The sequence below is a fragment of the Mytilus edulis genome, chromosome 13, assembly GCF_963676685.1.
Source record: "Mytilus edulis chromosome 13, xbMytEdul2.2, whole genome shotgun sequence".
In the NCBI taxonomy this organism is placed as follows: Eukaryota; Metazoa; Mollusca; class Bivalvia; order Mytilida; family Mytilidae; genus Mytilus; species Mytilus edulis.
Window position 1 is genome coordinate 49,738,964 of NC_092356.1, and position 111,424 is coordinate 49,850,387.

Consider the following 111,424-nt stretch of genomic DNA (forward strand, 5'->3'; position numbering starts at 1 on the left):
ATCCCAGCTTTCCCTTTGTGATATGGAACCTTGTGGTACAATTTCAAAGAGATCCTTAACCTTACACAAAAGTTATTGTCCAAAAACTTGAAAATGCTTGTTTTGGCCCCTCATTCCTAAAAATTTGAGACAATTACCCCCAAACTCAATCCCAGCTTTCCCTTTGCGATATGGAACCGTCACCAATGTGGTACAAATTTAGAGAGATCTATACACTTAAACACAAGTTATTGTCTGGAAACTAGAAAAATGCTTTTTTTTTTGCCCCCTAATTCCTAAACATTTGAGGCAATTACACCCAAACTCAATCCCAGCCTTCCCTTTGTGATATGAAATCTTGTGGTATAATTTTAGAGAGATCCATAAGCTTAAACATAAGTTATTGTCTGGAAACTATAAAAATGCATTTTTTTGGCCCCGAATTCATGAAAGTTCAAGGCAATTACCCCCAAACTCAATCCCAACTTTCCCTTAGTGATATTGAACCTTGCAGTACAACTTCAGCGAGATCCATACACTTGCACACAAGTTATTGTCCAGAAACTAGAATAAAAATGCTTGTTTTTGGCCCCTTTTTGGATTCCTAAACTGTATGTACCATAGCCCCCTAAATCAATCACAACCTTCCTTTCGCAGTATTTAAGCTTCTGGTAAAATTTCATAGAGATCCGTTCACCTAAACTATAGTTATTGTTCAGAAACCAAATGTGTCTTCGGACGATGATGACGACGTGATACCAATATACGACCACAAAAAAAGTTGAGGTCATATAAAAATGCCTGTTCAAGACAATTAACCCATCATTGAATGTCTATGAGTGCAATGCCGTAACTTGTATATTACCATTTTTTTCTTTTAAATATAAAATAAAGATCTTTGGTATGACAGCCAATGAGGCCCCTATCCAAAAAAATAAAAAGGATGCATTCAAATATAGGTTACCATACAGCTCAGGGATTTTTATGAAAATCACTACCAATGCATGTATTATGCAAGAAAATCATAATCCATCTGTATATTGCCCAGCTTTCTTAATACAATCTGTGAAATCTTATTTTGATGACAACCACATGAGATCGCTAATATTACAATGAAAAGATAAATACCAGTACATTGTATTCACACATCTTAACTGAAGATGAGCATTTATAAACCTTATATTTATATGTTAGACTCAGATAGACGTCTGGCCTCTAATCAACGTCAGTTCCTTAAATCAATGTCCAAATGCGACATAGCATTCTCAAATCAACGTCCAATATTATGATCCTCTATTGACATCCAAAGTGAGGTCATTTATTGATGTACGTAAAATTACTCCTATATACTGATAATGGGGGATCTAAGAAGTTCAATCTTACCCTTCCAATATAAAAATAACAAGAATGTGTCTCCAGTACACAGATGTCCCATCCACACTATCATTTTTTGTGTTCAGTTGACCGTGAAAATGGGATTAAATCACTAATTTGGCATTAAAATTAGAAAGATCATATCATAAAGAACATGTGTACTAAGTTTCAAGTTGAATGGACTTTTACTTCATCAAAAACTACCTCCATTAAAAACTTTAACCTGAAGTGGGACGGACAAATGGACGATGGGACAAACGGGTGAAGAGACGGATGAACGGACGCACAGACCAGAAAACATAATGCCCATAAATAGGACATAAAAAGATGTGGTAAACTTATAGATAAAGCAGGATGTAATTACTTGTTTATTATGTTTGTATATTTTTTTTACATATGTCTGTAAATGAAAGACAGAATGCACCACAATTACCATTAAATAAACAGTTAACATTGATCATACATGAACAAAATACATTTGGCAATAATCATCTGAACAAGTCTGTTACACGTCTGTAATTAGTTAATGTTAAAAATTGTCAATTCTCTATTTTGCTAGAAACAATTTTTTTACTTATCATGAATAATTCAAAGTCCAAATACATTGTAATATAATTTTCCTAAAACAACAGCATATGCAGCAAGCACACATTTTGTTTCCTAAAATATGTTATTTAAATGATATTTGTCTGTTAACATATGGTCTAAAAATTATTAAAAAAATGCAATTTTTCCTAAATAAATGTACGTGTCTATATATCCTTGTACAAAAACACTTAGTACATACTATTCATGTTTCACAGAGATTAAGCACTGCAAAATTCCTCGTGTTACATTTAAAAAAAAAAAAAAAGACAAATTTCACAGGATAACATTCAGTTTCATCTACTTACTTATGACATGTCACTTTATTTCATTATTTTAAATTACACTTCTGAAAAACACTTAACACAACTTTATTTGGAATAAATTTTGAATGTCTAAGCAAACACATGAACATTTTGGAAACAGTTGAGAAATAGATTCTCTAACATGCAAAACAGTTGAATATGTTGAGTAATGATTAAATATATGAACTTTCATTTTCTGAATGCTAGTGCTTAGCTTCAATGCTGGAAATGAAGACTTTTCATCATCATCAGATAAAGTAATACCCTACATGTTATTGAAATAAAACGTCTTTTGTTGGAATCTTAACAGTTGTAAATTCTGACTCTGAACATTCTGAAAATTTGCAAGAATTTATTATTACCATTATTGAACAACTAACACAAATGCCAAATCTATTATTGTTATTTCAGGAAACGCCAATAATGCTACACAAATTTAAAATGCAGGTTGTTTTTTTGCAACATTCATACCATCACAATTCATGCCATAATAAGAAGATATCATAAATATTTCTGATTGTATCGTAACCAACTGATGAAATTGGTAATTCCATTGTTGTTCCTCATCTAGATTAAGCCTTTACAATGAGTTTAATCTCAATAAAGATATACTCTGGACTTTTTATCCTACAGGAGTCGGTTTCACAAAAATACTTAAGATTAAGATTGATTGTAAGTAATAAACAATTGAGTATGTGTTTACAATCAATCCGAGTCCTAAACTTTTGTCAAAAAGACTTCTGGCTTTTTGGAAATTTATTTGAACAGATTAAGTTATCACATATGAATCAATATGTCAGAAAATGGTTGAAAAACACCAAAAACAAAAATTCACTTACTTTTACCATAGTATGTACAAGTGTTATAATTTACATCAAAAATGATGTATTGAATGGCAGAGAACCAAAAAAACAACTGCAGATTTATTACAGTTGTTACATTTATGGTATGGACTAGTTATACCAGTTATAATATAATCAAATAAAATGTCCATGTATTAAAATTTATACCAAAATGTATTTGACAAGTAAATATCATGTATCAATTGGAGAATCAAACAAACAACTGCACTTTTACCAAAGTTGTTAAATCTACAGCATGGACTAGTTATACCAGTTATAATATGATCACAGATATTGTTTTGTCTCCTTATGGTTTTATTTTTCTTTATTCAGAGCTTGAATGAATTCTTCTAACTTGTCTTGAATCTGTCTGACTGTTTCTGAAAGTAAAAATAATTGATAAAACTACTGTAGGAAAATTGTGCAAAATTTTTACATTACTTATATAACCAGTTTGATTAAAGCCAGCCCCCATTATCCATTTGCATTATATTAATTAAATAATAAATAATAAGGGGAGGTTTGCAAAGTGGGTAAATGGGATGAACATTTTAACTATCAAACAAAAAAGTGCAAGCTTTCTGATAGATTCAGCCATTTACCTTGCAATAGGTCAAACATCAAAGTCAATCTTGGTGAGTAAATTGAGTAAATTCAACAAGAGGATGTCAAAGAGACAGCATACCGGATTTTCCTGCAGAGGTCAAACCCTGAACAGCTGAGCAAGTATAGACACAACATTTAAGCTTAAAACAGCTTTGAATTTGAATTGTGATTGAATATTTGATACAGAATGGTTTTGTGACACAACATAAATATGGTTAAAGAATTAAAAAATTTGGAATTAGACATTTACCTATTATGGTCCAATATCCAAAATATAAGTACATTGTTAGTTATATTAAATCCAACCATACAAACATCCACAACTTACTTAATTCTTCAGCAAGTGTAACTCTCCTTCCAGTTAATAATGTCTTTAATGTGTTTTTATTTTCACTATATTCTTCTAATACTTCTTTTATTATTCGCTCCAATCTTCTGGCTGTAAAAACACAATGTAAAGATGTAAAGACTATAAATTACAAAAATCTAAAATAGATTGATTTAACAACAACATGTGTCCACAGGACACTTTGTACTGATAGCACCATATCATATATTTTTTTAAAGAACTACGAAATCTTGCTCAAAACCATTATACTGTAGATTCATTTATTGTCGTTGGTACCAATTTTCGTGGATTAAGGAAAACCAGCATTTTTCGGGATATTTGATTTTGTGGTTTTGCCAAAGTCTGCATATAACCTCATAGAAAATTTGTAATTTCTAGAACATTTAATTTCGTGGTTCACATGTACACACTAATTTCGTGGTTCACATGTACACACAAAATCCATGAAAATTAGTATCCAACGAATAGTAATGAATCCACAGTAGTAGATAGGGCATAAAAACACCTGTGTTAGGGCATATGCAGCTATTTCTGTAAATGGATAGTCCAGCTGAATGCAGACTTCTATACTATTAAATGAGAAGACTTCATTTTGTGTGTCGCTTCTCTTCTTTCCACAATAAAGTAATCATCATGCCTCTGTGTCCTATAGGTACAGTGTATAGTTGCATTTGTCATCCATTTTTATGATTATTCAAATTGAGTTATTTTGGGAGAAAAACAAGAAAAAACGCATCCGGATATTGATTCCGTCATTGGGCGAAATTTTAAGTCATATTAGACTTCTGGTTTGCGTTTTTCTGTAGTCTTTGAACATACATATACTACAAATAAAGTGTATTTTCTATCTGCTATCTTTTTCAAGTTTACTATCCATGGCGATCACAGAGTAAACTAAAAAGAGAGAGAGTCTGTATAATATAGAAATGACCGCCGTGGATCGATAAGTAACCTGAGAATTGAAAGTAAAAAGCAAATACACTTTATTTATAGTAATGAATGTTCATTATATACAATTAAGCGCTAAAAGTATGCATGTGTTATTATGTTAATTTTTTTTTTTTTGAATGGGAATTTTTCAAAAATGAAGGAGGAGCAGGGCTAGGAAAACAATTGTCCTGTCCCAAAGCACCTGACTTTTGATACCTTTTCTGAAATTCTCCATCAATTAAATCTTTTACAAAAATTCATTATAACAACAAAACTAGAGGCTCTAAAGAGCCTGTGTCGCTCACCTTGGTCTATGTGAATATTAAACAAAGGACGCAGATGGATTCATGACAAAATTGTGTTTTGGTGATGGTGATGTGTTTGTACATCTTACTTTACTGAACATTCTTGCTGCTTACAATTATTTCTATCTATAATGAACTTGGCCCAGTAGTTTCAGAGAGTTTTGTAAAAGATAACTAAGATTTCGAAAAATGGTTAAAAATTGACTATAAAGGGCAATAACTCCTGAAGGGGTCAACTGACCATTTCGGTCATGTTGACTTATTTGTAGATCTTACTTTGCTGACATTTATTGCATTGTACAGTTTATCTCTATCTATAATAATATTCAAGATAATAACCAAAAACAGCAAAATTTCCTTAAAATTACCAATTCAGGGGCAGCAACCCAACAAAGGGTTGTCCGATTCATCTGAAAATTTCAGGGCAGATAGATCTTGACCTGATAAACAATTTTACTTCATGTCAGATTTCCTTTAAATGTTTTGGTTTTTGAGTTATAAGCGAAAAACTGAATTTTACCCCTATGTTCTATTTTTAGCCATGGCGGCCATCTTGTTTGGTTGGCCAGGTCACGCCACACATTTTTTAAACTAGATACCCCAATGATGATTGTGGCCAAGTTTGGTTTAATTTGGCCCAGTAGTTTCAGAGGAGAAGATTTTTGTAAAAGTTAACGACGACGGACGACGACAACGGACGACGGATGCCGGACGCCGGACTCCGGACGCCAAGTGATGGGAAAAGCTCACTTGGCCCTTCGGGCCAGGTAAGCTAAAAAAGAAGGTTTGGTATGATTGCCAATGAGACAACTCTCCACAAGACCAAAATGACACAGAAATTAACAACTATAGGTCACCGTACGGCCTTCAACAATGAGCAAAGCCCATACCGCAAAGTCAGCTATAAAAGGCCCCGAAATGCAATGTAAAACAATTCAAACGAGAAAACTAATAACTGCATTTTACCCCTATGTTCTATTTTTAGCCATGGCGGCCATCTTGGTTGGTTGGCCGGGTCACGCCACACATTTTTTTAACTAGATACCCTAATGATGATTGTGGCCAAGTTTGGTTAAATTTGGCCCAGTAGTTTCAGAGGAGAAGATTTTTGTAATAGATTACTAAGATTTACGGAAAATGGTTAAAAATTTACTATAAAGGGCAATAACTCCTAAAGGGATCAACTGACCATTTCAGTCATGTTGACTTATTTGTAAATCTTACTTTGCTGTACATTATTGCTGTTTAAAGTTTATCTCTATCTATAATAATATTCAAGATAATAACCAAAAACAGTAAATTTTCCATAAAATTACCAATTGAGGGGCAGCAACCCCACAACGGGTTGTTCGATTCATCTGAAAATTTGAGGGCAGAAAGATCTTGACCTGATAAACAATTTTACTCTGTCAGATTTGCTCTAAATGCTTTGGTTTTTGAGTTATAAGCCAAAAACTGCATTTTTACCCTATGTTCTATTTTTAGCCATGGCGGCCATCTTGGTCGGATGGCCAGGTCACCGGACACATTTTTAAAACTATATACCCCAAAGATGATTGTGGCCAAGTGTGGATTAATTGGCCCAGTAGTTTCAGAGGAGAAGATTTTTGTAAAAGATTACTAAGATTTACGAAAAATGGTTAAAAATTGACTATAAAGGGCAATAACTCCTAAAGGGGTCAACTGACCATTTCCTTCGTGGTGACTTATTTGTAAATCTTACTTTGCTGAACATTATTGCTGTTTACAGTTTATCTCTATCTATAATAATATTCAAGATAATAACCAAAAACAGCAAACTTTCCTTAAAAATACCAATTCAGGGGCAGCAACCCAACAACAGGTTGTCAGATTCATCTGAAAATTTCAGAACATATAAATCTTGACCTGATAAACACTTTTAACCCATGTCAGATTTGCTCTAAATGCTTTGGTTTTTGAGTTATAAGCCAAAAACTGCATTTTACCCCTATGTTCTATTTTTAGCCATGGCGGCCATCTTGGTTGGTTGGCCGGGTCACGCCACACATTTTTTAAACTAGATACCCCAAATATGATTTTGGCCAAGTTTGGATTAATTTGGTCCAGTAGTTTCAGAGGAGAAGATTTTTGTAAAAGATTTCTAAGATTTACGAAAAATGGTTAAAAATTGACCAGAAAGGGCAATAACTCCTAAAGGGGTCAACTGACCATTTTGGTCATGTTGACTTATTTGTAAATCTAACTTTGCTGAACATTATTGCTGTTTACAGTTTATCTCTATCTATAATAATATTCAAGATAATAACCAAAAACAGCAAAAAATCCCTAAAATTACCAATTCAGGGGCAGCAACCCAACAACGGGTTGTTGGATTCATCTGAAAATTTCAGGGCAGAAAGATCTTGACCTGATAAACAATTTTACCCATGTCAGATTTGCTCTAAATGCTTTGGTTTTTGAGTTATAAGCCAAAAACTGCATTTTACCCCTATGTTCTATTTTTAGCCATGGCGGCCATCTTGGTTGGTTGGCCAGGTCACGCCACACATTTTTTAAACTAGATACCCCAATGATGATTGTGGCCAAGTTTGGTTTAATTTGGCCCAGTAGTTTCAGAGGAGAAGATTTTTGTAAAAGTTAACGACGACGGACGACGACAACGGACGACGGATGCCGGACGCCGGACTCCGGACGCCAAGTGATGGGAAAAGCTCACTTGGCCCTTCGGGCCAGGTGAGCTAAAAAAGAAGGTTTGGTATGATTGCCAATGAGACAACTCTCCACAAGAGACCAAAATGACACAGAAATTAACAACTATAGGTCACCGTACGGCCTTCAACAATGAGCAAAGCCCATACCGCAAAGTCAGCTATAAAAGGCCCCGAAATGCAATGTAAAACAATTCAAACGAGAAAACTAACCGCCTTATTTATGGACAAAAAAAATGAACGAAAAAAAAATATGTAAGGCTTAGACATAAACAAACGACAACCACTGAATCACAGGCTCCTGACTTGAATGTTCTTAATATACTAAATGTATGTTCATATTGAAATTAATAGAAAACAAAACAATTGGAATTTGGGGAAAAAAGGAGTACCTATGACTTTTGATATTTCTGAAATTCTCCAGTCATTAAATCTTTTGCAAAATTTTTCCTACAACACTTTACATACTTTCAAACACGCTCTGGTTGCCCGCGTTTTCGGGGCGTTGTTCTAGTAACTATTGAAAGCTACTTGTAAATCTGCACTTTGAACATGATTTCTATTACAAGATTTTATAATGCTAATTCTGAAGAAAATGATTTTTTAAGATTTAGATTTCATTAGCAAAGAAAAGAATGACAGTTTTTTTTTATTTTTCAATGATGACAGCATTCTAGTTCCAACTCAGAACTGCAAAAATGTATTGATTTCAAATTGACAACAACTTAAAAGAAATCAAATCGGAAGCTAATTGTCTTTAATGAAGTATCATCAGATTAGCTAATGTACTATCATCAATAGAATACTGTGGATTCATTATTATTCGTTGGATATCAATTTTCGTGGCTTTCGTGGGTAGATTCTAACCACGAAATTAAATGTTCAACGAATAACAAATTTTCTATAGGCTTGTATGCAGACTTCGGCAAAACCACGAAATCAAATATCCACGAACATGCAAGTTTTCTTTAATCCACGAAAATTGGTACCCATGAAAATGAATGAATCCACAGTAACTGTCAATGTTCATTGATTTAAATAACAAGTGTCTTAAATTATAGTAAGCTTAGCAGTATAGTAAGAAATGTTTCTCATCTTCTACAGATCCTTGTATGTGTACCTACCTTCATTATTTACAACCTGTTGTCTCAGAGCATTGCTGGTCACTTGTAACATCCTATGTAATCTCCAAAATAAAACAACATCACTACAATCCAACTGTAATGAAAAAATAAATGTAGAAATATAGTTATGTGTACTCTAAGCGTAGGCAGAACCTGTGGGCCTGTCCCCCCCTTAAGTGGGAAAAATTTGGTTGATTATATAGGGAATAATAATAATAATAATAATTCTTTATTTAAAGAGGGTTACACAGTTAGCTATAAAGCTAATCTTCCCTGAGGTCCTCATGAAATACAATGAAATATAACAAACAATTACAAAATATCAAACAGACAAACATACATGAATAATGAAATAAAAAATTGTTATGAAATATACAATTTTCAAAACAAGTAAAAGTTACAAATTCATATATATGACATGTATAGTATTGGCATCAACAATATCATAAGTTTGAGTAAGTGTGTGAAAATTATGATGCATATAAAAAACGCACAGCTTCTTAATGTTCCATCAAGTAATTTTTTTAAATCTTTTTTGAATGAGCTTGTACTTGAGGTTGATTTTTTCAGGGATATTGGTAAGTTATTCCATAAAATAGATCCTGAATATATAAAAGATTTCTTATAAAGGTCTGTTTTGGCATTTGGAACTTGTAAATTTTTGCAAGAGGCATTTCTCAAACAATATTGGTTTATTTCTGGCATTTGTTCTCCACTGTCATCCGTCCAAGCTGTTTAAACAGTGGAGCTGATGATAAAAGTGGATCAGGGGAATGTGTCAAAGAGACAAAAAACCCAACCATAGAACAGACAACAGCAGAGGTCACAAATAGGTCTTTAATGCAGCGAGAAATTCCTGCACCCAAAGGCGTCCTTCAGCTGGCCAATAAACAAATATATATACTAGTTCAGTGATAATGAACGCCATACCAATCTCCAAATTATACACAAGAAACTAAAATTAAAAATAATACAAGACTAACAAAGGCCAGATGCTCCTGACTTGGGACAGGCGCAAAAATGCAGCGGCGTTAAACAAGTCTATATACAATATTAGAAATGTGACTTTATGTCAACAAAATAAACTTACTAACTTTGAACTTAGATTGATCTTTGCAATGCATCATGGGAAATAATATTTGCACAATGAATACAAGGAGATGTTATTGAGGCAGCAAATGTAAAACACTATAGAACCAAACTAGCCATAATTTTTTCTCCACTTGCTATAGAAACATTGCACATTTTTGCACAATAAATTGTAAAGTGTGTTGTTATGAAATAACTGATGCCAATAGTAAACATAGTTCTGTTTCATTTCTATCCATGAAACAGTGTGTTTCCAATGGTCAAGAGGAATTTGTCATTGAAAAAAAAAATCACAATTTTTTAATTTACTTTTTACTATTGTTTAACTTCTTTGTCAAGATATCTGTCATACAAGAAATTCATCCCCACAATTCATATTGTAATATTAATTATGTATTACTCACTCCAGAATCTGAGAATCCTTCTTTGTAATAATAAAAGCCTTTTTTACATTCTTGAGCCTGTGACAAAGACTTCTTTACAAAATGCTGTCGGTAAACATGGTGCCATGTTTCTTTAATCTATAAATATATATTTATCTCTAAAATCCATAGAAAGTATAGGCAGTACTATTGGTAAACATTCTTTTTATTCATTTTAATCCAGTTAAAAGATCTTGAAACGTAAGGATATAGAGTACAGTAATTTATCTGTGATTTACTGAGTTATGTCAATTAACATTAAGAAAATATGTTCTCTAACGGCATATGAAATGAGTTTCTTGTGATTATACTGTTATTCATATGGAAAAAAGTTTGACATATTAAATTTTAAAATATGATGTATCATTTGACTTAAAAATTCACAATAAATCAGTTATTCAAAGAAATTTACTTAAAACAGAATTACATTATATAATAAACTTTTATATTTCTTAATATACTTGATTAGACCTAGCTGCGGTATCGTAGCTCTATTAGGTCCTTATGTTATTTTTTTACTATTTGCGGACCATAGAGCTACGGATTTTTCCTATTTCAAAACGTTCGGAATTGCGACCCAGGTTCAGGTCGCACTTATTTCCCTAAAATTTATTCTTTATAATCCATGCAAAGCTTGTCAATATATCTAGTTCGTTTCGTTAGATATTTTTCTAGGACATGACGTACCTATTTATGTTTGAATATTCATTTCCTTAACACTATTATCTAATTATTTCCATTTGTATACATTCTCCGCCTATTTTGTTCGGCCATATTGAATCTCGTGGTGACGTCACGAAAATCAAGAAAAGATAACTCTTATAGGAAAACACGTGTTGGTTTGTTTACGTTGTCTTTTATTTCATTTTCATGACTTTTTGAATGAAAGTACGTTTTATTAAAGTTAAATACTAACGGAAATAATATTTCTTTCAATGTATTCAAATATTTCGTATGAATTAATGCTGTAAAGATTTAAAAACACTCGATTCTTGCTTGTAAATAAGTAAACAAACCAACACGTGTTTTTCTATAAGAGTTATCTGTTCTTGTTTTTCGTAGGCGTTCCTCACCTCCAACATAGGAGATCGAGGATATTTGAGTTATCTTTTCTTGATTTTCGTGACGTCACCACGAGATTCAATATGGCCGAACAAAATAGGCGGAGAATGTATACAAATGGAAATAATTAGATAATAGTGTTAAGGAAATGAATATTCAAACATAAATAGGTACGTCATGTCCTAGAAAAATATCTAACGAAACGAACTAGATATATTGACAAGCTTTGCATGGATTATAAAGAATAAATTTTAGGGAAATAAGTGCGACCTGAACCTGGGTCGCAATTCCGAACGTTTTGAAATAGGAAAAATCTGTAGCTCTATGGTCCGCAAATAGTCAAAAAATAACATAAGGACCTAATAGAGCTACGATACCGCAGCTAGATTAGACCATGCAAAGCATAGATTATCATCTTGGCATTATTCAAAAGTGCAAATTTAAATAAAAAAATAAAAACAAATAAAGCCTCCTGCTTTACCTATCTTACACAAAGTAGAAAATTGTGACTGACTGGTGTCAATTGATATTTGATGAATACAAATGTTCATAGGTAAATCTATACAGTTTGACTCTCCACAAGAATATAATGAAACTTGCATGAAAAGATAAAGCTATAGTACAATTCAAATCTAAGTGTACTTACGAATTCCTGGTCAACTTCTACACCTTGTGAGTGCAAATTTTTTTTGATTGTTGTTAGTTCATCTGCTGCAAGTTGTGACTTGTGACTCTGTAATAAAGTTATATATGTTTATAAATAATAGAAAAAAATACAAAACCTTATACATCACTAGACATTTCGTGTCAGAATACTTTTTTCTCATTTTGATAAAACTGACAGTTTATTTATCAGGAGTTCCAGGCTTCTAGGAAAAAGACATAATTGTCAAATAAAAGGAAAAAGCTTTGTTGAACATGCACTTTTTTTCTCCTTAATAAATCACATGCTCTAAACTAAGAATCAACTCTAATCATGTGTGTCTGTGTAGTGTGGAATCCAGTGTATTTGTTTTTTTTACCTTCCCCCTTACTTTAGTTGCATGGTAGCAGCTCTCTTTAGGTCATAATTTATTGTTTGTCTAAAATTCTCTGCATGCTGCTTGTGTCATAATAAACCATTAGTGGTTTTCTAAATATAACTTTCATATTTTGTAATATCGATTTCTTGGAGTTTAGTTTTTGTTGTTCTATGAATGTATACCTATATCAACTTACAGGTTCTCTACTTAGAATTTTATCCAGTTCAGACTTAGCTTGATCTCTCTGTTTATGTTGTTCTGTTTTGTACTGCCAACTAAACCATTGTTCACTCGTGCTTGGTCCTGTCAGCTCTTTCAGTTTGCTTTCAGCTGAAAAATATCATAAAACAAATAATACATTTGTTTGAAAACTTCATCAAAAACCAAAATCAGACAGAGACGTACTTTAAATTGTTTTAAGAAATATGTTTTATATCATTGTATATTATACAGAAGGGTTTGAAGGTATAAAAAGGGTCGAGGCAAACAAATGTGTTATTAGAGTTAATTAAATCTTCAGAAATTTACCTTTACATATAAAAATCCATTTGTGTAATAGTAAACCTAGCTTTTAATCTTGTGATTGATCATTCTATATTGGTATTCAAAATAAATGTTTAGTGATGAAGATTGTAGATTTTTTGTACCAGTGGTGTTTAGTTTTCTGTTGCTGCTTAGCAATATATTACCAATGCCATATTTTAATACAATTTTGCTACTGAAAAGCTGTGACATCACAGGTAGCAGACAGGGGAGGTAAGCAGACTAAAATTGTTTGATCCTTACTCTGTTGTAACTTTTCTCTGAGAGTTTCCTCCATAAATTTGACAGCCATATCCCAATGTTGTTTGTCTGGTATTGTTTTATCGTCTAGTGTATTTTTCTGCATAACTCTCTGAAATAAATTTCAAATGTAGTTTCAATTATCAGTAGGAAATATAAAAATTTCAAAGAATATTTATTTTTCAAATGACTAATGATCTTATATCTTTTTTATCCCGGTTAGGATACATGTTCAGAGACATGGTTGTTTTAGTATTGACTCTCCTAATTTTGTACTAATGATTATAGCTACCAAGTTATCAAGCTAGCTTAAAAAGTGTTTTCCCTCTGTATTTAGAAGTACTGTCATCTAAAGTGGCAGATCCAGAAACTTTCAGAAGTGTGACACTGACTTCAATAAGAGGGGGCCAGATTATTCATGCTTCAGTGATTCCCTAAATAATCAATCAAATTTTTCCAACACAAGGGGGGCTTGAGCACCCTCCACCCTTAAATCTTTTTCAACAAACTTACCAAACTATCCTCAGCTTTGCTCTCCCATTGATGTTTTGCTTTACTAGTAGCTACAACAGCCACCTTCAACTGGTCAAATATTTCATCATGATCTTTACGCTTCTTGTCTTCTTCAACGATTCTCTGGAACTCGTCATGAAGTGTATCCCATCCAACCTTAAAACAAAAAACATATACATTTAACAAAGTATTTTTTAAATTACATTTTTCATTTATTCAATGGAGACAAAAAAAAAACAATGGCTTATAAATCATTAACCTATTGGTTTATTTTTTAAGCTTATGTTCTATACATAAATGGGGATTTGATGACCTAGTTGTATAAGTAGTAATTGTGAATTTGAATTCCACACAAGGAATCCTGACTACAATTTTAATTTGATTGTCAGTTTTCCTACTGAAGGTCTGCGGTTCTCCTACACCTATAAAAACTGACGACCAAAAAAAATGACAACAGTGCTTAAGCAGCTTTAAAATATCAATCTATCCTTAAATTTTGTACATGTAAGGAAAACTGAAAATTTGTCAATGTAAATTGGTATATTCTAAAATTTGTTTTTAAAAAGTTATCAGGCTTACTGTAAATTCAGAAATTATTGCGATGTTATTATTATTGAGAAAAATGCCACAGGGTAATAATCGCAATAATAAAAACTAGCATTTTGAAATTTTTTATATGAAACAAACAGTATACTTCAGAATATAGCAAAAATTAAAATAACATTTTTAGTCTAAAATTATAAAATCGCAATAATAAATGCACACAATAACTTCTGAATTTACAGTACTTTGAAATCATTATACAATTTAAAAAGCATCAACTATATATACCATAGATCAAACAAAATATTTACCTCAACACATTTCTTGGGAAGTACATTAGATGCCCATTTTGCTAGCTTTACATCAATATTGGTATTCAATTCTCTGAAATAGGAAAAAAATCTTTATACAGTGTTTTAAACATACTATGGATTATACCTTAAAATAAACTTAAAAACAAATGCAAGAGTGCATCATTGTTGAATTTATGTTTAAACAGTGTTTTATGAAGGTTTAACTAAAAGTATCACATGAACTAAAAAATTTATAAATGATCAATGACATATGAACTCTGTCAGACATCTTTACCATGCAATCATTCCATTATTCAAATAAAATGTAGTGTAATTCTTGTTCCTATTATCTCTGTGTAGAGTTTATACATTTCAAATATTATTACCATCTGTTATTTAGATGTAGTGGACTACTAAATTCAAAAATAGCGAGGTTTTTTTATTAATTGCAAAAAAATGCAACAGGGTTATAATTGCAATAATTTAAACTCACATTTTGACTTTTTTTTTATATAAATTAAACATGTTTTTCTCAATATTGCAAAAATTAAAATCACATTTTTGCCTAAAATCACAAAATTGCAAAAATTAATGCTAATGAATTTACAATAATTATTTTTATTTAATTAGCCAGTATTACCCTAAGTTTTGTGCCTGTGCAGCAGGTAGATAAATATTCTCAAATATATAGGGTGCATTTTTATCCCAAATCTTCTTAGAAAATGCATCCTCCCTACAAAAACAAAACAATATTAATTTATATGATAAATTACATAGGACTTATTTTGCAAAAGTATTTAGTTTAAATGATAATAATTATAATGCCCCATGTACTCATGCAATAAGATCTTAACGATGAATCATTATACAAGTGTTATATACTAGTAATTTTTTGGGACCCTTTATAGCTTGCTGTTCGTTGTTAGTCAAGGCTCTGTGTTGAAGACCGTACTTTAACCTATAATGGTTTACTTTTATCAATTGTGATTTGAGAGTTGGATGGAGAGTTGTTTCATACCACATCTTCTTATATCTATTTGATAAAATATTTGGAATAATTACCACATGTTTACCTTTCTATAATATGATTTGTAAAGAATTCAAAACTTTTTATATAAAAAAAGAAGATGTGGTATGATTGCCAATGAGACAACTCTCCACAAGAGACCAAAATGACACAGAAATTAACAACTATAGGTCAACGTACAGCCTTCAACAATAAGGAAAGCCCATACTGCATAGTCATTTATAAAAGGCCCTGAAATATGAATGTAAAACAATTCAAAGGAGGAAAACTAAAGGCCTTATTTATGAAAAAAAAAATGAACGAAAAACAAATATGTAACACATAAACAAACAACAACAACTGAATAACAGGCTCTTGATTTGTACATTAGTGAACATTCTTATAATACAATGATGTGTTGACTAAATGGTAGACGGTTTTTGAATATTTCTAATAGTGATGATTAAATCCTTATTGAAATTCATGTTGTATATGTGGATACCAACAATACACTGTGCATGTTCAATACATTTTCACTAGTAGTATCTTGCATACCAAGTGGTTATATTTTGCATTCGATAAAATGAATTTCTTTTTACTTCACAGCTTTAAGCTATCTCCTTAGAACTTCAAAATGAAAACATTAGACCTGAATATATACATTTTCACTAGTAGTATCTTGCATACCAAGTGGTTATATTTTGCATTCGATAAAATGAATTTCTTTTTACTTCACAGCTTTAAGCTATCTCCTTAGAACTTCAAAATGAAAACATTAGACCTGAATATATAATTTACCATTCTTTTGCTGTAACTTGACTTAAGTTTATTATTTCATCTAGAATTTCCCCTTTAGCTTTTTCAAATAGCTCCATCTGTAATGAAAAATAGTTTGTGATGACTAAGAAAGATGTTAAAATTCAACAAAATATAAATACATCTAGTTTCACTTGACATCTGATGTGTGTTTGAATAATTGATTGGTTGATTGGTGTTTAATGCCTCTTTCAGCACTTTTTTCTATTTTGTGGCGGTCAAATTTTGTTGGTGGATGAAGGCAGGTTTTCTGGAGAGAACCATAGATCTTCTGTATGAAAACTGACAATCGTAGTCAATTAAGATTAAGGTCAAGCGAACCTGCCATATGTGGGATTCCTACTGACAACCTCAGTATTGATAGGCTAGTAATACAGAAGTTCTACTATTTCGACACTTGGACAACACCCTACTGTGTATTACATATTGTAATGTAAATAGGAAAATAGTAGATAAAGAGTCCACATCAAGCACATTTTCAGTACAAGAACATTTACAGAATCATTTGAATACCATGAAAGTACTTTAATTCGTGGGTATCAATTTTCGTGGTTTAGGCAATATTTACATGTTCGTGGGTTTTTAAATTCGTGGATTTTACTTTTCTAAAAAAAATGAAAACGAATAAAAGTACTTTCACAGTAGCTACTTAAGTGCAACTGATGACAATTACATATGATTCAAAAGTTTTTTTATTTTGTGTGGTTGTGTTATTTTTGCCTTGATTTAGGTTTTGTTCTATCTAAGTCAGTATTTCCGTAACAAGCAATAATACTAACCCTATCTAATTCTCGTAACCTAGGGAATGTATTCTTCCATTCTGTTTCTAAATTAAATCTTTGAGCTGCAATTCAAAGTTAACTCATGTAATCTTTATAAATGGCATTAGTAAGCAATCAGTAGTTTACCATTGATGTATAAGTTCCTGTTCAGTGAATGGTCATTTTTTTAAAGTTTCAAAGTTGACTACACATATAACTTCACTTAATAATGTTAATAATGTTTTACTACTTGGTACAAATTTTCAAGTAACAAACAAAAGATTCTTTGTGACTTTTGTCTTTATGTCTCTTTTTCTTTTAGATAGTAATTTTTTGTTTTTAAGTACCAATATTGTGAGACCAGTGGTTTGTTGTTCAACTTGTCGTTAAACTAATCATATGATTAATTTTAACGACTCCTTAGCAATATAGTTGACAAGTTGAACAATAGACCCAAGGTCTTTCTAACAGCACTTTATAGTTTTATATTATCATGATTATGTTGTGTTGTTTCTCCACTGTCCAAATTTAGTAGGAGAGTTGATCCAATTCTGACATCAGTTCCTAGCCAGAATCAGTTGTTGTTATTGGTTGAGGTCTGTCGTATATAAATTTCTTTAATTGTTTTAGTATAAATTATAAGATATACTCATTTGGAATTGTTTGTCATCTTGAAAGTTAAAACAACCTACACTGATACAGGTCATATTCTTACACCAAAATTTAAGATGTATCAAGACAAAAAAAGTTTAAAAAGTTATTTCTATCATGGTTGGAATGTCTTAGTAATATATACCATACATCTATCTTATTTATTCTTATATAGGAACTAAAATCTGCAAACAAATAGTAATGAATGAATGATGCAATTTTATTCTGCAAAGCAGAATTTTGTGATAGTTTTTCAACTCAATTATGTTATTTCACGATCAAGATAAAATTGCAGAAATATACCCTTCCTATAATTTTTTATGTAAGGAAATTCTGATAGCAACAAGAAAAACATGAAAATTAAACTTTGCAAACAGATTCTAAATAAGAAATTGTGAAAATTTAAGCTCCTTGAATTTAAACCATTTTACATTTATGACTGACCTTTAAAAGCATCAGCCTGTTGTTCAACAGTCTCCTTGACCATTTTCCAGAATAACTCTGACACAGACATACTAAGGTTTTGTGTATTTGTTGTACTTGGTTTAAGCACACCATCTCTGTAAAAAAAAACTAAGTGTGTTGATTATCATTGTCCTCATGTCAAATTGGCTATAAAAGTAACACGCCTCCGGGTGCGGGAATTTTTCGCTACATTGAAGACCTGTTGGTGACCTTCTGCTGTTGTTTTTTTTTTTTCTATGGTCTGGTTGTTGTCTCTTTGGCACATTCCCCATTTCCATTCTCAATTTTATTTCCAAAGCATTCAAAGCAAAACCTATCTTTTCATGTCCAGTAGTTACACCTATGCATTGCGTTCTTTACCACAAGGTCACCTGTCTTATAATGTCAGTATTCTCTAGTCCTAGGGATGACCTTAAAATTACAGGGTTGACTCTAGTTAAGTTCCTTCATGACTTAAATTTACTCCATTTTGAAAAAAGCTTTTGTTCCATTTGCAATTTATGTTATTCAAAGCCACTTTGTTTTCTGTGTATACAACTGGAAAAGGGTGTACATTTTATGTGACAATGTCCAATAAATGTAAATAAGATGATTATGTCCTTTTTAATTTTTGTTTACAATTTATCAATCTGGATGTGCATGCTAAAATGTCTTTGCAGGTAGATGTATATGTTCTGGGTCCTACTTATTAACCCATTTTCTTACTACAGCAAACTATAGAGTTGTCTTCTAAAAACAAATAATGTGAAAATCCAATTTGTACTTACTTGAATAATTTAGATTTTTGGAAGAACTGTTTCTCATATTCCTTGATAGTCTGTATACTGTCATTACTATTGCCTGTAAAAAACAGAACCAAACATTAACATAAATAAACCATTGGACAAAAAGACTTGCCTGTCTGCAGAAAGTTCAGAAGAAGACATTCTGATGGACAGAAATACTGCTATTTAATTTAAAGTGGCTTAATCATGACATAGAGTGCAGCACATCAAAATGATTCTTAAACAGAGATATACTGCAGGTCGTATAACAACTTTATAGAAAATATCACTATAAAATTATAAGTAGTTCCTATCAACTAAATTAAACAGAAAACCTAACATTGGAAAATGCTTTTTTATAGTAAGTCACATAAAGGGCAGGGCCTTAAAAAAGTCTGATGTAAAGCAACTTTATAGAAACTATCATTAATCTATCACTAGCGGTTTCTATCAAACAGACTTAAGCAGAAACAATTCTTCATCCCAACAATGTCACTAGAAAAGCAAAACCTTCTGTCACAGACAAGACAAAAATTAAATATTTGGCAGATCTTACTAAATGTCTAATTTCTACTATTAGGAATTTCAATCAATTTAAAGTTTGATACTGTACATTAAATTTGTTTTTTGTTTCTTGCTTTGTACATTTTTTTTTACATTATTCATGTTGACATCTTTAGTAGCTTACAATGTGGTATGGGGTTGCTCTTTGTTGAATTGCTTATTGGCAATCATACCACATATTTATATTTGTATATTAATGGCACTTTTGGACACATCATAGCTTTAAAATAAATTCAATATATAGAGAATATCCTATGGTGTTATCAATATCACATCTGTATCAACCTGAGACGCCAATGTAATCACTAGAGCTCTGTTTTGGTTGAGGGTTTTTACAATGTGTGATATTGAAAAAGTTATACCATATACTTTTTATTATATGCATTTACCTCAAGTACAACTAATTCAAACATTTTTAAAGAGACATGAAGAAATACATATTAGATAAAGCCTTTTGTAACCATTATTGATATTGAATATGTGACATCATACAGATTAGGGGTTGGATAAAACCTTTGCAACCATGACTGATATCGATATCATCACAGATTGCTGATACAGCAGGATCTTCATTGATTGTATTGCACATACAATTTACTTGTAATTACAAATAAATATATATTAAAGTTGAATGAACTTACCTTTTCCAGTAACTACTGCAAAATAAGCCAATGCATTCATAGGGAACAATTGTCCTGCCAGTATTTGTTTAATCTGCAAATGTCAAACATGGTACTAATTATCAACTTTTAAATACAAAATACTAACATTACAGTTACTGTAGATTCATTATCATTCAAATGCACATTTTAATGTGTTTGGAGAAGGTAAGATTTGTGAAAACCACATAATAAAGTATTCAAGAAAATGCAATTGTAAATCTAAATTAACTGATTCACAGTATATATGTTTGCCTCCTAAAATAATCATACTCAATGGTTCAAAATAGTTTTGGAACAAATCATGTACAACTGATGGAAAGTACCTTTATATAAATACAAAGGATAAAAAAAATTCTGTTTGATATTTGAACAAAGGCGGTCCTTATGAAAATCTTGTGTCTTACCCGCTCTGGCTTTACTAAGTTATTTTCCACCATATCGGCCTTGGTTAGAACAAATATTGTACGTTTGCCTTGTGGATCTGTCTCTCTAACAATGTCTGTAACATTACTTCTCTCTGCATCTAAAGACCCATCTGTAAATGTAAGAAAATCCTACATTATCAGTTACTTTTGATTAATCACCCAAAGCATTAAAATTTATGGACAGCATTGGCAAAGCAAATACCTTAAGTTTGAAAATAAAAAACTTATTGACTGCCTCAAATGCAGTTTTAGTGGAGAAATAAAGTGCATCCTGTGAAATCAATATTTGTTGTCATCAAATCCTCAACTGATACTGGTAGTTTTTGAAATGTTTTAATTGTATTATGAATGAAATATCTTCATAGGGTTTGTGTTGCTCCGGTTTTAGTTTTCTATGTTGTTTTTTGTATACAGTTCTTTGTGCTTTGGTCCTTTTTTGCCACGACATGGTCAGTTTATTGTTGAGTTTCAGCTTGATTTTGGTATTTTTTGCCTCTCTTTATAAGGAGATCTAATAATAACTTTAATTATTGAAATTATTTATGTTTTTTGAAATTCAGTTGGCAAATTTGGAGTATTAATATAATGGCAAACAAAAATTTGTCCCCAGTACAGGGATGCACCATCCACAAAATCATTGTCTATGTTCAGTGGACCGTGAAAATGGGATAAAAACTCTAATTTTGCATTAAAATTAGAAAGAACATATCATAGGGAACATGTGTACTAAGTTTCAAGTTGATTGGACTTCAACTTCATCAAAAACTACCTCAACCAAAAACTTTAACCTGAAGCAGGACGAACGGACGAACAGATGGACGGACGAAAGAATGGAAGCACAAACCAGAAAACATAATGCCCATAAAAGGGACATAAAAATGATGTCAAGGACAAGGAAAATCACAAAAATGCAGATATGCTAGTAAATGCATGATCATCAAATACCAGTTGAAACATTTTGTAACTGTTCTAGATTTTTTTTTTCTTCTGATGAATGTATATGGTTTAATAACTGGAGATTTTTCAAAATATGAAGCAATATTTTCAGTGATTTTGATGAACTCATGACAATCGCAGAGATTCTACAAAATCACTGAAACTGCCATTTGTTTTTACGAAAGCTCCAAATATTTCATGGATTTAAAAAAAAAAAAAAAACTCACTTTAAAGGTACACATAGTATGAACAAAAATAGTGTTATTAAATATATTTTATGACCATACCTTGTATACAAAGAATAATGGCATTAGGATTTTCCATATATGTCCTGACCATATCTTTTATATCTTCTCGTGTGTCCTTTGCCATTACAGACGTCTCAGTCTGAAGTAAAACAACCATACAAAAAAAAGAATAATTTAATATGCAAATGATTTTTTAACACAAACAAGAGGTATAAAGTGGCATCAACAATATACTATTTATATCATTATCATGGCTGCAAGTTTTTATTGGTATGAGGAATCTTTAACCTTCTGCCAGACAGCATCAAACCCTTGTCTGGAGTATTCATGTTCTTAATCATGTTGCTTCACTCTCTGACTCTCAAAATCTTTTAATCTATCTTATACTGTCTTTATTTTATATATTGGACTTAACATATCCAACGAACGTAACAAGTTTAACAAATAATTTTACTTTATCTTTTGAACAACCAATCATACAAATAGCATTCCAGAATACAATTAATCTTTTGTTTCAAATACACTGATGTTTTATTTTTGTATGTTGGAAACCAATTTTGCGGAATGTGCGGGTACAGTTAAAACACAAAATTAAAAGTTCAACGAAAAAAACAAATTTTCTGAAGATGTGTACATATAGTCTTTGGAAAAACCACAAAAATTAATTATCCAAGAACATTCAAGTTTTCCTTCATCCATGAAAACTGGTAACCACAAAAAATAAATGAATCCACATAATTAAAATAGCTTACTACGGTAAACCACATTAATGTCTACTTACAGAGATAATTCCAGGTAAATCTACAAGAACCATTCTCTGTATACCTGGACCTTTCACTGTCATTGATATACACTGAAAAATAATTATATGGTCATTTTAAAAACATTAAGGGGATTCTCATTCAATGGTTCTGGGGATTTGCAAACATTGTATTTTTATGTTTTGTCCCCTTTAGTGAAAACTTTTAGTAAGAAAAAAATCCAAATTATTTTTTACTTGTGCTCATAAAAAATCAAGGTGGGACATTAACTTCAAAAAATTTCTAGACCTTAATAAAACAAATACTCTAATGTGATATACACTGTGGCTTTGAGGTTTATTTAATGTTGAAATACCTAACAAACCCTAAAAATGTTTTGTGATAAAAGAAATATATCAATAAATCATTTATCAGCATCGTAACACAACACAATTTCAAGTGTAAATGATTTAGTTGCATATTTTTCTATAGCAATAACTGTCTATGCTTTATCTTAATTACCATTTATTCCCTTCATTTTTACACTTATAACATGAAAACGGCACAATATTTTTGATAAAAAAAGACCATATGCAGCAAATTTCACTGTGTGCCACCTAAGTAAACATTCAAGTTTGTATTATCCTTTAAATGTAGGATTGAACTCTTAAGCTTATTGTTTGAGGAATTTCCAATGGCAGTAAAGATTAAGAACAGCAGTACAAAGTCTGTTTATCAAGGTACATGTATATCACAAAATATTTTCAATCTAGTCCCTCAAGATACATGACAATGTATTTATTACATTTTTTTTTTAATAGTAATACGAAAATAATCAAATAAACAACTACAGTATCCTGTATAAAGAGGAATGATCACTAACTGAAGGACCAAACATAAGTAGAACATTTAACCTACCTCCTTGCTGACAGTCTGTCCTTCCCGAACACTTTTTTTCATTCTCATTTCTACTTCACTGCGTAAATCTGCTAACTGTCAAAGAAAAAATAAACTATTCAATGATTGCTTAGAACATTTTTTACATGTCTTGTCATGCTTGGCATATATATAGCTAACTTGAAATTCAAGGTATAGGCAAACAGAGAGTTAGCTTCTTATAGATCCCACATATAAAGTACTATTTACTGTCAAGAAGCTGACCAAATAAGAAGTCATTCTGTTGTGTAGGTCCTGAGAAAGTGTGAAAAAAATTAGCATATTAAAAAATTCAAAGTAAACAGGAAGTAGGTGTTGAAAAAGTTTACACATTTAAATTTATCACTGTCATCACTACATAATAAGAATTCATTCTGTTCAGTAATTCCTGAGAAAAGTAACCATATAATTTTTTTATTCATCACATTGAAATATTCAAAGTATTAGCAAACAGAAGCTAGTTTTTTGACCGATCTAAAAAGTGTTCAAACATTTTTACTAGTGAAGCAGGGATCAAACTAATAACTTCGAAGTTGACAGACTTGTGATTACTGTAGATAGACCACTCATCATTAGAACAAACATTCAACCATTTTCTTGCATGCAAATTTCAGGCAAAGGGTTCAAGAATAGCAGTAGAATGAGCAATAGCAAAATTAAAACAACCAGTGGATAAACTAAAGTTACTGTAAACCAACTTTTTTTGTACATGCTTTATTACACGTTAAATTCTTATTGGCCAATATTTAAGCAATTTCTTTCAATTATCTTTTCAAAACAGGATTTTCTTTTTCTTTAATAATTTTCACCAACCATGTCATAATTTTAACTAATTATTTCATATAATTGTTCAGACTATCTTTCTAAAATAATCACCACCCATCTGCCCTCTAATCAACCTCCTCACCCATCAAACAATAAATTCTGGATCATCCCTAATTAAATCGTTCAGGCTACTTACATCTGATTCTTTAGTAAGATCAAATTCTCTACTCATGTCTTTAAATCCTGCTATATGGTATGGTCCTTCACTTAATGTAACTTTAACTGGAGATCGTGTCATCATTTCGCCTGATCCTCTGTGAAAAATGAAGACAATTAAAAGGTTTAAATCATTGTACACAATACCTAGTCCCCCCTTTTTTAAGGGATTTGAAGTACATTTGTGAAGCATAGGAAACTTTCCATTTAGTTTCAATGTTGACATAAAGTTAGGGCTATTCCAGAAAAAAATGTATGGGGGGGTTGGAAGGCAGTTTTTGTCAGCACCCGCCACCCAGACAATTGTAATTGAGAATTAAAGTGCATTATAGTGTGAAAAGTTGCTCTGATACCCATCACCCATGTATTATTAATACAATGTGCCTTCCAACCCCCCCCCCCCCCCCCCCCCCCCCCCCAATACATTTTTTTCTGGAATAGCCCTTATAAAAATCAGTGTTTCTGAAATTTTTAAGTACAAAATACTGACATTGCATGTGCATTTTGATAAGAAAAACCTAGCTTTCTCCATATGAAACCAGTTGATAGAACTTTCTGTCTACCTACTATAGTTTAATAGATACAAGCTTTAGATAAAAAGCAGAAATTGGTTGAGGTAACATGTATTTTGAAGCTACACTGGTTATTCCCTTTCATAAAAGACCCCAAAAATGTGACAAGAATTTTGTACAATGAGTGAGGTGAAATATAAAAATTTTGGCTTACAGGAAGAGACTGCATGGCAGATGTGAAATTCATAACTCATTACAACTCAGAATAATCAAGCTGCATTCAAAAAATAAAATGATTCAGGACAAGAAAAGATGGGTGAAAAGTTTCATTGTTCAATGAAAGCTGTAAAATTTCAAACAATGGTCAAAAAGGACGTGGCTGGACTGAGGATGTAGATTTTGCTTATTTGCTCAAACATAATTGAACTTGATCTGAGTATGTTGGTAATAAGTATTGAGTGTACGTTTCATAACATTTGGTTGACGCAAAGTAAAGCTCTCGTGTGGAAATGGCAAATTCATCAATTTTCTCCATTTCTAAAGAGTCAAAACTTTAAAGGGTGAAAGTGATGCCACCCAATTTTGAACTGGGTTTGAACCATGACGACAGATACAGGAGGATAACAAGTGAAGAGTTAATAGATCATTTGGCCATTTGGACCAGATGAGCTTAAAATAAAAAGCTCTTGTAAATTACTAACACTGATGTGATTATAATAGATACAAAAACTGTTTATATACCTGGGAAATATCCTAGCACCAGCTATCATTTCTAAAGTACTTGTTTTCCCAGAACTCTGGTCTCCTACAACTACAACCTGTAATAGAATTTTACATTACATTCATTATTCAAATAATAACAATACTGGATAAAAATAAACATGATAAACTTTATAGTTGTTAATGTCTGTGTCATTTTGGTCTCTTGTGGACAGTTGTCTCATTGGCAATCATACCACATCTTCTTTTTTATATTTATGTCAGTATTAAACAATACTTATGTGATAAAAAAAAAGGAAAGGTTCACTTTTGGCAAAATATGCGATAAATTTCAATTTTTATATAAAATATACAAAAAATATTAATTTCTTTCTTAAAATGATCTTTTTCAAAAACATCCAGGTAAAACAAATCTGTACATGAGAAAACATTCCTGGCTCAAGTCAGCATATTTTCCAGATTTTGTGTCAAATAGAGGTAATGTTTGTTAAAAAATGAATATTACTTCTATTTCTATGTGAAATTACTCCTTTAATTACCAAGACAGTATATACTATATATATAGCTACCTCATAATGTCTCACTGAATTTGATATATGTATTGACAGTGGACCATACATGATTGTCAATAAGAACAGTTAATACAGTCATTCAGTCATTCAATTGAAAAATGAAGAGGTTTCTTTTCTTTATGACACAAGAAAAGCAATTGTAGTGATAATTAAATTCATACAATTATTTAAAACACTTTTACTTGTTTGTGCTTTTTATTCTGAATTTGGATTTGAAGTTAAATTAATACATGTGATCGATTAATATTGCCAGAGAAAACTTGTTTGAGTTATGTCCCCTTTACAATCAACAAATGAAAAGGACATCATTCTGCACATTATTGATACCTACCCTCGGTAAGTAATCCTGTGTGTTGTATGTGGAATCATATCCTGATAATTCATCTAATACATCCGAGTACATATCTATTAAGGATTTCTGCAAAAATAAAGAAAATATCAAAATCAATCAATTTTGACTAAAAAGGGATTTCTGAAAAACAAAGATATGAACAGTCAGGGGCATTACTTAAACAAGTAACAATTAAAATTACCTATACAAGTAATGTTGAAAACGAGGCTTATTTAAATATAACTTATATAAGTTATTTTTCTGAATATTATTTTTATAGGTGTCCAAGAATACAGATTTTACTAGCTTTAAATAATTTTCACAGTTATCTGGTTATTTTTCCCTTGATATATAAAAACTAATTCTTCAGAAACACTAATTAACTTTCCGACGCACTTATCTTTCATACCGACGCTTCTGGGTCAAAGATTGGTCTCTTGGGACTATTAAATTATCATTTTCCTCTAAAATCTTGAAGGTAGACTGATATAAATAGATAGATACTTGTGAATTAATTAAGACCTGAAGTTATTTATAATTTGTAACCTAAATCAATTACATATGTGCCTTAGATAAGTGTAATTGCTATTTTTTTCAAAAATGTTTAAAATAACTTATTCAAGTAATATTTTTGTTATTATTTTCAAAGTAACCCTTCATCTCTATACTCCTCTCAAATTTGATAAATTCTTTATTTTATGATATAAAATGTAGTTTAAAATCATGAAAACTACATTTAGTCTATGTTTCTATTGAAAATTAAAATAACTCTATGAAGTAATTTTATTGTATTTAAAATAAAAAATTACTTACATAAGTAATTAAAAAAAATAACTTGTTTAAGTAACGCCCCTGACTGATGAAGTTGAATTAATTTATGAACACCAAATATTCTGAAATTTCCACATTACAAAATATGAGCAGTATTTTATTTCAAAGACTAGGATTTAAACTCTGAAATAGTTTTTTTTATTTTTTGAAGTTTCAGTTAAAAAATGTCTTATAAGTCAAGGGAGACAACAAAACTTAATATTGGGCATATTCATATCAAAAACAGAGAACACTGCTGAAGTCTATCCCAAAAATATCAATTGTTTTTATCTAATTTGCAGACACAAAGTATTGATTAATAGCATTATTAGTAGCTATAATTTTATCCTATAATTGTATCCTCGATCTAAAATAAGAAGTTAAACTAATTCAAATGAAAAATCTTTTTCTTCTTATTACTTCTCTAACATTAAACATGTTAAACAACTATCTTTTTTAAAAATATATGAATGTTTGAAAAAGTCTAATAGAGAATTAATATCTAAAGTGTCTACCTACACCAAAATATAATATATCCACTATATATAGCTCAAAACTTTTGCGATTGTAGTTTTTACTTGTGGTTATGAAGTCTAAAGTGTAAAAAAATCAGGATTGTTTTCAGTTTCTGTACATCATAAATTTAAAATCTAATAGATGTCAAAACAGAAATTTTTTTTTTCATTGATAAAATCAATTGTTTAGATTATCTTCAAAATTCATATCATTTCATAATTCAAAAAACAAAATTTTATAGTATATTTAAACATATTTTGTGTAAGATATTTAAAAGACAAAGAGCAGTTTAAAGCATAACTGGTTCCTTTCTTTTTACAAGATCAGGAAGGAAAAGTGCAAACTAGCCAACTTATGCATAGGTAGCAGGTCTGTGTTTACATTCAGAAGAGAGATGCTTTATTTTTACACGCATATAAGGTCTGAAGTATCATACAGTATAATCAGTAATAGGAAAATTGACAAAACTTCTTAACTTACAAATTTATATGGAATCTGGAAGAAAATGTTGTTTTATCAATTTAAGTACTAAAACACATAGAAATGTTGGTGTCAGGGAATGTCCAGAAAATTATAATTGATTATTCAGAATAATCAAAGGATGTTCTGATTTGATAACTAGAAAGCAGATCACACCTTTTCTCTTTACTTATATTTCAATGAATATTTGTGTATGTCTGTTTCTGTTCCTAAGAATTTTTCAATTTAAGTTGATGTTTAACGGTTCAATTTCCTTTTTTAAGCATAAGTTTCTACTTATTTACCTCCATTTGTTTAAAATGTTATGCCCTTTGCTTAATTGTCCTTCAACCTCAACATCTGCAAATCGTGTTTTCACCTTTCAGTAGATAGAAAAAAAAGACTTTCTTTTTATGAGGTTTCTTGTTTATCAATTCAATATAAACATCTGTCATATTTTCTTAAAACTTACCCTCCAATTGACTTTCTTTCCTGTTTTTTCTTCCCTCATTAACAATTGTTTCCTTAGGTCTTTATTCTCAGATTCTAGTCTTTCAACCTCTTTTTGATATCTCATCTACATGAAAATAACCATTAAGACATAATGTTGTTGTAACCATATTATTTGTACAGTAAAAAAGGTAAATTAATAGACTGTATTTTCCTCATAACAAATAAGTATGAAGTGTACATTTTTTGGGGCATATATATTTTTCAGAAAGAACTAAATATATAAACTAGAAATATTCATCCTGTTTTCAGGTATTTGAGTACATAACTCTTTAAAAAAATATTTTCTCAATTTCATCTATCATATCATAAGCACATTTAAAGAAATATTAAAAAGCCTTATTCTAAACATACTAAAGTGAAGTTAATAACACAAACTTTTCTCATTGGCAATCATATCATGTCTCCTTATTTCTATAATAGTAATAATTAATCTGAAAATCATTTTGACCATTTTGAAAAAGTTCTAGGACATAACTCTAGTATAAAAATTGCTGAAACTGTAAAATTCAACCTAAATCTGCATTACATAGTAAAGTTTACTGTGAGCCACAACAAATGCTCCTCCTATTTATTTAAATATTTTTTTGATTGAATGACAAACGAGTCAATGTAGCTATGCAGCATATAAAAAAAAACCATCACCAGCATTTACTGTGGTGTTATTATTATTTGTAGGGTATCCTTTACTTGGATTTCAAGAGTATAAGTGAACCAGGAATTTAAATATTCAACACAGTACAAATTGTCTACAGGTTTGTAAGCAAAATATGACAAAACTACAAAATCCAATATTCACAAAAATTCTATTGTTCCTCTGTCAACAAAAATGGGTACACATAAAAAATAAATTTATCTACGATAGACAGATTGCACAGAGGAATAACATGGTCTATGTTTACAACACTGGAAGACCTAGATTTTGCAGATGATATTGCCTTATTATCATCTCGGCATGATCATATGCAAGAAAAGACCAACAGACTCAGCCATTTTGCAAGCCAAACCGGACTCCAACTCAACACACAGAAAACAGAGGAAATGAGATTAAACACCTCATCTCAAAGAAAACTAGAGGTTGATGGAAATGAAATTCAAAAAGTTGATAAATTTATTTATTTGGGCACAGTCATCAGCACTAAAGATTCTACACAAAAGGACATCAAAAACAGATTGGCAAAAGCAAGAACATCATTTCAAAAACTAAGGAACATCTGGAGATCAAAGCAATACAGCCGAAAAACAAAAATCAAATTATACAATAGCAACGTAAAACCTGTTCTTTTGTATGGAAGTGAATGTTGGAGAGTTACGAAAGCAGATATGAGGGCACTTTCTTCATTTCACCACAGCTGCCTCCGACAAATCTGCAGAATATTTTGGCCTAATACCATCTCGAACACCAACCTACTAAAAATGACAGAGTCGTCATGTATAATCGACGAGATAACACAGAAGCGCTTCCGGTGGTTTGGACATGTTTTGAGAAAGGAAAACTCAAGCATAACAAAAACAGCCCTTAGATGGACACCACAGGGAAAGAGACCAAGAGGACGTCCCAAAACAAAAAGGCGGAGGACAATAGAGAATGAATTAAAAGACCTAAAGATGACATGGGGAGAGGCAGAAACAATGGCAAAGAACAGAACAGAGTGGCGAGGACTTGTGTTGACCTTATGCTCAGATCGGAGCAAAGAGGATAAGTAAGTAAGACAGATTGCACGAATGAAGTCATATATATAGTAGGTTATACCTGTATATTCATCATCTCTTCTTGTATTTCTTCAATTTTTTCTTTTTCTGGATTCTGTAAGAAAAATAAAAGTATGATAAAAGATATGGTCTTCTGAAACATCAATTACAACAAATTCATTTGAAAATTTGTGGTTTCATTATTATTCGTTGGATAGCATTTTTTGAAGATTTTGTGGTTGCCTGGGAACAATGAATTACAATTTTTTTTTATAGATAATTAGGCAGACTTTAGCATAACTCAACTCAATTATTCTGGAAAATTCAAGTTTAACTCAATCTATGAAAATTAGAACAAACAAAAATAAATGAATTCCCAGTAGATGTCTCATTAGCAATCATACTACACTTCCTTATTTTCATAGTAAAAAACATCATCATACAAAAAATATGTTCATGGAACAACATACCTTGCTTGCGTTATCACATCTCCATGTTTAGTGAAATATAATATCCTTACTTATGTAGGTGCAGCATAAAAGTTGATATATGACTAATGTCCCCAACTGATTGAAAGCAAGATGTTTGCCAAAAAAACAGACTCACCTTTCAAGTTTATGTATGTGGTCTCTTTAATTTGAAGTATTCCCCTTTTCCATTCTCAATTTTATGAGAGTTTTTTTTGTATACTTTGAGTTTGCTAGTGCCATATATGTCTTTGTTGAATCTATCCATACTTTGTCTTGACTTGTGCCATGTAAGAATTTGCCAAATAAATGGTGTGGTCATTTGCACATATAGCTAAAGACATTATTCTTGATGTTTTGATCCCTCAGCATGGGTTTTATTTTGGGAGAGGAAATTTCTGGTGACCAAATTTTTATGAAAATCCTTTTCAATAACTGTACCAATGGAAAGGAAAAGGTGAAGATATTCGAAATTGAAAATGTAAAACTGGTTTGCCTGTGTCAAGTGGCTCTACCTTAACTGTGTGCTGTTGGTAGTTTAGTATGTATGTTACTGTTTAGTCTACTACTTCAATGTACTTGTATGAGAAGTTCTAAAGGGCCAAAATGTCATAAATAGATTCATATATTTTCTTATAACTTTAAAACATGATATTGATGTTGACATCAAAATTATCAAAGCGGAACTCAGAAAAATGGATAAAAAGTTAACTGTATCAAACCCAGTTAAAATTAAACATAGTCTGCTAGTCAGAGTCAAGCTTCAATCTAAGAAAATGTGATTTTTCAGTGTTAAAAAGCATCAAAATATCTAATGCCAATAGATCTTAATTAGACATTATAAACTATGTCCGCTTACTTTTGTAACAAATATATATATAACAAGAAGTAATTGTAACAGGATGCTGTTACGAAGTCTCCCAAACAAAGCTCCCATAACTCGCCATTCATATGGTCCCATATTCATTTGATTTGATTTTTTGTCCCATACAAGAATATATATGGCTTAAGGGTGGGGATCTCCACCATTTACAAGTATTTAAACAGGAAGGGGTGGTGGTGACCCCCAGGTACTTTACGTACATTTCATTTGATTTGTTTTATTGTCCCATACAAGATTATATATGGTTTAGGGTTGATGATGTTAACCGTTTACAAGTTTTCAAACAAGAGGGGGTGGGGTGACCCCCTCAGGACTTCCCTTTTATTTCATTTCATTTGATTTATTGTCCCTACAAAAAAAATATATGGTTTAGGGGTGGGGATGTTGATCGTTTACAAGTTTTCAAACAAGAGGGGGTGGGGTGACTCCCTCGGGACTTCCCTTTTATTTCATTTTATTTGTTTTATTGTCCCCTACAAGAATATATATGGTTTAGGGTGGGGATCTGGACTGTTTACAAGATAATAGCACATTCTCAAATTGAACGGGGTAAGGGTGACCCCCAGGAACTCCCCTTTAATTTCATTTGATTAGTTTTATTGTCCCATACAAGAAGGGGTGGGGATGTTGACCGTTTACAAGTTTTCAAACAAGAGGGGGTGGGCTGACCCCCTATGGACTTCCCTTTTATATCATTTCATTTGTTTTATTGTCCCCTACAAGAATATATATGGTTTAGGGGTGGGGATCTGGACCCTTTACAAGATAATAGCACATTCTCTAATTGAACGGGGTGGGGATGACCCCCGGGGACTTCCCTTTAATTTCATTTGATTTGTTTTATCGTCCCATTCAAGAATATATATGGTTTAGGGGTGGGGATGTTGACCGTTTACAAGTTTTCAAACAAGAGGGGGTGGGGTGACCCCCTAGGAACTTCCCTTTTATATCATTTCATTTGCTTTATTGTCCCTACAAAAATATATATGGTTTAGGGCTGGGGATCTGGACCGTTTACAAGATAATAGCACATTCTCAAATTGAACGGGGTGGGGATGACCCCCAGGGACTTCCCTTTAATTTCATTTGATTTGTTTTATCGTCCCATTCAAGAATATATATAGTTTAGGGGTGGGGATCTGGACCGTTTACAAGATAAAAGCATATTCTCAAATTTAAGGGGGTGGGGATGACCCCCTAGGGACTCCCCCTATATTTCATGTGATTTGTTTTATTGTCCTATAATCATTTCTGAAGACTGCATGTGTCTATCACTAACAGTTTTCAAGTTATATTCATTTGAAAATTTTAGAAAATAAAATCCCATAGGGTTCTATAGTAAACCCCTCCCTCCTTTCTACCTCCCAAAATACCCCTTAATAGACCCCAATGCACAAACAAAAGATTGATGGCTCACCTAAACATATTAGTCTACCATTCTATGAAACCCTAAGTAAATCTGACAAGCGGTTTTAGAGAAACGCTGCGGACAAGTTCATTTTTAAAAGTGGCGGAAGAAAAAGAAGAAGAAGAAGAAGAAGAAGAAGAAAAACAAGAAGTAATTGTAACAGGATGCTGTTACGAAGTCTCCCAAACAAAGCTCCCATAACTCGCCATTCATATGGTCCCATATTCATTTGATTTGATTTTTTGTCCCATACAAGAATATATATGGCTTAAGTTAGGGGTGGGGATCTCCACCATTTACAAGTATTTAAACAGGAAGGGGTGGTGGTGACCCTCAGGTACTTTACGTACATTTCATATGATTTGTTTTATTGTCCCATACAAGAATATATATGGTTTAGGGTTGATGATGTTAACCGTTTACAAGTTTTCAAACAAGAGGGGGTGGGGTGACCCCCTCAGGACTTCCCTTTTATTTCATTTCATTTGTTTTATTGTCCCCTACAAAAAAATATATGGTTTAGGGGTAGGGATGTTGACCGTTTACAAGTTTTCAAACAAGAGGGGGTGGGGTGACCTTTTTGTTTTATCGTCCCATTCAAGAATATATATAGTTTAGGGGTGGGGATCTTGACCGTTTACAAGATAAAAGCTTTCTTCCTCCCAAAATACCCTTTAATAGACCCCAATGCACAAACGAAAGATTGATGGCTCACCTAGACATATTAGTCTACCATTCTATGAAACCCTAAGTAAATCTGACAAGCGGTTTTAGAGAAACGCTGCGGACAAGTTCATTTTTAAAAGTGGCGGAAGAAAAAGAAGAAAAAGAAGAAGAAGAAGAAGAAGAATAATAAAAATAATAAGAACTGAGCAAAAACAGACTTAATAATAAGAACTGAGCAAAAACAATAAGTCTCCAAACTTTGTTTGGGAGACTTAATAAACAACAATTTATAAATGACAAAAAAACTTTTGTAATTCAACTATATCTCAAACTGACAAATACCTCTAACAATCATTTTCTACAAATAAATATAGTTGACCTACTGCTTATGTACAGTATCTGAGAAACAGACCTAATAATATAACTTTAACCTTGATCACTGATCTATGAAATGAGGTTGAGGTCAGGTAAACCTGTCTGAACGACATGTCAGATTTGCAAGGAACTTATATACCAAACATAGTTATCTTATTTCTCATAAGAGAAATTTACATGACAAGCAGTTACTGAACAATGAAGAATTAGGTCAAGGGCAATAGACATATGACAGAAGGAAACTTTGTAACATAAGATATCTGTTACACAGTTTGAAAAATCCAGGTCTTTTACTTCTGAAATATAAAGCTTTATACAAACAGTTTCAAAATCAGTTGAATATTAATCCCTAGGTCTTGAATACTGTGACTATATGAGTTGCAGGCAAGACAAAATCAGAAATTCTTAATTACCTTTTTAGCACAATCATCATCAGATGATCTTCCAAATCCTATGATGGGTACAGATCGCCTTAAATCTAAATCTGAAAACAAAGATAATGTTTTAAAAGGTATGCTCACTTAAAAAACTTTGTATACAGTGTCATTTACAAACCATGGGCCCTTATAAAATGTATAAGAGTTTTATATATCCATAGAATACCAACATCAGGGCAAAGATGATTCATAACAAGCATGGATATGTTTTTGCATCCAGTGATGGCAATATGATTAAAGAACCAATATTGATAAAAAAAATAAAGAGATATAAAAGTAGTACAATGTAATTACATTTTAGAATTGAAACAGAATGTATGTGTTAAATAAGCAACCTCTTGTCATGAAATAAAATGCACAGGTCGAATACTTCTGCTATAATTGCTGTACGCCTATGCATAACATATTTTTTTTTACTGATGAATGTCACATTTTTGCTATTTTTGTATTATTGCAAAAAATTGCAACAAGATAGATTCTGAAAAATAAAAAGTTTTGTTTTAAATTTTTAAAGCATTATTTTGTATGCAGCATTTCATTTAATTGTAATAATAAATCAAGATTTGTTTACCATTGTTCACTAATCCCAATAATAAATGAATTCAAAAGTGTCTGATTTTACAGTACATCTTAACATTTTTTTTCATGCTTAAAATATCATTAGAAGCTTCTTTTTCTTTTTTTTTGCATACGAGTACAATGTCAATGAACATGCAGTATATAAACATGAAAGAGCCAAGATATCACTTGTGTGCAGAATTAACTTCAGGGGAACTTTTCTACTCTTAAATGTCAAATGAATGTCCAAACTTGATTTTTGCATTTAAACAAGATTTAAAAAAAAAGAATTTTAAGGCAGAGGATAAATTCACAATACTAAAATGATAGGTTTGATAAAATTAAAATAAGCTTTATTCACAAGTTTTACAGTATCATTAAACAACAAATTGCATTGAATTGCAAAACATATTTCAACTTTTCTAGCAATTCTAAGCACTGAATAGAATAAGACTATAAGTTGAAAATAAATATTACTAACAAATATAACAAGCATTAAAGTTGTAAAGGACTGGAAATAATACTTATAAACAAACTATTAAACATAAAAAAAACCATCATGAAATCCGTTAAAGAATACACTTTTTTCCGCCTGTAACAAATCGAAATTGAAAGTACTTCAATACAGTTGGTACCATTTATAACTTTATTGTCATGATTGTGAATCAAAACAGGAATTCATATTTTCATATTTAATGATGGGATACATGTATATGCAAAGTCTAAACACATGCTAAAGCAATGAATTCAAAAACCTATGAAGTAATGGCCTTACAAAAATTTAATCTTGAAAATTAAGGTTGAACACTTTTTAGATTGCGTGTGAACAGTAAGAACCTATTGAGAAACCATTGAAAGATTCAGATAAAGAAACATTGTTGTTAAAAAAATAAAGACTTGTACTAATGCTTTTTACAATTCATCCTTTGTTCAAGAAAGAGGCTCTTTGTTCAAGGAAGAGGCTGTTGAAAATTTTAGCAAACAATATAAAAAATCCATAATTCATGTTCTATAATCCAAACAATTTTGAAAAGTCTGTCGTGTTTCCACTTCAAAACCATGAGGTTTGACAAATTTGTAACATACTAAACCTGACCTACACATTTTTGAATCCATGCTTGACCCAGATTCCACATAAAAAATTTTGATTTCAACTTCTTTCAAGATTTTAAAAAATCTCTTGAAAAGATCATGTAAAAAGATTTGATCAGTAAGAAGATAATATGTGTATACCCTTAATATTTTTTACAATAAATTGGACTGTTTATTCTACACACCTGTGAGATCTTGAGATGGATGAAGCAAAGCACCACTTGAACCTGACAAAATACAACAGTTACTATTAAGAATGAGTATACAGGGAACCATCATTAACAGTCTATGCAAACCATCAATTATCAGAACATTTTCAGGGTTTCAGATTGCTAGATGAATATGATGGGAGACAAATTTGCTCCCGCACAAGTAACTAAAGAAAAGAAGGAAAGACTTTTCTCATAACAAAACTGATGTAGTGGTAATACAAATTACCATATGATCAGTCAATTTTGGAGAGCTAATATCCTAAATCTAAATATAATATGTATACCAGTATACAGGTTATACTATGCCTATATACATGATAGATATTGGGTAAATGTTTTTCAAACAAACCAAGTAAGCCAACCAGAGTTTTACTCTACACACATTAGGAAATTATCTCTAATATGTTGAATTTCAAATGAATCAGGAAAATCCAAAAGGGACATTTCATGTTTATGGATGATTTATCAGGATAAATTTGTAGTAAAATTTAAATACTTTAATTATTTATTAAGAATAAAGCAATTTCTAATATTGCATTTGAGTTGTTCATTTTTTTCTTACTTTAGTTATTATGAACTGAAGGAAACCAAAGAAAAAGTATCAAATTCTACGGGAAAAAGTCATAACATCAACCTGGATGAAAACATGTTAGTATTTATGACCTTCTCCATGATGCTTTGATGAACAAATTTGTCCATGAATGAATCTTGTTAGTCAGTGGTTGTGCGTTTTTGTGATAATAAACATATATATGAAAACATATTTTAACCAATGTAAAATACTCTCGTAAGTAAAAGTAAACAAAATAAGAAATAGACAAATATGTTTTACATTATACATTGTAAGTGTATACTGCTCATTATGCATTTAATATCTAAATAATTTTATCACAATAACGGCAAAAAAAGAACAACTTATAACCTATTCAAAACAAACTGAAAAATTAAGTACATTGTACAACACTTATATATTACCAAATTCTTCAAAAGGTTCTGTTTGTTCAGGAAACAGATCTTCAGATTAGCAAATAACAATTTCGACAATAAACATGATAAATTCATATTTAATAAAATTTATAATTTTGAGAACTTCACTTGTCAAAATGCTTGTCTAAAATCTTAATAGAATTAACTCTGATGGTTTCTTAAATGTACAGTTCATTTTGGTTGAGTATATCATGGATGAAATAATATAAATCATTAAATTCAAAATTGGCTTTAGTTTGATTTTTGTTAAAGCTGTCCATAATAACTGATACCTGGTGATAAATAACACTTTTTGGCGTTAAGTGAGATACTTGCCATAAAAGGAAATTTTAGATCTCAATATGAATATTTTCATTCCTTATTGTATTTTCTATCTTTCTGAGGAGTCCAATAAACAACTTTGATTCCTCCTATTTCATGCAGTTGTCTTAATAAATTTTACATTTAAACGATTGTTTTTGAATTAAAAAAAAAATAATCCAAACAAAGACCATCCCCTATTTGAATCCCAATAAATACCTACTATTGCAATACAACTCTTACTGTATGTAATATACTCAACTATTGAAGACCATATCTGGCTCATTTAAAGATATGCCCCAAAAAGTAAACATGTAAGGTATTAAACCCTCATGGATGGATAATTGTCTTTCTGCCATTTTTGTAGAAAAAAATCAAATTACAGTGATCTTAATTTTTCCATTTAGCATATTGTCGATAACAAATAATAACAAACCTATAGCTATAACTTACTTGTGACTGCTAGGGAACTTTTACTGAGTAAATCCTTATAACCTTTTAGATCTGGTAGGTGACTTGTAAACCACCCCTGAAAAATAAAAAAGCTGGCACATTAAATACATGAAAAATAAACTAAAATATTAAAGAATCAAGTATTGCAAATACAATGTCAACCCTGTCACATGATAATGATTTTCCAATTCATGATCTCTGTTGAAAATTATCTCTATAAGTATCATAGTGTTTTGACATTTTAAGAGTTTGGTTTTTTAGACAAATCTTTTTTAGCTTTTGTTTATTTATTCTACAGATAACTTGAAGATACCACGCTTTTTGGCGAAACATGTTGACCAGAATGAACTGAAGGCTAATTGAAGGGTGTTCACTGTCGTTGTTTTCATTATTGTTTTATTTCACTATCTAGTGAAAGACAACTGTGAATACCTTTTGGTAACCACCCACTATTACCACTTTAGGTGTTGGTTCACCTTGTTCAAATTCAATCATACAGAAAAGTAAGAGCTTGACAGTTGGGAAGAATTGTTTACCATGTTTACACTGAACTGAACTAGATTTTTTTTATATATCATTCGAAACATTAGACCCTCAGCATGCTCAGTTTTAAACACTTGTAAACCAAATATCACTTTAATATAAACAAAAGAGTACAGGAGCTAAAAAAGTATGAAATTAAGAATTTTCAGCCTAAAAGTTAAAATCCCAAAAAATATTTCACATCTCAAGTCATGTATAACACCTTATGGAAACATTCATTGTTTGGAGAAATTTGCATTGCTAGACTACTGATTAAAAAGCATGGTAAACATGGTAAGTTTTGACTTCCATTATAACAATAATTGTGGAGTTTAAATGTTACTGTTAGTAACCTTTTCTGGAAGATGAATACTCCTTAATGTTCGTAGGACATTATTTTTGACATGATCCAATGTTTCTGACTCTGGCAGATAATCTTTCATCCATTCTATATCTGGAATATACTGCTTCAACTCTTCATATTTCTAAAAAAATAAAATTACAAATTTAAATTCAATTGATGCAATGATAAGAGACAAATTAAAAACAAATTCATCAATTTTAAAACAACATTACAAAACATGTTGAAAATTAAAAAAGATTTGTTTACACATATCTTTTGAAATGTGTTTTCACAAAGCTTTTTTTTCTTAGTATCTATATAAAATTTAAAAAAAAATGAAAAACAGCATTTCAAAAAGAAGACAGAACATGGAATAGACATGATAAGGAAGAAAACAATTAAATTATCATTTGAGACATTACTATTTATAGTTATAAAATTTTGTCTTCAATAATTTGGTGTTTACAGTAAATACTGTTGACATGTGTTACAGTTCATTTGCAGTTTTAGCTTTCATATATAGGTTTTCTACACTGGCAAAAATGCCACACATGCGTTTCACATGTGTGTCACATGCATGTGAAAGAGACATTTCATGCCACACATTTTAGGTACATGCGTGACACATGTGTGGCATTTTTGCACTTGTATGAATAATTTACTGTATACATATATATACCTGGTTCAATACTACTCCTCCACCAGCTACTGTACCAAGTACAAAGTATCTGATCTTCAGAACTCTACCTACAGCCCTAGCTAATATTCCAATTTGTCTATGATTTAACACAATAACAGGTGCTCCAGTTATATTTAATGTTTTTAATGGTCTAGGTATCACATTATGAACAAAACGAATTTGTGGTAAGAATGTTTTAGAAACTTGACTACCATTAACATATCTGAATTGTTGTAGATTGTCATTCTTATACGCTTTACTCCTAATGTGTGTTGGATTGTAAGGAAATGTTGAGTTTAAACGACTGAAAACTGCAACAGACTTTGACTGTTTGAGTGCAATTCTTCTTGTAGCTATCTTTACACACTCATCACACAAAGGACTGAAAAACAAAAATAAAACACTTTTTAAACATAACATTATTACACTTTAAAGTACTGTCAATATTTTTTTTACAATTTAAAGCACTGTCACACGCTATATATAGTTGTATGTAATGTCATGAAAGCTCTTCATAGGGCCCTTTAACTGGAAATAAAATATTCTTATTCTTATTCTTATAGTATTCAGGGGCGGATTCAGGATTTTGGAAAGGGGGACATAGTTTCTAAAGATCGGAGAGTAGAACGAGGCGAAAAATTATGGGGACCTTTTTGGGGCTAAAACATAAAATAAGTGTAATATGCACTTTTTAAACGGTTCCTGGCGTATGGCATGTATATTTTGTAGTTGCTGTAAAGTGTAAGGGTTGGACATTTTCGATGCTGTATTCTCTCTTTTAATTGCATGTCTATCATAAAATGATAGTATGGATCCAAAGCAATGAACTAATTAATTTGATGTGAGACTTGTTAATAAAAAATAGACATGGAAAATTCTCGCTGTTTTGTTGTAAGTTAAGTTATCATAACCTCACAGTTTTCTTGTTGTAAACAAGATATACGCCGGGGTATTCAATGAAATTTCCAATACGGCCGGCACCAGTTAAAAAGACAAACAAGCAATTTCTTATCCAAATGTTTGGTTGATATGTTACATATCAACCAAACATTTGGATAAGAAATATAATGTTTCACCCAACAAATTTAAGGGAAGTGAGGGGTTTCAAATCAACCAAAGGCTACGAATGAGTCTGAAATGACCAAGAATTTATGAATGACGGTCGACAAATGGAGACATAAAGGCCACAACCATCAGGCAGCTTGAAGTCTGGTCTTGAAAAAAGTATTTAGTAAATAAGTTTTGCAAAACAGACATTCCAGGCAGATATGCAAACCCCTGCCACAAAAAAAATATGCCTGTTTTTTATTCATCATGTTCATTTAATGCTTAATAATTCTGTTAATTGGAAATTTTTGTTTCTAATAGCAAAAACAGTGGACAAGATTATTGTTTTCAATCCAGATACAGCCAGAATTTTTGTTTAAGGCAAAAATCAGAGTTATTTTTTTTCTCTCAAATATCTCAGACCGTCTCCTCAAATCAAATGGTTCGTACCTTAGACTTTTAATATATCTAGAGCGTATACTGACTGGGGATCATTATTCATCTATGTTATTTTAAAATAGACTGGGCATTTGGGGTTAAACAAGTTTTCGTAGGTAAATAATATTGCTGTGGAACTTTTTTTCATGAGAGTGTAATAGTCTATAGAGTGTTTGGTGGAATAGTGAAATAGAAGTTCAAGTTAATACGTTCTTGCTCAATTATGTATCGCTTTGAAGGTGTCAAGTTTGTCATCCTCAGCCTGAGTAATGTGTTACTGTACTTTGAATTTCAAAATGACTGCGCGACGTTTTTTTCGACGAACTGGTCAACTCCACCATAGAGAATCACATGACTTTAACAATCAGTAAATTCTAGCATAAAATATCTTTATACATGTAAGTAAAGAATTGTTGCATAAAAATTAAATACTACAGTACACGGGAAATGGCAAAGTTCACGAAGTCTAGTTTAATTAATCATTTTACCATTTTACCAACAACAAAAAAAAAGCCAGAGCAAAAGGGGGGGGGGGGGGGGCGTATGCCTTCTACGCCCCCCTCTAGATCCGCCACTGGTATTTATAGAGAGTAACAAAATTAAATAAATAGATATAAGAAGATGTGGTATGAGTGCCAATGGGACAACTCTCTATCCAAGTCACAATTTATAAATTTTTAAGTAAACCATTATAGGCTTTGAGAAACTATCTATAGCTCATATGTAGAGGGGGGATAGGAGGGGTCCTGATCCCGAAATCCCGGACTTAAAAAAACGAAATCCCGAGGTCCCGAATTTAAATAAAGTAAATCCTGAAATCTGAAAAAAGGATTCCAGGATCCCGAAAGGGTCAATCCCGAAATCCCGAGCTTAAAAACACCCGATCCCGGAGTCCCGATAAAGGTCCTATCCCCCCTCTGTGTAGCTAGGTAATAATAATGATCAGGTGAAACATCTTCTAAAATATACACATTAACACACAACGAGGAAAGAAATAGAAAGTTGATATTTTTATGTTTTTATCGGATGGGGAATTATATAAAAGTGCTACGATCAGGGGTTAATATACATCAATACATGTAGACACAATTGGGAAACTGGAACCAAACAAATATTTTTATTAGGATTATATTTCACGAAGTATTACAGCCTTTACTTTGGTTCCATTTAAAGCTACTTATTTTCATTTTATGTGGTGAAGTTTAACATGAATATTATTATATTCATACAACCATGACAACGGGTGTTGTGCACTTTAAGTGTTCTTTTGTTATTATCTGATGGGACATGTTCTCTAAAAGTGAGGAGGAGTATTTAGACTTTATAGGTTTTCAGAATGAATAATATCTTATTTATTAGTTGGTAATTTTCTAATGGCATGTGTTTTTTAATATCCTTTTTGCAAATTAATACATTTTTTTATATTTGGTGGTTTTATTTGTGGAGTTACTACATACATGTACTAACAGTGTGTGAATAACTTGGAACTTTAATAGTAATTTCATTTCGCTGGTATTACCAATGTTATTTCAACTGATCGGGCGGAGCTTACGTTTCAATTTGCATTAGGACAGTCTATTTGAATATGTGTGTGATAAGGATGATTGCCGTTATTATTATTGTTGATTTCTAATCACCTATCAGTGTCATTGAAGAAATTTACAAAAGAATGACTGGACACTTCATTGATGAGTTTATCCTAAAACACCTATCTATAGATGGACTGGTTTATTATGAGCGAACCGATTAAACCCCGCCCAGTTAAGTGAAATAAATCGAGTAATAAGTCTGCTTAATTCATTTCAATAATGTAACATCAACAGACTAACCAGTTAGCATTGCTAATAAATCACACTATCTAAGAGGGTATGTTGCAGGTTTTGTTTCAATGGGATTGATCTCTTTTTTTATCAGTGAAGCCAGTACAATGTATTAGCATTCTTAACATAAATACTACATGTATAAGTGGTGAAGTTTTTGTGTAGGAATTCACAAGTATTCATCTTCTTTTCCTCAGTCAGGAAGTTATATTGGTTTAAGTGGTGCAATACTAAACCAATTCTTTTTAACTGATATTTCAAAGTGGGAAATGAGATGAAAGTTACTAAGAAACATGATGGCTGCTAGATATCACCAAATTTCCCCTAGCTGCCAATTTTTGTATTTCGATGTTGCAATTGGCTGACAATCTTTTTTTATTTAATAACAAGGACTTAGTACACAAACAAAATTACTCAATATCGGACAGTGTACATGTATGTCTCTGATAGTTCTGAATAATAAGTAATAATGACAAAAATAATTAAAGATAATGGGAAAGTATTAAATAAATTTTGGTGATTGTGTATTTTCCCATATTCAGTAGAACGATGAAGAAAATTAGATCTCAAATGATTACCTTATTTTAAACGCATGATGCTCATCAAAAATAAAATGTAAATTTCTTTATTACAATAAAAAAAAAAACACTGTAAAGGGCATTTCTATCTCCTGATATTACACATACATGTCTGTTTGTTGTTTCTTATTTGCATGTATTAATTTGAGTAATTTTCAATAATGAATGATAATTGAAGGATCACTAGAAACTGAAAGAAGAATGATAATCATGATTAGGTCTTTCCATCTTTCTGTGGAAAGACCTATTGATTTTGTTATGATTATTAATTTTGTTCTTGCGGGGTATTGTTATTTCACAAAATTTCGCTGTGATAGTTCATATATGTATATAATATCGAACAGTTTAAACGCTTTTAAAACTGACTCTATTGACCAGAAGACATTACGTTGTAAGAGTTCCTCCCCAAATACTGTTTTTCTTGTGTCCACTACTCCTTCGCAACTGTTAAAGATTACAAATTTATTTTACCAAATTGCTCGTAACTTCTTCAGGATTAGGGTGGCTATTTGACCCAAGCTATCCGAAGACTCCATCTGAGAGTTATTCCCCCTTTTGCATTTGATATAAGAGATATGCATTTCTATCTGGTAAACCATAAGTGATATAGGCCTAGGGTCTTTTGATTTCAATTCCTTGGTCCAAAAAAAATGAAAAGTAGGTCATGTTCAAAGGTCAAGGTCATATTCTAAATTTGGATATTTGCTTATTTTCATTTATTTTCAAAAAATAGTAAAAGATATCGACAAATAATTTTTTACTAAATTGTTAGTTGCGACATGTCGTAACAAGTAAAGTTTGATTGCAAGGGCGTTTTGACCGTAGAGGGGAGATTTCTCCAGATTTCTACCTTTTTATATTTAAAATTACATGATGGTGGTTTAACTTACTTACCAAGTTTAGTTTAAACATATTTATTTATAGTGGATTGGGAAACAAGTTTTGCAACTTATATTACACTTTGCGGGTGTGAGTGCTGCCTTGTAGCGGCATTAGCCTGCTCTTTTTCGAAATCTACAAGGGTGTCTTTAACGTGCAAGAGATATGGCTCTCTCTTAACATGGGTCAGCCATTTATCGTCCCCTTCCGATGGACTATCATCGTTTCCTCAAGACCATACTCGCAAATGGTGTCAAGGGAGAGCCGAAAATTAAGTCCCTGAAATTTTCATCCCAGACGGGAATCGAACCAGGAACCTTTGTGATTAAGGTGTCATTTGTCACTGTATATGAAATTTTAATCTGTATTTTAATATCAAAGTGAATCATCAGAAGTGGAAAGACCTTCAATTATGATTTTTAATTGTTATCTGTATCTGTTTGGGTACATCATATATACTTATACCAATTGTCAATACTGAATTCTATTCTTTATTCATTTAATATAATTCAGAAATCCATTAAGGGGGTCTCATTGGGGGGTTCTGATCTCGTATCCAGCAAACTGTTTTGTCACATTCCTGTATCCCGTTTACACTATGTATGTAAGCAATTCTCTTGTTTTTTGTAATTTCCTGTCTCCCGTTTTCACAGCACAATAATCTGACTTTCATGTGTCACACTTACTAAAAATCGGCAATCCTGCGTCACGCTTAGACCCAAATGAGACCCACCATTAACATCTTGATGATAGCCTGCCATGCACTGATTTTATACAACAGTGTGCTTGTAAATGCTTCTTGTGCCTGTGGGACCTTGAGTGGACTACTACATTTATTAATTTCAATTTATATCTAAGTAAATTTAGTGTAAGGCATAAATCCATTATGGTCATATATTTATTATAAACCTAAAGTAGTGATAGTCGACTTGTCATTACTGACATAATAAATTTAGTGAGCCATCCAGCATCCTTTGCTCAATCTGTCAAACTCATCGACTATCTGTCCGACAAGTTAATCGTTTAAGATTTCATTATGGTTTTTCTATATAACATAAATTTACCCGAAGCGGCCTCTGATGATTATGTGAGACATTTTATATCTGAGGCAACACTTCAATATTTTCGGTCATTTTCCATTTTCAGTTTCGACTTCGAATGTCCTTGACCTCGATACATAGGACTTTTTCTAAAAGTTAGTTTCGCATATCTAAAAGTTTATAGTTATGATCTGTTCAATATTTTCATGTAGTAAAACAATCTCTTTTATTATTTTCTTATTATTAAGATCAATTACTTATTAATAAGGCGATACAAAATGTAATCTTTCAAAATTTGCAACTTTTACGAAACTATTTCTGCAAGGGAGATAATTTGGCGCACTCAAATGTTCGAATAAAATAATATACTTATATTTTGGACACTGCGGTATAAATAAAGAAAAATGGGAGACGAAGACGAAAAAGGTTATAGATGGGAAACAGAATATGAAAAGACTTGGTAAGTACTAAATTTTTACTTTTTATACCTAAAATGTGTTAGACACTAAGACAGAGACACTGTTCAGTGATAGTGGGTCTTATACACCTTATCGCTATTCCCGGCTGACCCGTCCGCTTGAACTTTTGACGTCAACAACAATCACTTTTCCATTGTGGCGTCAGACATTTTGTTTTATGACGTCAAAATTTTACGGGAACCTGTGTGATTTCCAGCAATGGCGGACAAATAGCGTTAAGTGGTAAGTGTGGACGTCACCACGCTATACCAAAATATTCATCTTTTCACAGATATTATTCTAGAGGTCCGACCTGTTGTGGAATTTAGGCGAAATTTTCTTGTCTATTACAAAATAAAAATAAATAAATAAAAATCAATTAACAGCAGCTCTAAACAACGTGGTAAGTGTGGATGCTCCCACGCTATACCAATATCTTACCTTCGATACAACCCAACTTCAACTTTGTTCAGAAACAAATATTCTCCTTGGTAAGTGTGGATGTCACCACGCTATTCCATCATCTCAAGCTTCATCTGATAAAAACATATATCTAAAATCAAGCATTCTATTATGGCAAGTTTACGACCAACTAGAGACCGGATACCTACACAAGTCTTCACTCCATCTAAAGTCAACGTCTCAGTAAAATCCTACTTATTGAATGAGCAAAAAGCCATCGGGAAAATAGTGGACGCCACCATACGACCAACAGATGTAGACTTACAATATAAACATGGTAACATTATCTTGGAATTCTCTGCAGCAACCTATCTGCATTTCAGCAAAACTCTACTTCAACATCTTGAGGCACATACTGATCTCACATGCAGCATACATGATAAACAGGACAAATCTGGTAAGGTGGTAGAACAATCTATTGCAGTTAAATGCAATCAAAACTTGCGTCAACATTACAGAATCAACCTATATAATACCACCTGCAGAGTGGAAGTGAATGGACGTAACCACCACATGTTTTTTGATGAATTACAGGCTATATCCAAACAAATGGACAGCATCAAAGACTACTCATCTGTCAATAAGAAAATTAGGGAAGAATGTATTAAATTGCAACAAACATCTGCAAAGAAAATAAATAAAACATCTCCTCCTGCTATCCTGAACAACAGTGCATCCGAAGATCAATCTGTGACTACCAACACATTCTCTAAAGAGCTGACTGTGGCTAACAAAAACCACCAAGACACAGTTAACAAAGGCACTGACAGATCAGTTCCAGACAATATTTGTCCTAAATGTAACCGAACACTACTTTCACGAGGCGTCTTCTGCATTAAAGGCAGCCATTGGATTCACTACGCCTGTGAAAAGCTAAAAAAATCAGAAATTGAAGAACTGGAAAAAGAGTCGAACAACATCCAGTACACATGCACCATATGTAATGCAAGAGACTCTATACCAGCTGATGGAAATATACCAACTAAGCAAACACAAAAAGTCAAGAAACTTATGCCAGTTGTCATTCCAGATGTAGCATCACCACTTTCTTGTGTCTCCGCTGCCAGGGCTATCTTAAATGAGGAAACAGTCATCAGAGATCAAATAGAGGACCTGCCTCAACCAACTGAACAGTCACATCTGTCACTTACAAACAGAGTCCCAATAACAGGCACAAGAAATGACATTTCCTTATCTGACAAAGAATTACGGCATAAGGAAGGCAAACTGCGTAAAATGGAAGAGGAATTAAAAAAGGAAAAAGTGACTATTAATGATGCACTGAAAGACCAGGCACACCTAAAAACATACTCCCTCAGTCTGGAGGCCAAAGTAAAAGAACTGGAAAGCTCAAATAAGATACTGAGGATGAAAATTGTAGGTACACAACATTCAGGCTCTACTGAAACCATGAACAAACAACCTCCACCTATCTTTCAAGAAAATCAACCAGTGTATACTCCTCAACACACAAATAGTATGGATACTTATATCTCATCATTGGAAAATAACATCATCAAAGATAGAATAACCCATATTGAAAATACTCGTCAGTTATACAGACAAATGCACGACATGGAGCTGCAGTCCATTCAACAGAGGCTCAGAACTCTAGAACTGACATTATCACAATCAGCTAGGCCACACTATCAGCCATATCATACAAGCCACTTCCAGTACCCAATTCCACAGGGCCCTGCCTACATGGCTAGACCACCTACATATCCCCATCAGTGCAGACCAATGAACACCAATTGGCCAGGTCAACCACAACACATGCCAGCTTACCTTCCAAACATGCATGGATTACCTCCACATCCTTCCAATATTCCGCCTCCATCTTATTTCCATCATCAAACAATGGTCAACAACCAGCATAACCGTCAGCCAGCCCAGCAAACATTCACAGGAGCAAACCTGCACTTCAGGCATGACAACAAACACAATCAAACCGTAAATACCGATATTAATTCCACAACAGGGCCTCAAGCAACCAATACTGTCAATCATCCGCATACATCTGTCACAACTACTCCTCCGACAGAAAATGCAACTTCAAACATGGCAACATCTCCAACTATTTTAAATTCTACAGCTACATCTGTACGTCTTAACACAGTAAATGAAATCAAAATATCACAACAAGAACTCCAAACAGAACCTGAGGAAGTCAGCAGTACGTTACACAAGGATCAAGACTGCACAAACAAAGTTAAGAAATCTATACCTGACAAAGAAGTTCCAAAGGTTGATAGAAATCAAATATCACTGGAAGTTATTGAGCCCAGCTCAAACACTGAGGATTATCCAACAAATAAGCCGGACACTTTTTTAGGACTTTGCCAGAACATCCAGAGGATCACATAGCACATGATGCCTCTACTTCAACTCTACTTAGAATATCCTCCTTCAATTGTAAAAATGTATATAACTCCCAAGCTTGTATAAAAGACATTTTAGATTTTACCGATTTTATATGTATTCAGGAACATTGGCTATTCAAGTTTGAACAGGACAATATTGGAGAGCTCTTTAACAAAACATCTTGGACATGCAAGTCAGTTGACGAAAACAACCCTATACCTCCAACACAAAAACCTAGAGGATATGGTGGAGTAGCCATACTTTGGAAACAACATCTAGATCATCTTGTAGAAAAAATTAATGATGGCTCAGAGAGAATTATATGTATAAAGATAAATGTAAAACCAAAGCCGATCCTGTTAATCTGTGCTTATATGCCATGTAGAGGGTCAAAACAGGCAAACGAACAGTTCAAAGAATGTCTCGACCAGCTCCACGAAATAATTCTCAAATACTCCGACACATGTACACCTGTCCTATGTGGAGATTGGAACTGTGATCTGATGAAAACAACTAATAAATCAGCACGGATAAAGGAACTCGCAGACTTCATAAGTTCTAAAAAGCTAATGTTTAAACCAACCCCATTAACATTTATTCATCCAAATGGCAATGAAACATCAACAATTGACTATATCTTTGTACACGACAGCCTAGCCGAAAAAGTCTACAACACCATTAGACTGGATATGTTGTCAAACAACACCTCTGACCACTATCCTCTTTTAACGGAAATTGAAACCGAGATTGTTAGCAAGAAAAAACAAGACCAACCAGTAGTGTCAAATAAAATCAAATGGGATAAAATAGATTTACAACAATACCAAGATAGTTTAAACAAATGCCTTCAAGAAAATCCCATAGACTACTTGAATGATTCGACCGCAATAACAAGACTTATGGAAACCATAGTTACAGCTCAAAAAAATATAGTACCACCATCTAAAATTTCAACTCAACGAAACAGACATATCTGGAATGATGAAATTGAACACTCACTGAAAATGAATAAATCATCACTTGATAAATGGAAACTGGAAGGAAAACCAACGGCTGGTGAAACTATGCAAGAAAGGAAAAAAACTAAAAAGCAACTGCGCAAAGCGCGAAGACAAGAAATTGCGCGACAACGAGATGAATCGCTACAGAAGATCATGAACGCTAAGCAAAGAGATAGCAAAATATTCCATAAACTTGTAAATGCACAAAGGAAAACCAAAAAATCTTCCATATCAGATCTGACTGTAGAAGACAAAACCTACTCTTCTCGGGAAGAAATACTAAAAGGTTGGAACGAGCATTTCAGCAAGCTCGCAACACCTGAGTCTAATACCACAAACTCCGATCATACCAACAAAGAATTTGACATAGACATTATCGAAGAAATCTGCAAACAAAATGCTGTACCATTAACTTTCACAGCTGAAGAAATTGACAAAGCCATAAACCAACTGAATACCAACAAGGCACCTGATATATAAGGTATTACAGCAGAACATATCAAATATGGTGGAGATACATTACTGCAGGCAATAACATCTATAATCAACAACATCTGCTCCTCTGCAACCATACCAGACTGCATAAAACATGGAATCTTAACACCAATATTCAAAAACAAAGGACTACCAAATGAGGCAAAAAATTATAGAGGAATCACTGTACTCCCAATTATTGGAAAAATCCTGGAAATACTACTGAGGAAATTGCTAAGAGACATCATTGATATTCTCCAAAACCGATTACAAAGAGGTTTCACTCCTGGGGTATCTCCTCTATACAGTGCCCTCATCCTCCTAGAATCCATAGCAGAATCAATGGACCAAAAGATGCCTGTTTTTGTTGCTCTGCTAGACGCCAAATCAGCATTTGATGTTGTCAATCTTAACAGCTTACATCGTAAACTCTTTCTATCAGGAGTAGGTGGGACCCTCTGGCTACTTATCCGCCAACTGAGTACATACGCCACAACCTCTATTAAATGGAACGGTCTAATGTCAAAACCATTCCCTGTACAACAAGGAGTAAGACAAGGTGGGATATTAAGCACTGAACTGTACAAAGTTTACATCAATGACGTATTGGACCAATTAGAAAACAGCGGCCTTGGTACCTACATCGGAAATATATACTGTGGATCCCCGACTTGCGCAGATGATGTTGCTCTCATTGCCAATTCTCCTAATGACCTCCAAACAATGATAAGCACGGTTGAGAATTACAGCATGCAAGAGAAATACTCACTCCAACCAACCAAAAGTGTCATATTAAAACACGAACCACCTTCAAAAGATACAGGCTTCAACTTCAAAATTAATAATATAAAAATGAATGAGCCAGATTCAGCTGTGCATATTGGCATAAAACACAGCTCTGATTTAAAAAAAACTATCAGCATTCACGTTGATGAAAACATCTCAAAGGCAAGACGAACTATGTATAGCCTGATGGGGGCTGGTCTGCATGGAAAGAACGGGCTAAACCCACTAACTTGTCTTCACATTTTCAACGTTTATGTTCTTCCAGTTCTTATCTATGGAATTGACATTCTTCTTCCAGACAATAAACATTTAGAGCCACTAGAAGTATTCTATCGAAAATCAATTAAACAAATCTTGTCGCTTCCCAACAACACTGCGGATGCAGCAATTTATACTATAGCAGGAGTTATACCACTCCAAGGCATTATACACAAAGCAGCCTTAAACATATACAACAAGATTTGTGGTATGGAATCATCTCTCGAAAAAGATCTGGCAGAAAGACAACTCTCGATATCTGGATTTAACTCCAAAAACTGGTTTTCTAAAATACGTTGCTTACTTGCACAATACAATCTACAATCAGCTCATGAACTTATACAGAACCCAGTCAGCAGATACAAATGGAAAGCAAGTGTTAAGAAGGCAGTGGACAACGTTTGGCATGAACAACTCAGGACAAAAGTATCATTATTCAGCTCTCTTCGCAATTTATCTGCAAATAATACTCTATGGCACAATACTCATCCATGTCTTGCAAGTGTTGGTACCTCTGCACAAGATATTAGCCGCCTACAACCAAAATTAAAGCTATTAACAGGAACTTATTACCTGCAAAGCAATAAGGCTGCATTTAACCAAAACTCAATAGATCCAACGTGTCTTCTCTGCAATGAAAATTCAGAAACTGTTGAACATTTTATTCTAGACTGTAAACCTCTGAATAACACTCGTATACCATACTTGCATGAATTAGACTGCTTTCTTCGTAGCATTAAAAACTGTGATAAATGCTTTAACCTAACCAGCTTAGTAATAAATAAACAGCTTATTTTAGATCCAAGTAGATTATTATGCGCATGTGGCTGTAGATGCAAATGTATGGACAACTGCTTCAAAGTAGAGTATATAAATAGAAAACTGTGCTATGCTTTACATACCAAAAGAAATGAACTTTTGAAAGCTCTACCGTCAAACAAACGAAAGGGCCATTGAATGTAGCCAACATTCACCCCACGGGCGTAGATTTTTGCTTTTCTTGAATACCGAACACCCCTGTAAATATAGTCCTGTAAATATATATTGTGAACTTTTAAACCGATTCTGAAAAGAAGTGCTCCTTTAAAGGAGGGAATTCCTTATACAGATACAGATACAGATAAGGTGTATTGCCATTGCCATTGGCATTGGGGTCTAAGCTAGCCTTAGAAGTCATAATTATTTGGACATGGGGTCTAAGCGTAATGCGGGATTTGGCATATTTTTTTATGGCGTTATGCGGAATTGGGCTTGACACTTGGAAGTCAAATAATTAAACAAAAAATCGGGAAACAAAGTTCGGCAAGACACAGAATATACCTGTCAACTAACCCGGATCTTGTGGGTGTGACTCAAGATTTTCACAATTCTGAGGTGGCACCTGGGACACATATCTTATGGCTATTTGGAAATCTGCCCTGCTTGAACCAAGAATATGTCCGGCTTGAACTATACACATTATCGCTATTTGTTCGCCATTACTGAAATTCACGCAGGTTCCCATAAATGTTTTGTTTACTTGAATGGTTAAGTATGGTTTAGTGTTACATAACATAACTAGTCATTCTTGTAAAAGAAGAACCTTTTGTATCATCTAATTTTTGGCATTTATACTGCTATATATTGAATTAATGTTTTCCTGTATACTACATTTGTACATGTAATTCACCAATATTTCCCCCTATGCTGTGCCCTTAAACTTAATGAACTCTCGTTACAACTTTAATAAGATACAAGTGTGAGGTGTAAAATGTGACGAAAGAAAAGTTATTTTTGACTTTGAAAGAACAAATCTTATAAGATCAACCATTTTGCAAATGTGTAGGAAAAGTATATTAAAGTAAAATAGAGAATGCATGGAAAATGTAAAAAAAGTCAAGATTGTTTATCAATGTCATGAATTGTTCAACTTTGGCAACCTAACCTAAAGTTAGTTAGCTTGATATAATTAACATGATTAACGATCACTCAATGAATTATTTGTTGATAATAATTTATAAATTAGTAATAATTAAAAAGAGCATGCATACAGGACTAAGTTTGCTTTGGTATACATGCATGCATTTGTTCAATAATTTTAATAACATTAAGATTTAAAAAAATATAAATAGTTCAAATGACTTTAAATTAAGGTAGATTCATGGTATACCGCCATCTTGGATTGAACAATCACAGTAAAAAATCGGTCTAGTTATTTGCCTAAATCTGCAAATTTGAAGACAGATTTGCAATTTAATGGTTAGACTGTTTAATAATATAAAGAAAACTTGGCAATTTATTGTATAATCCAAAATATTTAAACAAATATAATTTTTCTTGCTTTTAGAATCATTTTTTTCAAATGAGCCATTTAAGGGAAGATAACTCTTTTAGTAAAAAATTTATACTGGACAGATAGGGAATTTTTTTCTTTTTACTTGTAGCAAGAAAACAAGTTCGGTGACACCATTTTTTCTTTTTATTTTCTTAAAACATATTACAAAACCTATCTTTTCACAATTTTTTTCAAAATTCTATCTCATAGATTTTTTTTTATGCACACAAATGTGTTTTCCCATGAACAATCTAACCAAATTTAGGCAATTTTCAATGACTCATAGCTTGAAAAATAGCACGGTGACCCCTCCTTTTTATTATATATTTGAAAAGAGCATATTAAAATCTTCATTCTGGCTAAGTATAAGAAAATTCTGTCTCAAAAAATATTTACTTATGATCTACCTTAAATGACAAAAGTGTTCAATGATAAAATGATCCTTTATACATGTTATACCTTTCTGCATTTACATGTACAGATGAAATGAAATGCCAAAAATAATTTGTTAAATACAAGTTCTAATTTCAAATTCATTATGACCTATGGGGATTCTATATTTAAATAAAATCTTTATTAATTTATTAAAAAACTAAATTATGAAATAATTAAATTCTTTGAAATGACAAAAGAGAAAATTAAAAGCCTGATGTATGAACAACAAACAAATATGATTTACACAACAGGTTCCTGGCTTGGGACATCATGGACATGCACACATAGAATTTGGCATGGTTAAACAAGTTTTTTGCGTGCCCAACCCTTCCAATCACTTACCCATGTTACCTGAGACAGTGGTGTAACAGCACAACGTATGCACAAACTATAAGAAGTAGTTGAAAAGGGCTTAAATCATCAGATATTTTCAAAGCAGAAAAACAAGTAACCTAAACACAGGCTGGACACGGCAGAGTGTTTATACATCCCCACAACAAAAGAGACACTTAAGTAAAAATCTGAGAGTATTTGCAGTTACTGGCATCTAGTTAAAGGTAAATAAAATCTGATTAAAAAATTCATGTATCTAAGGCATGTAAGGCTAAAATATCAATCAGTATACATTCAACATCCATACCATTTAGTGTAATTGTTCATTTGTCTTAAATATATCCCTACCATTATAGGCTTATTTATAACAGATTTAATGCATATATTATAGGGAAGCAATCCGTGAAGATGATGAGGGATCCCTACAAACAAGTATTGATGACATTGTACACAAGGCAAAGCGTAGAAGGTTACTCGAAAAAATTGGCAGTGTTAGGTTAGGAATGGTAAGTATAGTGATAGATACATTTTTGTGACTTAGAAAAAATTTAGTAGTGGTACATTTATGTTTGAAATTGGAAGTAAAATAAAAAAAAAAAAATAGAGATTATTTTCTTGGAAATTTTCACTTAATCAAATATTTATTTTACTAAATTAACTTCCTAAAATGAATAAATTATGAAAGGGGGAAACTGATAAAAAAAATTCTGCAAACAAGATTTGGCCTCCTTGTCAATAGACAAGTTTTTAACAGAATTTTCAAAATTGAGAACCTCAAACCCATAAGTTTACACCTATGACATTATGATACCAAGAAGCAATTTATAAGTCCTCTACAGACGAGGTTGAAGGGGACTTAAGATTTGTACTCCGTCATGTCTGTCTGTCTGTCAGTCTGAATGTCTGTATGTCTGTATTTTCAATCAGTCCGGCTTATCAATTTTCCACACTTTTTTCGTCATGCTTGAAGATATTGATTTGATAATTGGTTATCTATAGTTTTTTCATGACAAGTTACAGTTCAAGTTTGAATTTTGTTCTGGTGTGATGATTTTGTGCATAGTTATGGTCCTTGGACTAAAAAAATCATTTAAATAATTTGTTTTCATCACTCATTTTTATCTTGCTTTAAGATTTTGACTTGATAATTTTTTTTTAGATGAAGTTAGAATTCTGTTCTAATAAATGATCTTTTAAACGGTAGCGGGCTATGTACATGTATTGCATGCAATACTCACTGAAATAAGTTAAATTTTGCAGGCTATAAAAAATTTAAATGTACAATGTATATATAGGTTTGAATACAATATCACAGGATATTAATGATAAGAAGTTTTCCAGTATCCTGTTATGTTTGACTAAATAAGTAAAAGATAAGAAAGAACAAATGAAAACCTGTTCCAACTTTAAGTAAAATTCATTGAAATAGATAAATTTATTCTATACATGTCTATTAATTTCAGATGAGACATTTATTTTTAATATTGGACATGTCAGAATCAATGCAAGATCAAGATCTGAAACCAACAAGATTGATTTCAACTCTAAAGGTATGTCTTTTAGACCAAAAAAAAATAATACATATGTTTCCGCTCATCCCAAAGCTACCTTCCCTAATTTTCAGTGCCTATCCTATAAACATGCCATTTTTGAACAAACACTGTCACAAGTCAGAAAGATTCCCTTGTAGTAACCAGCTAAAAAATGTTTGTAAAATAAAATATTACCTACCTACCTACCCTATTTTTCCCCAGCATGTTAGCGGAAACACATGTATTATTTTTTTTTTTGCCTTCAGAACTCTTTAATTAGTCCTGAACCATTGTTCTCTCAAGGTAATTATCTGCAGTATTAAGATTTACAAACAGAGCTATTCTAATGATGCTTATTGTCAATGAATGGTATGGAAGAAAAACTTCAAACGGAATAAAAGAATGGTATTTGCCAATGAGACATCAACCCATTGATACATGTAAAAATAACCAAAATACATGCTAGAGGCTAGGGCAGCATACAGCCATAGACTCAGTCTTCAGTGATAGACAGACTTTACAATATGGCAAGCTCTAATTTGTCATAAAACCAAGTTTAACCCATCATTTTCAGAAAATGCTTGTACCAAGTAAGGATTATGACAAGGTATTTTTCATTCTTTCAGTTAGTTGATAAGTTTGATTTTATCAGATTTTATGGACTTCCCCTGTTTGAATTTAATGTGGAGTTTGGTAATTTTGTTACACTTTTTTTGTCCTGATAGATAAAAAAAAAATGACCTGTTTTAAGTTGAAGTAAAATTAAACAGAATTGTCAGGAAGATGAACCTGTTTCTTTGAATATTATACACAAACAATAAATGATACCTTTAATAATGAAATAAACATTTTCAAATGTGCATGTGTAATTCATTTGAAATACATATTTTATTTTGAATGATTATTTTTAGCTTCTTGAACACTTTGTTGAGGAATACTTTGACCAGAATCCTATCAGTCAGCTTGGAATGATTGGGACAAGAAACAAACGAGCAGAGAAAATAGCTGAACTTGGAGGTAGCTATTATCTCTTGTCATTATTCTTAAAGAATAAAATTGAAAATACTGTGGATTCATTATTATTTGTTGGAAATCAATTTTCGTGGGTTTGGTGGGTACAGGTGAACCACAAATTAAAATGTTCAACGAATAACATATTTTCATTAGGCTTTCTATACAGAGATTGGCAAAACCATGAAATCAAATATCCACGAATATGCAAGTTTTCAGCAATCCACGAAAAATTGATACCCACGAAAATAAATGAATCCCCATTAGCAAGATTCTTATAAGGAAACAGACATGCTGGAGAATTATTGAGAATAATATGACAATGAGAACTTGTATGATAGCATGCATATTTGATAATTATTTTAACATGGACATATTTTAAGCCAAAGCTACAGTAGGTAAGAGGGTAGTAATGCCCTTTACCATCAGGCTTCAAACGGTCATTTTTGGCTACCATTAGCGTCAAATTGGTTGAAGTTTTATCTGTGATTTTCATAATTTCTTTATTGTGATTCTTCAGAGGTCTCAAATAATTATCGTAAGAGTTATTTTTGGAAAAAAAATAACTGATGCATCAAAATCAGTAGAATTTTTTATCATCCAAAATAAAATGTACATTTTATTGTCATGGACCAAAAATTAGCATTAACATCGTTCAGCTCAAATTTTTACCGTTATTCGTATTGAAGGTACACCCATTACTACCATCAAGTAAGGGATTTTTATGTTTTTGAGTCTTTTTCAGTTTATATAATAATGTCTGTAATGTATTTGCTTAAGTTTTGTAATCAAGTTACATATATCGAGAATTTGTGTTCAAATCAATATGAAGCAGTGCACATGTTAATTTTGATGCGAAGTTTATAAAACATATGCTATATAAGGATTTTGACCCAGATTTAGTAGTTCACTCAACATGGAAATGTGATATTGCGAGCAGGTTAGGGAGGTCATATGGACGCATATTCTTGTTATGTACTGATGTTATTGCGAACCCTATGAAAGTTTTCCATAGATTCACCTGCAAGTTACCTGTCGATTTAAACTTTTGTAAGTTCTATTGTCCCATCTTACAAATACAACAGGTATTGTTCTCTGTATAGTTCATTCACCAGGACCTTTAAATTTCTTCTAGGAGAAATATATCACTCATTGATTAATTTACCTGAACAAAAAATTATCTTTTTTTTTATTGAAATACTTCTATAAACTCACATAAACTGTATGCAATATTGTATTTATTCAATATATCATTAATATATTTTCAATCTGTTCAATATAAAATCTGATTTAATAATAAAAAGTTTATTTTAGACACATTTTTTAGTATTTTCCAATGAATTTGCATGTTTTTGTTGTTGTTAATTTATAGACTATGTTTATGAAGACCTTAATTTAAAAAATAATAATATTAAAATTTTTATTTATCAAACACACAAAAATATTGAATATTTGATCAGAAATCAACTTTTAATTTTTAAATCATTATTAATATTGAACACATTAAAAACGAGTTTTTGGTATTGAATAAATACAACACCACATGCAGTTTTGTGAGTCCTTTCTTAGTATTGGTATAAGTATTTTTTCATCATTGACAGTTCAATTTTTTGTTCAGGTAAATTAATCAATGAGTGATAGATTTCTCTTGGAAGAAATTTAAAGGTCCTGGTGAATAAACTATACAGAGAACAATACCTGTTGTATTTGTTAGATGGGACAATCAGAACTGCCAAAAGTTTAAATCGACAGGTAACTTGCAGGTGAATCTATGGAAAACTATCATAGGGTTCGCTGTAATTTACCTGACTTATCAATATATTTTTCTTTAATTCTAGGTAATCCCAGAAGACATGTATCTACATTACAGTCTTTAGTAAAATCTACCTGTCAGGGAGAACCATCTTTACAAAACTCTCTAGAACTTGCAAGGAATACTTTGAGGTTTGTATGTTTTACCTACATAATAAGCAACACTTGTTCTGTACTGGCATTTTGTCATATTCCATATAAAAGTAGATACAATTATGAGAAAGTCTTAAAAATTCTCCTGAAAATGCATGAAATATTTGCCACTGGATGTGTACTATCAACAATCAATCAATTTATATACATTTGTAATACTTTAGAATTTACTCACATCAACACTAAAATTTATAGATGTAGTAAAAGCTTCTTCTTTTTTATGCCCCAGCTGAAGTTAAGGGGACATTAAGCTTGTTAAGTTTTACCCTTGTCCATCTTGTACATCCATCCGTCCGTCTGTAAGTCCGTTAGTTTGCCTGAACCAAATGTTTTGGATTCGGTTATATTTCTTTAGTGTGTGTCAACCAAATGTTATCAAACTTATACACAATGCTTATTACCTCAAAATACAGATCACATTTGAATTGGGGTAGCTTCACTTTTACTGCTCTAGAGTTATGACTCTATACAAATGAAAAAAAAATAGCTGAATTGTTCCTTTTCTTTCTTCAACTTAAGTTTGCCTCAACAAAATGTTATGAACTTATACACAACACTTATTACTACTAAACTCATAAAAAAAATACAAATTTGGGAAGCATCACTTTTACTGTTCTTCAGTAATGACCCTTTAACAGTTGCAGATTTCGCTTGTTTACAAATGAAAAAATTGCTGAAACACTTCAAATTAGAAAACATCTTTTAAAATACAGTGAAATAATGATCTATTGTCATGATTGTGTTTTGGAAACTTGAAAAAATTAAATAAGCCCTCAAAAGAAGCACTTGTAATCATGTATAACATAAAATTGAATTAGAAGTTGAACAAATCACATGTCTTGTTCGACTGAATGCCAATGTAAAACAAAAACTATAAAAAGATTTCCAAAATGAATTAAACTGCTTTTACATTTGTGTTTATGATCTCAATTTCAGAAATATGCCAGGCCATGCTAGTCGTGAAGTTTTGATCATTTTTGGAAGTTTGACAACATGTGATCCTGGTAATGTTATGGAAACAATTCAGGTAAATAATTCTGTCTTTATATTTTTACCTTTTCTCGATATGTATTTTGTTCATATACTTTGGATTCATTATTATTCGTTGGATACCAATTTCCGTTGGTTTGGTGGGTACAGGTGAACCACAAATTCAAATGTTCAACGAACTACTAATTTTCTATGGCTTTTCATGCAGAGATTGGCAAACCTTGAAATCAAATATGCAAGATAAAGTTTTCCTCAATCCATATGATCCACGAAAATTGATACCAACGAAAATAAATGAGTCCACAGTAGCCTTTATATTTAGATTCTTGCCATCACAACATATTATATAATACTGTTCTCTGTATGACAGTCAGTATGGGTCCCAGAAAAAAACAATAGCAAAATTCATATCTGTATAAAATGTTCATATGCAGAATGTAAATCTTATTTAGTTTAAAATTAGTGTTACACAATTAAGCCATGTTCTTTCAACTTAAACTTTAAAAAAAAAAATACAATTAGGAGTGTGGTGTACAGTACGCCCAAGGAGTTTGTAATCCCAAACTCCATACTCCGATATTTTTCCTGGTGTAACACCAGGAAACTCCGACATCCCTCCCAAAATTCTCGGAGAAATTTGGGAGTATTCCCTCCGACTTCCGCGTAAATCCGCTACCTTTTGTTTATTGTATTAGCGACATCTCTCCCAGTCTGGTGTGACGCGGTGTGACATCAGGTAATTAATTGCCCTAATCCGTCTGATCTATGCCGGCACGCGACAGTCAAGGTATGTGAGATTTCTAATGTAATTAAACAATTGTATTTCCTGTCTATTGATTATCAGGTTATATCTGATTGCTTGAAACAAATGAAAGATTAAAATAAAAAGCAAAACGTTGTTGTTAATTAATTACTCTGTACATTTTAATCAAGTTTTTAAACAACTATATTTGATTTTGACTTCCGTTTTTTTATCAGTAAATAAATATTTAATTTACTAAAAGATGTGCAACAATAAACGGAGACTAACGCTGAATAAATGAGGGCAGTTTAAAGAAAAATTACACGTCTCAAAGTTTTTTATACTACAAGTAAAAAAGAAAATATTATTCCTTATCTGTTATGCTAATAATTCTACGCCATTTCCATTTTACGATTACAAAATAAAAGTTTTAAAATCCAAAACGTTGTTGTTAATGCTTTCAATTGCATTAAAGTTTTATAAAAAAAATCTATACTTGATTATGACCTCGTTTTTTATTTTTCGGTAATTGATATAACTTACGAAAAGAGACATACTTGCGTGAAAATAAACGGAAACTAACGCTGAAGGTATAAAATGTGAGCAGTGAGTTTAAAGAAAATTACGTGTCTTAAAACTTGTATATGCAAGTAAAAAAGAAAATACTATTCACCATTCGTTATGCTTAATAAGTCTACGGCATTTTCTCTTCACGATTAGCATTACTTTAGGATATAATACATTTCGGCTACAACAGGAATACTTCTATAGCTGCATTAACTCGTCGTTGCATAATATTCATTTACGCACAATGAATGTAAACCTTTGTGTTGTATTTAGAACAGCTACCTTTAAATATTTTTAAAACAATTAATTGCCGTGGGAAGACGACACGCATCTCAGTGATCAACAGTGCGTGGTTGAACTGGGTACTTATAAAGTGAGAAACGGAATCGAAACGAAACGAAACGAAATATAACGAAACGAAACGAAATACAACGAAACGCAACGAAATACAACGAAACGAAACGAAATATAACGAAACGAAACGAAATGAAAAAATGAAGAAACGAAATACAACGAAATGAATCTGACCCTTATGTTATGCAATTGTGTGGTGCTGTTGATGTAGTTATCATTGTTACAACCACGCTAAAACAGTATGTAAGATGAAAAGAAAAACTCCTTTGATCTCTTAATTGAGGATTGTAAATTAATTTATTGTTTATTGAAAGACTGCATACTTTTCTACAACCCCGTGTATACGTGCTACCCGTTCTGACGTACAATATAACACTTTGATGTTCCAAAAATACTTTTTAAAGGCATTGTCTTTCATCCTGTCGGCTCCCTTTATCATGCCTGAGTTTGGGCGTATGACATTTGCGCCGATTTTGAAAATTTTCATTTTTTCATTTGCGCCGATTTCATTTTTTCATTTGCGCCGATTTTATATTTGCTCCTAATTAGATTTACAGGTAAGTTAATACTTGTACATACATGTATACTGTACTATACCATTGATAAAATCTGGTTATAATTGTTGCTCATTTATGTTTAAATTACTTTTGATTCATATTGTTCTGGAACTTCGATGTAACATGATGGACATATTACACACTGAAACGAGCCGAGGAGTCAATTCTTTAGTCATCGAGGGCCGTACATATCGGGAGGTTAGTGTCCTGAAACATAACAACATATCTTACAAATGTACCATAAATCGTGTAAAGCCATAGTCACCACGGATTCTAGTGTCAAAACACTGATCGAGCATAAACATGTGGCAGATGTCCGAAAGACAGAGGTTAAAGAACTACGGGTACTGTCAAGGAAAAAGTCTGGAGGTGTATCTTCTAGGCCTTCTTCCATCTCCCCGTAGTGAGCAGGGGACAACAGGTTTCCCGTTTGAATGGTTTTACAGTAGTTATTTTGGGACCCTTTATAGCTTGTTGTTCGGTGTGAGCCAAGGCTCCATGTTGAAGGTCGTACATTGACCTATAATGGTTTACTTTTATTAATTGTTATTTGGATGGAGAGTTGTCTCATTAGCACTCACACTACATCTTCCTATATCTATATTATGACTGACAATTCATTACATTTATACAAATGGCTAATTGAAGAGGTCTAAAATGATAAAATAAAAATTACATGACTTGGATGGAGAGTTCTCTCATTTGCACTCATACCACATCTTTTTATATCTATTCACCTGTAATTTACCTGTAAAAAAATCGGCGCAAATGAAAAAAATAATCGGCGCAAATGAAAGAAAAAATCGGCGCAAATGAAATGCAGATCGGCGCAAATGCAAAACGCCGCTGAGTTTATATATGGGTAAGTTGTGAGCGTGAGAAAAAAAAATCAAAATTCAGCACCAGATGTTGCACGGGCTCCAGCCGGGTATATATAAAAGGGATATTTTTTATTCAACCGTTATTACGCAAAATGGAGCCCAATGAGAAGGAAAAGAAAATGTAAGTACCCTTATACATGTACATTTTAAAATTTATTTCGACAGTGTTAGTAGTTAAGGAAACAGAACTTAAAAACATTTTGATGTTGAGTCATTGCAATTTTTAGTAGCTAACCAGCTGATATCTGATATCTTTATAGACCATAATGGCAAAATATTTCAATAGCCCAGGTCATAATAAATTGTGAATAAAAAAATGATTTATTTTAAGAGTATTTTAGGGGTTTAAGGGTTAATGTATATAAATGGTCTTTAACGTCCAGTGGCAAGTTGAATAAATATTCAGGACGAGAACATTTATAATATAATAAGATATGAATGTTTTACCCTGTTTTGTGCAAGAATTTCGAAAACGATTCCACTCTGGTTTTTGTCTATGTATTTCTATTTGTATCCATCTGATGAGTTAAGCCCTTTTCAATTGATTTTTATAGTTCGTTCCTATATTTTACTGTTACATCACTGTCCCACGTTAGGGGAGGGTTGGGATCCCGCTAACATGTTTACCCCGCCACAGTATGCATGTATGTGTATATGTATGTGCCTATCCCAAGTCAGGAGCCTGTAATTCAGTGGTTGCCGTTTGTTGCTGTGTTGCATATTTGTTTTTTTTTCGTTAATTTTTTGTACATTAATTAGGCCGTTAGTTTTCTGGTTTGAATGGTTTTACATTTGTCATTTCGGGGCATTTTATAGCTGACTATGCGGTACGGGCTTTGCTCATTGTTGAAGTCCGTCCAATATAGGAACGAACTATAAAAAGCCGTTGAAAAAAATCTTTTGGCCTTTATATCAGAAACGGAGAACTATTGGGTACTACGGGAGTTTTTAACGACCTTGACTGGCTATAAAGCCCTTGCACGGTCGGTACTATTGGGGAAAAACAAGTTCCTGTCCTAATAATTTTTTTCGAATATAAGTACTTACATAGCATTATTAAACTCGGTAAATCCGAGAAACTTGAGAAAGGGGAGATCATTTTTTCTTGTAAGGGGCGTCACCATTTAAATATTTGTGTTCGTGACTCTTTCTGCACGGCAAATTCAATCCCTTTTACACCACCCGTATTGAAATCATGGACCTGCCCAATTACAGGGTCGTTGAAAAGACTTCTTTATACATGACATTTGTATAATTGAATTTGAAAATATCTTTTCTATATAATAGTTTTATTTTGAAGTATTTGTATTATGATTGAGGAAAATTTCTTTTGAACTAAAAGGGCTGGGGAAGAGGGTTTCGTTTCTTCATTTTTACATTTCGTTTCGTTTCGTTTCGTTGTATTTCGTTGCGTTTCGTTGTATTTCGTTTCGTTTCGTTATATTTCGTTTCGTTTCGTTTCGATTCCGTTTCTCACTTTATAAGTACCCGCAGAAACTTGAACTTGACTTCGCTCACAATATTGAATGCTAAAAATAGTGACATCAATTTTGTCCACGAGATTTTTATTTGGCGGGAAATAGTATCATGTAACAGTAAACTCAGGTGACCTTTCTGGATAACCGTGGGAAAATTCATGTAATGATTGACATTTGTGTGCGTTAAGATTGAGGCTCTAGAAGGTCCTTTTACAATTGATTAACCGGATTCTAAATTTTATTCCTTTTCTGAATAAACGAACATCAGCCTTTTATTTATACGTTTCTCAGTCAACAGAGGACATTAACCTGGACATTATTTATACTTCCATAGTCAACACTATACATTAATGGTAGATGAAAACAGGATGCATGTCGTTCAGTTCCTGATGGGCGTTGGTAGAGATCCTCTGTGAAAATGTGTCGATCGTAAAAATCCAATCCACATTTTTTTTTTACATATTTCTTTCTTGTACGATATAATTTCATTTTAATATTCTATAGTATAAATTGTTGAAATACTTCTTTTTATATTTCGCCGAGGACTTTTAACGAGCAGTAAAATACGGATTGCGCCAATCCAATTTTATTTTAAATAATAAAAGATCAATAACAGATCATAACAGATAAAAAACACATGATTTTATTTCTTCATATAATTAAATAAGGTTGTGATGATTGTGTTGTGTCTGGGCGGGGAATTATCTCAGTATTTATGAATATAGGGCTGCCACATTGCATACAAAACTATTTGTCACTTTACAGTTTCTTTTTTAAATTCAAATATTTCAAGTCGGTAATCTACCGAGGTAGATATATATAGTGATACATAATATTTTACATTTCAAAATAAATTGAAAGTAACAGAGTTCACTTGTTGGTCCGATAAATTAACTCTAGGGTTTGATTTAGATTGGACAAATTACCGTAAAAACATCATTTTGTTTTAAGCCAGTTGATATTAATTATATAATATTGAACTATTAATGAACCGGATATTCACTGAGTAGGTCATAAAAGGTTCTAATTGTGGTAAAATCATCTTTGTTGAAACTTTGTTGAAAAAACAAAAATTATGACCTGATCGGACTATAATGAAAATACTAAATAAGTGTTTTATTCGTATTTTTATACGTTTTTACGTTTTATTTAATATGACAATGACATGGGCATATACATACAAGAATAATTATCTTATTTTAAATAAAAATGTCACACTTTTATCTGACAATGAATGGACATTTAAATAACGTATTTTAAAGTACACAGGTGCAATCAAGATCGATTAAATGTACAAAGGTAATAAATCTGGCTAATCCGATTATGTTGTCACGCGTCATTAATTTTCAGTTGGGCAATAAACCAATTAACAGCCACGCGGTGTTGGGAGAGAATCTTTGGAGGAAATTGGGAGTAGAATCCGTGATTCGCGGTGTCACACCGCTACACTCGGAAATCGGTGATAAAAGTTCGCGATTACAAACTCTCTGGGCGTACTGTAAGTGATAAATAAATATACTATCTTTTGGTGTTACTCATGCATTTGGAGCTTTGGACTCTACTTCCAGCTGTAGGTTCCAGTATAATCATTAGTTTAAAAAATCAAAGATTTTCTAACCGTAGGCTGTTAAAGCCTAGAAATGTTTTGTTTTATTGTTGTTGTTTGTCCTAAGAAAGTTTAATTGTAGTTTCTAGAATTTGTTTCACAATATTCCACCTGTGTAGACATATCTGCTGAGTTTCCTTGAAGGAATTTCCAATTAAAGCCAAATAAAAAAATATTTGTTTTTCTTATTTCCCTACCTACACTACATTTTAAGCTAAGAAATAACCTACCTTTATTTTTTTATGGTCATTTTTCATTTAGCACTGTTAAAGTCAGAATTTGTCTCCCATAAACTCAATGTATAAAAAATCCCTACCTACATACACCTACCCAATTTCTTTTAAAGGAAACCCACATGTATAATTTTTTTTGTTTGTCCTAATATTAGTTTAATTTATCTCCATTCATTAAATTGATTTTTTTTTTACAGACAATGAAAGATACAAATATAAGATGTTCTGTAATTGGTCTTGCTGCAGAAATCAGGGTCTGTAAAAAGCTTTGTATGGATACTAATGGTAGGTGCAATTACTTGAGCATTGTAAAGAAAGAGATAAGAACTAATTTTACTTTGTTAATTAAAGCTAAAACATCAATTGGTCAAAACATGTATATGCAAATGATTTTTCTAGAAACAAGTTTAAAATTCATTCTTTTCAAATATATTTCTTTTAAAGAGTAAAGATTACTACTATGGATTCATTCGTTTGTAGTTACTAATTTTTTTAAAGTCTGTTTACAGGATGTTTTATGGTATGCAATTGTCTGTCCGTCCGTCTGTCCATTGTCGACATGTCGGACAATAACTCAAAAGCGTTTAATAGCCAATTTGCAGGAAACTTTGGTGAATTTGAGCTATGGGGTTTTATTAATTTAAAAATGGGGGGTTTTCCAGTTTTCAGACAATAACTCAGAAACACTTTCACCAATTTGCAAGAAACTTTGGTGAATTGTTTATATTAACTCCCATGAGCTCCTTTTTCGATTTTTATAAATTTTAGAATTTACCTTTCAGAGTTTATATGTGATTGTATTCATGAAAAAGGGGGTATTTTTCTGTTTAAAGTCAATGCTTTGAGCAGTTATCATGAAACTTTGGTGACTGGTTTATATCTTTTAAGATAACCTCCCTTTAGTTTTTCATGAGTTTCTGATATGACATTGAGAAGTTATTGAACTTTATTGTTTGGCGCAGCTGTTAATTGTTGATGAGAAATTATATTTTCATAGTTTTGCCTACATAATTTTCTTAATTTGTTGAACAATTTTAATTTGTCGATCTCCAATACCCACGAAATCCGCCCAAATTGGTATCCCACGAATAATAATGAATCTACAGTACTTTCATTATAGTTATATCATTCTTCATTTTACAGGTCTTTATAATGTTATACTAGATGAGAATCATTTCAAGGGTTTCTTGATGCATTTTACTTCATTTTACAGGTCTTTATAATGTTATATTAGATGAGAATCATTTCAAGGATTTACTGCTGCAACATATAGATCCTCCACCTGCTACAGTAAGCATTATTACAATATGTTATAAGGGGCCTTGGTGGCCGAGTGGTATAAGTAGTTACTGTTGTAATCACTAGCTAATCAGCACTGTGGTTGTGAGTTCAAACCCTGCTCATGCAGGTGCACTCCAATCCTGATTGACTAGAATTGTCAGTTTTCCTTTCAAAGGTTGGTGGCTTTCTCAGCAGACTCCTGGCTTCCTCCACCAATAAAGACTAGCCACCATGAAATAGCCCAAAAGCAGTCCTTAAAGTGGCTTTTAAACACCAGAAATCAAATCAAAGAAGTTATGTATCTGCCATTTTATATAATTATTAAGGGCAAAAAATTAATATAGACTTGTGTCATGTTTCCTGACAGCAAAATATAGGAAAGATAGGTAGGTAAAATTATTTTATTTTCAAAAATATTTTACATAGACTGTAAAAGGAGGTGTTCTTTAATGATACTAAGCCAAAAGTGTCGGAACTTTAAAAGTGCTCAACCAAATATACCTGGACTTTAACAGTGCTTAAACCAAAAATATCTGTAACAGTCTTTATCCTAAAAAGTCTAAACTTTAACAGTGCTTAAACCAAAAATATCTGTAACAGTCTTTATCCTAAAAAGTCTAAACTTTAACAGTGCTTATAAAAAAACTAGACTTTTTAAGTTTTACAAATTTTAAAAATTCTGAAATTTATCAGTGCTCAACCAAAAAAGTCTGAACTTTATCAGTGCTCAACAAAAAAGTCCGAAATTTATCAATGCAACCAAAAAAGTCTGAATTTTTAACAGTGCTTAACCAAATACGCATGGACTTTAACAGTGTATTGATTTTCCCTTGAAACAAATAGAAATTGGTACTTTTATTTGAATGTAAATATCAATTCAAAGGATTTCGGTAAAAGCTTGACAAGCTTACTTAAGTGCTTCTTAAAAACTTAAAATTTATAATGAGATAATTTTGTATATATGTATTAACTATTACATTCAAACATGACTGAATCAATTAAGATATGTATTGTAAATTTTTCAGGCTAATACAGAGGCATCTTTAATAAGAATGGGTGAGTTTGATCAGATGTATGATAAACTGAGTTTAAAAAACACATTTTTAAAATTAAATTTGATGCAAAGATACTTTCACATTCAAAGTGATCCTTTTATGCCTTTGGGTAGTGGAGAGGGCATTAAGCTTTATCCCTACGTCCTTACGTCTGACCAGCGGTACATACTTCCCAAAGTTGGTTTCTGTTCTCTACCTTTAGTTAGTCTCAACCAAATGTTATGAAACTTATACACAATGCTTATTACCACAAAATACAGATCAAGTACAAATTTTTGTGGCATCACTTTTACTGTTCTAGAGTTATGACAGAAGGGGCTTGGTCAAATAATCTCCATTGAAAAGTGGGAAAATTATACAACATATTTTGTCTCAGATAAAAATGAGATGTCCTAATGCTAAAATAATTTCATATGAAACATAATTGAGTACCCCTTAACCTGACTTGCTGCAAATTGCTGAATTTTTCGTTTCCACTCTCTAATTTAAATTTGCCTCAACCAAATTTTATGAAATTTTATGTACACAATACTTATTACCACAAAACTCAGATCAAGTACAAATTAGGTAGCCTCCCTTTTACTGTTCTTCAGTATATGTCCCTTTTTCACTTTATATGATATGCAAGCTGGGGCGTCATCTGTGTCCCATGGACACATTCCCCATTTCTTATTTTTAAGCAGTTAATCTGCTTAATGCGAGCACCCTAGATTTATGCTCTACCCAATAAATGCTGAAATATGTGCCACTTTTATTATCTGGCTGCAGGCTATCATGTTATTTATAACTAATTGAACACTTTTTTCATACTTTTTATTCTAGAATATAAAAAATATTGCCATAAAAACCTTAAATGGTCGTCGAATTTCCCAAAAGTTTTGAAGTTGCACATAGGAAGTAGTGCTCGATAGAAATTCTCCTATAGTTTATTATCCCCTGTGCTGTTGGCTAAGATGTCGAAGAACAATAGTAAGAAATATTTGATTGGCGAAAATCTATAAAGATGAGTCGTTTACATTTCCTAAATGGCAAAAGTCGTAGGAATATTGTTTGTCATCGATACGTATTACATACGTCAGTATATTAATCAGCTGATATAAGTTGGCGGCAATTTCAAATTACATAGAAGACGAAATTTACATACCTTTTAAATTGGGAGGATTCTGATGATACATAGGTACTTTATTATTAATCATTTTATTCGTTTTTTGTCTGAAATTATTGAGATTATTTAAATCATCTTAATTCAGTAATCTTAAATGTATGCTTATTTGTATTTTTGTTAATATTATTCCGTTATTTTGCAAATCACCTCCATGATCCTTCATGCTTGTCAAATATATTGTTGTTATTGTAGTTTTCTGATTGGTCGATGTCAAGGTCATTTTAAGATTGTTTCGCTTTGGTGTTACAATGTAACATAATGCTACACGTGCATTGATTACACTCAATGTGCTTCAATAAATATTGAGATAAAAACTTTATCAACTCTTTACTAAAGGATGACATTATTGAACTTCCAAAGTCGCATATTTTGTAAGATATCAAGTCTGAATCTGTGACGCATATCACACCGTAATTGTTTTTGATTTACAAGAACTTACCGATTTCCAGTACAGAAAAATACGACTTTATTATATGTTTCTTTTTATAATTTTTCACATTTAAACACTCGTTAAGTGTTCTCGAATCAATTCTATGCCGTTCCTTCAGCAACCTCATGCTGGTAAACGATTTCCCTATGAAAATAATGTGAAAAGAAATTGCATGATACGATAAAAAGGTAACGACTAACGAGCCTCGAGAAACGTTTATGTTTTCAACAAGTTGAAGTTACAAACAAGTTTTACTTAATTCCTACTATTACATTGATTTAAAGTTTAAATAAATGTTTTTTTCTTATTATGATATTAGTAATGGAAGACAGTTAAACCGTAATCAAGATATTTTAATTCAGTTATAATTTGAGATGTTAATAAATTGAGAATGATAATGGAGAATGTGTCATAGAGACAATAACCTGATCTAAGAGCAGACAGCAGTCGAAGTTTAGCGGATCTTTAATGCAGGGGGGAAACTCCTACACCCAAAGGATTGCTTTTGCTGGCCCCTTAACACAATAACAAAAATGTATACTATTTCAACTAGTCACTTTGTTCGGTGGAACTTTTAAACCACTTTCCTGAGGCTAGTTAGTCCTTTAAGCCCAGAACTTTCCAAAGTTGGAACAAAAGAGCATTTACAATAACTTGGACATCATACTAAAATTAAACTAAAAACTAACAAGAAATTAATATTAAAAAAATGTACAAAATAATTATGAAAAATATATATACAGCAACAATCACCACATTAGTTGGTCCTCACTGTGGACAGGTACATACAGAATGTGGCGACTTTAACATCTTAACTGGCACAAAACTCTCCCCTAACATATATAGGACAGTGTATGTGCATAATCTCAGACATTGAATCTTTATAAATATAAATTGAAAATAACTTTTGAAAGTGGTAGCTATAGGATACCGTAGGATTGCATAAAATACACATTACTGTACAAGCATAATTATTTGATACTTTAGAAATAGCTGAGAACAATGCCTTAGATAATATTTTGACAATTTCTTTACACTTCATCTGAACTTGGCCAAGTTTGCCTTTGGGTTTTTGATTAACTGCCTATAGCACCCTTTGGTGCTTTGATTTTATGATAGTACACTGCTGTAATTTAAATAAATATCTATTGGTCACCATATGTAGGATTTAAAATCAATGAGTTGGACCCTTTTCTTATAGGTTTTCCTCACCATCTGTTAGGAGGATCTAAAGAGAAAGAAGAAATGCCTTCTATGTGTATGTGGTGAGTGAAAAGTAAAATCACAAAAATATTGAACTCTGAGGAAAATTCAAAAAGGAAAGTTCCCAATCAACTTGCAAAATCAAAATTTCAAGATTATTGAGGAATGAGTAGCATACATCAATGCCTAATTTCAATTTATTTATTTTTATTTTTATCAATTTCGAAATTTGGGTAACATCACTTTTACTGCTCTACAGTTATGCCCCTTATAATTTTATATGCAAGTGGGGGTATCATCTGTGTCCTATGAACACATTTTCCATTTATTTTTTTGGCTGAATGATTTCTGTAGATTGAGATATATAAATGTATATATTTTATGTATACTGTATTTTGTTGAGGTGAATATGTGGTTTTATTGACTTTTGAAATAATGATATTCACTGAGGCCAATGGCTGAAGTGAATATCATATTTTCAAGAGTCAATGAAATAACACGTTAACATAAAACAAAAGACAAAAATTGTTTATTTCTATATTGTGAGAGAAAAAATGGTATTTTATGACAATTATTTTATAAGATTATAAGACATATTGTTCATTCAACTTTTTATCATATTTATACATGTAAAAGCATGTGAGGTTTAGCAAGATGAATATCACTTCCAGGTTAAACCTGGTTTAATTAAGAAAAAAATTTCATGTCATGCTCTATGCTCATTTTTAACATGGGTAGGCATTATATTTGTCATTATCTTTATGTTGAGCATTAGTGAGGTGTATAATGTTGACAAATATAATGCCTAACCATGTGAAAATGAAAATAGAGCATGGCATAATAAAATTATTTCGATACTTATTGGAAAATTTAGAACTAATGTACTTCAAACAGGTATATAATCAGATTCGAAATGCAGCCATTTTGATTTTATGAGGTCAAAACCAGTTTCATGATAAAAAATGAACAGATACATGTAGCAGCATCAACACAAATGTCCATTTTGTTCTCAAAAGTTGTTCAAAATACAACCAAAGTTGTGATTTCAATTGCGACATCAATCGCATGCAGCCCATGTTTTATAGCAATTAGAACAAGGCTTTGTTGCCAAAGCGAAAGAAGGAGGTTATATTAAATCCTTCTAATAAATTACCAACACAGAATGATGTTTTGTATAAATTTGGACTGTAAAACTTATAAAGGATTTCGATGGGGGAGTTATATTGTCCGATTGTAATATTATTTTCTGTCAGTCAATTGGACAGTAAAACTAAATGAAAAAAAATGGAAGGATTCGTTTACTTACAATTTTTCTTTCTTTCAGCCATTTAGACAGTAAAACTAATGAAGGATTTGGAGGGAGTGGCTACTTTTGTCCACAATGTAAAAGTAAATATTGTGAACTTCCTGTAGAATGCAAAGCATGTGGTAAGTAAATATTGTGAACTACCTGTAGAATGCAAAGCATGTGGTAAGTAAATATTGTGAACTACCTGTAGAATGCAAAGCATGTGGTATGTGTTCATTTTACTTCTCTCTCACATGATTAACATTATCTATAGATACTTTAAAAAAGTGCAATAAGGTAGATCAGATGTCTTTCCATGCACACCTTCAGGGCAAGTTGCAAAAAATCTTCATTCAATATACAACAGAAACACAATAATTTTGAAATTAAAAGATTAACCAATAAAAAAAAATAAGTGTCATAAAGCATGTGTCTATTTGAAATTTTCAAATTTTTAGAAAAAAAAAATCAATGCTAGATAATAGACCACTTTCGATTTTGTCCGTCATGGAAAAAACTCTTCAATTATGCAGGCCTTTGTGATGTTATTTACCAGATAGAGGGGATTGCCTGTATCCCTGCACTATTAACATTCATCAAGCATCTTAGTGATCGTCATTATGCAGGATAAACTAGAAATAATATTTGTTCCGTAGGTACCTAATCTCAATTCCCTTATGATAGCACTGCTGAATATGAATTATAAGAATTTAATTTGCTGAATAATTTGTGCAATATAGCATTATAACATTTTCCACCAATTTCTCAACAAAAGAACTGAAGTGACAACGCCCCTAAACGCAAGAAAGATGTTCACTAAAACCAAAGTTTTTGACAGATTTGCAACAGTCGAAAGTTGTTTATTACATGTATTGGAAATTTCGTAGAACTATTTAAAAAAAAAAATATTTTTCAAGAAAATAGGCCTGTGACTCCTTATTTTTATTTGACATTTCGGAAGTATTTATAGAATGCAAATATCTCATGGAATTTTCAGCAGTTTTATTGTTTTATTTTCCCTCATTTGTGAAAAATAAAGTTTCCTTTCTATGAAATAACGGATTTTATTGATTTCAATGTGTTTTAATGAAAAAATAAGTATCCCAAGTTTTTACATGGAAATTTGAAAGAACATTGACCCAGAAGGCTTTTACAGAATGACATAAGTTTAAAACAATAATCTATCATCAAACATTTAGACTCTCCAACTACTATAAGTCTGGTCATTAAAACAATAATCTATCATCAAACATTTAGACTCTCCAACTACTATAAGTCTGGTCATTAAAACAATAATCTATCATCAAACATTTAGACTCTCCAACTACTATAAGTCTGGTCATTAAAACAATAATCTATCATCAAACATTTAGACTCTCCAACTACTATAAGTCTGGTCATTAAAACAATAATCTATCATCAAACATTTAGACTCTCCAACTACTATAAGTCTGGTCATTAAAACAATAATCTATCATCAAACATTTAGACTCTCCAACTACTATAAGTCTGGTCATTAAAACAATAATCTATCATCAAACATTTAGACTCTCCAACTACTATAAGTCTGGTCATTAAAACAATAATCTATCATCAAACATTTAGACTCTCCAACTATTATAAGTCTGGTCATTAAAACAATAATCTATCATCAAACATTTAGACTCTCCAACTACTATAAGTCTGGTCATTAAATAAATGTACTCAATGTAGTGTTTAATCTGATTCAGATACAAATCCTGTGTCCAAACTTTGCCTACAGGGATCCGACAACATTTCAACTTTCTTTTTCCTATTATTATTGCATCAGCCAATGATGATTTCAGCCGTCAAATTTTTGAAAGTTTGTATTACTACAACATAACCAGAGGATCCAGAGTGGTCTCTAAAGCAGAAAGCTGAACGAAGCATTGTCAGAGCCTATGCATGTACTTCCCAAAGTTGGTTCTCTTACTACAGTATGCCTTAACCAAATGTTATGAAACACAATGCTTATTTCCACATAATACAGATCAAGTTCTAAATAAGGGTTGCATCACTATGGTTCTTGAGTTACGCCCTTTATAAACATAAAAAATGTTGAATTTTTCGTTTCCATTCTCTAACTTTAGTTTGCCTCAAGAAAATGTTATAAGACTTATTCACAATACTTATTACCGTACCACAAAACTCATATCAAGTACAAATTTGGGTAGCCTCACTTATGCAGTTCTTCAGTTGTGTCCCTTTATGACTTTATATGATATGCAAGGGGGACATCATCTGTGTCCCATGGATACATTCCCCATTTTTGATTTTATCAATTTCCACTATTTCAGGACTAACCTTGGTATCAGCACCCCATTTAGCCAGATCATATCATCATTTGTTCCCATTGGAACCATTTAAAGAAATACCATTTGACATGAACACAGAGTATGGAAATATGTAAGTACTTAATGGATTGTATCATTCTTTACAACCATCTTGATTTAGAAAGATTAAGAGAATTAGGCTTGATTTATTAAGGGAAGACAATATACATATAAATCTTGTCTGAAATCACTGTATCAGTACAGTGTGAACTAATCTTAAAACCAGGTTCAATCCACTATTTTCTGCATAAGAAAATGCCTGTACCAAGTCAGGAATATGACAGTTGTTATCCATTCGTTTGATGTGTTTGAGCTTTTGATTTTTCCATTTGATTAGTGACTTTGCTGTTTGAATTTTCCTCAGAGTTCAGTATTTTTTGTGATTTTACTTTTTCCTGAATTATCCTAATGCTGTTAAGTTTATGATTTATTGTGGGATTTACCCAAGAACTTAAAAAGCTAATTTTACAGTTATTGCTACACGATATCAATACAGAAATACTACCGGTATTTCCCCCAGCCATTATATAGTCTTGAAAAGAGAATGAGTAAAATGCTGACTAAAGATTCTTTCACTTGCACAGAAGGCAAGCTATATTTTCCCCTGTTTATTCAGTGAACATTTTTCTATTTATAGAATAGTTTGAAAGATTTTTTTTTTAATCATGCAAATACCTGTTAAATGGAAATTGTTTTCAATAAGAAGGAAATTATGCAGATATATGGCATCTGTAATAAATTTCTAGGTCATAGTAGCGTATAGTTGAATACTATGGATTGTCAGATTGCTTTTTCATCTCATGCCTTTTTAAATTTCATCTGATTTATACGATAAGAATGTGGCATGATTGAACTGTTATTTTAAGTCTATTCCTGTTTTTGGTCCATATAAGCTATTGTAAAGTAAGAACTTTTAAAGGTCAGTTAAACAAATCTGGTATGATGAAAGTAATACATAGTTCAAGAACTTTTTGTTGATAAAGTTTTGTAAAGACAAATAGGTCCCTTCATGGTTAGTTTGGCCATATTGGATAGAGCAGATTTTCATATGGAGGTACAAATGGTGTTAGAAGTACAGGAAAACATTGTTAAAACAGAGCAGTTGCTTTGAAACATGCATAGGATTTCACATACTTTCATACTATTTCCACCTTTTTAAAAAAAAGGGGGCCTATTGTTCAAATGCAAAGAGTCTTAAAATGTTGTTTTGTTCTTTGTATAATTTCTAAGCACATGTAATTTTATCTTTTGTATTATTTGAAATCAGCAAACAGTAAAGTCAATAAAATAAGTTTTACATAAATAACAATACTTACTCAGTTTCTTTAATTTGTAGAATGTGTTACTCATGTAGAGTAGACTTCAAGAAGCAAACCGTAAGTAGAATTTTTTATTACCTGATGATTCACTATGTTCATATTAATTAGTATTCTTAAATAAACTCATCATAGATACCACGATTAAAATTTTATAATTACGAAAGACGCGTGTTTCGTCTACAAAAGACTCATCCGTTTTGTGTTCTAAAATTAAGTTCTTTGTTATGATTAGGGAACAACCATTCAAAATTAAGGGGGATGGGAGTAAGGTTTTATTATTTTTAACTTGTAAGCTTTAAATATTTTGTTATGAATAGAATTTTCTGAATTTGAGCAGTTAAAATGACAACACACTGTAGAACTGAAGTATTGTAAATAGAATCTAATTAGGGCTGTATAATATTTGAGACCATTATTTTAAATACAATATTTCTTGCATAACTGAATTTAGCAAAAAAGATTGAAAACCTCTCACCAACACCAAAAGTTCAATTGATTTTTTTAGATTTTAAAATTATTATAAATTCTTGTAGGTATACATGTGTGAAAAATGTCAACAAATTTATTGTGTGGACTGTGACTTATTTATTCATGAGACACTTCATTCATGTCCAGGATGTGCTAGTTCAAGGGCCACTCAACAAATGTCAAAAATCGTTTGATATTGGACAAGACAACACTAGGCAGTAAGATGCCAACTTCACACGAACTCTACTAACTGGACATTAAGAAAGCACCAATCATGCTAACTCTATGGGCATTAAGTGACTTGAAGATAACATACAAAGCAGACGAGTTAACACTTCTTTTTCCACCTTCTTGATGCTTATAACTATTATGCAGGAATAGAAATTTTTGTTACATGACTTGAACAGATAGTTCTGTTATTATTAATTGTAGAATAACCGGTTTGCCTGGTGTTTCATTATTCTGTTCCAGTTTAATGATCATTGTATAGCATGCCATTAGTCTTTTGAGTGTTGCTATAAGAGAAGTTAGAGGTGCAATTCGTTTCTGCTTCAACAAAGTGCTATACTGTGGACTCATTTATTTTCATGGTTACCAATTTTCGTGGTTTGAGGCTATGAAAACTTGCATATTCGTGGATATTTAATTTTGTGGTTTTGGCAAATTTTAAATACATTCCTATTGAAAATTCATGGTACCCACAAAATCCACGAAAATTAGTATCCAACAAAAAAAAATAAATGAATCCACAGTGAATTTAATTTTTAAGAAGACCATCTAGTTCCTTTTGGTTTGCCACTAAGCTGTAAATGAAAAGAATCTGGTTAAATAGAAACATTCAAATTTGTCTGTCTTTGAAATCAAGTTAATTTGCTTAAGATTACTCAGGGTTCAGATGTTTTCCTAGCCTTTGTTTAGCAAACACCAGGATTGACTTCAGAAAACACATTACAAAATATAATCAACAATTAACACATTGGCAACTTCTACTAATTTAGCTATCAAGTCCATCCATATCTCTTTCTTTTTTTTTTGCTAATATATACATCTGATATTATTGAAAAGTACAACCTTCTTATACAGTTTTGTAATGTTAGTTTTGGTAAGAAACATATTATTTGTTTAAAACAAAAGATAAGTCTTCAGAAGTATAGTATTCTTAGAATTTCTAATCATGACAATTACAAAGTTTTACATGAAAATTCTCTAAAGCATGTAAAGATTTCAAAACAAATTTGGATTTTATTTTTTAATGATTCAGGTTAACATTTTGCATGTAGGTCCAATTGTCAGTGAACCAATTTATTTTCCATGAACCAGTAAAACTAAGGTTTATTTCAATGAAAGCTTCTTGATGTACCAAAAGGTTAATAAAGTCCAACAAATTTTGAGGCCAAACCATATTGAGGTCAAGAAGATGATATTTGATTGTTACATTCTTACTGTGCAAACTACAGCCTTTGACATGCATGACCACAATTTAAAACTTTTCAAAATTGTGTATGCACACATGCCAAAATTATAGATATCCATAGATTTTTGTCAATGATTTGATGTGAAAAATGCAACTAGTTTGTTTTTGTAATAATAATCATTACATTTTTACCCAAAAGACAATTTTGAAATGTATGAAATAATAAACAGTATAGCAGACTATTTACGTGTACATGCCTGCAGGATCCTGGATATCTATTGCATAATTATAATTTAATAAAGTACTTTGTTGAGTTTTAATGATCTGATAAAATACAAACATGTTTTATATGAAGGAACTTGTGTGCCTCAGTTACAAAAGTGTTATTGTTTGATAATAAATTGTTATATTTGTACCAAGTTTTAGTCTCAATTTATGTAATCCTCTGGAAGTTATCATAACTGTACAAATGATATATGTGCACTATCTTTTATTGTTGAGTCTATTTCATCAATTATAAAGCAGTGTCTGTCTTATTTTATGCTGTTAAAGGGAAACTTCGCAAAAAAATCAAAAATTGATATTATGTTCATTAGGCATAAAAATGCTCAAATTCATAGATATTATAGTTTTATTCCGCTAGATAAGCGATCACCATCGATTTTAAATTTAGAGAATCATTTCCATCCGTTCAGCCATTTTGTCTTCGTTCCCGGTTAATAAAATCGATATGTCTATAAACCCAAAAGGAACAAAACTACAGTAACCGATGTAGTCGTAATTGCATGTCGATATCTTGTCAATCGTACGGTTGTTTTATCCGACTTACTAACTTCAAGTTGATACGGAAAATATTCTTATTTTTTTTAAATTACCACGGTCTTTTGTTTTTAAACTGTTGATATTGGAATTAGGTAAAAAGTCAAAGTTGAAATCATAAATAAGTGATCCGTGAAAATTGTTTTCGAAAATCTAATTTGTTCATAATTCTTTAAAGTAATAAACTTTTTTCAAATAACTTTTAATCTTCCCTCATCTGATCACCAGCATGGCTACAGGTATTACTTTCAAAGGTATTGGGAGGGGCGTGAGGTGACACGTCCAGGTATTCAAGCGATTTCCTGTCGGGCTTGCAAGTTCATGCATCGTTTCACTTCTGCATGTATTGATCAGTGTACACGGCTGATAACTTATAACTTTCCATTTTGAACTATCAGATGTATAATATACAACTCTGTCTTACTTGTCATTACTAAACTCATACGCTTGTTTATAAATAACATTTCTGGTGTAAAGAATATTATTCATAAAAATATAAATAATACCCAAAAAATAAGATTTGATGGAATTAAAATCTATTTAAATATTTTTTCCAAGGGTGAATTTGGGAAAATGTAATATATACTCATTGTCAATGGTGAAGGACAGATTGGAACATACCAGAAATATTGATTTATAAAATGTACGCACTTGCCGATGATTCGTTTATACGACTGGGTTGAAAGTTATGGAACTAAAGCGCAATTTAAAATATATACATGTATACATTAAACATAAGAAAAAAAAACATATATTTTGAATAAATTGGGGTAAAAGTTTTGTAAATAGACTAGTCCACGTATGCCAACAGTAGGTAATCATCGAATGTCGATAGACTATTGTATACCAGAAAAAGAAGAGAACCAATTTGATTTAAATACAGGTCGATGTATAACTTTTGCTTTGGTTCATTGAAGTTGTCACGGGAAATAGTAAAATCACAGATTTATATTTCAATAAGATTGTTCTCGAACAAAGGAAGGAATTCGTCATCACAATTGTAATATATGCCACTGGACGAACACTAATTATCCCCAAGGGATGTGAATATTTTGCTGGCAAACTTTTGAGTATCAAAGTTTCAAATTAATTTCGGGATTTATTTTCTCTCTTGGTATTCGATAACAGAAAAAAGAATAAATTACTTGTCAGCTAAATAGGGGTATTCTTGTCAGATAAAAAAGACTTTTAGTTACATTTAAAAAAAAATATGGAAATATGACATTAAATTGGTTCTGTCGTTTTTTTAAACATCGTTAAAAAGATGTGTGTCTAAGGTGAACGCCACAAGACAAGAACCCTGTAATACTAGTACGAGAGTATAGCATTTAAACCTTGCTTCTCAATTATATGGTTGTGTCGGAAATCTTTTCATACAAATTGACAACTCATGGTCCGATATGCATGTACTATTTGCCACATAACGCCCATAGATCTTTCTACCATCATCATCTTATTCTTTGATATTGCTGTAAACATCGATGGTTCACACCCAAACAAAATGGGAGTAATGGACCCTCAGAGCTTCTCCGTGTTATACACTTGTGGAACTTAATTCATAGACGAAATTTCTGTATTGAAATGAATCTACATCTCACAAACAGGATTTTCAAATAATGATTTTGAGTAATCACCTTACAAACCAATATAAAAGTATGGCAAGATATAACCATGAAGGAATTTAGTTTTTGTCAGTCGCAAGAACTCATCACAATCATAAACGTATACGTATATATGCATGCAGTTTCAAATATCAAGAACAAGCGGTCGATGTCGATAGTCCGTTTTCTAACTGTTCAGAGTTAGACATGTCACTAGTTCATTCTTGGAAGCCTTCATATTCCCTGTCCAACGATGGGAACTCTTTCTGTTTGTATTGACTATAAATGCTTGTATGGTAATTCTGTCGTTTATCTGTACAAGTGGTTGCATTTCCTCTCCTTTCCCAACAAACAAACGAACGAAACGCTACTATTTTGCTTTCTCTGGAGCTCATCCTCAGTGGCGCTTATACGTCAGGAAACTTACATGTATGTATACTAATAATGATTGTTGCAAGAACAACGATGTATGGACAAACTATTCTAAATTCGTCAATATCAGTTATGCATGACTAAGATATAAGTTTTATTACAACTACTGTATTACTTATTTGGATTAATGACGGCTATCATGTTCAACATTGCACAAAATATTATCATAGAATTTAAAAAAAAAAATTGTCAAAAAAAATAATGCCTTAGCTTAGATAATTGGTATTCTTTTCATAAAAAGTTCGTGTAAATGATTGTCAAATGAATTTAATTATGCAAGAATAAAATGTTAAAAAGAAACTAAAACAAAAAAATCATGCATTTTGTATGTTGTATTTTTTTTTCAATTAAAAACTTTAAAATTGCTATAGTTTTATAAGAATTTAAACACAGCCAGATTTGAATACAAGTTAAAAAATTCCGGTAAAGTCAATGATATCAAACAGATTGGCAATGGTATAACAAATTGGGTAATATTGCATTTAGTTTTTATTAAAGATTAAAACTACCATTTTTTACTTCATTTACGCCAATTACCGCCAAGAAAGTAATCAAAAATTGTTTCCTTTTATTTTTATACACTTTCGGAATTACGAATCTGAAATTTTATTTTCAATTAATTTACACAATTTAATTATTGTATCTTTATTCTCATCGTGTATTAAACTCTTAGTGTATTAAAATCGTGACAGCATACTCTTTCTAACCCTTTCTGTTTATCCTTTCCAAATAACAACATTTATACCTGTGTACGCTTGAACTCACACCTGCGGCTAAATAGCTACAAGGTAAACAAATTGACCTCAAGCCGAGAAATATACAGTGACCTTTACAAAATAATATACACACTCTGCTCACACTTTAGTTGCATTGAAATGATTATCAAAACAATAACGGTAAATAGAACTGAAATAATTTCAGTTCAATATCAGTAAAAATGTTCAATAAATATTTTATGAAAAAATTCTCAACAATAATTAATGAAATTTATTCGAAAACATTTACTAGAGATAATTTAATAGGAGTTTAATTCATCAAAACAAAACGGTATATGCATATTCATTTTCGTTCATTCTTGTATTGTGGTTAATGACTACGACCATTCGTCAGCTGTGCGCTTTTAATTACGTATATTGTCGATAAGCTATAAGAGTTAACCAGATTTTATTTTTTCCCAGAATTCAATAAATCGGGCTAATACGTCACGACCCACTCGAGAATTCAACCAAAAAAGTTTCAAATACTTGATTTTCTCCGTTATTAGAAGTAATATAAATTTAAAACTTTGCAAATGTGTTTTTTATGTTAAGATGAACATAATTAGATGATAAGTAAAAAATCGCGGAATTTCCCTTTAATTCATTTATTTTCGTGGGTACCAACTTTTGTGGATTGAGGGAGATTTTAATTTTGGTGAATATTTGATTTTGTAGTTTTGCCCATTAAGTCTGCACACAAGCCATTAAAACATTTATTCTTTGTTGAATATTTATATTCATTTTTGTCGAGCCTGCAACTTTTGTTGCAGAAAGCTCGACATAGGGATAGTGATCCGGCGGCGGCGGCGTTAGCTAACTTCTGAAAAGGTTTATATTTTAGAAGGTGAAAGACCTGGATGCTTCATACTTTGTATATAGATGCCTCATGTTACGAAGTTTCCGTCAGTCACATGTCCAATGTCCTTGACCTCATTTTCATGGTTCAGTGACCACTTGAAAAAAAAGTTCAAAATTTTTGTAATGTTGAATTCTCTCTTATTATAAGTAATAGGATAACTATATTTGGTATGTGCGTACCTTGCAAAGTCCTCATGCCCGTCAGACAGTTTTCACTTGACCTCGACCTCGTTTCATGGATCAGTGAACAAGGTTGAGTTTTGGTGGTCAAGTCCATATCTCAGATACTATAAGTAATAGGGCTAATATATTTGGTGTATGGAAGGACTGGAAGGTGAACATGTCCAACTGGCAGGTGTCATCTGACCTTGACCTCATTTTCATGGTTCAGTGGTTATAGTTAAGTTTTTGTGTTTTGGTCTGTTTTTCTCATACTTTAAGCAATAGGTCTACTATATTTGTTGTATGGAATGGTTGTAAGGTGTACATGTCTAGCGGGCAGATGTCATCTGACCTTGACCTCATTTTCATGGTTCAGTGGTCAAAGTTAAGTTTTTAAGTTTTGGTCTTTATCTAATATTATATGCCAAAGGTCAACTATATTTGGTGTATGGAAATATATTATGGTCTATATGTCAGTCCCGCAGGTTTTATTTGACCATGACCTCAATTGCACGGTTCATTGCACAGTGTTAAGTTTTTGTGTTTTGGTCTATTTTTCTTAAACTATAAGTAATAGGTCAACTATATTTGTTGTATGGAAGCTTTGTTAGCTGTACATGTCTGCCTGGCATGGTTCATCTGACCTTGACCTACTTTTCATGGTTCATTGTTCTTTGTTTAGCTATCTTGGTTAATGTTAAGTTTATGTGACAGTTGTAATCAAGCTTTATACTTAGGACTATCAACATAAAATCAATGATTAGTAAAGAAGGCGAGACATTTCAGTGTGTGCACTCTTGTTAAAGGCAGTGCTTTAAGGCCTGACTTTCAAGTCATGAGGTTCATCTTTCCTTACGCCACATTCAAAAAATCTATGCTGGGGGTCATTTGGTCAGAAATAGATCCGGAAATGTTGAATTTTCTCCTCTTCTTTTCGTGGTATGAAATGGTTTTTGTTTCTTTCATTTACATTGGGAAATAAAGAAACGATCAGTATGTATTGTTCGTTTTAAAAACTTTTTATTAATGTGTATTTTGCATTATAAGCAGTCAACCTGATTACAAACTATCATTATTTGATACCCGTGTGGAAAGAGGTCGGGTCAATTTCAAGTACTATCTGCGATCTAAAGAAATTGTAAAATACTTTCAGTCGTTGATATTACAATTAAAAGTCAACTGAACATGAATTATATTGCATATTATACAATTTAAAGCATTTCTGTACGTGAAGCCATATGACGTTATAGTTATTTCGGTCTCAGTTATATAAAGTATGGAATTATCGTTCCTGAATCTGGGTCTCACTAATTAGAGACAAGCAGCGTCAAAAAGTGATAAGACATCTACATCTACATAATTCTTCTTAACTTCAATATGTTGAAGATTACAAGAAGGCAACAAATTAAAAACTAAACATATTTACAATAATTGCAAAAAAACATTTATTTTTTTTTACTAGTAATTACACATGATTAAGCTGTTAGTTTCTCATTTACTGTTATTCTAGTATTTTAAAGTTGTATGCAATATGACACATAATGCACAGGATAAACTATTGACTTAAAAGTCAAGTACAGGAAGTAGTTGGATACTATTCATGATACGTATGGCGAAGTTAAGCCGCGCTCTGTGTTTAGGGTTCACAGATACTATACCTCCCTTTTAGGTATAGTAACGTCCCCTACCATACGTATCAAGTATCTGCTATTACTTGTACAAACTGAGTGAGGAGGCTCGATCCTAGCCTGGAGGCACCAAGCGCGGTGGCTAGGTCTGATCCTAGCCTGGTGGCACCGCGCTTGGTGGCTAGGTCAAAAAATCTTGTTTACCTTCGTTTTATTTGGGGAAAAAGGGATATTTTAATTTATTTTTATCCATTTGGGAATGGGGGTCTAAGGGGATATTTTAATTTTGTTATGACAACATTTTTAAATTGTACATATGACTATTTTTTTTTATATACTTTTCAATTTTATCTCAGTTAATTTTAAGCCCACCAAGTCAAATCGGAGACTAAAAAACTGGTACTCCAAAAGGAAAAGATAGGTGACCCACTGTGGGCATTTGTCTTGGTGAACTAGCACCTTAAAGTCCAGCTAACCCTCAGGCCGGCTGGCTAGTACATTAGCAGACAGGTATTTTTAATACCATTTGGCATTTTTTAACTTTGGCATTTTTTCATTTGGCCTTTTGCTTTTACATGTTGTTTTACTATTTGGCATTTTTTATTTATGTTTTTTTTTTCTCATTTTTTGCAACATATTTTTTCATCAACACACCCAAAACACTTAAAAATTAAGAGTTAAATATACACTTTTGGCATTCATAATGTTTATCAATCAAAGTAGCATTCTTTTTTTTAAATTTACATTACACAATTTGGCTTTCTGTAACTTTGGCTGTTAATCTTTTGTACGAATGCTATGATGACCATTATGTGTAGAAAATAAGACTACATTTTTAAAGGTGGCTCAGTATCATATATTTATGTTTGGTGTCAATTATTACTAAATTTCCTTCATATTTAATTTCTGAAATGTAAATTCTTCCATTTCTGGTACATCTTATAATATCGTATTCATCTACTAACCCAATTTTCTCATAGGGATTTAACACGACGAAGAAGGGGTATAGGTGGTACAATGTAGGTGGTTAAGGGTGTTACGAAAAGGTGAAAGTGCGAGAAAGGGAGGGAGAAAAATAAAATGATGGAGAGGATGAGGGTATATGATTGTAATTGGAATTTAGAGAGGGAGGAAATCTGTGAGAGAATGTGATTTCATAGTAAGGGTATGATGTACTGGTCTAATGGAAGTGCAGTTTCTGATTTGTCTCATGTAGTTTCTGTTTTCTTTATCAATCTAATAAGTTTAAATATTGAAATTGCTGCCGTCTAAAAGTTCACATGTTAGCAGCCTTTCTTGTTACTGTTTATGTGCTGCTTATATATAAACATTGTATCACTTCTCAGTAGCTAGATAGAGTTGTAGCTTTTCATCAAATTAAGCAGGCAGCAGCTTCTCTACAGTCTTTTTTAGAATGATGCCAAGTACTATCCTGTAGTCCTTGTTCTTCTGTTGCTTTTATTGAAGGTTAGAAATTTTCATAGCTTTCAATGAACTGAACTAGTAATTACACATGATTAAGCTGTTAGTTTCTCATTTAATGTTATTCAAGCTGGTTTATATTCAGATCACTGTGAACTCTCTCATCTAGTCTTTTCAATCTTGGTGTATATTGGAATAGTAAACTAGTATATTGGTTATATTAACTAAATGTTTCAGTTCTTTCAAGTCACTGAAAATGCAACATGATTTACCAGTCAGGAGTGTAAACAATTTTGTCTAAGAATAAAAAAGAAAATTTTTAGAAGTTAAGGTATAAAGTATTGGTGGAAGATATTTTTATTCATGTTGTGAACTCTATTACTCGGAAGAGGTTCGCCTACATTGGCAGAATATATATTACAGAGTACAGATTACATCAGGTGTGTAGTTTCGCATTTTGGCCCCTGTGGATTTTTCAAATATGAGAGCTAGTGTGCAATAAAATTAATTTTTGGATAGCTGAAGATTAGAATAGCCTTCATATGTTTATAGGAATATCAAGATTATGTCATGTATGTAAGGTGGGCTGTTTTTTGTATGACAGTCCGTATTTTCATATCCATACCAAGCATTGGTGCGGCAATTATTGTAATGTTGTAGCACGAACTTCGTGATTAAACTTTACGAAAAAATGAGGCAAAAGACACCCATTTTTTTATTTTATCATTTAGTAGATTACTGTCAACAGTTTCAGAAAAGGTATCACTCAAAGGCATTGCAATTCTAGTTTGAACCAAATTTTTGGAGACTACGAAGAAAGAAAGAAGATAAGAGTACGTGCATGGTAGCATAAGATACACAAGTGTAAACAGTAAGTACAAGCTTTATTCTAGTATTTTAAAGTTGTATGCAATATGACACATAATGCACAGAATAAACTATTGACTTAAAAGTCAAGTACAGGAAGTAGTTGGATACTATTCATGATACGTATGGCGAAGTTAAGCCGCGCTCTGTGTTTAGGGTTCACAGATACTATACCTCCCTTTTAGGTATAGTAACGTCCCCTACCATACGTATCAAGTATCTGCTATTACTTGTACAAACTGAGTGAGGAGGCTCGATCCTAGCCTGGAGGCACCAAGCGCGGTGGCTAGGTCTGATCCTAGCCTGGTGGCACCGCGCTTGGTGGCTAGGTCAAAAAATCTTGTTTACCTTCGTTTTATTTGGGGGAAAAGGGATGTTTTAATTTATTTTTATCCATTTGGGAATGGGGGTCTAAGGGGATATTTTAATTTTGTTATGACAACATTTTTAAATTGTACATATGACTATTTTTTTTATATACTTTTTTATTTTATCTCAGTTAATTTTAAGCCCACCAAGTCAAATCGGAGACTAAAAAACTGGTACTCCAAAAGGAAAAGATAGGTGACCCACTGTGGGCATTTGTCTTGGTGAACTAGCACCTTAAAGTCCAGCTAACCCTCAGGCCGGCTGGCTAGTACATTAGCAGACAGGTATTTTTAATACCATTTGACATTTTTTAACTTTGGCATTTTTTCATTTGGCCTTTTGCTTTTACATGTTGTTTTACTATTTGGCATTTTTTATTTATGTTTTTTTTTCTCATTTTTTGCAACATATTTTTTCATCAACACACCCAAAACACTTAAAAATTGAGAGTTAAATATACACTTTTGGCATTCATAATGTTTATCAATCAAAGTAGCATTCTATTTTTAAAATTTACATTACACAATTTGGCTTTCTGTAACTTTGGCTGTTAATCTTTTGTACGAATGCTATGATGACCATTATGTGTAGAAAATAAGACTACATTTCTAAAGGTGGCTCAGTATCATATATTTATGTTTGGTGTCAATTATTACTAAATTTCCTTCATATTTCTAAAATGTAAATTCTTCCATTTCTGGTACATCTTATAATATCGTATTCATCTACTAACCCAATTTTCTCATAGGGATTTAACACGACGAAGAAGGGGTATAGGTGGTGCAATGTAGGTGGTTAAGGGTGTTACGAAAAGGTGAAAGTGCGAGAAAGGGAGGGAGAAAAATAAAATGATGGAGAGGATGAGGGTATATGATTGTAATTGGAATTTAGAGAGGGAGGAAATCTGTGAGAGAATGTGATTTCATAGTAAGGGTATGATGTACTGGTCTAATGGAAGTGCAGTTTCTGATTTGTTTCATGTAGTTTCTGTTTTCTTTATCAATCTAATAAGTTTAAATATTGAAATTGCTGCCGTCTAAAAGTTCACAGGTTAGCAGCCTTTCTTGTTACTGTTTATGTGCTGCTTATATATAAACATTGTATCACTTCTCAGTAGCTAGATAGAGTTGTAGCTTTTCATCAAATTAAGCAGGCAGCAGCTTCTCTACAGTCTTTTTTAGAATGATGCCAAGTACTATCCTGTAGTCCTTGTTCTTCTGTTGCTTTTATTGAAGGTTAGAAATTTTCATAGCTTTCAATGAACTGAACTAGTAATTACACATGATTAAGCTGTTAGTTTCTCATTTAATGTTATTCAAGCTGGTTTATATTCAGATCACTGTGAACTCTCTCATCTAGTCTTTTCAATCTTGGTGTATATTGGAATAATAAACTAGTATATTGGTTATATTAACTAAATGTTTCAGTTCTTTCAAGTCACTGAAAATGCAACATGATTTACCAGTCAGGAGTGTAAACAATTTTGTCTAAGAATAAAAAAGAAAATTTTGAGAAGTTAAGATATAAAGTATTGGTGGAAGATATTTTTATTCCTGTTGTGAACTCTATTACTCGGAAGAGGTTCGCCTACATTGGCAGAATATATATTACAGAGTACAGATTACATCAGGTGTGTAGTTTCGCATTTTGGCCCCTGTGGATTTTTCAAATATGAGAGCTAGTGTGCAATAAAATTAATTTTTGGATAGCTGAAGATTAGAATAGCCTTCATATGTTTATAGGAATATCAAGATTATGTCATGTATGTAAGGTGGGCTGTTTTTTGTATGACAGTCCGTTTTTTCATATCCATACCAAGCATTGGTGCGGCAATTATTGTAATGTTGTAGCACGAACTTCGTGATTAAACTTTACGAAAAAATGAGGCAAAAGACACCCATTTTTTTATTTTATCATTTAGTAGATTACTGTCAACAGTTTCAGAAAAGGTATCACTCAAAGGCATTGCAATTCCAGTTTGAACCAAATTTTTGGAGATTACGAAGAAAGAAAGAAGATAAGAGTACGTGCATGGTAGCATAAGATACACAAGTGTAAACAGTAAGTACAAGCTTTATTCTAGTATTTTAAAGTTGTATGCAATATGACACATAATGCACATGATAAACTATTGACTTAAAAGTCAAGTACAGGAAGTAGTTGGATACTATTCATGATACGTATGGCGAAGTTAAGCCGCGCTCTGTGTTTAGGGTTCACAGATACTATACCTCCCTTTTAGGTATAGTAACGTCCCCTACCATACGTATCAAGTATCTGCTATTACTTGTACAAACTGAGTGAGGAGGCTCGATCCTAGCCTGGAGGCACCAAGCGCGGTGGCTAGGTCTGATCCTAGCCTGGTGGCACCGCGCTTGGTGGCTAGGTCAAAAAATCTTGTTTACCTTCGTTTTAATTGGGGAAAAAGGGATATTTTAATTTATTTTTATCCATTTGGGAATGGGGGTCTAAGGGGATATTTTAATTTTGTTATGACAACATTTTTAAATTGTACATATGACTATTTTTTTTATATACTTTTCAATTTTATCTCAGTTAATTTTAAGCCCACCAAGTCAAATCGGAGACTAAAAAACTGGTACTCCAAAAGGAAAAGATAGGTGACCCACTGTGGGCATTTGTCTTGGTGAACTAGCACCTTAAAGTCCAGCTAACCCTCAGGCCGGCTGGCTAGTACATTAGCAGACAGGTATTTTTAATACCATTTGGCATTTTTTAACTTTGGCATTTTTTCATTTGGCCTTTTGCTTTTACATGTTGTTTTACTATTTGGCATTTTTTATTTATGTTTTTTTTTTCTCATTTTTTGCAACATATTTTTTCATCAACACACCCAAAACACTTAAAAATTAAGAGTTAAATATACACTTTTGGCATTCATAATGTTTATCAATCAAAGTAGCATTCTTTTTTTTAAATTTACATTACACAATTTGGCTTTCTGTAACTTTGGCTGTTAATCTTTTGTACGAATGCTATGATGACCATTATGTGTAGAAAATAAGACTACATTTTTAAAGGTGGCTCAGTATCATATATTTATGTTTGGTGTCAATTATTACTAAATTTCCTTCATATTTAATTTCTGAAATGTAAATTCTTCCATTTCTGGTACATCTTATAATATCGTATTCATCTACTAGCCCAATTTTCTCATAGGGATTTAACACGACGAAGAAGGGGTATAGGTGGTACAATGTAGGTGGTTAAGGGGGTTACGAAAAGGTGAAAGTGCGAGAAAGGGAGGGAGAAAAATAAAATGATGGAGAGGATGAGGGTATATGATTGTAATTGGAATTTAGAGAGGGAGGAAATCTGTGAGAGAATGTGATTTCATAGTAAGGGTATGATGTACTGGTCTAATGGAAGTGCAGTTTCTGATTTGTCTCATGTAGTTTCTGTTTTCTTTATCAATCTAATAAGTTTAAATATTGAAATTGCTGCCGTCTAAAAGTTCACAGGTTAGCAGCCTTTCTTGTTACTGTTTATGTGCTGCTTATATATAAACATTGTATCACTTCTCAGTAGCTAGATAGAGTTGTAGCTTTTCACCAAATTAAGCAGCAGCTTCTCTACAGTCTTTTTTAGAATGATGCCAAGTACTATCCTGTAGTCCTTGTTCTTCTGTTGCTTTTATTGAAGGTTAGAAATTTTCATAGCTTTCAATGAACTGAACTAGTAATTACACATGATTAAGCTGTTAGTTTCTCATTTAATGTTATTCAAGCTGGTTTATATTCAGATCACTGTGAACTCTCTCATCTAGTCTTTTCAATCTTGGTGTATATTGGAATAATAAACTAGTATATTGGTTATATTAACTAAATGTTTCAGTTCTTTCAAGTCACTGAAAATGCAACATGATTTACCAGTCAGGAGTGTAAACAATTTTGTCTAAGAATAAAAAAGAAAATTTTGAGAAGTTAAGATATAAAGTATTGGTGGAAGATATTTTTATTCCTGTTGTGAACTCTATTACTCGGAAGAGGTTCGCCTACATTGGCAGAATATATATTACAGAGTACAGATTACATCAGGTGTGTAGTTTCGCATTTTGGCCCCTGTGGATTTTTCAAATATGAGAGCTAGTGTGCAATAAAATTAATTTTTGGATAGCTGAAGATTAGAATAGCCTTCATATGCTTATAGGAATATCAAGATTATGTCATGTATGTAAGGTGGGCTGTTTTTTGTATGACAGTCCGTATTTTCATATCCATACCAAGCATTGGTGCGGCAATTATTGTAATGTTGTAGCACGAACTTCGTGATTAAACTTTACGAAAAAATGAGGCAAAAGACACCCATTTTTTTATTTTATCATTTAGTAGATTACTGTCAACAGTTTCAGAAAAGGTATCACTCAAAGGCATTGCAATTCTAGTTTGAACCAAATTTTTGGAGACTACGAAGAAAGAAAGAAGATAAGAGTACGTGCATGGTAGCCTAAGATACACAAGTGTAAACAGTAAGTACAAGCTTTATTCTAGTATTTTAAAGTTGTATGCAATATGACACATAATGCACATGATAAACTATTGACTTAAAAGTCAAGTACAGGAAGTAGTTGGATACTATTCATGATACGTATGGCGAAGTTAAGCCGCGCTCTGTGTTTAGGGTTCACAGATACTATACCTCCCTTTTAGGTATAGTAACGTCCCCTACCATACGTATCAAGTATCTGCTATTACTTGTACAAACTGAGTGAGGAGGCTCGAACCTAGCCTGGAGGCACCAAGCGCGGTGGCTAGGTCTGATCCTAGCCTGGAGGCACCGCGCTTGGTGGCTAGGTCAAAAAATCATGTTTACCTTCGTTTTATTTGGGGAAAAAGGGATATTTCAACTTAATTTTATCCATTTGGGAATGGGGGTCAAAGGGGATATTTTAATTTTTTTATGACAACATTTTTAAATTGTACATATGACTATTTTTTTTTATATATTTTTCATTTTATCTCAGTTAATTTTAAGCCCCCAAGTCAAATCGGAGACTAAAAAACTGGTACTCCAAAAGGAAAAGATAGGTGACCCACTGTGGGCATTTGTCTTGGTGAACTAGCACCTTAAAGTCCAGCTAACCCACAGGCCGGCTGGCTAGTACATTAGCAGACAGGTATTTTTAATATCATTTGGCATTTTTTGACTTTGGCATTTTTTCATTTGGCCTTTTGCTTTTACATGTTGTTTTACTATTTGGCCTTTTTTATTTATGTTTTTTTTTTCTCATTTTTTGCAACATATTTTTTCATCAACACACCCAAAACACTTAAAAATTGAGAGTTAAATATACACTTTTGGCATTCATAATGTTTATCAATCAAAGTAGCATTTTTTTTTTTAAATTTACATTACACAATTTGGCTTTCTGTAACTTTGGCTGTTAATCTTTTGTACGAATGCTATGATGACCATTATGTGTAGAAAATAAGACTACATTTTAAAGGTGGCTCAGTATCATATATTTATGTTTGGTGTCAATTATTACTAAATTTCCTTCAAATTTGTAAAATGTAAATTCTTCCATTTGTGGTACATCTTATAATATCGTATTCATCTACTAACCCAATTTTCTCATAGGGACTTAACACGAAGAAGAAGGGATATAGGTGGTACAATGTAGGTGGTTAAGGGTGTTACGAAAAGGTGAAAGTGCGAGAAAGGGAGGGAGAAAAATAAAATGATGAAGAGGATGAGGGTATATGATTGTAATTGGAATTTAGAGAGGGAGGAAATCTGTGAGAGAATGTGATTTCATAGTAAGGGTAGGATGTACTGGTCTGATTTGTCTCATGTAGTTTCTGTTTTCTTCATCAATCTATTAAGTTTAAATATTGAAATTGCTGCCGTCTAAAAGTTCACAGGTTAGCAGCCTTTCTTGTTACTGTTTATGTGCTGCTTATATATAAACATTGTATCACTTCTCATTAGCTAGATAGAGTTGTAGCTTTTCATCAAATTAAGCAGCAGCTTCTCTACATTCTTTTTTAGAATGATGCCAAGTGCTATCCTGTAGTCCTTATTCTTCTGTTGCTTTTATTGAAGTTTAGAAATTTTCATAGCTTTCAATAAACTGAACTAGTAAATTACACATGATTAAGCTGTTAGTTTCTCATTTAATGTTATTCAAGCTTATTTATATTCAGATCACTGTGAACTCTCGCATCTAGTGCGCACATTTTTAGTATGAAGCGCTTCCGCGCTTCATACAAAATGTACTTCGGTCAACGCTTTTACACTCCAATAAATTTACAAAAAGCAGCATTCAATTCTTAATTAATGTAATACTTTGCCGGAAGAATACAATATTATAAAACTAAGTCATCAGAGTTCGATACACCTAAAATGATACTGCCTTTATTCAAAAATATTTTTACTCCAAAAACTAAATACCGCCAATTAGAAAATTCTCTCCATTTTTTTTTCTGTACATTCAAAAAATATATGCTCTATAGATTCTATTTCTTTACAAATGGCACATTCATTAGTAAATGGAAAGTTTATAATTTTTCAAGAAGATAAGAATGTTAGACTAATCAGACGTCGTTTGGTTATCAACATTTGTGTCGTACTTGACTTTCAGCCTATGTCATCTGGACTTTAGCTGGTAAAAACGAAGAATTCCAAAATAACTATATTTTATTACAACTGAGATCTCATGGCAACTCTATAATACAATTTCATATAAATGCATACAATATATTTCACAATATTTATAGTTCATCATATATAGATAATGTCAAGCTGTAATATATTAAATGTTTCTTGCTATTACGTAATACGCAAATATTTCTGTTCTGGAGATCAATCCTGCATCGGTACGATTTCAATATACATGAAACAACAAATATTTTCTTTGTGTTCTGTTGCGTTGTCAAGGTAAACCAAAGTGACAAACAAAGATTTCTTTAAACTTCGTTGAATATTAAATATAACCAAATAACAGAATTTAACTTTACTACGAATAAATTATGCGTCAAATTCACAAATCTCCTGTAAACAAATTTGCATGTAATAATGAAAATTAATGAAATAAATAACATTTACGGAATTTATGTTTACTGTATATTTCACTTAAAAAATCATCTATTTAATCGTAATGTAATAAACTAAAAACGCTCATTTTAAATAAATAGAACTAAATAAATAAAACTTAATTAAAAGTAAATGTGAAATGTAATTTTCATAAAAAGAATGCTTTAAAATATTAATAATGAATTACCTGGTAAAAACGAAGAATTCCAAAATAACTATATTTTATTACAACTGAGATCTCATGGCAACTGACGAATAGCCCAAAACACTAGCTTAAAAAGGTCGTTGCTCACGTGCTTAGAGATCCCAGGTTTTCTTCGTTTTACCAATGAAAATTATCGTTACATAATTTCGTAGCTGACCACAACATTTTAATTGGTCACTCATAATTTTGTCTTGTCAACCAAGCTGACACTTTAATCTAAATTATTGATTTTCGTATACCTATGTTGCGACAATCTTTGTAATTTTGACAATAGGCCTAATTGCCTACACTCTTTCTTTTATTCAAAATATAGCATGTATAATTAATGAATGAATAATTATCAATATTTGTCAAATATCTGTAAAATCTATTTTCTTCTAAATTGTCCACTTTTACAAATTCATTTTGAGAATAAAAAATAAAATATTTAATAAAAGAAAGTTTGCAAAGCTGTTATATTTCTTATTTTGCAAATTCGGAATTTCAAAATATATCTATAACATCTCCCCTCTGCCTTAATTGGCTTTGACCCCAAAGCCACATAACATCAACTACAAATATAAGACATATAAGATTAGAAAATCAAGTTAATCAATTTTATATACACTCATAAAATATATATACATTGTCACAAATATAATGTTCTATTGTTTTCTGCTACTGTTGTGTAAGGTAGTATGCTCATTGAGCCACATTAATAGGTGCTGAATAAATGTCATTTATCTTTGAAAAAAATATCGTGAGTTTGCTGAATTTAAGCCAATATATAAGATAATTTAAAAACTCATACTCTGCATTGCTGGACATGGGTATGGTGAAATCTGACATTTGACAGTTTACTCACTTCTGTCAATACAATGTTATCAATACATTGAGGTTTAATAGTAAAATAGGATGGACACAGAGGCAGAATAAGGACTGGTACTGTAACACATGTACTATCCACGGAATTTTTGTGATAACAAATTTGAATTTGGTTCTACATGCGGTTTGCTAAAAAAAAAATCAACCAAACTTAACCAAAATAAAATAGTCAGTTGAATATTAGCATTGTTTTCATAAACTTGCTCAAAATTATAGAACCAATAGCTCGGAAGGAAAAGCCGTCGCGGCTTGCAAAAATAAAAGAAGGTACAAACGCACATGTTGCTTTCTTTTGTACTGTAAAATAACAAGTGTTGAAGTAAATGTTCTTGCTTTTAACCACAAAAATATAAGAAAATCATCATATTATATACAAATAAATTAAACGAACACGTAATTCAACGTTAGTCATGACTCTATGTAGGTCTTCGCTAAAAAAAAAAACTGTTCACTATGTTTGTGTACTTTCTCTTTATGCTTTGGCTTTCAGTCTGTATCATTCAAGAAAATATTAACACCATAAAAAAAAACTGGCATCAGTGAAAAGTTTCTAAGTGCCTTTTAACCTTAACGTATGAAAATGAAAAAAAAATGTGTGATGAGTTGTTATATGAGCATGCGCATACTCTTAGCACTATTAGACTACAGATATAAATCTGTCAAGGGTAACAAAACACCACAATTTTGAATAAATAATTTATGGTTTTTGAAAACAATCTAAAGTTCCTAAAAGATATAATCTCGAGAATAACACTATAAAAACAATTCAAAGACTTCAGCACTGGTGCAAAAGAAAAAAATGTGTATGTGCTAATGTGCTTTATTATATATTTTTTCTTTTATTTCAAGGAATGAAAAATACTTTAATAGTTTTGTGTGACTAGTTTTGCCGTATGCATGTTTTTCTCTTTCGTTTAGCTCCTGTATTTGTATGTGTGCTGAAATATATTCTGATTAAATGTTCTGAAACATATTCCTCTGGTTCCCATGTGGGTTTTGAGCCGTCCGCCCATTTTACAAGGAAATGTCGTTTACCTTGTAAGCGCTTTAACTTCAAAAGTTTTTCCGCTTTATAAAACTGATGATCTTCTACCTGATCATCATTACCATCAGTGGTTTCATTCTCCCTATTTTGTGCTTGAGGCACCTTCTCATCACCTTGATCGTGCTGATCTACCCTATCAGCATTATTAGCTTGATTTTGTACCACCTCATTGGGTTGTAGCTGATGATCTCTTGGATCCTTGTAAAGGATTATTTCTTTTGCATTGATCATCGATTTTACCTCTTTATTAGTGCTGCACATTCTCAATTTGTATGTGTACTTTGGTCCCAACTCAGTTATGTAATAAGGCCCTTTGTACTTATCTACCAATTTCGGTGAGCGACCGACGGGAACCACATGTTGCCGAAGTAAAACTAAATCCCTTACATTAAATTGTGGAATTTTTGAATTTCGGTCGTATCGCTCTTTAGATTTTAACTGTTTTTCTAACATATTTTTAGTGGCAAGATCTTGTGTGATCTTTAAATTTGATAACACTTCTTCCATTTGAAGCTTGGCATCTGATGACAAATTCTGTTTAGGTGTAACAGAAGTGTCAAAAGGTAGATTCATTTCTCTACCAAACAGCAAATGAAAGGGAGAAAACTCAGTTGATTGAGTTGAAGGAGAATTGCGTAAAGCCATTAAAATTCCGGGTAATTTTTCGGGCCAATTATTTTGAGCCTTATCACAGTATGCTCTGAAAGACTTTATCAGAGTTGAGTTGCACCTTTCTACTAACCCATTTGTTTGAGGATGGTACGAGCTAGTATGATATCTTGTAACATCAAATATCTCACATAACGACAGAACTAAATTATTCATGAAGCTTTTTCCACGATCACTAACCAAAAACCTTGCTGCGCCAAATCTAGAGAAAACCTCTTTGAACAAGACCTTTGCAACTTCAGAAGCCTCTTGTGTTTTCATAGCAAATGCTTCAACCCACTTACTACAACTATCAACCAAAACGAGCAAGTATGTTTCACCTTTGTTTGTCTTGCTCAGCTTTAAGAAATCCATATGCCATCGATCAAATTAATGGACCTACCACTGGTAAAGGATTTAAAGGTGGATTTTTGCGTGTATGGTCAACCTTAATTCGTTGACACCTGTCACAAGAAAGAACATGGTCTTTGACTGTTTGGTGCATTTTTGGCCAAAAATATTTTTGTCTCAAAGCAGCCAAAACCCTGTCCAATCCTAAGTGTGCACCACCATAATTCAAGTCATGATAAGCTAGCAAAGCATGACGTCTGAGAGCTAATGGAAGACATAATTGTTTAATGTACTTTTCATCTGGACTCGTTTTAAACCTCTTTTGAAACCATTTATACAAAACACCATCACAAACCGAGTAATCTTGAGATTCTGCTAGAACTTTTTGTCGAACCTTTTCACTTTGAGGTAAAACGTCATTTTGCAAGTAATTAAACATATCCTGAAAATCTGGGTCAACTTGTTGTAACTGACCTACAGCAGGAATGTCCAATAACTCACTATTGACGACTTCAGGATCTAGAGGAGCAAGAAGTGTATAGTCTCCATAAAATAATTCGAGCTCTACACTCTCCAAGTCCTCGTCTCCTTTATTGTCTACCTCTAGATCTGTCTGACAAGCATTAACCTCAATTGTATCTGACAGAAACTCATTTTCATTTGCTTTTGCAACAAACACTTTCACTGGCGATGTTTTATTTTCATCAGCCACTTCAGTATATGTGCGTCTGCTGAGAGCATCTGCCACCTCATTGTTCTTACCTGGTTTGTGAACGATATCAAAGTCGAAGTCTTGTAATTTAAGAGCCCAACGACCTAATTTACCGACTGCAACCTTTTGGTCCATCAAATATTTAAGAGCCTTGTGATCTGTGAAAATTCTGAATCGACGAGTCAAATAAGCACGAAAATGTTTGACACCCTCTAGAACAGCTAAACATTCTTGTTCTGTGGTGCACCAGATCGTTCTGCCCTAGACAAACTTCTACCTCCATAAGCTATGACATGCTCTCGACCTTGACTATCTAATTGACCTAGAACAAACCCAATTGCCGTACTACTAGCATCACAAGTTAGCATAAAAGGTTTGTTCATATCAGGATATGCCAAGATCGGTGCTGATAATAAAGCCTTTTTGAGCTTGTCAAAAGCTTCTTGACATATCGAAGTCCAATGAAATTTCTTTTCAAAATCCTTTCTCAATAAAGCATTCAAAGGAGAAGCAATGTTAGCAAAAGAATCAACGAACTTCCGATAGTAACTACACATGCCCAGAAAAGGTTTAACCTGTTTTTGATTTTTAGGGACCGGAAATGAACTAACAGCATCCGTTTTAGATGGATCCACTTGAACTCCGTGTTTTGATAGGATGTGACCTAAGTATTTGACTTCTTTGACTGCAAACTCACATTTGGTTGGTTTCAATGTAAGATTTGCGTCTCGGAGTCTGTTAAATACTTGTTCTAGATGCCTAAGATGCTCCTCAAAAGTTTTACTAAAGATAAGAATGTCATCGACATAGACCAAAACAAATTTCCAATTTAACCCTCTGAGCACTTGAGTCATGATCATCTGAAAACTGACAGGAGAGTTTCTGAGACCGAAAGGTAAACGAAGCCATTCATAAACACCATTTCGTGTAATGAATGCAGATTTGTGCCTTGTTTCCTCGTCCATCTCAATTTGATGGAAGCCACTATAAAGATCAAGTGATGAGAATATATTTGCTTGTGATTCTCCTAATGTATCAAAGACACATTCTAGCCTAGGCAATGGAAAGGACATAGGAATTGTTTGCTTGTTGAGCAAACGATAATCACAACAAAATCTCCATTGCCCTGACTGTTTCTTTTTCACAAGAACCACGGGAGAATGGTACTCACTATTTGATGGCTTGATCAGGTTGTGTCGTTCCATCTCTTCGACATGTCTGCTAATTTCCTTTTCAACAGGCGGCGACTGGTGGTAGAATGGTCTTTTCACTGGTTTTGCGTCTCTGTATGTCTCTATTTTGTGTTTGTATATTTTTGAATGACCTAACTCTGAAAGACTTGTAGCGAAAACATCTCTATTACCATTCAAAAATGTAAAAAGCTTTTGTTTTTGCTCTTGTGTTAAGTCAGAATTCTTTAAATCAAAATCAATGCGTGTTTTCGTTTTGTTATTTTCTGTATCTATTGCATGTATGTTAGCATCATTTGTAGGTGCATCATTTAACTCTTGTATTGACTCTATTTCAATGTCTGACACAGTTGCTAAAACTTTACTTGCATGAATTGTAACTGATTTCTTTGTAGGGTTCAAAACTCTAATGACTGCTTTTCCTTTGTTAATTTTAACCAAACACTTTGCACTCATCAGATTTAAACCTTGTATTTCATCATTTGGTTCTAAAAGAACTATATCCCCTGAATTTCGTTTTGAAATTTTTATGCTAATATTAGTCTCATGTTGTGGGGGTATAGTTACAGTTAACAATGACCTTGCAAGTCCAGTATTAGCTTTTAAAGTGCAGATTTCTTGTTCATTGTCTTTAAAACATAATGTTTGTGTGTCAAAATCTATTTTAACTTTATGTGACAACATGAAATCTACTCCTATAATCAAAGAATGCTGAAGACCTTCAATTACATGTATGTACTGTTGAAATACAGTGCCTTTAAATGACAGTGGTAATAAAATTTTGCCTAATACCCGTGAACGTGTACCTCCAACACCTGTTATGTTAAAATACTCAGATTTGCAAAGCTTATTATCTTTAAAGGGCAATTTATTGAAAAAATCTGAGCTGCAACATGTAATTTGTGTGCCTGTGTCTACAAGGCTGTGCGTTTTTCTGCCTTGCACATCTACAACAGTAGTATTTTTATGCATAGATGTCGCCAAATTCACCTCTGCATAAGATCTGCCTTTGTGCCTATCCTCAGACTGACGCCTACGGACAGGCGCGAATCCCTAAAACCCACGTTTGTGAAAATTGTTATTATGATTATAAGTACCCCTATCATTTCTATATCTTTCTTGGCTTCTACTATTAATACAAACTCTACCAAAGTGACCTTGTTTTTTACATTTATGGCATATTTTATCAAAAGCAGGGCACCTTTTATTACTACGCTTACACAACGTACCGCAATTATAGCAGACTTTATCCTCCTCCCTGATGGTCTGTCTTGATTGTCGACTCTGTCCATTGTTGTAACCGCCGTCGTACTCTCTGTGTTGTTGGTTCTGCTGTTGATACTGCTGATGATGATGCTGCTGTTGCTGATGCTGCTGTTGATACTGCTGATGATGATGCTGCTGTTGCTGATGCTGCTGCCCTGTTCCAATCGCCATCAACGTTGTACTCATGTTCTCTAGCATCGTCTGAAGATTCGCTATAGATGCACCATGGTCTTCTGAATTAAGTTTGACAGCTCGCTCTGCTTGCAACGCTGCTTCTCTTACCTCCGTCAGTGTTAATGGTTGGGGAACTCTTGAGTAAACCTTCTCGCCAATTTTCCCATTAAGTGCTTGAATAACCATTCCGACCACGATGTTTTCTGGAATAACTGCACCCTTCATCTCTGTCTGTAACCGGACGAAAAAATCGTTCACCGTCTCATCCTGTAGTTGTTTGATTCGAAACAGCCCTACATCAAACATGGTACTTTGATTTGAAAACCTTTTCAGGAACTCCGCCTTCAGCTGTTGGATGTTGTTTTTCACCGTATCTGTTAAGCTGTTATACCACAACAATGGCGCACCTTTAGCTAACTTGAATGGAAAAGTTGAGCAAATATTATTCCCTACAATGTTGTTTAGCATACACCATTGCATGAAAAATGTCCACCACTGACCTGCTAGTTCTTCCTCATTGGACTTATCTAAAGTTATACCCCCTGGCATAATTACTGGTCTAACTGCTTCTGTGTTGTTGACAGTATTTGCTGTTGCAACTGTTGTACTTGTACTGGTTGACGCTGTTACCCCTGTGCGTGACGCTGTTGTTATTGTGCTTGACGCTGTTGTTATTGTGCTTGTTGCTGTTGTACCTGTGCTCGTATCTGCTGTGCCTGTAGCTCCAGTGTCTGTTTCTGTAGTTGTTGGTGCTGATCTTAAAAAGTAGTTACTACCGCTATTGAGTGGTGCAGGCATTTGTTCTGAATTCTCGGGGACTAGTCGGGATTTTTGGGTACCTCCTCCAAATGTCGTACTTGACTTTCAGCCTATGTCATCTGGACTTTAGCTGGTAAAAACGAAGAATTCCAAAATAACTATATTTTATTACAACTGAGATCTCATGGCAACTCTATAATACAATTTCATATAAATGCATACAATATATTTCACAATATTTATAGTTCATCATATATAGATAATGTCAAGCTGTAATATATTAAATGTTTCTTGCTATTACGTAATACGCAAATATTTCTGTTCTAATTTGCAAAATAAGAAATATAACATTTGCAATGAATCTGTAAAATATTAACCTTGAACAGCTGTCCGTTCCTGAAAATATTGAACGTAATAAAAATGCAATGATGATGGTAACTCCAAGATCCATGATGGTAACTCCAAGATGGTAACTGTCGATCATAATAGTTCGGAGAGATGGTAACTTTTATATTACACGAGGTTTCTTTTCGAACATACAGTGTTTAACATCACTATACATGAAATGAAACACAATAACCCATCTTAAATTAAAGTGTTTTGTAAATGAGACTTTCTTAATGCAACAATTTCACAAACAGTGTTATAAGACTTGTTATACCAACTAACTAAAAAACTATATAGCTGACTATGCGGTATGGGCTCTGCTCATTGTTGAAGGCCGTACGGTGACCTATAGTTGTTAATGTCTGTGTCATGTTGGTCTCTTGTGGACAGTTGTCTCATTGGCAATCATACCACATTTTCTATTATATATATACATGTATATACAACTCGTCTAAACATCAACCCAACAATGTTAGATCTGTAAATTTGCTTTCGCAAATTTGTATGTATATATATATGTTTCAACAAAGAATCAAATAATTAGACAAATGAAAATCCAAAAGACTAAGCCTTGAACAGATTTATATGCAATTCCCTTTACTGGTCAAAAATGAATAGATATATATAGGACTCCGAGATAATCCGTTTTTAAGCTCGGAATTTTTGGATTGATCCTTTTGGGATATGGGAATCCTATTTCAAATTTCAGGATGTCGGGATTTGAATTTCTGCGCCTGATACCGAAACGTAGTACTCAACTATGGGTCATAATATAGGACGAAATACGTAACATAAATTTATTTAAGAATTGAATGCTTCTTTTTGTAAATTTATTGGGGTGTAAAAGCGTTGACCGAAGTACATTTTGTATGAAGCGCGGAAGCGCTTCATTCTAAAAATGTACGCACGGTCAACGCTTTTACAACCCTATAAAGTTACAAAAAGAAGCATTCAATACTTATAATTACATTTTTTAGCTATGATCACGAGAACACGAATTATATATATTTTATTATTTAATTCACCTGTGCACTTTATTGTTGGAGCACGTGTTATCATGAATGAAAAGTTGTATTGAGCATTACAACTGCTTACGGAATAACACGTGATGTGCATGTAGCCAATCAGAATAAAATATTATAATGAAACTACATCTAATGTAATTATTTCAGGGTGAGGGGGCCCATATATATATATATTTAGACGAGTTGTATATACATTATGTACACAGCCATGTATCACCATCATTGATGGCGATCCGATGGATACATCTGTTGTAGGGTTGTCACTGACTCAGACGTACTTATGAATATAATTATTTTCTGTGACTGTATCTTACATTAATTTGTAGGATCCTTTACTATAGATAATTTAGCTGATCTGTAACAATAACATCTTCATGCCTTATATATCATGTACTGTAGTACGCCGCTAGATTAAAACTGACGTGGAAAGGTAACATATGGCCACCGAAAGCTCTTTTTTTGAGAGCCCAGGTGGTCGTGTGGTCTAGCGGGACGGCTGCAGTGCAGGCGATTTGGTGTCACGATATCACAGTAGCATGGGTTCGAATCCCGGCGAGGGAAGAACCAAAAATTTGCGAAAGCAAATTTACAGATCTAACATTGTTGGGTTGATGTTTAGACGAGTTTTATATACATTATGTACACAGCCATGTATCACCATCATTGATGGCGATCCGATGGATACATCTGTTGTAGGGTTGTCACTGACTCAGACGTACTTATGAATATAATTATTTTCTGTGACTGTATCTTACATTAATTTGTAGGATCCTTTACTATAGATAATTTAGCTGATCTGTAACAATAACATCTTCATGCCTTATATATCATGTACTGTAGTACGCCGCTAGATTAAAACTGACGTGGAAAGGTAACATATGGCCACCGAAAGCTCTTTTTTTGAGAGCCCAGGTGGTCGTGTGGTCTAGCGGGACGGCTGCAGTGCAGGCGATTTGGTGTCACGATATCACAGTAGCATGGGTTCGAATCCCGGCGAGGGAAGAACCAAAAATTTGCGAAAGCAAATTTACAGATCTAACATTGTTGGGTTGATGTTTAGACGAGTTGTATATACATTATGTACACAGCCATGTATCACCATCATTGATGGCGATCCGATGGATACATCTGTTGTAGGGTTGTCACTGACTCAGACGTACTTATGAATATAATTATTTTCTGTGACTGTATCTTACATTAATTTGTAGGATCCTTTACTATAGATAATTTAGCTGATCTGTAACAATAACATCTTCATGCCTTATATATCATGTACTGTAGTACGCCGCTAGATTAAAACTGACGTGGAAAGGTAACATATGGCCACCGAAAGCTCTTTTTTTGAGAGCCCAGGTGGTCGTGTGGTCTAGCGGGACGGCTGCAGTGCAGGCGATTTGGTGTCACGATATCACAGTAGCATGGGTTCGAATCCCGGCGAGGGAAGAACCAAACATTTGCGAAAGCAAATTTACAGATCTAACATTGTTGGGTTGATGTTTAGACGAGTTGTATATATATATATATATATATATAAAGGCTAAAGTCGTTTTATATATTACCTTTTTGCAAGTTACCACCATCCCAGAAATACGTTACGACAATTTTTTTTAAAATAACATGAACAGTTACCATCATCAACGTAATTTTTTCACTCTCTATTTTCTAAGTAATGGACAACTGTTTAAGGTTAAGACTCATTGCAAATGTTAATAATTACATTAGATGTATGTTTCATTATAATACGTTATTCTGATTGGCTAACTGCACATCACGTGTTATTCCTTAAGCAGTTGCATTACACAATAAAGCTCATCATTCATGATGACACGAGGTCCAATAATAAAGTGCACATGTAAATTAAATTAAAGCTTGATGTAAATCGTGTTTTCATTATCCTAGCTAAAAAATGTAGTTATAAGTATTGAATGCTTCTTTTTGTAACTTCATAGGGTTGTAAAAGCGTTGACCGTGCGCACATTTTTAGAATGAAGCGCTCCCGCTTCCGTTCTATGAACAACATCGCCGTAAAATTAGGATGTGGTATTTCTTTAGTAATACACTTACAAACCGAAACCTCCAATGAGTTTATGTACCTATACAAGAAGTCAGTTATCAAAGGTTATAAGTAATTTGTGTTAAAAATTCTTTGACTTAATTATGTACCCGTAAAGTTTTATAAAATGTTTCCAGTTTGAAACCGAAATATCTAAATTTTAGTGTATTTACATCTCAGACTGGTTGTTCATAGGAGACAAGTAATGGTGTGATCTGTATTGCACTGTCCAATATGTAGGGCAATTCATGTATTTCCTTTGATAAATTATCATGTATGTCTTCCGGTCCTTTTCCTTTGGGCAGTAGAGTAATCTGTTCTTAAGCTTTTGGATAGAAGAGTAATCTGTCCTTTCCTATGGAAAGTAAAGTACTCTGTCCTTTTCCTTTGGAAAGTAAAGAACTCTGTTCTTTTCCTTTGGGCAGTAGAGTAATATGTTCTTAAGCTTTTGGGTAGTAAAGTAAATGTTCTTTTCCTTTAGGCAGTATAGTAATCTGTTCTTAAGCTTTTGGGTAGAAAAGTAATCTGTCCTTTCCTTTGGAAAGTAAAGTACTCTGTCCTTTTCCTTTGGGCAGTAGAGTTATCTGTTCTTAAGCTTTTGGGTAGTAAAGTAATCTGTTCTTATGCTTTTGGTTAGTAAAGTAATCTGTTCTTATGCTTTTGGGTAGTAAAGTAATCTGTTCTTATGCTTTTGGGTAGTAAAGTAATCTGTTCTTATGCTTTTGGGTAGTAAAGTAATCTGTTCTTAAGCTTTTGGGTAGTAAAGTAATCTGTTCTTATGCTTTTGGGTAGTAAAGTAATCTGTTCTTATGCTTTTGGGTAGAAGATTAATATGTCCTTTCCTTTGGAAAGTAAAGTACTCTGTCCTTTTCCTTTAGGCAGTATAGTAATCTGTTCTTAAGCTTTAGGGTAGAAGAGTAATCTGTTCTTTCCTTTGGAATGTGAAGTATGCTGTTCTTTTCCTTTGGGCAGTGAGTAATCTATTCTTAAGCTGTTGGGTAGTAAAGTAATCTGTTATTAAGCTTTTGGGTAGTAAAGTAATCTGTTATTAAGCTTTTGGGTAGTAAAGTAATCTGTCTTTTCCTTTGGACAGTAGAGTAATCTGACGTTTTCCTTTGGACAGCAGAGTAATCTGTCCTTTTTCTTTAGACAAGGGTCACAGTGTGGGAACGGAACTGAACGTGTCTTTAATGTTTTGGTCATCTGGGAGACTTTCAAGCGGGGCTCCGACATTCGAAATAATTTTCAGCTACGGAGAAGGTAAATGTTTTTATCGGTACTTTCTCTGGGGCTTACTTGTAATGCATATGAATAAATGTTCGGTTCTGTCATTAATATTCAAACATTTATGGTTGCAAGAAACATTTTTTAGGCAAAGAAACAGGGAATAAATTGGAATAAAACTAAAGGGTTCCGAACCAAATTATGCAAATGGTTGTGTTAATATGGCTAAAATTTTGACTTTAAAAGAAAAAAAATCAATTTTCTGTAGCTTTTTAATAAGAATTAATTTGTACTTTTTCCTCAGATTAAACCTTTTATATGTTTACACTCACTAATTGTTTTAAATCTTTCACCAAATATTTTTCACTGTACGGTCACTTGTTGGTAAACAACTTTCGGTTGTATTATCACTTGGAGCAGTTCTGTAATGTCGCTTGGGTCATGATTTTGGCTAGAGTATGCTTGAACAAGACATTTATTAGTATATGTAAGATAGAGATTAATAAATCAATTATATTTAAAACCAACTCAGATAGGATTGGGATCTCGCTACGTGACATGTTCACCCCGCCACATTCTGTATGTATGTGCCTGTCCCAAGTCAGGAGCCTGTTACACTAATTCAGTGGTTGTCGTTTGTTAATGTGATACATATTTGTTTTTCGTTAATTTTTATGCCCCATTTATGGGCATTAGGTTTTCTGGTCTGTGCGTCCGTCTGTCCGTTCGTTCGTCTGTCCGTTCGTCCCGCTGCAGGTTAAAGTTTTTGGTCGATGTAGTTTTTGATGAAGTTGAAATCCAATCAACCTTAAACTTAGTACACATGTTCCTTATGATATGATCTTTCTAATTTTAATACCAAAGTAGAGATTTTACCCAATTTTCATGGTCCACTGAACATAGAAAATGATAGTGTGGATGGGGCATTTGTGTACTTAGGACACATTCTTGTTATACATAAATTAGGCCGTTAGTTTTCTCGTTTGAATTGTTTTACACTGTCATTTCGGGGCCTTTTATAGCTAACTATGCGGTATGGGCTTTGCTCAATGTTGAAGGCCGTATGGTGACCTATAGTTGTTACTTTCTGTGTCATTTTGGTCTCTTGTGGAGAGTTGTCTCATTGGCAATCATACCACATCTCCTTGTAGAGTTGTCTCATTGGCAATTATACCACATCTCCTTTTTTTTTATTTATGTTAGAGTATTTTTCACTGCCGTATTTAAAAATCTATACAACTGTCTAACTACATAATTTATTTCATATAAATTATCATCGGCTGTCGTGTTCTCTAAAATTGCTTTCCACTTCTAAGTTCTAGTAATCGAGACGTCCTTATCATTTACATTCACAGAAGTGTGCACTCACACACACACGTAAGATAAATATATAATATTAAAAAACAATCTGAAAAATAAAAATACAAGATTATGAGATAAATGTTAATCAGGCCGGCACCGGAGTCATTTCCGTACTAGGAAGAAGAAGACTTTGTTTTTTATTGAGAAAACCTAAAGTAAACTTATTCGTTAAAACTTCGTTTTCAACTCTACAATTTATAGCGCGGATTGCACGATTTGCTATATAGCATTTGTTATTCTTTTTGTAAACGATGTTATGTTAAATCCGGTAATACAAAGCATGTAAAGTCACTTACCAATTTGGAGTTTCACTTTTATATAAAAAGATACATAGACTTGTTCCGAAATTTATCGATAAAAAAAGAACAGGCAAACCGTCGTACTGAAGAAAACACCCCCCTTTGTTTTACTTAAAAATAAATAATTTCGCATTGTATTTTATTTCGATCTTTTTGATTTTAGGTTTTGTTTTCTGCTCAGGGCGGTTTTTTAATTCCAGCGCCGATGATTTAGAAGTCCAGCGCTACAGATTTTAAGTCCATGCACCGATAAAGATCTATAAAGTCAAGCGCTTGAGATCCCAAAATTGTAGCGCACAAATATATAAAGCCGAGCGCTGGAGTTGTTACATGTACATCCCGGTTATTTGAACTTAAATCTTTAGAGGTGGACTTCAGATCTTTCGCTCTGGACTTTAATAGTACTGCAACCAGGGTTCACTTTTAAACTTAATGTTCCGAAAGAACACATACCTAAATTATACATGGATGAAAAGAAGAAAACGTGTACAAAAAGTTTGGTCGTAAAAATCCAGAGTGGTCACATTTTTGTGAAATTGAGGTCAAAGGTCAGACCTAAAAAAAAATATTTTTCAACCACTAGGACAAAAATTTATTTAATTGAATGCAACAAAAACGATTCAATCATAAGCATATGCTATAAACAAGGTTAAAACGACAAATTTAACTACTGATATGAAGAGCTGCCATTACAAAATAGCGTTGATCTGGAACCTTCTGATTTGTTTCCATTTATGACATAGCAAAAGAAGAAGTGGCTTTGACCTTTTCACATCCATAAACTTTCATATTGCTTATAATTTTTCACTACAGAATATTACAGAATTTTTTTCTAAACTATAAAACATTAGTTAATCAAATTATTTCTATATTTTTGCTATCTTTGAAAAAAAAATTCAAGCGCTGAAATAGTGTTTTTGATTTTGCATCTAAAAGGTTGTGTATTGTGTGAAAATTAGTATCTAGTTATAGATACATACATATTGTGTATTTGCGAAGTCTGGACAGATCAGTTACAGGGGCGGATGCAGGAATTTTCGAAAGGGGGGTGCTAACCCAGGGCACCCAGGGCAAAGGGGGGGGGGGTGGGGTGCAAAACATATGTCCCGATACAAATGCATTGATCGGCAAAAATAAAGGAGGGGTGCGCACCCCCGGAACCCCCCCCCCCCCCCCTGGATCCGCCACTGCAGTTATAACACAAAACATACCATAGTCAGCCGAGGCGAATGCGAGGTTAAAACAAATCATAAGTGTGACTTGATTTATTTAGCGTTTTGTTGAGTGTAAAACAAAGTCAGTTTGGGGCATGAACATTGTTTTAGTGGGATAATCCTGGTAAGAAAGTGTAGACTCATCAATTTTTAGAGAAGTGATGAAAAATAATGCAAAGTAATACCAATTTGTAACTATTGTAATTTAAAATCAGTCATGACCCTTCTATAACTTGTCATTTAAAATCGACTATTCTTCATTAAATAGGAATAGGAATCAATCTCTTCGTCATCATATGCGGATTCAGTACGCGTATTGGCGTTACAACACACTTCCCTTTTTTGACATGAACAAGTTCGGCGCAGGACAGAATTTGTTCAAAGCAAACACAACTTTTGAGCACAAAGATTTACCTTTGCAGGTACAAAGTTTATCTTGTAAGTAATCTGATGACATTTGTCCCATGAAAAATGTTGGGGTTCATCCATTTTTGTCTTTTCGGTCGAATTATTGTGAGAATTCGGAACGCGAAAAGGACCTCTCTTACCTTTGGTATAATGAAACAGATTTATAAGTTTTATCTTGACCTCTCTTCGCTTTCATCTAACGCATTCTGGGATCAATTGTGTATTGACAAACCTGAAAGTCTGCGCGTGCCATGGAATGAAACGTTCCTTACTATTAATTGTCACCGTGTTGATGACTATATTGTCGGCACCTGTTTGTATCACACATCTCCCTTGGGTTTTTGAATCATTGCCATCTGGAGGGTAAATACTGTCTTGATTCGGTCAAACTCGTGCATGGCAATGCCTGTCAGGTATAGTCTTACCTCTGCATAGGAAGCACAAAAGACATGTGATTTCAAAGTTTCTACCAATTTTCGTGACCCATTTCCCATATTCATGATATAAAACCATAGCCAATCCTAAATGTAATGGGGCGAATGTTGCTACAGAAACAATTGATTTTGTAAAAAAACATACATTTACGAATTTTTGTTATCTTTAGGGACAATATATGGTTTACAAGCGCCTTTGTGTATATTTTTTTTTATTAATTAGCTAACAAATGAACTAAAGAAGCGATGCGGGCATCTTTTCCATAGAAACACCCAACTAGGACATAGCTCATTAGAGCGCTGGCGGCAGAGTGAAGTAATTGTTCTTCTTTTAATGTATCCTTGGTACCTTCAGGCACACGGCTTGGTGTAGAGACTTCAATTTTCCTGCAGCAGATATGGCATCCTGTATATTTAGTTTAGAGCTACATTCTATATTTGGTATCACTTGGCCCCGCTGTGTCTGAATTGTAAGGCATCATAATATCTAGTTAGTTTGTTATAAGTTTGGTAGTTTGGTAAGCTTCAGAGACAATCTTGGGTAAAAGTGACCGGTATATGTTGAGGATGTGCTACATGAGAAAGGCCTTTTTTTCTTATGAAAGAACAGATCACCACTAACAATTGTTATCAATGAATTGACAGTAAGTTTAAATTCCAATTTTCAGTAACTGTTTTATCTGATTGCACAGGTGTTGACTTCAATAAATACTCGGTAATGCTTGCTGAAAGGTAGACTGCATTTGAAAATAAATCTGTACTCGCGGTTATCTTTACCATGCCATGTATGGATAAATGATTACTCACGTTAGCACAATCTTGTGTCAACACGTTCAGAAGACTCAGTTTTGTGTATTTTTCTGTCCTTTTTAAAGGTTTTGCTTTTACACCAAAAAAAAAACTGTTTTCATACCAAAACTACAAGGAGGAAACTGAGCGCGAGATCGTATAAAAGTGTCAGGTTATGAGGATAAATG

General features: G+C 32.6%; 2 protein-coding genes across 3 annotated transcripts; one reads left to right on the plus strand and one right to left on the minus strand.

Moving 5' to 3' along the window:
- Positions 1-1,703: 1,703 nt before the first annotated feature.
- Positions 1,704-46,228, minus strand: LOC139501008 (dynamin-like GTPase OPA1, mitochondrial). 2 transcript variants are annotated; one of them, XM_071289951.1, is made up of 30 exons: positions 46,102-46,228; positions 40,276-40,657; positions 39,607-39,738; positions 38,732-38,807; positions 36,965-37,006; positions 35,106-35,176; positions 30,955-31,008; positions 29,164-29,268; positions 26,907-26,993; positions 26,025-26,101; positions 24,752-24,869; positions 23,773-23,847; positions 22,896-22,967; positions 22,154-22,253; positions 20,910-21,040; positions 20,485-20,557; positions 19,283-19,355; positions 18,495-18,610; positions 17,418-17,482; positions 16,621-16,697; positions 15,457-15,549; positions 14,835-14,907; positions 13,981-14,136; positions 13,471-13,579; positions 12,881-13,014; positions 12,309-12,395; positions 10,583-10,699; positions 9,090-9,183; positions 4,020-4,130; positions 1,704-3,465 (listed from the first exon to the last, which is right to left on the minus strand). In XM_071289951.1, exons 1-30 carry the CDS (start codon positions 46,131-46,133, stop codon positions 3,401-3,403), a joined length of 2,997 nt encoding a protein of 998 aa, XP_071146052.1. In that variant the 5' UTR covers positions 46,134-46,228; the 3' UTR covers positions 1,704-3,400. The 2 variants fall into 2 exon arrangements, with proteins under 2 accessions (XP_071146052.1, XP_071146053.1); XM_071289952.1 differs by lacking the exon at positions 36,965-37,006.
- A 157-nt stretch (positions 46,229-46,385) lies between these two features.
- LOC139501736 (general transcription factor IIH subunit 2-like) lies at positions 46,386-79,270 on the plus strand. The gene is made up of 14 exons (XM_071290883.1): positions 46,386-46,537; positions 55,354-55,468; positions 56,426-56,512; positions 57,406-57,511; positions 59,344-59,449; positions 60,407-60,497; positions 67,076-67,163; positions 68,092-68,168; positions 69,185-69,215; positions 72,011-72,074; positions 73,337-73,440; positions 75,619-75,727; positions 76,991-77,030; positions 77,507-79,270. The coding sequence occupies exons 1-14, from the start codon at positions 46,482-46,484 to the stop codon at positions 77,633-77,635; spliced, it is 1,203 nt and encodes a 400-aa protein (XP_071146984.1). The 5' UTR covers positions 46,386-46,481; the 3' UTR covers positions 77,636-79,270.
- Positions 79,271-111,424: the final 32,154 nt, after the last annotated feature.

Coding starts and splice junctions, on each gene's coding strand:
- LOC139501008 (XM_071289951.1), bottom strand. CDS start 46,133: ATGTCTCACATAATCATCAGAGGCCGCTTCGG. Junction 31,009..35,105: donor ATGATGATTGTGCTAAAAAG/GTAATTAAGAAT, acceptor TTTTTCTTACAG/AATCCAGAAAAAGAAAAAAT. Junction 22,968..23,772: donor GACAGACTGTCAGCAAGGAG/GTAGGTTAAATG, acceptor ATTATTTTTCAG/TGTATATCAATGACAGTGAA.
- LOC139501736 (XM_071290883.1), top strand. CDS start 46,482: ATGGGAGACGAAGACGAAAAAGGTTATAGATGGGAAACAGAATATGAA. Junction 57,512..59,343: donor GAAAATAGCTGAACTTGGAG/GTAGCTATTATC, acceptor CTTTAATTCTAG/GTAATCCCAGAAGACATGTA. Junction 75,728..76,990: donor AACACAGAGTATGGAAATAT/GTAAGTACTTAA, acceptor TTTAATTTGTAG/AATGTGTTACTCATGTAGAG.